Source organism: Podarcis raffonei, chromosome 1, assembly GCF_027172205.1.
Source record: "Podarcis raffonei isolate rPodRaf1 chromosome 1, rPodRaf1.pri, whole genome shotgun sequence".
Taxonomy (NCBI): Eukaryota; Metazoa; Chordata; class Lepidosauria; order Squamata; family Lacertidae; genus Podarcis; species Podarcis raffonei.
Genome location: NC_070602.1, coordinates 21952042 through 22064700, shown reverse-complemented (window position 1 = coordinate 22064700; position 112659 = coordinate 21952042). Strand labels below are relative to the sequence as shown.

Below are 112659 nucleotides of genomic sequence, written 5' to 3'. Positions count from 1 at the left end.
ACTCTTTACCCCTTTTCCATTCCTGGGATGGGAGAATGGGAGAATTAAGACATTTTACGGTCCTGCTCTTTGCCTGCAGCAGCCTTAATTGCTATGGGAGGGGGGAATGCTAAGAACAAAACAAAAATACAAATTATTTCCCCTCACCCCACTCTTTCCAGACTTTCCCCTTGGGTGGTTGACAAAAGGGCGGGGGGGGGGACCCCGAGGCGGCATCTTCAAAGCGCCTGGATTTGTTTTCCATTGCCTCCCAGCAGCTGCCGCCTCTGCAATACGAAGCAAACACACCTGAGGGGGGCAAGGGTGTCGAAAACATCCCGGAAGACACGGTGCGCAGACCAAAGGAGCCGCGCCCCTTTGGCGGCGCCTCCGCAGCCCGTAAAAGCGGGAATCGTCGGCTAAGGCAATTCGACTCTCCTCACGTGACTGCAGCCATGTCGCGCGGCACCGGAAGCAGAGCTCGGAGGAGGCGGGCCCTGGAAGGGCGGCGGAAGGGGTGGGCTCTGCGAGCGGCTCGACAGGAGAGGCGGCGGGGTGAGGAGGGTCGGGCCGCCCGCGCTCTCTCCTCCTGGCTGTTCGTTCCCGTGTTTTCCGGCGGAGGAAGGTAAGGGCGAGGGAGGCTGAGGCGGGGAGCGCCGGAGAGGGGCCCGGACTCTAGGCTGCTCCCTCCCCGGCGCGCTTTGCACCGGCTCAGGGACACGCTCGCAGCCGCTGGCAGGGCAGCTCGGTCCGTAGAGCGGGAGGCTCCGAACCTCAGGCTCGCGGGTTCGAGCCCCACGTTGGGCAAAAGGACATTGCCAGGAGGTTGAGCTAGATGACCCCGGGGATCCCCTTCCTATTCTACGATTCTGTGTTCAGCCTGACGAGGAAGACGGAGCGCGGCCCTGTCTCGAATTCAGTCTGAGAGCATGGGCGTAGCCAAGGGGGGCACATGTCCCCCCCCCCGTGAACAAAAATCAATACAAATCTGAGGTACTGTTTTCCCCCACAACAAAACATGCCCCTACTTCCTAACAAGAATCCCATCCCTGAGAGAGAAAGAGGCCACTTTGTTTACATTTGCCTTGAAGTTCCCTATTGGAAGCTTTTTGCCCCCATTGCAAATTGGGGGGGTCGAGGACGACCTCTGATTAGAAGCAGTTTTGCTTGAGTAATTAAATTCCCATCCTGCCTCTCTCCGACAGGAGCCCAGGGTAGTGAACGCACAAGCAGCTAAAAAATCAAAACATCCAAAAGGTTGCATTGTACGTGCCCAGAGGCACTCTTATTTATATCTCAGTCCATATCCGTGCTGGGTTTTAGGCCAGATTTAAGTTTTGAGGAGTTATGGGGAAGAGGAAGGGAGCCCTTGGGAAAGGCATAGAAGGAAGTATGGGCATGAGGTGCTGTCAGCCTTTTGAGGAAGGCAAAATTGGGAGAAGTAACTCTCTAGGGTTGAGGAAGGAATAGTGACATGCAGACCGTTCCTCCTCTTAATGCTTGGGTTGCATTGTGTTTGTGGTTAGTGATTTTTAAATTTTAAAAAGACCTATTGTAATTCGGGTATCGAATGAGTGATAATCTACCCATGAGCTTTCTGTGCAGTAGAAATGGGTGTGGGATATGAATAATTTTAGGCAGTTAGGTTACATTGAGGAAAGTGAGGGTAGGTTACTATCTCACTTTAGGAAGTAGAATCATTTGATTGGGTTAAACTGAAAAAAAGTTTGACAGACTTGAGAAGCTGTCTTACAGATAAGGCAAAGATGCTACTATATCAAATCTAGCTCTAGCTCTTTAGATAAGTATTAGTCTTTTCTTCTTCAGTGAGCGTTCATATGGAAAGGCTACTTCAAAATAGGTACGTTGAAGAATGTGGCTGCTATGGCACTATTACAAAATGCAGTTGCTGTTGACTTGATGGGCAGAGGGGGCACATAATATTGGTAAAGTGATGCGTTTTATTGTACTAGTGTCAGTGGGCAAGGTGAAAATCAAACTTTTTAGCATAGACTGCTCAGTCTCTTACTTTTGTCTATTACGTGAGGCTTTTTGCTTTATTGAAAGAATGCAGATGCACGTGTAATAAAAGTAAAGGACCGCCAAGGACCCATAACTGATTCTATCATGAATAGATGGTATTGGTTAGGGTAGTGTCAGCTGCAGAACAATGAAAGTAAAACCAGGATAATTAAGAATGTCATTATGTTTCTTCTTGCCTTTCTTTTCTGCATTCTAAAATTCATTTGACTTCTTGTGTTGTTGATGATACCAGTGTTATAACTTGTTGAACAATATTCTCATTAGTCCACTTTTGGAGACAAAATGATCTGTAGGCGAACCCAATTGCGGCAGGAGTTTGTTAAAAAGGTGAGCATCCTAACAAACTGCTCAAGGGATAGATATCCTGTAAAGTCCCTGCAGTGCCGGCCTAACATGTTTGCTTTGTGTTGTGCTAGTGAAATGAGCAGTGTGTTGCCTCCTAAGCATTTGCTTTCCATTGGAAATGGCTCAAATTGTAAGATAATGCTATGTATTTATGATGCTGTAAATGTTCCAGTAGTTGCAGGGCTGACACTGACCCTTTCCCCCAGTACAGAAGTGGGGAGAAGACAATTTTCCACTTACAGACAGCTGGCCAATTTTCAGTCAACTTCCTGCTGCTCATGGTTGTTAGGGTTCTTGGGTCTGATCCAGCAAAGTACTTACAATCATAAGGATGAGTGCATAGTTCAGATCACTTAATAGATTTGTCACACCTTGACTGATGAGTGATCCTGAGTATGTACTCAAAAACACTTCAGTGGAACACAGCTGAATGGATAGGTCTCAGCCATAGGTGTCCTTATGTATTTTTTAGAACTCATCTGTTACTTTTGCAACTGTTCTGTAACTGTTTTGTTACCTTTTGTACATTATCTTGGGACATGCATGGAAAGAGATTAATAATAACAATACTAGCAAGACAAAGTTTCTAGTAGAGAAAGAAAAGTGTACCATGCAAGGACTGAATCCTCCTCACTTCAGCTCTAGTCAGTGTGGCTAAGTTGAGTTTCCAAATTCGGCTGCTGCAGTATACAATTTCCACACTGTGATAAACAAGTTGCCACAGGTTGCACTAAATAGAATCATGCACATAAATGAATTTCTCATTGTGACCTATCTGAAGTGCTGCCTTTTAAAATTGTTTTTCATTCCTATAGCAACCTTTGCAACTGAAAGATGTATTGTATGCCTAGAATTGCTGCGCGGATAAAACTGGCATGACCTGCATTGCAACTTATCAGAGTGCCTGAGTTCCCAGTATATTTCTTTAATTAGTTGTGCTTCAGAATTGCCCTTGAAACAACATTTTTTGCAAAATTGTAAATGGTCTTTGCAGCTATGCAAGCATCACTGAAAGAGGCCTGATGGACAGGTTTCGTAATGTGTTGTGTCCTGGGCTGGTGACTGCAGAGCAAGGATGGCCAAAGTGAACTTTCACTGGATCATCTTGTGTTAACAGTGTCCACTTTGGTAATGAGATCCTTTCGCAGCAGCTTGTTGTAGGTCTAAATAAATAGACACATGGGAAGATAGGAATTGAGCTGTTAGTCATGCTAAGATTAATCTTGCCCAACATTCCATTTCCAAAAGTTGCTGGCTAGATGTCTTTGGGAGCTCAAAACAAGGGGTGGTGGTGGATCTGCTGTCTTGGTCGCCCCTCCCCCACCAATTCCATTTAGCATTCATATACTGCCTCTGTCTATAGTGGCGTCACAGCTATTGTTGCTAATAGCCGTTGATAGATCTGCCCTCCCAAGAAATCCAGAACTAAAACAATTAAAACATATCTTCCAAAATGCTACCAGGTCTGCTTTGATTATTGCCCATACACTATCTTTAACTCTTTAAAAAGGACGAGTTCAAAAAACATTCAGTCGCAAAAAGCTGGCTGCATATTCGTGGCTCCAAGTTCATTGTGGTCATGGTTTGAAAAACAAGGTTCTAAAAAGACTTTCGGTTTTGACATTTACAAAAATCTGGCAGGGAATTCTCAAATATATGAATTGACTTTATACTGTAGGCAACAGGCAACCTTTAGCGTGTTGGTAGTTGCTCAATCCTGTTGCTTATTCCTAAAAATTTGGGGATGGCCAGTGATTGAGGGGAAGGTTGGTTCTACATATTATTTTTCTGACTAAAATGTGCTTGTAGATCTCATGATCAGGCAGCAGTGAATGATAATGACAGTCACATGATTATTAGCTGGCAGTTGTATGTCACTTTTGTGGTGAGAGGGGAGAGGTGGTGTAGATTATTGGTAAAACAAGTTCTGCAGCTTACAATTGTTAAAAGATAATTCTTTATTTCAAGTACAGATAAGTTGAAAAACTCTGTTACGTAATGTTCTCTACTTTCCTGAGTGGTCATAACTGTATAACTCTGCCCCTGGACTTTAGTTTCCCTTCGATAAGATGGAGCACTGAAGATCTATGGGGCCTTTGTGATATGCACATTTACAAATACAGTGGTACCTCAGTTTACGAACTTAATCCGTTCTGGAGTTAAACTGAAACCATTCTTAAACCGAGATGCACTTTCCCTAATGAGGCCTCCCGCCGCCAGTGCCCTTCCACTATTTGGATTCCATTCTGAGGTAAAGTTTGCAAACCGGGACACTACTTCAGGTTTTGCAGAGTTCGTAAACTGAATCGTTCGTAAACAGGACTGGCAACAAAGCTGCTAATCTTGTTTCAGGATTGCCATTATACTGAAGAGCAAGAAGTGAGCTGCACTACAGAGTTTACAGTACAGTGGTACCTCGGGTTACATACGCTTCAGGTTACATACGTTCCAGGTTATAGACTCCACTAACCCAGAAATAGTACCTCGGGTTAAGAACTTTGCTTCAGGATGGGAACAGAAATCGTGCGGCGACAGTGGGAGGCCCCATTAGCTAAAGTGGTGCTTCAGGTTAAGAACAGTTTCAGGTTAAGAACGGACCTCCGGAACGAATTAAGTACTTAACCTGAGGTACCACTGTAGTTTCATTTTGGATTTACAGTAGTTTCATTTTGGATGGAGACTTAGGGAGTTTTTGTTATTCATGTTAGTTGACAAATATTATTGTTTTGCTATTCTTGTTTTAATCAACAAGTTATTTTATGATGTATTAAATATTTCCCCCTTATAATGTGCTTGACAGGTAGGGAGTTAAGTTCTAATAATTTTCTGTGGTGTGTGTGTGTTAATATTTTTGTGTCCCCAGCTACATTATGGAATGTCTTGCCTGCTCTGGAGGTTCAGCCAGCCCCCCTTTTTGTCCCCTTCCATTGGTCGATGAGTACCTTTGTATACCTGCAGGTTTTTTGCTGCATTTCCTTAGATGCGGTTCTGTGTTGTGGACTGTTATCTTCCATGTTTGTGTTTTCTAATTGTGTTTTATTATGATCATGGTTTCACTTCATGTAAACCGCTTTGAGAAAGGTGTTGGCCTCAAAGGCATAGAAGTTTTAAGTGTAATAAAAATTCAGCAGACTGGATGCCAAGTGTGCTTCAGTTTTAGCAAAGCTCATGGCTCTTTCTGGGTGGTATTCAACTAAGTTTTACCCCAGGTAGATTCACTGGAATTAATGAACACCACTAAGTTGGGTCAATTGATTTCAGTGAGTAAAAATAAGTTGAATACCACCACATGTCCAAATTGGGACTTTACACAAATAGTTTCCCTGCTTCTCAGACAGGCGTGTCATTCCCCCCTCACGCCCAAGAAAGGTCAGAAGAAACTTCCAGTCATCAAACAACTGATCATAATGGATGGTTTCCCCTTCCTCTTTCCTTCTCTGCCCCCTCAACCAGTGACTATTTCAAGCACATGTTACAGTGGGCATTTTGCTTTTCTTGTCTGATGCAGTCCAGTTCTTTGTGTCTAGGTCAGAAGATGAAATTAAATGAGATAACCTTGCACAAGGGATATCTTCTAGCTACAATAAATCCTGCTTTTGTTGCAGGCTTAGGGACCAGCCAGGATGTCTCCCTGCTACTTGTTCCTCTTTCAGTCAAAAATGAGAAAGGAAAAGTTGCAACTTGTTCTTCTTGGGGAAGGAGGTAATTGGTAGACTGTTCTTATCACAGGCATCAAGCTTCAGTGGTCTGTCATTTTTGCAGATGACTGGATAAACTTGGAAGTCTAGTGTGGTATTTTGAGAATCAGAAAGCAAGAGGAAGCACACAGCAGAATGGAGAACAGTTTTAAACTTCCTTCTTAACAGTACTGTACTTAGCCAACAAAACAGATTTTTCTGGGTAACTACCAGCCTAAAACCATTAAGGTTCAAAGCACTAACCCAGTAGTCTGTTTCTTCTACATGCGAGCAGCCACAATATGGGGTCAGGCACATGGGCGTGGAAAGACTGGTGAGAACCGCATGCTACAAAGATAGAGTTGCTGTGGTTTTTTTGATTGCAATGATTCAATGAAGTGATGAAAGATTTGCCCTGAGGGACTCCATGGAGCCATGTTGGCTGGATAGGAACAAGTATTGCCCTGAATTTAAAAAACTGTTGATGAAGTTGTTAGTGTATTAATGCCAGCAGGGCCAGTGGTCAGGGATGACAGGAATTGTAGTCCAAAAACAACTGGAGATCTTCTTCATTCACTTGTAAGCATGTCCATCAGTGTCAGGGAAACTTTTGCAGCCCAAGGACCACATTTCCTTCTGGGCAACCTTTCAAGGGCCACATGCCAGTGGCGGGCAAAGCCAAAAGTAAAAGTGAGCAGAGCAAAAAAATGTAAATCTGAACTCTTGAGTGGTAAGCCAGTTTCTTTGTCCTTGCACACACGCCCCTCCTCTATCCAGAGAAACAAGAAGCAGTAGGAAGACACATTCCAACCATGCCAAACACTTGAGGAGGGTGTGGCTTAGGAATACAGAGTGTATATGTGACCTAGGGAGACTTCCAGGGGCCAGATAATAAGGCCCTAAGGGGCATGTGGTTCCCCATCCCTGATGTACATGGATTTTTTTGGAGGGGTGCATGCTCTTGACTGCAGATGTTTACTGAAAGCCATGTAAGCCCGTTTTAAATCTCATAAGTGATATTTATACAACTTTGAGATTTATGCAACTCTCATAAAGTGACAGTTAAGGAATACAGCTGCTGTGTCTATGGTACTCTTCAAAAGGGAGCACAACTCTCGTACATGGTATTATCCTCCCTGCTCCATCAGAACAAGATGCATAAGTTTAGGCTCCAAGTTCCCAGAGGTGTGAAGGCCCAGAGGAAAAATGGGGGGAAATGGGAGTGGGGTGGGGGCATGGCTTTCCTCCTTGGTTTTCACATCTCTCCTAGCTCCTCCCCACTTGTGTTAATTGTCTGGGCTGGGCTGTCTGCAGTCGGTTCCAGGTTCAGTTCCAGCATTTCTAGGTAGGGCTTGGAGAAGTTTCTTCCTGAAATCCTGGAGAACCACTGCTGGCCAATGCCAACAGTGCTTCATATTTTTGCATGCCACCCCAATCTCTGAGTGGTGCAAGATTCCATCGTTTTCAGGCACTTACCTGGGGTTTGTGTTTCCTTTCGGAAATGAGGCACAGTGGAGACTGTGTTGTCTTTATGATATGTGGTCTATGTACACATATACACAGCCTGAGCCTACAGTGGAGGTGTATGCAGCATCAGCACCCCAGGAGGGTCTTTCTTCTCCCATAGCTGCAGCCCTGGTTTTGAACAGAAGCCAACCATTGCTCTGCCTCTCTGGCTTTCCAGCTTGCTGCTTTGCTTCTCTGCCACATTACCCTCCCTAACCTCTCTCCTCTAAACCCTGGCTTTATCTATTGAGGGAGGGGGCCACCACCCACTTACCATCTCGCGCACCCAGCCCCCTTGATTAAACTGGAATTGTGGGGAATAATGTAGCCTAACATGGCGGGATAAAAACCTGATTAATAAGTAAAATTAAATTGGCTGCACTGTAGAATAAATCTTTGAAGATTGCAGCTTACATCCACTTGGGATCAGTCTTCAAAACCAACCATCTCATCATCTCTTTCACTTCTGCTGAAAATTTAACACCCTGTCTTTAGCATTTTGCACATTACATTTCCTACTGACATCTACTGGGAGATTTTTTTTGGGGGGGGGAGCAGAAACAGCATTTGCCCAGTAACACTTCAGCTACACTTAGAAAATCGTATCCTGTAACATGACAAGCTGATATTTCTTTAAGTGCTTTGATTATCTTTTTCCTTTTTTTAAGGTTCAGAGCATGGAGAATGATGAACTTCCGTCAGAGGATGGGATGGATTGGTGTGGGATTATACTTAATAGCAAGTGCGGCAGCATTTTACTATGTCTTTGAAATCAATGAGACTTACAACAGACTAGCACTGGAGCACATCCAGCAACCTCCTGAAAAACTGAGAGAAGAAACCACCTGGATGCACTCCTTAAAAACACGGCTGCTGTCCGTACCCTTTTGGCTGTGGACTATTATCTTCTTGATCCCTTATTTACAAATGTTCCTGTTCCTTTATTCCTGTACAAGAGCTGATCCCAAAACAGTGGGCTACTGTATTATTCCGATTTGCCTGGCTGTCGTTTGCAATCGTCACCAAACATTTGCGAAGGCCTCCAACCAAATTAGCAGATTGCAACTGATTGACACTTAAACCCATCTGCGTTTCCTGATGAACACTTTTAGATAACCTGAAGGATCTTGGCTGCATCAATTGAACATACAAATGGAATGTGAAATTCTTTTTCTCCACGTTAACTACTGAATAGAGCATCAACCTATTTTTTGAATAAGTTGACTTTGAGTATAGGTGCATTCTATTTGGTGGAATAACTGAGCTTTCTTTGAGACTCGAGGATGACATTCTTCATATTTGCCTTATAATGCAGAATTTCTACACTCCTGAAGTTTTTGTGGAGAAAACCTATTTGAAACCTTATTTCACTGTGCACCCCCCTTTTATCTTCAAGCTTCCCTCAGGAGGAGGATCAGTGAAAACAGACTTTTCCTTTGTTATAATGTGTAAAGTTTGGAATGATCATAAACTTGCATTTAAGATATTGTGCTTTTTCCTTAAATAATGTTGCACTCAATAAAACAGGGCTTCGTTCACACACATGACTAAAAGAAAATGAGCCCTTTGTTCATTTATTGTTTTTTTGACTTCCAGTTCAGTGTAAGTTGTTAGGCCAGTTCTTCAGAAACTAATTTTCCATATATGGGAACAAAAATGCAACATGTGCTATATGTCAAATATGAAGGCTGTGTGTGAGAGGGGAAAGAGACAGAGCCGCTCTCAGTTTTGCTTTAAAATGCATGTGAACTGACAATTAGTTGCTGTTCATGTGTTAGGAAATTATGGCACTCACTGCATTTTCCTCCCAGCAGCGCTCAGCAATTAAAACATAGTAATTCAATGTTCATTCTATTATGTACATTGCTCTATCCAATAAAACAGCCATCAAACATTAAAACCAACATCCAAACCACAGTAATAAACCCAGAAACCAACACCAATTTACCAAGTAGAAAATTCTCAGTATTTGCTAATACAGAAAGTAGTTTTATAATGTAAATGTTTCAGCAGGAGCCATTTTATCTACATTATTTGCTCAATGTGAGTATAGATATCTGCATGATCTAAGTCTCCCGCCCCCCCCCCCCCGCTTTTAGTAAAGTACTTCAGATATACCAGTTGTCCTTCTAATTGCATGGCATCTGAGGGGAAATGCAGTTAACTGCAACTGAGATGATGTACTTTAGCATCCTCCTGTGGCCTGGTTTCTATCAAACCAGAGAAGGTTATTAATTTCATTTGGTATAAATATGAGTATGTTACTAGCAACAAGTCCCAAGAGATGTTAGCCCTGCTAAGTCCAAGCACTTTATTTGCTTGACTAATTTAATGACTGCCATAAAAGTGTTCTACTCTCTCTGCATGGCATGCTCCTTGCTACAAAATCACTAGTAATGGCATAATGGAAAAAAAAGCAGTGGGAAAAAATCCTTTGCCTTTTTTAATTTCATGACTTCTCACAGATTAGTAGAAAGACATTTGCAACCTTCCTGGCTACTCGCCCATTATATATATATATGCGCAGTTCACTAGTAAAATCTTGTTTTTGGCTGTCCAGGCAGATCAAATTCTTCTGTCTACAGCTGAACAGGGAAATATTGGATGACTGTATATCTCTGTTGCATCCATTGTGGCTGCTTGGATCAATTGTGTACCTAAAGTTCAGTGTAGCTAGGTAGCCATTCAAGTAAGCAAGAATGAAGGGTTTTGAATTTATAGACCTAGTCAGGCACATTCCCCATTTCTGTCCAACTCAATATTTCCCCCACATTTTCTACAATTTTAGGGAAAAATTAGGTTAGTATATAGAGTTTATATGCAGTGCAACTCATTGCACAGTCAGAAATGTATGGCACTTTCTGGCTGGTATTTATTAGAGCGATATGTGACGCTAAGGATTTCCAAGGAAAAAAGTGTTTTCTAAATTGGATTTCATGTGGACCTGATTTGGATATAAAGGGAACAATGTTTTCATTTCTGTGGACTTTGCCCTTTAATATTGCTGCTTCATACATTTCACATGAAATCAGCTCCTCTGAATAGTAGAACAGTTAGAATATTAAGCCTGCAGTCACTATAACAGTGTGCTTGTAAAAATTGTTCCATTAAATACAACTCCCATATGCAGCAGCCAGTTCATCATAAGCATAAACTTTTAAAAGGTTCTTGCTCCGTCTTTGTTATAGCACCTACATGCTAGTAATACCATCCATGAACATGGACTGTGTCAAATGAGTGCTGTTTTGTCAGGTGGGCCATCTGAATCTGTTTAATCTTGCTTATTGGCTTACTGAACATGGCAGTCAAACTTGTTTTATGGAACATACAGTAGTCTGGTGAGAAAACCCAGGCCCCAGCATCTAATAAACTTGGTTGCTACTTTACTGAGACATAAGAAATGCCCAATAGCCCAAATGGAAGCACTCATGCCTCTTAGAAACAAGATGTGACTGCAAGGCAACTGGAAGCTCAGCTTTAATTTAAGCAACCTTTGCATTAACACTGACCAGTGCTACCTCTATCATCCATTGCAGATTCTTAACAGCTTTTGTGATGAATTTGAAGACTAGTATTTGAGCTATTTATATATCACTTCTTCACTGAAGTTATTTTATTTCTACTCTGAATAATACTAAGCCACCCAACCTATATAATCTGAACTGTGAGAAAAACTTTGGAATGGTAGGTCAATTCTCTCCCAGAACAGATTCCCTTATTAGCCAGGCATCCCTGGAACCAGGCAGGAGGAAAGCGAAGTCCCCCTGGCCTGTTTGAACCAACGTTTTTTCCTTGTCAACGCAAAAACAAATCTCTTGCTGGAACATTCACACAAGTCTTATAAATTACAGTCCAATTCTTTTCAACTGCACCAAATCATTACTTTCTTGGTTACAAGCCAGTGCCTTGTTAGACAACCGGTCTACTAATTGGTTGCTACAACTCAATAGAGCCTTTATGCTACCAAGGAGCATAAACAATTGACATGCTTTTATACATAATTTGTCTGTTTATATGTATGTACAGACCCAGTGCCCATGGGTGCCAGGCTGGTGATCCATATGTTTTCAGGGGGAAAGGTTTTTTTCTTAAATGATAGGTACTTTCTTAACCTGTGGAGGGGCTTTTTGGGATGGGGGAATGCTCAAGCATGCTCTGTGTCCATCTTGGATATTTTTCTTGGTACTGGGGAAGACTTCCTGTTACTAGATAGCAACAAAATCATGGTGTCTGTGTGGAATCAATATTATGTGTTCTCCACAATGAGGACAGGCAGGACACAGTTGACTTCCCACAACAAGCGTGAATTTGGCCAGGATGCGGGGAGTAGCATGACCCCATGGCAGCCATTTTGAGACTGGCACCTGCAGCACTTGCATATTGGTCCAAAATGATTGGCACCCCAATTTAAGGTTATATCCAAACCCTGCACTGTGATTGATTTTAATTATGGTTTATTGAAACAAGATTTTATAAGCCAGGTTGAAGTTGGCTTCTTTCTGTAAACCATAGCTTTGCCTAGGTTCAGACATAATGTTAAAGTGTTGTATAGAAACAGAAGCAAAACCATTTAATCTCATCTTCCAGAGAGGAAGGTGACTGGCATGAAGCATAGTTGTGCAATACGAAACAGTAGCTAGCATTGCATCTGAGTGACAGCAGTTTTAATGCATGTCATGGAAAGTAAACACTTTGACAGCATATAAACGAACACAGTTCATGATATATTCTACTTCGTTGTATTGTGAATGCTTGATGCACACGCCCAGGCACATTTTCTTTGTCTCCAACTGTTTATTAACATGGGAAACGTATTTAAATGTCTTTGATTTAGTCATAGATTACGTTCTGCCCCAGGCTCTTTTAAAGGGATACTTAATTTAATTTTTTAAAAATCTACCACAGAAAGAACTTAAAGTATTATTGAAATGTAAAATTCTCATGGTCTTTCATTTTTAGGTAATGCCATAGACAAACATCACATTAGAAGTTGTCCTTAAGACAGGAGGCTCTCAAAACTCTCTACTCCCAAGGTTCAATTAAAAGGTGACAATTACTGAGGTCCATCAGTGGCAAATAATAATAATAATAATAATAATAATAATAATAATAATAATAATAATATATACCCTGCCCATATGGCTAGGCTTCCTCTGGGCAGCTCCCAACAAACACGATAAAACATCAAACATTAAAAACTTTCCTAAACAAAGCTGCCAAAATGGAGGTGCAGGGACAGAATCAGTCATATAAGCCTGTTGACTATTACACATGTACCATCTTGCTTGTCTTTTCACCCTCCACTGAATACTTTTTCAGAAAGCATTCAGAGATCGATCTTAGTTGGCATCACTTTTGACATCACTAGAATTGTTAAGAAGTTTTAATTTTTTTATCACTCCAATGAGAGGATTAGGATATACGTAGGCAGTTTAGCACAATCAGCTGGCAATTGTGGACACCATTTTCTATTGGTATCTAATCCATCTTGGGAAATTGCTAGATTCTTTGCTACAGCAGTTTCCTACTGGAAATGAATTCTATAGTTCAACTTTTCTCAAGCTAAGTGCAGCTACTGGAAATACTGTGATTCAGCTTTCCCATTTCAGGAAGAATTTGCTCTAAGTGACTTAAAATAGAAGAGGCTCTTTTCTATTTTCCCCCTTTCCACCCCATATATCGCAAAGTATTTTTTCCTCATAATTTCTTCTCCCGTTCTTCTTTCATGTTCATACCTTATTTCCGTTTCCTGTTCCTAAGTGTCATTACTTCCATTCCTCCTGCCTGCTCCTTTTACATTCACTTCTTTCTCTTTTAACAATCTTTCCCCTCTATTACTTCCTTACTTTCTACTCCGTTTATTTATGAAGAAAGTCATGAAAATAAACAACTCTTTCTAATTTATTTCAATACCACTACTGGCCCTTTCCCCTCAGAGAAGGGAGATCATTCTTTCTTATATACATGGTCTTTTACTTGGTTGCTTCAGTATTTCACATAATACTCCACAAATGAGCTTCCCTTTTGATTTGTGGTAACGGTAAATAATAAAAAGGACAGTGCATTTCTAGTTTTAAAAGTAGCCCAGAAGTTTCCTCGGGAGGAAAGTGTCTAGAAAACAAAACTCAAATTCCGTAGGAAAAAACCTGCAGTTTTCATCAGGACTGTTTTAACAAAACATCCCAGAAATTTTCCCAGAGGGAAAGTGTGTATATGATTAAACTCAAGTTCAGTAGAAAAATGTTTGTAGTTTTCATCAGGACTGTGTTTTTATTCGTTTTAATGGTGGTCCGTCAGCACATGCTTTGGCAATGACATGATTTTCTTCTTCATCATCATCATCATCATCCTGTTCATCATCATAATCACCTAAAAGAAAAAGATTTCATATGAAATCTGCTAAGATAGCTAAACTATTTCCCCATGAATGCCCACACTTAACTTCTCATTCCATTTGCTGAGTTTAACTAACATTTTATGAGGCTGGGTAGCTCAGTTGGTAGAGCATGAGACTTAGTCCCATGGTTGTGGGTTTGAGCCCCACATTGGGTGTAAGATTCCTGCATTGCAGGGGGTTGGACTAGATGAGCTTTGTAGCCCCATGCAACTCTACAGTTCTATGATTTTCAAATTTTAGAATTTTATTTTATTTTGGTGTTGCTTGAACTGGGTATAATAAGTCAAGAGATACTAGCAGTTGAGTATACTTTTGCAAGAGGCATGTTCAAGAGTTATGAATGTATATGCAAAGTGTTCGTACACAATGGATGGGAAACTTGTGTGGCCTACCAGATATTGGACTACAACTCTGATCAACCCCACTGATAAAAGAGTTTTTGGAGACTATGGTAACTGTAGTCCAATGCTTTAGGTCCTCACCAGATCATACAAGAGGTATATTAGCATAGACCTGGTCTGCACATGCAGAATTACATGTTGATAATAAAGTGGTATACAGTGGTACCTCGGGTTACATACGCTTAAGGTTACATACGTTTCAGGTTATAGACTCCGCTAACCCAGAAATAGTACCTCGGGTTAAGAACTTTGCTTCAGGATGAGAACAGAAATCGTGCGGCGACAGTGGGAGGCCCCATTAGCTAAAGTGGTGCTTCAGGTTAAGAACAGTTTCAGGTTAAGAACAGACCTCCAGAACGAATTAAGTTCTTAACCCGAGGTACCACCGTAGACTCTATTGGAATTCTCAAATGGTGTTGAAGTTAAAGCTCAGGGTAAACCCAGCGAAATCAATGTACATTAGCTAATTATGCCTATTCTACATTTTTATTCTTTTGATTTCACAAAGTCATAGATTGTAGAGTTGGAAGGGACCCTGTGGCAGGAATATGCAGCTGTCCCATTACAGGCCCTGAACCTGCAACCTTGGCGTTATCAGCACCACGCTCCAACCAACCGAGTGACCCATTGCCCTCTCACTGATTTTATTTATATGCCTCTTTCCCACAACGGGCTGTGCCCGGACATTCAAAACAGAGGACAAATATACAAATACAAACATACAGACATGTCAGTAAATTCAAAATAGCCAAAGTAAGAACCGAAAGGCTTTGTTGTGGCATCTGAGGAGGCTCCACCTGCTGCTGAGTTCCAAGTACCCAAAGGGGCACTTGGTTGCTAGGAAGCAGGACGAAGCCTCTTTCCTCTCCTCTCGGGCAAGGCGGGAACGCGTGGCCGAGTCCGGGGCCTCCTCACCTCCAGGCCCGGCTCGGTCGCCGGCGCCGCTCTCCTGCTGCACCAGGGGGCCAAGCAGCGCGGAGACCTGTTCCCGCAGCTGAGCTAGGCCGCTGAGCAAGCCCCGCAGCTCTCCCGGCGGCTCGCAACGGACCCTCAGCGGCCGCTTCAGCCCGTCGCGGCCCGTCAATTCCGCCCGCAACTCCATCGCTCCGCTTCCCCTCTGCCTTTCCCCCGCCCTGGAAACAGGCAGCCAATCCCTAACCGAGGCGGCGGCTTTTCCAACCGCCACTCTGGCCCCGCCTACCCGGCGCACGCGCTTCACTCAACAGCTTATGAGCCGTTTCATTGTCTTCTCCGCCCGCCTTCGTCTCCTCCCGCTTTTGTGATTGGCTTCTGGAGCTCACGTGGGCCTCGTTGGCGTCGCGTGAACATCCCTCCCCCCCCAACGCCCTACTTCTCCTTCCTGCTCCTCCCCACCCAGCGCCTTTTGTCTCGTAGCGTCTGGGTGGCGGCGGCGCAGGACAGCGGACCCCTCGCTTTCCGCTTCCGGCGTGCGCCGGGCGCTCTCTGGTGGCGGTTTGGCGTTTTCCCGCCTTTTCCTCCCCCTCCTCCTCCCCTTCACCGACCAGGCAGGGAAAGGGAGCTGCGTGCTTTAGTTGAGGATGGAGAAAGAGGCGGCGGCGTCTGGCGCCGGCCTACCTGGCGACGAGGGCGAAGAAGGCGAGAGGAGCGCGGAGGAGCCCGTGGTGTCGCTAGCCGAGGTGCTGGCCGAGAGCGAGGAGCTCGAGAAGGAGGCGCGCGCCGTGCTGGGCGGGAGCGACCACGAGCGCTGCAGCTACTCTCAGGTGAGCCCCGCGGGGGCGAGGAGAGAGGGGCGGGGCCCCGCCAGGTGGGGCTTCCCTTTGCGGCCCCTGAGGGGCTGGGGGGGAGGAGGGGCGGCTGAGGTGGTTGGGGGGCGAGGGGAAGCGGGGGCAGAAGGAAAGAGGAATGCCCGCTCCTCTTTATTTCGTTAGTCATTATTTGAAGTAACCCCCCTCCATCATCATCATCATCATATTATTAAATTTTATTGTTTATACTCCGCCCATCTGGCTGGGTTTTCCCAGCCACTCTGCTCAGCCTACTAAAGATTCATGGACTTTCCGCTCAAATGAATCCCAAAGTGGCTGACAAACAATAAACAAGAGCCTCGCAAGTGCAACGTAAACCCTATAATGCAATTTTTAAAAAACCATCCGTAGAAACGCATCCGCAGTGGTCAACAAGATGGCAACGCGGCGGCCGAGCTCCATTCAGCAGCGGCCGAACGTCTTGGTGTTTTTCTCTTCAGCTGACCTCGTGCTTTTGTTAGTTTTGCTTGTTCTTTTTAAAACCCTGTTTGGAAAGGTGGGTGGGATAGGACTCTGTTAGCAGATGTGCTTGGATTATAAAGTCAAAGAGCGTATATGGAAAAGGTAGCTAGGCTTTTACACCCGAAAAACGGTCTTGCGGAGCAATAGTTTCTTGCAGGGCAACCAATTGCGGGGGATCTTTTCTCCATACTTTGGTTTGTTCTTGTGGTCCCATGGTGATCAGACTTTAGTGTGGTTAAATGAAATGAAGGGCATGGAACGGTCACTGGAATCTTACTAATGTCTTCTAAAAGATTACAATAAAGGTAAAGGTACCCCTGCCCAACAGGGCCAGTCGTGACTGACTCTAGGGTTGCGCGCACAAATGCCCCCTTTTGCCTGCTCCCTTTTTGCTACAATTTTGACGTAACTCCGTTCTCACTGCTCCAGGAGTGTATTCTGGCCAGTGATGATCATTCTGAAGCTTGTTGATCATCTGGCTGCATCTCTTGTTTTTCCTCATATTGGCATGCTCCTGGAAAAAAGTTAGGCGTCACATATCTTGGTAGTATCTTGCAGTAACCTCAAGCCGTCTTGCAATAGCTGAAGCAAGGAGGAGGGTGTGTGGGTGTCTTGGTGTGTTTGAAAATAAACTGGGATAGCTTTAGACTAAGGTTCATAGACTAAGATTTAGACTAAGGTTCATGCCTGGCGTGCTCTGGTCCATGGGGTCATGAAGAGTCGGACACAACTAAAAGACTAAACAACAAGGTTCATGCACCTAAGGGGTACAGAAATACACTGGACAGCGATCCTCATCTGTATATGGTACTCTTTATATACCTTGTTCATTAGGGAAGAAAACCCTGAAATATCGAAATACACTGCTTATACATTGCCTGTGAAACAAGGAAGAATTGTGTAAAACAGCAGTGAATGATGGTTGCCTCCTGCTGTTGCCTAGGCAAGGGCAATTTTGTCCCTTTCCTCTTATTTTGTCTGACTTCCCCCTCCCATCAGTAGCTTGTTATCTAGATAATGAAAATATGGGATTATTTGGAAGCTTATTTATACTGCAGTGCACTTGTACAACACCATGTAACACCCTGGTCCTTTTGTTCCCTTTTCAGAAACAAACTTGGCATGGAGTATACAGCATTTTCTGGCTGCCAGTTATTTTAGCTGCCTAAGTGAAATTTCTAATGTGGACACATATTGTTGGCTGAATCTGGAATAATCAGTCCTAAGTTGTAGGATACAGCTGCTTGAGAACATGGGAGCCATTATGGAATCTCCTTTGAAAATGAAAGCTGGATTTGGTTTCTGTACACAAATTCAATTTTGCTTAACTTCAAATTCCCAGACTGGCATTCCCTAACATCTCCATTTTTATGCTGCTGTCTCTTTTCCAGGGAGCTGTAAAGAGGCAAGCCTTGTATGCCTGCAGTACGTGCACGCCGCCAGGAGAAGAACCAGCAGGGATCTGTCTAGCATGCAGTTATGAATGTCATGGCACCCACAAGTTATTTGAGCTGTATACAAAAAGGTAACATTGATTGATTGATTGAATTTATATCCCACACCCTGAAGGAGCCCAGGGTGACAAACAGATCTACAGTTTTAAAAACCAGAACATTATAAATCAGTTTAATTTTTTTAAAAAACAGTTACAGTTAAAACCTTCTAAAATCAGTTATTCCATCCAGTGATCTCAGGGTTGCCAGCAATAGTAATACCGAAAATCAAATTTGTTTCCTCTACTGTACAACATTAATGCAGCTAAACTAAATGCAGGCTGCATTTTAATGTTTTAATTATTTTAATCTTGTTTTTAAGTTGTATTTCAATCAACTTGTTTATATTATTGGTTGTTAGCCGCCCTGAGCCCGGTCTTGGCTGGGGAGGGCAGGGTATAAATAAAATTTATTATTATTATTAAACTAGAATTGCCATTTTGTTGCCACTGTAACTCTTTTATACAATCAGTGGCGGAGAGCAGGTGGGGGCATGGCTGGGGCGTGTCCTGGGGGCGTGGCATGCCACCTGTGGGGGCATGGCGCCCAGCATGGGTGGGGGGGCAGCTGCAATGGCACCCCATCGGGATCGTGCTGCCGGAGGCAGTGCGCTCCCCCACACTCCTCTTCCTCTGCCAGTGTATACAAGAATGCTTTGAAACTCAGGATTGTAACTGCGAGAAAAATGTTACTGAGGTTTAGCAGACATAGAAAACTATTGGATCTGTTAGGTTTAAAAGAAAAACCTTTGGCTGCAGCTGTTTGTTTATTAGCCTCCAATGAGACAACCAAAATAAGTAGTGCTTTGGGCTCACCAAAATGACATGTTCTTGTTCATGATAGTATAATAATCATCAAATTTGTAAATCAAATCTTCTTTGATAAAAACCTTTTTGGGTGTGGTTGAATGATCCTGGTCAGAAGTAGGGATTTTTCATCCATTTATTAATACAGTTAACTTTCCTGAGATATAACTGATGTTCCTAAAACTAAAAAAAGCCCTGTCGGAACTCTGGCTCTTTTTTTCCTCTTAGAAACTTCCGCTGTGATTGTGGAAACAGCAAATTCAAAAATTTGCAATGCAAACTATTTCCAGTAAGTATAATTCTGTTTCCTTTTTGGAGTGTAATTGTAGCTAAACTCTTGTTTCTTTAGTGTGAGAACTTTTACTTGTAATTTCTTTTCTCCTCCCTCTCACAAACATGCATTTCAAAAGTGAGATTGAAATGAAATTTGCAAAGTTCTTAATAGCTGTTGGCCCAGGCTAGCTTTATTTAGTGTCTAGTGACCTTCATGGGTCAGTTCATTGCAGATGTGGACCCACATCCAAATGCCCCTTCACATCTGGGTTGACTCTGCATGGAAATGCAGATTTCATTTGCTGGCTTATAAAAATGGTGTGTACTAGGACTGTGCTATAAATCGCCATATTCTTGAATACAGTGTATTGAAATAACATTGTGATATGTGTTTCAACAAGGCAATATACTGGTGAACAAAAGGTGGAGACTTAACAGCTTCCCAGGGGGTAGCTTAGCTGAACAGATACTTTGCAGATAATTTGCTGGCACCAACTCTTCAGCTTTGTTTGCACTCTCCCTCCTAAATGATGATAAGCCCTCACACAAACCAGCAAACTCTTTCATCTTCACAGGTATCTTTCTACTTAAAGGTAAAGGGACCTCTGACAATTAAGTCTAGTTGCGAACAACTGGGGTTGCGGTGCTCATCTCGCTTAACAGGCCGAAGGGGCCAGCGTTTGTCCGCTTCCACAGACAGTTTTTCTGGGTCATGTGGCCAGCATGACTAAGCCGCTTCTGGCGAAACCAGAGCAGTGCACGGAAACACCATTTACCTTCCCGCAGGAGCGGTACCTATTTATCCTTGCACTGCGTGCTTTCGAACTGCTAGGTTGGCAGGAGCTGGGACTGAACAATGGGAGCTCACCCCGTCCCGGGGATTTGAACTGCTGACATTTCAATCGGCAAGCCCATGTGGCACAGTGGTTTAACCCACAGCTCCACCCGGGTCTTTCCACTTAGCGCTCAGCTAATTATGCAGAGCCTGCTAACAATCTAGGAGGGACCACCTATGGCTAGACAATGAAGATCCAGCAATCAAAGATCTAGCTGCAAAATAAACAAAGAAAGTAAACAAAACTGGAAATCACATCTTTCTTTCCTCACACTCCCCCCCCCCAAAGAGTTTTCATTTTTATTTTTTGGTGGTGTTTATGTTGTTGGTTCCCCCTTAAATAACTTTCCTCCATATCAAAAAGGAAGGGTTTTTTTATTTAAAGGAAACTGTCTTTTTGCTTGCTTGCCCTCCCTCCCATTGATAAAAAGAGAGAGATTGGTGGGATGAGGGCTTTTGAGGATTTCCTTCTGTGTGGGGGGTGGGGATGGAGGGGAGAAGATTTAGCTGGCTGCCTTGTGCTGAAATGGGAGAATGATGGGGAGGGTGTTTTTCAGTAACTAGTGCAAGCTCATGTGTGTCTACTCACAAGTAAGCCTTACTGAATTCAATGAGGCTTACTCCCAGGAAAGTAGAAGTAAGTTCAGTTGAACTCTGTGGGGCTTACACATGCATAGATTCCACTTAGACCTCTGAGTGGGGAAGCAGATTCAACCTGAGTAGTAAATCACTTGAATTAGTTGAAAATTATATGGAAGTGTATTTAATATTTTTATTAAAACTACTACTTCTTTACATTTTAAGGCCCTCCACCGCAGCAGGGAATCTCGTCAAGGCCCTTGGCTGCTGTTGGGAAGCGTAGCGCACCCTCAGCTGCTGCAGGGAGGTTGGGCGGAACCATTTTCCAACAAGGTCCTCCACCATCGCCAATATATGTTGGGATATATCGAGATACAGTGATATTTAGCTGATGATATATTGTGATGTTAAAAATCAAATATTGCCCATCCCTAGTGTGTACACTGTTGTCTGTAAACATATTAATGTGCTTTTTATTAACCTGCTGGACTCAAGTACTTGGAGAAATATCAGTGTGCTTTTTAATGTAGGACACAGCTTGCAATCCAGAGATGGCATCTGAGTCAGATGGACACATTGAGTCTCCATTAACTTCAATTGAGGGAACTCTATTCTTTTTCTTTTATTTGACTCTGCCTTCAAGGAAAAAAACAGTTCATCCTCTTTCTCTTCTGATTACCTCAATTTCTTTCCCTTCCAAAATCTCAAAGGTTTATAGAGTATATAAATTTTTCAGGCTTGAAGTGAGATTCAATAAGGGACATGTGATATGCATTTAATATGCCTGGACATAATAGCAAAGTTTAGCTTTCTGGGATGGCTAAAAGTAAGATACACACCATGATTTAACGGTTTTTATTTCTAGAGTATTTGTTTTCCTCTTGTATTTCGTTTAAGACATATGTCCTAACTTATTTCTAGGAGAAGGCAATGGTGAATCCAGCAAATAAATATAACGATAACTTCTTTGGATTATATTGTGTTTGTAAAAGACCTTACCCAGATCCTGATGATGAGGTAAGATGCTGACGTCTTGTACATGCAAATATGTTTATATGTGTGCAGTTCTAGTAAGTTTTAGTAACTTTACTATGTTTTAAAATAAGCAAAAAGAGATGTTTGTCAGAAGTAGTTGGTGGAAAAGAAAGCTCCGCAATATGTACAGTGCTACTGATCATGTGCCATGACGCAAGAAATTGCACAAACTGGCAACATCAGGGTATTTTTTATGCAGGGAATTTCATTGTGTTCTCTAGGCTTACCCAGTGCCAAATTGACTTTTCATAATGTTGGAACTTGGTGCCATCCATTATAGCTAAATGTTGGAAGATTGAAAACAGACAGAATAAGTATTACTCACACGGTGTTTAGTTAAATTATGGAGTTCACTACAGTGGTACCTCGGGTTAAGAACTTAATTCGTTCTGGAGGTCCGTTCCTAACCTGAAACTGTTCTTAACCTGACATACCACTTTAGCTAATGGGGCCTTCTGCTGCCGCTGTGCTGCCACTGCGCGATTTTTGTTCTCATCCTGAAGCAAAGTTCTTAAACCAAGGTACTATTTCTGGGTTAGTGGAGCCTGTAACCTGAAGCGTCTGTAACCCGAGGTACCACTGTATTAGAAATGTAGTGATGGTAGTGTCCCCTAAGGTAATTGGGACCCTAACAATTTAAGGCTTTAAAAGTTAAAACCATGGAAATGAATCTGCAGGCAGGGCAGATGTTTTAATATAGGTGATTGAGGAGATTGCTATCTCAAGCTTCTCAATAAACAAATTACAGCACCATTTTGCACTCGTTGAACCATCTTCAAAGGTAGCCTGACAAAGATAATTTTGTAATATTTTGGCTCTATTTTTAGATTCCAGATGAAATGATCCAGTGCATAGTTTGTGAAGACTGGTTTCATGGAAGGGTAAGCCCATGTAATAAAATCACTTCATTAAATGGAAAGGGTTGGAAATGTTAAAGTGATAAATTTAACCTGTCAGACCAGATTTTCTAACTTGTACAGGGCTCGCTTCCTCAGCCTCCTTAATTCAAAATAATTGCAAAGATCCCTCAAGCAATACTCTGGAATAATTGAGTTTATGTTGCAAACCTATACACTTAAAACTGTTTACAGTTGGATAGTTAAATCTCCTCCTTATTGGAATAGGCAATGTTTAGATGAAGTTTAGGCATTACATGTTCTAGTAAGGATGAAAGATTGTAAAATAAAGTTAACCCTTCATTTACACAAATGCCTGGGTCACGCTGTATGCCATGGGCAGAGGTAAGATTAGGGGTGCTCTCTACATTAAATATGAAGGAATATTTTATTCTCAATTTCTAATTAGATTGCTGAATTTCTGGATTCTAAGCTAAGCTCTTCTTTCTCCCCCATCCCTCCCAGGGGAAAATTAGGAGTGGATTTTTGTGTGAAAGGACTCTGAACTCAGTTGGTATTAAAACAAAGTCCTGAGCTGAACATAACATAATAATAATAATTTATTATTTATACCCCTGCCCATCTGGCTGGGTTTCCCCAGCCACTCTGTGCTCAGAGACACACTTACTTAATTTGGAGTGCTACAACTCTCCCAACAGTTTGACTTCACCCCCAGAGGCGCACACCTCCATTCTTTCCTGAGACAGATGAATGCCACCAGTTCACTCCTATGAACTATTTTGTACCCAACTTCATTTCTAATAAAACACCAACTTCTAAAGATTCCATAAGTCTGGGGTCTTCTCGTACCTAGTTTAGGGTGTAAAGAAGAAAAAAGATGTGTTCCAGTGCTTGAGGATCACTGGTTTCCCCTTTTTGTTGTTGATGAATAATTTGTTAATATGTGTTTCCCATGTGTTCTCATTTCCACCTCCAGCATCTTGGTGCAATCCCTCCAGATAGTGGGGACTTTCACGAGATGGTGTGTCAGGCTTGCATGGATCGTTGCCCTTTCCTGTGGGCATATGCCTCACAGATAGCAGGTGAGGGGAATAGCTGTTGTGCTAATATTTGTAACCTGGAGCAGCAGCTCAGCCTCGCTAATGCAAGTTTTTGGATTTAACCCATCTTAGTTTCATTAAAATTACTGCAACTTCGACTTGTTTAGGTTGCAGCAGTCTTAATTTTTGCTGATTAAATTGTGTTCTTGCGCGTTGAGATTTCTTAATGTTAGGCATAGTGTATCACCTGACCTTTTGTTGTGGGTAGCCATTTTGATATTTAATAAAAATAAAAATTAATGATTTTATTATTTATACCCTGCCCATCTGACTGGGTTTCCCTAGCCACTCTGGGCAGCTTACATAATATATAAAACATAATAAAGCATGAAACATTAAAAACTTCCAGATACAGGGCTGCCTTCAGAAATCTTCTAAAAGTTGTATAGTTCTTTATCTCCTTGACATCTGACGGGAGGGTATTCCACAGGGAGGGCACCACTACCGAGACAGAAATAATCGTTTCAGGTTTTTGAGAATGAAATAACATATTGTAGCGCAGGCATGCCAATATTAGGTGTGGGTGTCTGTCTTTTGCAGTTCACACTGTGACCAAAGTTACTCCTGCAGCTGAAGATCAAGTTGTGTTGAATGTTGAAGAAACTGAAGAAATAAAAAAAGAAAATGGTATAGATAATCAAATAAAGACCGAAGAAGAAAAAGCAGCACACAATAATGAGCCATCCACCAGCTCTGCCTCCGAGTGTTCTGAGGTAAGCTTTGCATTTATTCTTTTGTGGTTTATGGTCAAAATCTTTCTTTCGTTTGTGCTCAGAGCAAGAGAATAATTATTTATTTATTTTGTCTAGCTGGTTATTACAAAGATAAAATATATAAAATAGAATAAAAACGGAATTAAATGCTTCACCCATTGACTTTCTGTTAAGGGACAGGTCTTCCTACAGCTCTGAAAAATTGGCCTGTTTTACCCTTACAAAGGCAATTTTGAGGAGAAAAGTTTGTGTCAAAACTATGTGAGCATGTAACTCTTTTGTGAAGCATGTAAATTCATGTAATTCAGCTAATTACCTGCCAGACAAACACACCGTTTTGTGTGTATGAGCACCCTAGTGTCCAAGTCATATGGGAACTGCCTGACACCAGTAGCTGCATGTGCAACTGGGAAATGTAACAGGAACCCCAGACTCAAAATAATTATATCCAGTGTTCGTAGACCCACTGAAACTGATGGAAGTAACTAACATGGGTCTGTTAATTTTAATGGGTCTTCTCTGAGTAGAACTTAGTTGGATACCTTCACAAGTGGGACTGAAATGAACAGAAAGATTCATGTCAAATGTGCCTGTAGAGTCAGAAAGCAAGTATTAGAAGGATTATTTCCGGTACTACAGTGTTTGTGCATTTTTTGGCTGAGAAAACGAGAACTGTGAGCTCCTCTTTTTGCAAGATTTAGTCAGATGAGGTTTTTTTCAATACAATGTCTAGGAAGAACGTGAAGGTATTTTGGGAACCTCAGGAGGAATAAATGGAGTTAGGCTTGGTGAGGTATTTGCTACTCTGCTTGCTTTCCTGGTTCCCTAGACCTCAATTCAAGTCTGAGCCTCATGTGCATATTCCATTTTTTAGTTACGGCATTACTATCATCTTACTGCTACCAGATCGCAGTTTTGTAATAACTTTGTAGAAAGCTAAGAAGTGCACAGGCTAGAATGAACAACACCTATGGATATGGAAGAGAAACTTACCTTTCATTTTGCAGCAGACAGTTAAGAAAGAAGAATCCACCTGCAGATTCCAAGAACTTAAAGCCAAGCAGTACGTACAGAAGAACAGGGCCACCTTTTGGCCACACAACTGGCGAAGCAAATTGTGCACCTGCAAAGAATGTATGGTATGTATTTTTGAAAATCTCCAATTTTCATGTTTGCTTTAGAACTATCTAGAATGGAGTTCACCTATGAACTTGCAAGTGGCTGAATAAAAATGGAAGGAGTGGGGAAGCGTAAACCTGTGAGACTTAACCTGTTTTTGTCTGAAAAAATATAATGAATTCTATCGGGCAGGTTACAAAAAAGAGTGATGCTTGCTTGTAATTTGTCTATTCATTTGATTCACAATTGGAGTCTCTCTTCTAGTCCTCAAATTTCAAAGCTCTATGCATACATGGGGGAAGAGGAAGTAGAGGAGAAATGTCCCTTTTTTGCTTTTCCTCTTCTACAGCTGTTCTTGCCCTTTAATTCTTAATCCTGTGTGGATATGTTTGCTGGCTTTGCATGCAGATATGTTTGCTGGCCTTGCATCCCATTACCTAGGTTTCCTTGCCTGGCTCCATTTGTCACTTCCACCTTTCGTTGGCCTGCGTTGAAATTTGCAGGCTCCAGCTGCACATTGTTATCTCTTCCTTTGAGGCATTTGGAAATATTTAAGGTGGTATTCAAATAAGTTTGAGAATAACTAATTTAGGTTCATGAATTTCAGTTGGTCTAGTCTGAGTAAAACTTAGTAACTCCCCCCCCCCCCAAGAAGGGAAGTGTCTATTATTGATTGATTGCATTTGTACACCAGAGGCTCCCAGAGTGTCTTGCATAAACGGGTCAGGAAGGGAAGAGTAAAAGAAATGGAGCTGGACTGTCATAGCAGAGGTGATAGAGTGAGCCCTGCTTCCTTTGTAGCCCATTCATAGAATGGCTGCCCTGAGGTGCCAGTTGAGGGAGGCCAGAAGAGGCCAAGGTGATCAATTCAGTTCTGTATTTAAAATAAACTTTTGTTTTTTAGAAAATGTATTGTGACCTGGAAGTCCCATTTCTAACAGAGGAATGTGATACAGTCTTAGCCTATGAGAATAAAGGGACAAGTGACCAGGAAGCAGACAGAAGAGATCCTCTAATGGACACACTTAGCAGCATGAATAGAGTCCAGCAGGTGGAGCTAATCAGTGGTAAGTGATGGAGCTTTTATACTTTTTACCCAGCTGGTGGGAGGGCACCAGGTTGGGGAATGCTTAGGCAGAATGTTGTGCAGAATGCAGCAGCTTGGTTTCAGACTGCTGGTCATAGAATCATAGTGTTGAAGGGAGCCCCAGGATCATCTAGTCCAACCTCATTCAATACTGGAATCTCAGTTGAAGCATCCATGACAGATGGCCATCCAACCTCTGCTTAAAAACCTCCAAGGAAGGAGAATCCACCACTTTTTGAGGTAGTCTGTTCCACTGCTGAACAGCTCTTAACGTCAGAACGTTCTTCCTGATGTTGAGTTGGAATCTTCTTTATTTTAACTTGAATCCATGGTTCAAATCCTACCCTCTGGAGCAGGAGAAAGGAAACTTGCTCCATCATAAGGCTTGGTATTCCAGACCCTTAATCATCTTGCTTGCCCTTCTCTGCACGTGTTCCATCTTGTCAATATCCTCCTTAAATTGTGGTGCACAGAACTGAACACAGTACTCTGTGTAGCCTGGCCAATGCTCAATAGATTGGTACTGTTACTTCCCTTGAATGGAAAATCCATGCTAAACTAAGTTGATATGTTGAGCAAAAAAGCAGACCAGAGGAGCGGGGAGGTAGAGGAGCAGTATGAGTCTTGGACCATATTTGGTTGCAATTAGTCAGCTAAATGGGAGAAAAACAATCCATTAAGTAAATTCACAACTACAGTAACACAATATTTTTTTAAAAATCTAGAATACAATGACTTGAAAACAGAACTGACAGACTATTTGAGAAGATTTGCGAATGACGGAACAGTAAGTATATAACTCCATAGCGATTCTCTTTTGTTGATTTACAGATTAATCATACTCGGTTGTAACAGAATTGGAAGGTAATAAGGCTTTTAGGCTTAGGTCCTCAGTTTCTCAGGTCACTCATAAAGCTCACTGGTGACCTTGGGCCATATCTTCCTCATAGAATTGTTTTAAGGATGTTAATGGAGGTAAGAGGAATTTGTGTATTAGTTATCATGAGCCCTTAGGAGGAATTAAGCCATTTTTCAGAACAGACTCAATAATTCATTTTAAAGTGTAATGTCTCAAAATGACCTTTAGTAGTTTGACTTTCAAAACCTTGTTTAGCATCCCAAATAAAATGCCTTGATTTCTGCCCTATTAGCGACCACCATGCTTTTCATCCAGGCCTTAACTTACATTTAAAATGTGTCAGTTCCATTATTTTCTTCCACCAACTTTTACTTGCCACCAGGTTGTTAAGAGAGAAGACATTCAGCAGTTTTTTGAAGAATTTCAGTCTCGGAAGAGGAGGAGAACAGACCGGATGCAGTACTACTGTAGCTAGACTGGCCAGGAAATCGAAGGACAAGTTTTTTGCTACCCCTTTTCATTCTTCCCTCCCTTCTGATTTAATTCAACTACCTGTTCATCTTGCCTTTTGTCCTATAAGGCAATGCTTGCTGCTTTACAGCTTAAACATGTGCTCTAATTTCATGGCAGCTGTGCTGAAAATTAACAAGATCATGGTTTCATAAAAATGCCAATTAATTTGCGTTGACGGAATTGGGGATGGGTTTAGTGTCCAAAGGTATATACTTAGAAAAAGATTAACAAGCCTTCTAAACAGCTGTAGGTGATGAATGATTCTTCAGTTGGTTAAAAGAAAAACCTAGATCACTGACTGAAGTTTACAGAACAATGTTTTTAATCAGGGTACCCCTTTTTCATGCAGATCTGTTTTTAAAATAAGAATTCATACCTGTTCAATTTAAGTATACTCTCTTACTAATTTCTAGTACAAATCATGTTCTGTAGACATTTTGCTTGTTTAAGAGAGTGAATACAGGATCAGAATGGATTAATGAACCTCTCATTGAATGAAGTACAAATTCTAGCTAAACTTTGAAATGAACAGACTGACACATGAAAATTCTAGATAATATTTCCTTGATAACTCCTGTATAGCAGCTTTTTACAATGAAATTACTGTAAATGTTAATTTCCTGCCCCCACAGAATGTAAATACATTGGTTGCTGCAGGATGCTACTAGGTTATCATTGTACTTTTTAGACTGCAAGGAATCTCTGGTTTGGAAGCTTATATAATGTAATTGTTCTAGTTTGTATATGTTTCAGAGGGGTAGCCTACAAAGGTATTTACCCACCTGTAAAATAATGAACTTGTGATCTTTTTGTAATTTTAGATAATAAAACCAAGGCAAGAATATTGTAAATAATGTTAAAACCAATGTTCAGAAGCAGTTTTCTTATTAGTGCTCAACTTAATGATCTAATTATTCAAGCAAATCTTAAATGTGTGTATTCAGAACCCTTAAAGCGATGTCTTCTTCTGCCACCATTTGGTTTTTTTAATCTCAATAAAGCAGTTGGTTGTCATTAGTGATGTTGCTAAATTTTGGAATGATTCTGCCTGTTCAAAAACTTTTGCAAATGTGGTTTACTCAGAGCTGCTTCATTTTCATTCCAGCAGCCTGAAGAGGATAGTTCCTACTCAGTCTGATTTGAAACAAGAAAATGGTAGGCTTGCTCTAGAGATTATGGGCTCCTAGAGACATAATGCAAGATTTGCTTATGGCAGAGCAAGCAGGTGTTTGATAGCCTTGCTTCTAGTCTCATCAATGTTAGTATGTGTCAGCGCTGCCCAAGGTCCCAGCTCACACAAGACCAACGCTGCTTCGTTCTTTAGTATAAAAGTCTTTATTGAGGTTCAGTTTCACTTTCACACGCGCAGCGTGCAACGCTACGTCTGTAACCTTAGACCGCCGAAGCTCCATCTGAATCTCCTCCCCCCTGACACCAGTTTAAGATTCTAGCCTTACTCCACCTCTTCCTCGGTTTCTTCCTTCTCTGGGTCCGCCTGCTAGTTGGGGTCTCACCCTTCCTAGACTCCTCTGACGCTGAGTCCCCTGACTCTTCCCCCTCCCTCCTTCGGGCTTTAGGACCTGGCTCCCAATCCGGGTTTTCTGCTGTCCCGCGCTCCTGCACATTTGAACTTGGCGTGCGTGCGCAGCCTCCCACTTTCCTTCTGACCGTTACACTTGTGTCACTGCTCCCTCCTTCGGGGAGGCTAGCTGGACCTGACCTTCCCTCCGTTTCCCCACTTTCCGATGGGGGCGTGGTCATCCCTGACTCATCTTCTCTCCCCGCTGGAGGAGAGGCTGGTCCTGACTCATGTGACTCTTCCCCCCCACTGCGCTCTGGTGGGGGAGCTGGTCCTGATCCTCCGCTGCTCCCTTGGGAGTCCCCGCTGGCCCCTTGCTTCTGGTGCGTCCCCCCTGGGACCCCCCTTGCCCTTACCATAGGCGCCGCCTTCTGGGAATCTTCTGATTCGCTGGAGAAGCTCATGGAATCTCTCGGGTCACTGTCATATTCCCCTACGCTCCCCTCGGATTCCTCTCCTCCGCTCTCTATTTGCTCTCTCCCCTGTGCTTCTGCTCCTGAGCCTCTGACAGTATGCCATTACTGTATCAGCTAGTTTAATGCCAACGTCACTTGTCTTTGCATGTGGCTTGTGGCTTCCCTCACTTGGCTCTGCCCCCCCCCATAGTAGCTGCTGCAGGAAGCATGGCAGCCGCGGAGAAAAGGATTAGCCCTCCCCCTTCCAACTTTTTGAAGATTCCCTTGCCCAAGCACGCTGTTGCAATATGTCTATGCTCAAAGAAGGGAGGCAACAGTGGGGTAGGGTAATATGCCCATACTAGAGCAGTTTGCTTGGGGTAACTAGGCTGCATTGTGAGAGAATTTAAAGGAATGTTAAGTAGGAGAATGGGGTATATGCTAGTGATAGTGGAATGGCTGTGGCCTTGCTCATTTTTAGATGCAGCCTTGCCTTTCCACTGGCATGTAACCATAATGTTTCCCATGGACAGCACACATCCTGGTTTAATAATAAAAATACCCCGCCTATGTGGTTGGGCTTCCCCAGCCACTCTGGATGGCTCCCAACAGAATATTAATAATAACTAGGGTGCCAGTGTGTTGTTTTGCATATTCCCTCAGCCAAAACTCAGGGCTACATGGGTAACTTGCACTGTGGTTGATTTTTAATCTTGAAGCTGTTACACTACCTATCTATGATGTGCTAAATGAAATAAATAACTTCTGTTCAGGATCATTGGATGCACATCTGTACCCAACCACATTGCTGTAAACAAGGGAAGTAGTGCAATACATGAATCAGATCCATCTAGTTTGACACAGATTGTGGTTTTGCATTTCGAAAAGCACCGTAGGAGGTAGTGAGAAAATTGATATACTAAGTATTTAATACACAATACTCACAGGGTTTGGGTTGGTTCATGTGGGGAAGAGGTGGTCCTCAGCCACATCAGGCTTTGCAGGTCAAAACCAGCACTTTGGAAACTGATACGCAACCAGTGTAGTTGTGCTAGAATTGGTTATATGGACTGACTGTCCTACCCAGGTCAATCTGGCTGCTGAATTCTGCACCACCTGCAGGTATTGAACCTTCAAAGGCCACCCCATGTATAGCTCATGTACAACTAGGTTACCAGAGCCTAGACAACAGAAGTAAGGCTGGGCCCACCACATGGAACTGACAGAAGGCCTTCCACTCTACCAGGGTTACTTGGGCCTTGAGCAACAGCAGTGAATCCAGAACTGCCCCCAAGCTACATACTTGCTGCTTCAGAGGGGGTATAACCCCATCCTTCCAGTCTTGGCTGGATTAAGCTGCAGGTGGCTCTTATCCAGTCTTGTTACTGAGGCTGAAGACAGAGCCCAACACACTTTCAGTGAAGGTTACACATGCATATTCAACAGTAATTGGGCTTAAGGATATTGTTAAATAGATGTAGCCATGCTGGTTCATTAGTGAGGGGAAATCGAAAAGATACAGCAGAGTAATAGCCTTATTGGAATCAAGTAAAATGTATCTAACTACGGAGCAAACTTTGGCATAACCTGAAACCTGTGGGATAACCAGCCTCAGATAACCAACATACTTAAGTCTCATTAATGAATGAAGTGGTTAATGCCATTGAGTAAGCTGTCTTGCCAGGCTTAGGTCACTCCCACTCACCTTGGGAGTAATCAAGCCTATTGTACCTTAGTCTGCCTGAGCAGCTCAGTGCAAAGAGGTCTGAGCTGATTCCTCCAAGCTCACACCCCATGGCTCTAACAAGACTTTCTTGTGTTCCTATACCAGTCTGTATAGGAACACAAGAAAGTGTTCACCATTGTAACTAAGCCAAGTTTTACTGCCTGTGTTTTATGACTGATGCATAGAAAAATCACATAAACCTGACCTTCGGAGAGTTTGTAAGTAAACCATTTTTAACCTACCAAATGTGTGGTCTTTTTCTATGCTAAGGGAAGAGGGAAGTTTTGGAACTCACAAGGGCATATTTTAAAGGGCAAACAACATAGACTTCCACACTTTAGTTTACTGTGATTCCCTCACCAAAGAGTACTTGCCCCAAACTGGAACCTTGGCATCCAGGAATTCTCCTTTTATATACCAATCTTTTCCCTGCCACCAACAAAATCTGTATTGTATCTACCAGTCTAATTCTGCAAAGCACCTCCTGTACTCCATCTTTTATAAACTGTATTCCTATCCTATCCTGTCTTTTCTAACTTTCCTGCCTACCCCTTTGTTTCTTTTTTATACCTAACCTGAAGAAGAGTTCCAAAGCTACTTTGCAACATTTTAGTTCCTAATAAAAGTTATTGCCTTGTAGCCTTGAGATTTTATTGAGAAGTGGTACTTCTTTCAAGACAGGAAATTAATATAATCGGAAGGAGTATGCTTGGCAGCTGTGCACAGTAATGTGTTTTCGTCTCAGACAGGAGGAAAAAAATGTTACTATACGTTAGCATGCTGCATGCAGAAGTTGTCTTTTATCGTGACTGAATCAAATAAATTTTACACAGGATTTTTCTAGACAAGCCATTTATTTGAAATGCCAACTATATGTAGGATAAAGTCAGTGTTAACATGCTTCTCAGCAACAGTAGAAAAATAGAACCAGTGAAAACCTTTTTACAACTGTAATGGTACTCAAAAGAGAAATGTATTGTTTTACAATGCATCACACAAGACTAGAATTCAATTCTAGAGGTACCTAAATAAAAATACTATATTTTCTTAAAAAACCAATATGTACAATTGAAGCGTAAACAAGTTTTACAAAGTACTGGTTATGCAGGTTGTAGAAAAAACACTTGCATAGGACATGAAGTTGTTGTAAGAAAATTTCTGAGCCTTTAGTATTGAAGGCACTTGACTTTATACCAGTAACAGCACAAAACAACGCAACATCATGGACACTTAACACCTTCCAGAAATACAAACATGTACGGAAACAGCATCCCCTCCCCCTCCAGCTTCCTCTAGCATTCCACACACAGCCCCTCCACCATTTAAAAGCACAGTCATTGGGAGAAGCTAGAATAATTGTTCCATCCAAAGCCCATTTCAAAATAAGTTACATAAGAGGTGAAAATATGGTTTGGAATAACAAGCAAGAGCCAGTCTCTTCATTTTCTCTCTTTTTAAAGGCAGAAAAAAGAGATCAAAGACAGGAATTAAAACATGATACGTAAATGGTCACTGTACGGTAGTCTTACAGGATAACAAGGATAACTGAAGAATTAACTCTTAACAGTATACTTTCAGAAGACTTATTGTAAACACATTGGCTGGGATACAAAGTGGCATGTCTACATGGTGGTTTTTCCACTTCCTTCTCCTGGCGGGAGAATCCTTGTCACTTCCCAACCCACACAGCCCTTTGCACCTCTGGAAGTTTAAAAAAAGAGAACAACCCACGCAAGGTAGATGCATGGAAACACAATGTGTTTGTGTGCGCACATGCACACACACACACACACACACACACACACACACACACTTCTAGTTCCCAATCATGGATTAGAACACACAGTTTTTCCTAGCAGGATGGATACCAAACCAGTTTTGGACACGACTCTTCTGTTGCAGCAGAAATAGCTAAGATTATAGTTTTAAATTTCCATACTGAAGCATCTTTCATTGGTTTACCAATTGTTCAGTAAGCAATTATTTCTCTTTCAAAACCACAGCTGTATGGTTACTGAATACTTGGAATTTCCTAAAAGGTATTCAGAAGTGCTTCATGCAAACAAAAGATTATTTATTTAAGCTGCTAAAACTGTATTGTGCATTGAAGATGCCAAACACACAGCATAGTTGTCAATTACTGAAACACTGAATAGCTGGGATTTGCTCATGAGTCCTGATTTTTTGGAGGACAAAGGGACCAAACGGTTGAAGTTCTGAGTAAATCATCTGCCCAGCAGATTGTAAAACTAATTTCAATTATGGCACAATACATGTTTGATCAATTTGTTGCCGGGCCAAGTTAACACCCAGACAAAACCGTTGCATTGCACTGTTCCTTTTTGGAACAGGGGGGTCATTTCAAATTTTGGGAGAGTGCTGGTGGCCCGAGTCACAAAGTGCCTCCTAAGGTGGGGGTCATGGCAGAACACAAAATTAGACAAGCACCCTGACAACCTTATGCCTACCACAGTCAGCTATGCCCTGATCATGGAGATCGCTCTACCAATCACCCATGCACTGGTGCTGTTGCTGTCTAATGACAGGGAGCATTTGTCAGTGTCAAGAAAAATATACAAGGTGGTCACATCACGTTCACTTTCATTTCACAGAAATCACTTAGAAGATACCAGCACATTTTGCCCCATAACTAGAGACTTGCCTCTTTAAAAAAAAGAAAGCTTGGGAGTCTGGGGAACCTGCCCAGGGGCACAAACGAAAGCCTTTGTGGGCAACACGGTACCCAATGTCGCCAGGTTGGCGACTCCTGCTCTATCAAATCATGGATATTAAAGTTTGGCTTTAGTTGGCCAGTTGCTCATATGCCGTTTACAAAATATAGATATCAAAATCCGCCTTTTCCTAAGGAAGTGCAAGAGGAGTTGAATGACACTGGATGAATAAATGAGCTACCCAGAGGTCCTGCTAAAACTGATCAAACTCAATCTGACCACTGCTGGGAAACTGATCTACTTTAATAAGTCAAAGAATCCGAGAAGAGTTTTGTTGACACATTAGAAACAGCAAGTTCTTAATTAAAGCCATAGAGGTAAAGAAGCCAGTTTCTTGCCATCTCAAAAATTTCTCTGGGAACATTTGCACCCCGCTTTCTGACTTAATACAAGTTGTTTTACATTGTCTAAATAACTCTGTTATCTCAAGGTATGCTACAAAATTCTGTCTCTTACAAGGATTTGCTTTCATCTAGAATGTCATCCAATGGTCTGAAATGGCAACTACCTGACTCCAAAAGCGGTACGTTTTGTTCACTGGGAGCCAATATGCACCTAAATAGCTTCTCACAAAGCTTATTCCACAGTAAAAACCATGTGTAAACTAAACCTGGGTGGATTATTTCAGCCAACTCTATAGCCACTATTGAGATCAAGAATTTACCCCTCGGGTAACTCACAGACAGAGCTAGGCACACATTACACTACTAACGTACTGAAGCAAACAGGCTCTGTTTCAGACATGGACAAAATGACCTACTTGAAATAACAGAATATCTAAAACCTAGAATATGGACGTTTCTGTGTGCTCTTGTTTGGAAGAGTGGGTTTAAAGATATATTCGGTGTGCATGAGTAGGTGGATCAAAGGTAAGTCTTGTCCCAAAATTCTCTGGAAGGCAAAGCCAATCTCACAAACTTCTCCTATACCATGAAAGACAGCTAAAAAGCACTAGACAAGATGATATAGTAGATTCTCATCTTCCCTTGTCCTCAAAATTAAAAAGGCAGAGGATAGAAGACTTTATGCTTTATGCATTTGCACCATTGTAGCAAAGTTAATGTAGTGTGAAAATTCTGGACAAGACAGTCTCTCACTCATACACACTATCCATCAAGGATCCAGAACTTCTGTTTGCTTTAACAGTGTTTGCCCCCTAAAAGAAATAGGACACAGCAACTGAAAGGCAGGAGCTGGTGCTCTTGTTAGAGCTGAAAACAAAAGTGTGATTAAACATTGAAAAAGTGTACATTTAAAACAGCGTCAAGTATCTAAAATCAAGAGTCAGATTTAAGGTTAGAACAGCCTTTAGTTAATATTCTGACTGAGGTCTTCTGGTGATGGAAGATCTGCATTTTAGAGCTGGCCACCCTATCAGGCCTGTAATAGGAGATGCCACACAGCAGCACTGGGGCTTTCCCAATACTTGCATGAGAAAAGACATGGTGGGTGCATACAACTGCTGACAGCCCAAATGGCCATCATTAGCAGCAATGGGCGTTTCTAAGCAATCGGCCCCGTCTCTTTACTTTGTGTTCATAAAAGCACGGAGTCCCCAGAGTCTTTTTAAAAAGACAAAACCAAACGTGCACACACGGAAGAGGTTGGGATGAAGAAATTAAGTGCTAAATTGCTTACAGCTAATTTAAGCCTTAGGCGTTCCTCTTCAATTTGTGATTTCCGTCCACAAAGCAAGAGACTCACGGGGTCCAGGAGCCCTCAGTGACATCACTAAGGTTGAAGCCCTTGTGGTTGCTTAATCACAGGTGGAAGAAAGAAGGCAGAAAGCACTCCTTTGGGTGCCTCTACTGGAGACAGGCAGCTTCCTCTAAGGAGATGGAGCGTTAACACCAAAGTCAGGTGTTATGCAGCATCTTCTCACTGTCCTGGGTTGGTACAAAACCTTCCCATACCTGCATATCCTTACTCAAAGGAAAAATTGATGAGAGTGTTTACAGTACTGTCACAATTTGCAGTACCAGGTGTATTCCAACAAAAGGAGTTAACTAAGTGCTTCTCAGAGGTGTTATGTCAGCCCCCAACGCCTGCAAGAGAGAGAGAAAGAGAGAGAGAGAAGATTTCAAGGAACCCAAAGAGAGTTATACTCCTCACTTCCACAGAAAACCTTGGCCACAAACATCAGTGAGGGCTTGCTACATCAAGATGAAGGCCAGCTGCCATGGACTTGGTAAACAGAACAAACGTATTAGGCTGGATTCTTGCACTAGTGGTAGACCAGGAAGGCTTGAGACTGAACCAGAGCAGTTACTTAGATGTGCTGTTCTTTGGAATTCCTATAGTCATTCAAAAATAAAGACAGACATTGTCACCATTTGATAAGAAAATACATATCTCAGTGCGCAAACCCAATGCGCACAGGAAGCCGGAAGGTGAATTCTTTTTTTAAAAGCCACCCAAGAGAGCATGAACATTGTCCTTTAAATATAACAGCAAGTTTTAACATACTAGTACAAAAACTAAATAAAATTAATGTACAGGTGCAAAAGGCTACCTTTCATTTTTTGTTAAAGGTGCCGGCTATTTTTTTCTTTTTAAGAGGCTTAACAAAATCTGTTCCGGACACAAACTCTGGAGCAGCATTCCAAACAAACTGGTAGCATGCCATCTCTAAGGAAGCCATGTATGTACAAAAATAATAATTAAAAAAGTGATGTGGCAGCTGGCAATAAATGAACCAAAGTCAGGCCAGAGGTGGCAAAGACTGGATATTTCATGACTCTTAGGCACAGAGAAGAAGTGGAGGTGGTTTTCAGAGGGCAGATTTTTTGTACAGGAAGTCTGGTTTGCTGGGAGACCTCCTTCCTCTGCTTACTGCCTCTTCCCTTTCCAAATCCACATTTCTCTGTGCTTCATGCTCCAAGGGCTCAAGGTCTGCCAGCCTCCGGCCGGACTGCTCTTCATGGATCTCTGAGCTGTATGCAGGCAGAGAAGGCCGGCCAGAGGTTAACCCATAGGTTAAGTCAGTTTCTATTTTTGTTCGCCCCCTTGCGTGAACTGGGCCATTTCCAGCATTCTCTTGGGCAGCCAATGCCAAGTCCAACCGCTGGGGAGGTTGTTCTAAGACATCGAGGTGTATCGGTTCATTCTTTTGTTTATGCGGATGCCCTTCTTGAGAAAGTGCATACTCCCTCCAAGAGTCTTCAAGCTTTTTTGGAGAGATGTGGTTAGGTAAGTGGGTGGCCTTTAAGCCGCTGGGTGATGCTTTATTGTGGCTGTACAAATCTGGGCCAAAATAGATACCTTGAGAAGGTGAAGGAGTGTGCCTGCTGGGGGCAGGAGTAGACGGTCTGCATGCAGCGTTGGAGAAATCGTAGAAATCTGGGTATTCCTGCGGATTCTCTCTCGAATCCAGTTTTTGTTCAACTGAATGTTTTTTCCGGGAACTGTGCATGTGCCTTGTCTGAAGGCATGAAATGTGCTGGGCTGCTCCTGGCCCAACCTCCAGAACAGGCTGGCTCAGTTCTGTGTCAGCAGTGAGCTCTGGCAGCCTCCTGTCCTTCAGAGACATTGTCGACACACCCATAGCGATATCTGGCATCAGTTCATTGAGCACAGGTTGAGTACCCTGGAAAAGAGAAGAGAACACCCATTTCTACTTGTGCTACTTATTCCCCTGTGTTCCAGCTATAAGCAACATACTTTCGCCTCCCCCAGAACTATTTCAGCTTAAGAAAGTCCAAGCTTGCCACAGGCCACAGCTACATGTTAAGAGAACATGCTCCCTTAAACACACACACACACACACACACACACACTTACGTAGGTTTTTTGTACTATCAGCATAAACAGATGGGTTAAAGAGCATTTCCAACTACAAAAGGAGTTTTATTTTATTTTATTTACTGTATTTCCCTATGTATAACACACACCCATGTATAAGGAGACTCCCTATTTTATGGAACTGCAACAAACATTTTTTTGGGGGGAGATTGCCCAGAGTTGTTGAGCTTTTTTGGGGGGGTGGGGGTCACCACCACCAAACGCTCTACGGCCTGCCCGCCGTTGGAAACAAACAATCACACAACAAATCAGTGCTGCCTATCTAATGAAGGTGCTATATAATGAAGGTGCAAGGTGAATGCAGAGTCCGGGTCAGTTTATATGGAGAGAGGCAGTCCTTCAGGTGCTGTGGTCCTGAGCTACAAAGTCTTTATAGGCCACTCTTCGGGCTTACAGTGGCCAACTTTAGAGCAGTTTGCTATACAGATTAGCTTCCAAAACCAATTATTTTGGACATTTAAACTTCAGTGACATAGTTATCAGAGACGATTGACAACAAATCTAGAGACACTGATATCAGTTCAAGAAATCTATGTAACTGAAGCATATACAAGACTCAAAGCCAGATGAATTTAACTCCATGAAGGACTTTTGCAACTGGGCCATCTAATAAACAAACCTTATATTAGTGGAAGAAGCAGGAGTCAATGTCATCAGAGAAACTGGTTTCATATGTGTGGGCTTGTTGTCTAGAATTATTTCCACCTGCTGTAGCAATGCATTTCGGACTGATTATTATTGGTAGGAGTTTCATACTGGATTAGCTAACTCAGATATGAAAATCAAGTTCTGTAAAAAAATTCTTCAGTGCAATTTGTTAGAAATTTAGGCTGCAATCCTATACGAAATTACTTGGGAGTCAATCCCACTGAACGGAATGGTGCTTGCTTCAGCATAAGAAACAGAATGTCAGCCCTTCTGATACAGAGCAAACACTCACCAGGCTGTTAATAGAGTAGACCTCTGCATGTTTCTTTTCCAAACACTATCAACTAAGTGCAAAATAAATCCATGGAAATAAACAATCCTGGTTAATCACCTCCCATTCCATTCCGTGTTTCTGATTTGACCAAAGCTATGGAGTCATCCGAGTTAAGCAATATTTAAACCTTCAGACTCCTGAAAGGGGACAATGCAGACTTTCAGCTGCAGGGTGCACAATGCACTCAGAAGGTCTAAACATGTAACGACAGATCATTTCCTTCTCCAAATGATTTAACAACAGCTGGATTCCAAGCCGGCTACCACAAACATGCAGCCACAGTCAGCCTTGTCCAATAAAATATTTATCTTGTTACACAGACCAAGCAAACAATATGGATTTAGCAGGAGGAAATGATCTAGACTAGTACACAGCTTTCTAAAGAATAATTACAAAGGAGACAATTCTTCAAGGAACGGACGGGAAGTGAATTTGACCTATTTCCATTATGGAAGACGAATTGTTAACTGAACAGATCCTACTTTCAGTGTCGGAAATTCACATTTTGCTCAAATGTTACCAGATTCAGCTGGCTAATGTATCAATGGCCTTTCTTTTCTAATTTGTTCCAGACCAGCCATTATTTTTGTCTTCAGTGTGTTTTATATAACAGCAACCAAAAGCCACTGCGACATATTTATAAAACAAGCCAGTTTTAAATGTTTATACTGGACACTGTATTTTCCTTGCTTACAGCTCAGGTTTGGTCTGTTTAAAACAAACAACAACAACAACTAGGCCTTAACCTTGACTCATTAAGCTATGCATTTTCTCTTAAGCCTATCCCATCTCTTTAGAACCTTCCCATGCATTATTCAGCTGAGCACAAGCTGATTTAAAAGTATGATCATGAAACAAAAATCCTCAGCTTTGGATGCCATCTATGCTGGTTTCCAAAGCTTGAAAAAACCTGATACGTGCCGTAGGAAAAATCGACTTCTGTCGTACCAGAGTTTTTTGTCCCTTGACATCTAAAGGGGGTTGGAAAAGAATGAAACCCTAAGAAGATGGTTTCTTTTAAAAAATAAATTATAAAAGGAGAGCAAGAACTCCTTTCATTACCATCTATGCTACTCTATCTTCCCCTTCCATTTAAACAAAGGGTGGATTCTTACTATGCAATTATTTGCTTTATTTTACGCATATGGGCACCGTGCATGGCAAATGCCAGAGGAAATGCATTACGCTGTTAGGGGAAAGGGCCACAGCTCAGCGGAAGAGCATGTGCTCTGTAGGCAGACGCTCCCGGGTTCAATCCTCAGCAGATCCAGGTAAGGTTGGGAGAGCCTTCCGTCTGAATCCCTGAAGAGCAGCTGCTGGTTAGTGTAGACAACACTGAGCTAGCCAGGCCAATGGTCTGAATGCTCCTGTGTTTATTACAAAGATATTCCCAACCGGATGGTTTGTTGGGCGAATTTGTAACCCACAAAACAAGACAGAGGCTGCATCATGGTTGCACGTGACCGCTATGGAATAACCCATGGGTAGACTTCCAGAAAACTACCTAGTTGCTCAGTGACAAAGCCGAAAGCCTTTTGTACCGGCAAATTCCAAACAGCTCCTGTAAACACAAAGGCCTGTTTGCTTCACCAGGGCAATGCATCACTCTACCTTAACATCCATGCATCTGGAGTTTGTGTATGTCTGTGGCATACTTACTACTTGCTTTTCAGCAGCCATCACAGCTGCTGCGGCAGCAACTGTTTGTCTTCCCAGTCCTGTAGTGTTAGTGCAATCGGGAGGTGTGGCTTTGACACCAGACAGGTAGATGGGAGGGGGGCCTTTCGGTGCTGTTCTGGCATGGAACAGGGAATGGTTGCAGGGGTAAGAAAAGGAACGCGAGGGGTGCTGGCTCTGGGCCCTTTGCTTCCAGCCGACTTTGAACTGATTGTGGATTGGAGTAGCCGGCGGATGGTAAGGAGGCGGGGGAGGGGGCAGCGGTGGATGGAAGGCCACAAAAGAGTCTAATTCTGTAAACATGGTTTCCGCTGTGGGCGTGCTGTTCACGCGACACCGCCCCGGCTGTCTCAAGGTCAAGAGCGGGCTTTCATCCCCAAAGTGCTCATCTGGAAAGAACTTGTGAGGATTCTGCAACAGTAAGAGAGAACACAAAGGAGGCTGAAAAATCCATAGGAATTTCTGCTACAAGGCCTGGGCATTGCTTACTCTGCATTATCTGACCCCGCCACGTGCGTGTGTCAATAAATAAATAAATAAATGTGCTTTTCTGGAGTCCTAGTCTTCAGCCCATATTGCAGCAGCAAAAAAAGTTAAGTTAGGCATCCTAATACATGACCACTTTTGCTAATGCAGCTGAATTCCTAAGCTACAGATCTTCCACGTCAGCAATCAGGTATGGAAATAGAGGTTTTACACTATATAATTATTTTGCAAGCAAAAATACACAACATGTCAGTTGCAATCATTCTGCAGCATATGGCCACAGTTTTGGAGAGTGCAAAAATATACTCGGCTGTGGTGCTCCTGTTCCGTTTTTAAACAGCACAAAACTCTTCTGTACAAATCTCTATTTTGCAGAGCACCACTGGGTGGCTCCCTCCATGATTTCTTTTTATAAAGTATGTTTTCTTAAAAACAAAAGCTCCCTCACTTTCTTGCTTGGAACAGCAATCTTCAGATTTTAACTTTTATTTCCCCCCCTCTCCAGCACCACATTTTTTTGTTTGGCAAGGTCAGGAAGAATGTTGATGTGACAATGCAGGCTTTAGACTGAGATTCTCAAGCTTGTTATCCTTTTGCAGGCCTGTGGCTTAAAAGTAGACTTACTATGATCAGCAGCAATTTGCATGCTGGGTGTGGGGTTTATTTTTCTGGGGCTAATTCATCTGGAACATCCAGGGCAGAGCAGCACCAAGCAGTACGAGGAATAATCTCCTGGCTTCTAATTAGACATGAGGAAATTTGGTGGGTGTCTGTCACCTAACCTAGCCTCCTCTTTCCTTGCCTAAAAATATAGCAGCAATGCTACCTAACATTCCCATTATCTCTTCCTCCACTCACGCCTAAACTGCTGCACACTTCATCTTAAAACAGGCTTACATATACAGTCCCGTTTTCAAATAAATCACCATCATCATGATAGCCGATCAACTTGAGGACGGCCAAGTGTCTGCTGAGGTTACGGTCCGTGCTTCATACCTGCAAGAGCTCAGCGGCAGAATCAGAAAGTCCAAATTCCCGCAGGACACGGATCTGAATCTCGTAGCTGACAGTGGCCCCTTCTCCACAGTTCAGAGCATAAGCTCTTTGCACCTGCTCGGTATGGCGGAGCTCCTGCAGCCGCTTGACCATCTCTTTCACAACAGGGAGACGAGGAACTGTAGAAACAGCAAGAGACAGAAAACCCAGGCTGAAATGACTTCCTTTGCTATTCGAATGAGCAGCAACTGATTCCATGGGCCAACAAGATAAGGCTTATAAGGAACTGAGCCAGGACTTGTTTGCGCTAAATAAAGCCAAGCAGAAAAGTGGGTTAGGAAGCGCAAGTGCAGCCAAGGACTTGGGATACTGAGCTCTGGTAGGTAAGGCAGGGCAGCAGGACCCTATCTCCTCCTCCAGCCCTGCGTGAACAATGAATAACTGATACTGAAGGAAAGGCACCCCACTTTCCTCTGCCTTGCATATCCCATGTTTGCTGAATTGTTGATGTGTCTTGTGAACTACCCGTTCGCAACCTGTTTTGTATTTTCATAGTAAGTGGGTGCCTGTTGTAAGCCGCTTTGTGCACATCTAACTGTGGAAAGGAGGCATATAAGTAAACTAAATCAACCAGCCAACCAATCATCTGGTTGGCCACTGTGAGTACAGGATGCTTGCTGTGCCTTTGGTTTAATTCAACAGGGCACTTCTTTCTTCCAATCTAGCTGCTGCGTTAGCCCAGCGAAAGCCTGACACCTTCCCTCTGCCTGCCAATATGCCCCAAGAGCCCTCTTTGCTCCTAGTCCTCTGACTTTGTCCTTCCATAATAATTTAGCATGCCCTTCTTTCAAGAGTATCTCCTCTCCTTCAGCAACCTCCCAGTTAACCCCTCCAGTCATTCTTGCCTTCTGTATGTACTACTTTCAAATGCTTGCTGAGAGGATGGGAATTATATTTGATGGTCGCAGCTTTCATTAAGACACATTTCCCCTCTACACACACAAACAGCCCTTGATAACTTATTCCTTAAAACACACCAGCGGCAGAAAAGCCATTTGCTTATAATGCTGATTTCATAGAATTGCAGAACTGTAGAATTGGAAAAGACCAAAAGGATAATCTAATCCAAACACCTGCAAAGCAGGAATCACAGCTCAAGAAGCCAGATGACCATCCAACATCTGTTTAAAGCAATGTTCTCTTTGCTTCTATGTCAGCGAGTTATCTTTGTGAATCCCGCTTATCATGTCCTTATCAAATGTTTTGATGCAGAGTATCTTAAAATCTCAAATTTACACTTCCTCCAGATGGAACCAGCCATCTCCAGATTGGTTTTCTTGGCACACACTTGATAGGTTGGGTTGAAGGCTGAAATCACAAGACCACTGGAGAACCAGTAATAACTTCAGAAATTTAAAAAATATTTTTTAAAAAAACAAACCATGCAACTTCTAAGCCAACAGAAGCTTGGGGAAATTCCACTCTTCTTAGAGAACTCATCTAATTTTGACTCTCCTCGGAAGAGATCACATGAAAAGTTACTTAGACACTCTATTAAGATGTCCCAGGAAAATTCTTGACAAGCTCTTATCAATGCTTTGAGGAGGAGCATTTCTGAACCCAGCAGAGACAAAGGGAATATTTATGGTTGCGGAATTAGAAATAAAAAGTAAAGTATTTGTGTATGCATTGTTTTATTTGTTTTAATCCCACACCACCTTCACCAAAAGCAAGAACAGAACCCAACAAGACATTGCGGATTGAAAAATATCCAGTTAAAATATATCAGAGAAGAAAGAAATTAAAATGACTATATAGCTGCCTATTTCCCAACCATGAAAAGTGAGTCTGGATTTACTGCACTGCCATCAAATATTCAAGTATAGGCTATGTCAACTGTCCAGGGGCAGGGAGATCTCTTGCTGGGGAGATGCTACTTAAATGTCTCTTTACAAGCCCTTGCTATTAAAAATTGACTCTGGGAGAATACAATGAAAAGAGCAAACTTCCAGACAGTCACCGAGAGCAGTTTCCCATAGGGCACATAGCAAATGGTTACAGAGGCCATGAATGACTGTGCTGCTAATTCATGAACAGAAAAGAAGGTTCCTGGCTGAAATTAATGACTTGAGCTATCTCTGTAATGTTTAAAAAACACATTCCAATGTTCCTTTGGAAAATAACTTTCCTCTTTCGACTAGCCTTCAAGGTGGAGATTTTTAATTCTAGTCAGTATCTAATGGAGTTGTTTTTCTCTGTGTAACTGTTTCAACTGGTTGTTTTTTAAATAAAAAATACACACACAATGGTTGTACACAGATTTGATTGTTTTGTAAAAATTGCTTCAATATGCATTTCATTTATGAATTGCTTCTAGGAAACAGCAGCAGCAACAACAACAAAAATAATAGAAAAAGACCAAGCAAGCTGCCCTAGGCCAGGTGTGGGAAACCTTTGCCCCTCAAGATGCTGCTGAACTACAACTCCCAACAGCCCCCATAAGCATGGTCAAAAAGGCCAGGGATGATTGAATCTGCAGCTCAGCAACCTCTGGAGGACCGAAGATTCCCCACACCTGCCCTGAGCAATAACCAGCCTATACAGCTTAGCTGACAGGTCATTTACCAGTTCTTTTTAGGTCCTATGTATTGTGGGGAAAGAGACATTGATCACAATGCAATAAATAAATGCAGCTGAAAATGGCATGAATTAAATTAAAGGAAGAAGGCCCCTCTATGCATTTTTTTGACATCATTAGAGCTCTTGAATGGTATCAACTACTGACCAGAAAATGTGTCTTCCTTTTTTTGACATAGCTCTCGTTTTAAGTGCTTTAAAGCGATTTGTAACTTTTAAGACACTTGATTCTGAGGACACACTTTATTGCAACATCAAAGCTGAAGCCAATTGACCAGGACAGTGCAGCTTCACTTCTTCACGTTAACAATCACTGCAGCACTTTTGATCTAAAGTGTTCTTTTGTTTTCATTTCCACTAGTTTCTTCCACCCTCCTGTAATTTAGCTGGCTGTGATTAAAAGCAATTTGCAGTCCATTTCAATTATTGTGTCAGATGCCAGGATCCAACTGGTATTCATGTATCTTTTATTCTACAAAGGTCTTATTCAGAAATGGATACCCTTGAAAGCAAAAAATCTTAAATCTGTCACTGATAAAACCTTGCAGGTCATGGGGATCAGTTATTTTATCATCACATTTTCAAAATCTATTTGTGCAACATATGTGGGATTTAGTTTGTTGTTGCTTTTTTAAGACTGGGCGCTTGGACAGACTAACAAGAATTCACAGATTCACACATCAAAGATTCACATATCAGCATGTTGACACCCCTCATCACAAAACACACCCACCCACCAGAACTGCTTTCCTGTTTTAGAAGTTAGAAACAAAAGCATGTTCATAATGTCAACACTATCAACAGGGCTCTGTTGGTTTCTAAACCTACACCACAGTCAAAATGCTCAGTTTCTTCCTTTGACAGCATGAGGACTAGGTTCTGAATAAGGTCCTGGACAGCATCTTCTCACTTGCTTGTGAAACTCTGATCATGCGGATTCTGAGATATTTAACAACATTTTTAAGATTGTTAACGATAAGCAATTTATTATGGATCAACTTACAAACTCACCTGGGATTTCATTGGCTACAACTGAAGGAGCGCTGGATTGGTTACTGTTTATTTGCTGGTGACTTATCATATGACAGCACTGCGGAACGGCATTGTTTACCATGTAGAGAGTATCTGGCACATTGGACATTCTAACCATCCGTAAACGAACCAGGTCAGTCTGTTCCACCATCATCTCATCTAGAACCGACTGAAACAACACAGGTTGAAACAAGAGAGTTTACTTAACATTTTCTCTGATTTCCTGTCAACATAAAACAATAAATGCCATCAGTGTGACACTGCATTATCTTCCTTTTCCAGATATGAAACACATAAAAATGACCTGACCATGTTCAGGAGCACATGTTCCCTTTAAAAACATCAAACATCGTGTTCTTTTCAGTCACTGATCCTCATCTGTGCTCATAACTTAATCAGAATAATGACATAAACTCCAAAAGCCTCAGCCCAGCACCAGTACTAAAAACAAATTAATAATAGTAATAAAAACGATCCACTTCTACTGCTGCAAAACTCCACACCTCATTCCCACTTGAGCAAAACCTGAAGCAGCTCTTAAGTACAAAGATTGCTGGAGGCTGCAATGCTTGCCTTTAACACATCTGAATACTTCTCTGTGAAAAGAAGAGGGGTGCACAATCATCTAAGGGTCTTTCTCAGTAATAGTCCCCCATTTGTGGAATGCCCTCCCTAGTGAACTGCATCTGCCTCCCTCATGTATTGAGTTTCAGGTGAATTTAAAAATATTCTAGTTTATACAGGCATTTGATGGCTGAAAGGTAATATTCCTGGCAAACCTGAAACCGCTGACTGAGAGGATATGATTGCTTTTAGCTGTTTTTATAATGTTTTTACTGATATTGTCATTGGTATGTTTGCCACCCTGGGCTACTTTGGGAGGAAAGGAGGGATATAAATCACCACCACTACCACCACCACCTACCGGTACATATAAGACCACAAGTAGCATGTTCATACAGTTGCTGCAGGAAAAGGGAACCCTAATTTCATTCTATGTGCCCCAGGAATAGCCCCCTTGTTGCTTCCAGCCCCTTTTTGTTCACCCATGAGTTTCCTAACATATAAACATGAGTCACAGCAAGTATGTCTTTTGTTTAGAAAGCAAATCTGAACTTCTGGCCCGGGAGAGAAAAACTCAGGGAAACCCAAAGAGGAAATGAAAAAGAATGTAAGCCCTTTCAATGTATGTACAAGGGGGCAGCATAACAGACATGGAAAAGAGAGCTGAAACCTTTTTCTGCTGGGGATAACTGCACTACTGTATCAGTGAGTTACAGAGATGGAAGGACTTTGTCTTCTGTTTGGCCAGATGCCCATATTCTCTGCAGGTGCAGGCAATGCAGTGCCTTCCAGATGTTGGACCACAACTCCCAGAACCAATGGCCAGGTTTTATGAGAGCTGTAGCCCACAACCTCTGGAAGGCACTGGAGTGCTTTTAGACACTCAGCTCTTTTTGAACACCATTTTGCATCCAGAGCATAAGGACGCGGGTGGCGCTGTGGTCTAAACCACAAAGCCTAGGGCTTGCCAATCAGAAGGTCGGCGGTTCGAATCCCCACAATGGGGTGAGCTCCCGTTGCTCAGTCCCTGCTCCTGCCCACCTAGCAGTTCGAAAGCACGTCAAAGTGCAAGTAGATAAACAGGTACCGCTCCAGCGGGAAGGTAAACAGCGTTTCCATGTGCTGCTCTGGTTTGCTAGAAGTGGCTTAGTCATGCTGGCCATATGACCCGGAAGCTGTACACTGGCTCCCTCGGCCAATAAAGCAAGATGAGCGCTGCAACCCCAGAGTCGTCCGTGACTGGACCTAACGGTCAGGGGTCCCTTTACCCTTTACCTATGCATCCAGAGCACCTTGTTCAGATGCATTACAAAGAAATGTTGTTAACTGTGAGGTGAGTTATGAGGCACACATTATCAGAACCTACTAAGTAGTAAGTCTTATTACCTTAGCCTCCTCCACATATGGTGAAAACAGCCTTGGCCTCACATAAATGCCCGCATTCTTTTGTCGCAGCCAAGCATTTGACTTTCCACCTTCCGCTGTCGGCAACATATCCGAAGGAGGAGTGCTGATGAGACCTCTCTTCATCTTTAACAGAAAAAGGTGGCATCTTACAAAAGAGTTCAGGAATGTTTACGTTCTTTGTAGACAATAAACCATTTGCAACATATATGGGCATGTTGGTGAATAACAACCAAGCCCGAATTAAGCTTTTTTCTACACCAAATTTGAAGGTCTGCAGTAAGAGTCATCTGCAACATCCTCAAAAACAAACAAGACATTTATCTGTGTGATATAATGCCCCACAGTGACCTTAAAGAGACACTCACAGAATCAGTCAGGACTTCACTGTTCATAGGCAAAATATGCTCAATACGGACAAACGGTAGGAGAGGAGAAAGGATCTCTTTCAGTTCCTCAATGTCAAGATCTCGCCTCTTTACACCTCGCTTGTTCACACTGTGAGCTGTGCCACTCAGCAAATTGGGCTCTGCAGGAGGGAAAATAAGCAGACAGTTCCACCTGAGCATTTTTAAAAAATCTATATCTCTTCTACAGCAAGGGATGAAAGCTAACGAGAGATTCCCATACGGTTTGATATAGCTGGCTTGTCTACCAGGATTTTAAAAAGCAAGGACACATATCTCACAGAAAGTCATCTATTGCAAAACTATTTTTCTATCTGACTGGGGTTGTTATTGAAGCTGCAGGTCCATTCTTTACAGCTTCTTCAGGGCTTTACATTTGCACATCATCCCAGGATTTTTAAAGAAACAACAGTCCTTTCCACAAAGGAAATCCTACCATGTGCTTAGGAAAAGAAAAGGAGTGCAAGTCAACAATGCATCTGTATCTGTCGTGTGCAGGGAGAGCCCTACCATAAGCCACTTGGCTCACGTTGCAGACTGGGAGGGGTGGCATACTGTGTGTCCCTGCTACCCTGTCCACCAATGCTGCCACTCTCTAACTTGTGATGCTTCCTCAGAGTGAGGAACTGTGGACACAGTTATACAAAGAGCACCTGTAACCTCTGCTTTGATTCCAATTACTATTTAAAACCCCCTAAAATGATTATAATTCTAAAGGTAATTTTAAATATCTTGCCACCGCTGCACCAAGGGAATAGTGACACAGACTCTGCTCTCTGAGCGACCACGCTCACAATGCCTTGCTTTGAGGAACTGGCTTTGATAAGAACAGTTTTATTCAAGTGGATTGCCTCATTCATCTGAGTGCAGCAGGCACCTTCCAGTGCTCTTATCTGAGCTGCTCCATCACCATCCATCAAAGTGAATGGAGGAGTTTTTATGGGCAGGGAAGCTCTATGTGAACACTCGCAAGGAATCTGCGAGATCGGGGCAAATGAGTTTAAGGCTCAAGATGCCAGAGAGATGTCATGAATTTCGGTACCGAGGCATAATCCATCAGGAACATCTCCCGAAATGGGGAAGAGATGCTAAAATAGAGACAGGAATGGCCATAAATAACTCAGTGGCAGAGCACATGTTCTGCATGCAGAACGGTCCAGACAGGTTCACTCTCTGGCATCTCCAGTGAAAAAGATGCCAAGTAAAAGAATTAGGAAATCTCTCTCAGATTCTGGAGAACTGCTGCCAGTTAGTGTGGACAAAGCTGGTAGTACAAATCTGGAAGCTTCATATTTATTATACATCTCTACAGTGAAGGATCCAGGGTTTGTTCAGCTTTTTAACTTACAGATATCAGTTTCTCTTTTAATTACCAGTTTAGATATGCCCATTAAGAAGTACCGTACTTACCTCGGTCTGCTATTCTTTTCATCAGCTGATGTTCACCCCATTTAACAAGATACTTCAGGACATCTTGCTCACTCGCCTATCAGAGAGACATTCAACAAATGAACATTGGAGCATCAATGAATTACACCCAACCAAATTGCTCAATGCAAACAGCATTTATTACTCTTGCTCACAACAAGAGGGACCTCTCAGAATTCTAGATAAACTGTATAAAAATGCAGCAAAAATATTATTCCTATAACACAGAAGAATTTATACGTGGGTGGTATACAACACCAAATTGTTCAATTTAAATTTAGACTTACAATTTGCAAAATGACAATTTTTGGAAAAATAAAGCAACAGATATCTTAAAGCATATCCTTGCTCATATCCTTAAGACTATAAACTTTTGCCAATAGGTACTGAAGATTATAAATAAGATTATACTGTTACCAAAAATTTCAACATCAAAATATGCTTCATGGGGTATCTGAAAGGCATAGTAAATGAGGAAGATCTGAAACATAAGATGATCACTAACCTTAGTCACTAACCTCAGTGATCCTAAGCCAAGACCACTACAGCTAGATTACACCATGCTAACACCATGAAGCTGATTCCGCCCCCCCCCCAATATTCTGAATGTGCCAAAGGACAGCAGGGAGGGAAAGGGCAAGAGGCTGTCTACTAAGACCAGTAAAGATTTGTGGGCCCCTAACTCTACTTTAAGACATGTGTGTGGAAATATTACTAGCAGTCTGCCTTTCTAATTAAGGATGCTCAGGTATTCTCTTCTGGCATAAGCTAGTTGTATGGACCAAAACAGTTTCCCACCCCCATGACACACCTAGAACCCAAATGTATTGAAAACTGCAATAGTAAGTAAGTAAGTAAGTAAGTAAGTAAGTAAGTAAGTAAGTAAAGCTCATTTGAGATGAGGTAACACACACTAATGGTGTTTCCTCCATTGATTAAATTGCAGAATGGGGCCGGGGGAGGGGGAGGGAGAGCGGGCACTGAGTAGTTGAAATCAAAGGGATTTTGTACAGCTCCTGCAAGAAAAGTGTTTAAATGATGAGCTAGATTTTCCCTTTTCTTCCCCAAGACATACATTTTTAGCGTGAGAACTACTATATAATTTCCATAAACCTCTGAACAGGCAAGGCAAAAATTAAACCAAGAAGAGTTTCAGTTAAAGTAATTTGCAACTGCTTCTAGACTATTATTAGGCTTTCAAGAAATAGTTTATACTGCCAGTTTGGGTTGGGTTATGTGCCAAGAAAGCAGAATAGTTTTCTTAATCACTACCTCTGCTAGAGGCTTGTGTGTACATATGCCAGAATAAAGAGAGAAAGAGTCCATTCTGTACACACACACACACGGCTCTCTCCCCCCCCCCCCAGCAGTTAAGATTGAAGATCAGCATGCTTCTGTTCTGTACTACTGGTAAGTGATTAACAAAACTGGGTTCAGGACATAATTGGGTACAATTTGACACACACAGAGAGAAGGAGAAATGATTACCTGTAAGTAGTCAGACTGGATGGCAGTTTGCAGGTGGTCTTTGCCGAGTTCATAAAAGACATCTGAAGTCATGACCTGTGTAAATTCCTCACAGAGGAAATGCAGTGCTTGGCGATGAACCCACTTGGAGCCGTACGGCTGAGAACTCCACTTGAGAATGGCAATAAAGGTGTCTAGTGAGATGCTCTCAGCGATAATATCCTCACAGCCTACAAAGAGCAGAACACCAAATACTGTTCAGTGAGGTTCAGCTCTTCAGGAAGGAACACTAAGTGCCACTGTGTATAGAACTACGCCTGCCTTTTAAGCAAGATTACAAAAGGATTTAACTACCAACATCTACTTAGTGTTTAACACAGTTGTGAATGGGGTACAAAATTTCAGCCTAAGAATCCAATTCATGGGATGTGTCGTCCTGTAGTGTAAATTATGTGGGCAGCAGTTCCCCAGCCTCTTGGCCAGAGGTCTTTATAACTAGAGATCCTTTTATTGAACTGAAACTGAATCTGGGCTACATACATTCAGAGACTGCACAGCGAATTATGGCTTCTTCATGTACACTTCAGAACTCTATGCTGTAAGTGCCACTTCTCTTTTAACAATAAATGTGTCTGCAGTTCACTTTACACTGAACTGAATTAAGCATTCAGTGTAAATTAAGTTACCTTCAGGTACTTGTGCTAAAGTGGCACATACCATGTGCAAAGAACTCAGAATTGCCTTAATTATTTTGTATAAAAGCTTAAAGCTTTGGTATTTTCTGCAATGAAGTCAAGTACCTATGTTGTCACAAACTGTTTTAAATGCTATTTCTGTCCAAACTTCAGTTAAACTTCTTAGAATTATGCTTAATCTAATTATTTGTTGTCAGTCCTGCAGTATCCTAATGGTAAACTTTAAGCATTTGAAAGCTTTTATTAAACACATATTTCAGCCACAAATAGTTTGTCAGACAATTGTTATTTGGAATTCACAGCTAAAGAAACATGATTACTATACATTCATTATGCATATACTTTAGATAACAGGGAATACTATTGAGAAGACCACATCATTTTCTTCAATTGCAGGCTTGAAAAGTGCCAATAATTTTGCAAATCAAAGCAGCTCAATCCTTTAAGTATTTTAAAGGACTCAATTGTGGGAAAAGCAGGGAGATCATGAATACCATACAGGAGATTGTTCAAAAGACACACAGAATATATTTATGAGAACAAGGCAGTATACTGTTTTATTTAATCCATTTGGGCTGGCGTATAATGAATTAAGAGGAATAGAAAGGCAGCACATTTTTAGCAAAATCACACACAGATTTTGCATAGAGAATGGTGTGCTCCAATAGAATGCAAATATTTTACACACATCAGTCAGAGTTTGAAAAAAAGAGTCAACATAAATGCTTACCCTCTAAAATTATTTATTAGCATATCAGTATCTATGTTAATCACACATGGCATATCAATTGCCTACAAGCCACCTCATTTTCAAAATCTTTCCAACAGATCATCAGAAGTCTAGCCAGCAAATTTATATTACAGTAGCCAAAGTCACAATGCTGCTTGTAAACACAAGGACTGCAGTAGGTTGTTATTTTCCTTCTTTCAAGAACCAATACAGTGGTACCTCAGGTTAAGTACTTAATTTGTTCCGGGGGTCCATTCTTAACCTGAAACTGTTCTTAACCTGAAGCACCACTTTAGCTAATGGGGCCTCCTGCTGCTGCGCCGCGCTGCCGGAGCCCGATTTCTGTTCTTATCCTGAAGCAAAGTTCTTAACCCGAGGTAATATTTCTGGGTTAGCAGAGTCTGTAACCTGAAGTGTATGTAACCTGAAGCGTACGTAACCCTAGGTACCACTGTATAGCATAGTCAAACCTTGGTTGTCGAACATAATCCATTCCGGAAGCCCGTTCGACTTTCGAAACGTTCAACAAATGAGGATCAAAGGGTAGTCAGCAAAGTCAATGGAGAAAAAAGAAAAAGAACTCCCTGGAAGCCAATTGGCTTCCAAAAATCGTTTGAAAACCGGAGCAGTTACTTCTGGGTTTTTGGCATTCAGGAGCCAAAATGCATGATAACGGAGGTGTTCGGGAGCCAAGGTTTAACTGTATACACCTTCAATGACTATGCCTCTACCAATGTACCTCTTATAGGTATCAATGAAGACAGTGGGATGCTTACAAACATGCTGGGCTTCAAAGTCAAATTCGAGTCCCATCCATCCGTCACAGAGATTATATTCTAGACAAGTTAAGCCACTGCACAACACAGAAATATGATAAGAGAATAGCAGGGTTTCAATGATAAAGAATCACATGACAGCTTGTCAAACTGTAGAAATGTTGATCTCACAGTCGGATCATTTCAGCATTAAGCTTGCTGACAACTCAAGGTTTCACCTGTTCAGTGGCGTAGCATTCGGGGGGGGGGCACAGGGAGCAGTTGCCCCAGGCACAAAATTGTTAGGGGTGCAAAATTTCAACACCCAGCGCTGCCTCAATACAGCTGCACACTTCCATCATCGGACTCCACTGAAAACGGTTTCTCCATGCGAACTAGGAAGTGACCTCTACAGACAATGGAATGACTCTTCTTATCTCTACAGCTGCAATCTCCTGATGCAAATACCATTAGGCAGTTCAATGTACACACGTACTCCATCCATTTCCCACCTCGCGCTCTCCCCACGGCCCTGGCAACCCACGCTACACCACTACACCTGCTACTTGCTTTTTCCAAACTACATCCAACCTATCCAACTTCTGCGTACAAACTGCCAGAACGAGCATACCTCATGATAAATATAGAATGATTTCTAATCCTCATAGATGGGCTGGAGCCTAAAAGAATATCCTGGGTCCACTAGACCAGTAGCCTTTAACCTTTTCAGACCTGGGACCTATCTTTAACACAAACATGCCTTATGGCATTTGTTTCTTAATTCTTTACCATGTATTTGCATGGTGGGAGTGCCACTGTTGTGACACCTTAGATCAGGGCATGACCCACCAGTTGAAGAACAATGGACTAGAGCAGAGTGACATTAGAATTTGCTAATTTCAGTTGACAAGGGCATGTTTACTGGTTGTGAAGCTCAATAGATCAACATAAGTTCTATAAATATGAAATCCCTTCAACTTTAAATTCTTATGATTATTATTTTTTGGCAGGGGAGAATCTGACAATAGTTGCATCTAATTTATTAACCCACAAATAATTAAAGTACTTCCCTCTTGCTACCTATAGAGCAGGCAAATCCTACTTCCAAGAGACAGCAATCTACTTCCACTATAAGAAACTAGCAGTGATCTACCCATTGGATTGTCCAGAATTGTTGAGCTTTTTGGGGGGAGGCTTCATCAAAGTTGTTGACCTTTCCTTTTTGGGGGGAGGAATGACCAGAGTTGCTGAGCTTTTGAGGGGAGGATGAGCCAAAGTTGTTCAGCTTTTGGGGAGGGAGGGTGATCAGGATCACGCAATCAACCATGACCACAGACACCCCACGGATCACAATCATCTGGTTGGACACCCCTGCTATAGAAGGAAGCTCAGCTCAAGGGAGCAAACTCATAAGGGGTCCACATCCTTTCTGCCCCCCAATGAAATATTTGAGAGTGCCAGCCCCCCACCAAGTTTATGGGCATTGCCATTGCCCCTCCTCTGTGAGAAAGTGCCTTGAAGGAACACTGCTGCCAGCCAGCACTCGTTCGCACACTCCCCAGCTCCCTCTCTCCCCTGCCCACCGCTGCTCTGTTGCCAGGCTTGGGGATGGGAAGTGATACCAATGGAGGCAAATGGACTGTCTGCAGGAGCAAATGATCAGGGTGGGGCTTACCTGCCCAGGCTCAATATTTTATTCAAGTTGCTATCTCTGGATCGTCTCCCATTTTCTCTGAAAAAGAGGCTCTTCAACTTTATTCTAAAATACTCATTTTTTAAAAAAAAATCCTAACCATGATGCATAAGGCCCAAGAAGCCACTATGACAAACTACACAACCCGCTCCTCCACTGTAACAGTCCTTTCGGCTTCAGGTGGGAAATATCAGAAAAGCTCTACTGGCAAGTGCGATACAAGACCAGCATGGCCCAGGAGGAGATTTGTGCTAGTATGTTTGAAGAACAGCTTAACGTTTCTAAACAAGGCAAATGAATTTTCATCAAAGGCACGATGCTGCATCTAATCTTGCATAAGGATTCTCTTTCTGCTTAATTCCACTGCAATTGTGTACAAGCTGGTTGTAAAACTGTCGTGTTTACAGGCAAATAACTCTCAAGGTCTTGAAGGAGACAGATGAAAAACATATATTTTTGGTCACAAGGAATGGAACAAACAGCTGGTCAAAAAGAGAAATCTTGCAACTGTTCTAAATATGTTTGTTTTGAAGTGATTAAAATGGGGTGGCAATTTCTCCTGTGCTAAAAAGCTGCTGAAGAAAAAGCCTCAAGAAAAAGCCTTTGCCCACAATCAATTGCTAACAGGGAAAAATCTGTACTAATGCAAAGCTACTAACCAGCTAATATGTTTTTAGTAACCAAGAATGTGTGGCAAGGCTCACGTTGACAATAACACCCAAAAAGGAAGATGCATGATAGATGAACCCCAATTCAGCATCCTGAGAACCTCAGCTTTGTTTCTTCTTAAGCATAAATTTCTAGATCTTATGGCTGTGATGGCAGGCTTGAATGCACTCACCCAATACGTGATGACTTATCAGGAGGTGGTGGGAAGAACTAGGTAGAGCCTTAAAAGTATCAGTGTCCATCAGAGCCCCTTCCCTCTCTCCATAGCCAGAGGAAACCAAATAGACTAGAGTATGCAAAATGAGCACAGGGAGGGAAGCCATTTATTTCACTTTTGTAATTTATACTGTCACATAATTTAAATATTTTAGCACATGCTTTGTACATCCTTGACAAACATTTGTTGCTAAAAGAAACTCAGTTTTTGAGGCTTTTGTTTTGCTAACAGAAGCCTCTATTATCCAATCATGAACTTAATGAACTCTGCTAGGAACAAATGTGCAATCTACAACCCTCGGAAAACAAAAGCAAAGGCGCCAATTTTAAATAATCAATCAGGACAGCACCCTTCATTTATGTATAATATCATGATATATCACATGACAGCAAATTCAAAACAGAGTAGACTTGTTTAGAACTCCAGTTACTGCAGACTTCAGCAACTGGCTTCTTTAACATGATATGCCTTCTAGCTATGCATGCAGTAATGACAGTGGTGAGGGAGAAAAGTTTATGTAGGTTGTTTTTTTTTAAAAAAAAGGTTAGCCCTTCACATGTACCTCTGAAGCATCTTGGTCATCTGCAAGATCCAGAAGTTGCTTTGATCTTTTTAAAACTCAGTAGAACACCTTTCCCACAGATGAGTTTTGCGAATGCAGTAATTCAAAATAGAATGCAACATACAAGAGACTGAGCTAGTTTACACATCACATGAAGCCAAAGCTCTTTAGCCACTAACAACTCATGGTTAGTGAGGGGAGAACTTAACCACAAGCCCGGGGTTGGACAAAAAGACCTGGGGAGAAGCAAAGTGGCTGTGAGTTCCTTTCCAATAACTTGAAAGTTCTCATATTCAAGTCGATAGACAATGGTTTCTGGGCCCAAAGTTGTTGTGTTTAAATTAGGCCTTAGCTTGAGAACTGTACTGCTGCATCTTGTATGAATAGGAGCCCTTTCTAAGAAAAGGATTCAGATTTTTAGTTCCTGCACAGCTTCCACGTGTATCACTCTTCTGGAATCACTGCAACAACACCCTTGTGGAGGAAAGGGTGTGACAGAGCAAGCCCTTAAGTTTCCAACAACACAATGATCACCACCCTCTTCATGAGCTAAATAGGGGGTGGGGAGAAGACCCAGGTAACTACCAACTGGTGAGCTTGATGTTTATACTGGAAAAGGTATGAGATAATTCAACAGTTGGTCTGTGACCCTTAGAAAAGGATGCTGTGTCTACTAAGAAATCCAGCATGGATTTCTCAAAAACAAGCTATGCCAGATGAATCTCATTTCTTTTTTTGGTGGCGTTACAAGCTTGGTGGATCAGGGAAATGCTGTGGACATGATGTATCTTGATTTTAGTCAGGTTTCTGACAGTCTTCCATGATATTCTCATGGAGAAGTAGGTAAAATGTGGGCTGGAACAAGGTAACTGTTATGTGGAGTTGTAGCTAGGTGAACCCAAATGTGCTCACTAATGGTTCCTCAGCATCCTGGAAAAAAGGGACAATTGAGGTGCCAAAGGGTTCTCTCCTGAGCTCATTGTTGTTCAACATATTTTATAAATGACATGGAGGATGGAATTAAAGGAGTGCTGCAGATAACAGATTGGAGAACTGAGCCCAAACTGACAAAATGAATTTCAATAGGGACAATGTAAGGTTCAACACATAGGGAAGAATAACCAGCTGCACAAATGTAAGATAGGAGAAAATGATCTAGGGGTCTTAGTAGACGACAAGCTTAACGTGAGTCAACAGTCTGTGAAGCAGCAGCAGCAGCAGCAAAAAACAAAACAAAACCCTAATACTATTCTAGGCTGCACCTACAGAAGTATAGTGTCCTGGTCAAGGGAAGTAATAGCACCACTCTATTCTGCCTTGGTCAAACCACACCTGGAGTACCGTGTCAAGTTCTGGGCACCCCAGTTTAGAAAGGAAATTGACAAGTTGGAACGTATGCAGAGGAGGGTGACCAAGATGATAAAGGGTCTGGAAACCAAGCTTTATGAGGAACTGTTGAGGGAGTTGGGTATGCTTAGCCTTGATAAGAGGAGGCTGAGAGAAGAGATGATACCAATCTTCAGATATCTCAAGGGCTGTCACATGGACGATGGAGGAAGCTTGTTTTCTCCTGCTCTGGAAAGCTGGACCTGAACCAATGGCTTCCAGTTACAAGAAAGGAGATTGCAACTAAACATCAGGAAGAACCTTCTGATAGCTGTTTGACAGTGGAATGAACTCCCTTGGAAAGTGGTGGACTCTCCTTCCTTGGAAGTTTTAAAGCAGAGGTTGGAAGGCCATCTGTCATGGATGCTTTAGCTAGGATTCCTGCATTGCAGGGGGTTGGACTAGACGACCCTCAGGGTCCCTTCTAACTCTTCAAGTCTATGATTCTATGGAAATGTTAAGAGTGGGCAGAAAAGAAGGCAGCAGAGTTAGCAAACAGGGACACAGTCTGTCAATGATCATTAGTATTTGTTTGAAGCCCTGCATTCCTAGAACACAAACAGGCTGCTGCAGGGGGAAAAAATAGGTCATTGCTTTCAAATTGCTTCCCTGCTGGAGTTCAATTTCTTTGAAATGTCAATTATAACTTGACTGTGTAACAGGCCAATCTTCCATTCTCACTGCATTAGTGTATTTACTGTATACCATATTTATTTCTGCATCTCAAAAGATAAGCAAACGATTAAAGCCAGCAACTGGCTTGAGACTAAGTGAATAAAGGAATAAACAGAAAAACAACTGCCTTGTGATATGTGTCCTTTGACTATTTCAGTATTCATGCTCCAGTGATCTACAACTTTGGCATATATCCATTGTTCTGAAGCCAGCACCATGATTCAGTCTATAAGCTTTTCTGCTCTGGGATATCTAACGTTGGATGTTTCAATCACGGTGAAATCCAGTGAGTTTTTGGGCACAGGATAATACATGCATGCAAATGAACATTTGAAATTGTTAATGCCTCAGAGGAAACAGATACAGCAGGAAAATCATGAAGAATGATTAATGCAAACAACATCAGAATACCAATTTTGAATTCATTTTAATGTTTGGAATACTAAAAAGAAACTTACTGCTTAGAAGTGGTGCAATGCAAATACTTCAAAAATTTATACAGACCATGTTACAAATATTTCCTCTCTGTGTCATCCAAGATGAGGCATAAGCTACTTACAGAAGCAGGGACTGTCAAAGAAACACTTTGCATGCGGTGGGAGGCTGGGATTTGGCACCTGAAGCTAACAAAGCAAAAGCCCACTCTGGAATATCATGATCTCAGGAGACGTTCTTTAGGATTTCTGCTAAGAAAGGAGGGGGCCAAACCATGGTGACAATCACTGCTGTACGTGTTTTTGACACATAGCCCATTTTACACGACAAGTTTGAATCATGGGCAGAGTTTCTTGCTGTGTTCCTCTGCGTTCAGCAATGCAGCACATACAGGGCTCTGCCAAAAGCAAGCGCAGACAAAACCTCACAGACGGTCAAAAGAAATTCCATTAACGTGGCACAATGCAAATATATTCCAGCTTGGGCAAAGCTACAGCCATGACCACTAAGTTCTGTGTGCTCTGTACACACACAAAACACACTTAAGCTTCTCAAATGGATACAATCATTTTTAGGCTGAAATCCTAAACATACTCATTGGGAAACCACTGGAAATTAATAGACTGTGTAAATAGTCTTATGATTTAGAGTGTTAATCAAAATGGACTTTAAGGCATTTATATGGTGCTGTATGCCTCTGAATACCAGTTACTGGGAATTGCAAGTGGGGAAGAGTGCTCTTGCACTCTGATCCTGCATGTGAGAGTCACATAGGCACATGACTGACCATTGTGAGAACAATATGCTGAACTAGATGGGCCTTTGGTCTAATCCAGAACGGGTCCATTCTTTTATAGACCTGAAGTTAGGGTTGCCATATTTCAAAAGGTGAAAATCTGGACACAACAAGTTGTTGAGTTTTTTTAGGGCAATCGCCCGATAGTCCCTCCACCACTGTTTGAGCCAGAGCCCAGGAGCCTGAACCAGAGTTGCACACACAATTTTTTTAAAAAAAAACAAGCAAACAAAAAATCCAGACTATTTGCTTTAAAATGCAAAATTCCCCCCCGGGATGGGGATGTAGGACCCCCAAAAGAGGACATGTCTGGGAATTCCTGGATGTAGTGCAGCTTCCCCATTAGAATCTATAGCTCGGGAAAGACTTCACTGAAATTGAAGCTGGAACCAGCTCTCTTTGGATTCAGCACAATATTCCTGCCACTCTCTTTTAAAGGAGGAGCTGTTATTTTCTCGGGGGGGATGCAGGGGTATGCATACCCCTAAACATTTTGTGAATCTAAGTTTGGCCTCACTGAGGGGCAGTATTTCAATATGAGTACCCCAAAACTTTTTTTTTTAAGAAAAAAGCACTGGGGAGGAGTATACACTCTCAGCTCCATAAAACTGGGCTGGTGGAGGGAGATTGTGAAGTGAAAGAGATTGTTCACTATGATTAAAATGTTATTAAAGCACATTTTTTTTCCATATGATAGAGCTGTAGCAGCAGCTGGAGGAGAGGATGGAATCATGTTTTCTTGGCACTCCAAAGTACTAGTTTGAGTGCTGGGGAAATACCCCAAACAGAAATTCTGCCTTGAGAAAACTGGGTTTCTACAGGAAGTCAGCAACAAGTATACATTACTGTGCTGAAAGCAACAGTCTAACTATGCAAAATGGAACCTAACATGGTTTAATGTATATTTTCTTATTGTAGGGACCCAGACAGCAAAATAGGATGTATAGCTAGTAATCTGGGATAATATACACCCTTGTGCAAATTAATTGAAAAAGGGATGTTTTCTATTTTACTCATAATCCTGTACTCAAAACAAACACAAAAAGTCAGTTGATCATTATGGTGTTGGAAGGCTGCAGCCAATAGAAGGAATGATCCACTTGCCACAATATATTGAGGTTCTACGAAAGAGAGTTATTCCAGAGCTGGAAAATAGGTATCCTGATGGTACTGGGCTATTGCAGCAGGACCTACCCCCAGTCACACATCAAAAGTGGTGAAGAAATTCATGGCACAGCAGCAAATACAGGTACTTGATTGGCCAGGGAATTCCCCAGACGTAAATCCCATTGAGAATTTGTGGCTATATGCAAAAGTCGCCTCCGTGCTGTAGACTGTACAACTATGGAGAAACTCATTCAGGCACTGATTCAAGTGTGGTACAGGGATCTGAAAATCAACAGTGACTGCTTGAAACTAGTACAGTGGTACCTCCGGTTACGAACTGAATTCGTTCCAGAGGTCCGTTCTTAAGCTGAAACTGTTCATAACTCGAGGCGCGCTTCCACTAATGGCACCTCCCGCTGCAGCCGGTGTGCGACTTTCACTCGCATCCCAGGACAAAGTTCACAACTGGGAGCATCTATTTCTGGGTTAGCTGAGCTCGTAACCTGCAGCGTTTGCAAGGAGGACGGTATGTAACACGAGGTTCCACTGTAGACTCCATGCCAAACCGTGTTCAAATGCTGCTTTAAAATAGTGGAGGTCATATCTGTTACTAATGTACGTATATGTGAGTTTTGTAAAGGTATATGTGAGTTTTGTACAATAAACTATTGTATACTGCTGCCCAGGAGGACTCCCGAGTGAGTGCTTGAGGGCCCTGCTCCTTCCTGCCACTTACCACCTGGCCCAGGGTGGGGCCTGACAGGCCTCACTAGAACAGTTGTTACTGCCGGAGGGGCACAGAGTATTTTTTAAATGTTTTTTTTAAAAAAATTCTTTTGGATTTTTTGTATGTGGGGGGTGGGGGTGGGATGGATGTTTGGTTGGGCTTGGGGAATTATTATTTTTATTTTGATGTTTTTGTAATTTTTACATTTTTTTGTTTGTATTGTTTTATTGGTTTTGTTTGTTTGTTTAAGGTGTTATTTTGTTCTTAGGGGGAGGGGTCAGGGCTGCCGGGGAGTGGGCCCCAGCTCACAAAATGCCTGGGGCATGTTCCACAGGCGGGGATGCACTGGGACAACCGATCTCAGTGATCACGGGTAGGAGGAGGAGTTACACTAAGACCAGACCATGTCATTACAGAGGGGGCAGGTTTAGTCGTTGTCTGAGGACTATTCCTGCCTCCGGGTCTGGTCCTGACCGGATGGATACTAAAATCAGCAAGGGATACCCACATGACCTGAAGGTGCTGCTGTGCAATGCCAGGTCAATGATTCATAAGACCACTGCCATCCATGACTTGATCATGGATGGAGGACTTGACCTGGCATGTGTAACAGAGACTTGGTTGGATGAAGCAGATGGGCCTGTCCTTGCCGCTGCTTGTCCACCAGGTTTCTTTTACGCACAGCAACCCAGGTCATGTGGGCGGGGAGGGGGGGGTTGCAGTGATTTTTAGGAAGTCATTAGTTTGCACCAGGCGTCCTATTGGGAAGACCCAGTTTTCCGAGTGCATGTTCTGGAAGTTGGGCAATAGGGGCAGTACAGGATTCCTTTTGGTCTACCGACCTCCCCGCTGCACCAAGGATTCCCTGCCCGAGCTGCTTCAGGTCATGGCGGATGTTCTCCTGGAGACACCTAGCTTGGTCGTCCTAGGGGATTTTAACATCCATGCCGACATGACCTTACAAGGGGCCGCTCGGGACTTCGTGGAAAGCATGGCCTCCATGGGGCTGTCCCTGAAAAAGTCTGGCCCAACCCATAGCTGTGGATATGCCTTGGACCTGGTGTTTACCTCTATGGATGTTGGTGATCTGACACTAAGTAAAAGCGAAACGAAAGAAGTGCCATGGTCAGATCACTTCCTGGTGCAACTGGACTTCTCTGCGACCCATCCCCTCTGCAGGGAGGTGGGACCAATTCGGATGGTCCGCCCCCGCCACTTAATGGATCCAAATGGTTTCCAGAGAGTGGTAGGGGATGCTTTATCCCATGTTGATGGCCTTTCAGCTGATTCCCTGGTGGCCCGCTGGAATGTGGAGTTAATCAGGGCTATTGACTGTTTGGCTCCGAAGCGCCCTCTCCGATTGCATGGAGCCCGGACAGCCCTGTGGTTTTCCACGGATCTGAGGGCAATGAAACAATCATTGAGAAGGCTAGAGCGCCGGTGGCGGATAACTCATTCCGAATCTGACCGGACACAGGTTAGAGCTCAACGTCGAGCCTACCAAGTGGCGATAGCGATGGCGAAGAAGAATTTCTTCACCGCCTCTATTGCATCTGCAGAAAACAGCAGCAGGAGACTTTTTCAGGTGGTTCACAATTTAGCGGAACCACCTGCAACATCGGGGCCCAGTACGGGCCACATGTTCTCCTGCAATGATTTTGCAAAGTTTTTTGCAGATAAAATTGCTCAGATTCGGGAAGAAGTAGACTCCACCGTGGGAGCAGGGCCGGGGCGGGAGAGTGCTAGAGTTCTGTCTAGTCAAGTTGAGTGGGATCAATTCCAATCTGTTACCTCCGAGGATGTGGACAGGCTGCTTGGACGAGTGAAACCAACCACCTGTCTCCTGGATCCTTGCCCATCCTGGCTTATAAAAGCTAGCCGGGAAGGACTGGGCGATGGGCTTCGTGGGGTGGTGAATGCTTCCCTCTGTGAGGGAGCCTTCCCAGACCCGCTGAAAGAGGCGGTTATTAAACCGCTTCTTAAAAAACCATCTTTAGATGCGGCCACGATGGCCAACTATCGCCCAGTCTCAAATCTTCCATTCTTGGGCAAGGTGATTGAGCGAGCGGTTGCCGAACAACTCCAGGCACGCCTGGAAGAAGCGGACCATTTGGATCCCTTCCAGTCGGGATTCAGGCCTCATCATGGGACTGAAACTGCCTTGGTCGCACTGGTTGATGATCTCCGGCGGGCTAGGGACAAAGGTGAGAGCTGTTTCCTAGTTCTGCTGGATCTCTCAGCGGCGTTTGATACCATCGACCATAACATCCTTTTGGACCGTCTTGAGGGGCTGGGAGCACTGTTATACAGTGGTTCCGCTCCTTCCTCCTGGGCCGTGTTCAGAAAGTGGTGGTGGGGGATGAGTGTTCAGACCCCTGGGCTCTCACTTGTGGGGTGCCTCAGGGTTCTGTCCTCTCCCCCATGCTTTTCAACATTTACATGCAGCCGCTGGGAGAGATCATCAGGAGGTTTGGGCTGGGTGTTCATCAGTATGTGGATGATACCCAGCTCTACCTCTCTTTTAAATCAGAACCAGTGAGGGCGGTGAAGGTCCTGTGTGGGTGTCTGGAGGTGGTTGGAGGATGGATGGCGGCTAACAGATTGAGGTTGAATCCTGACAAGACAGAAGTACTGTTTTTGGGGGACAGGAGGCGGGCAGGTGTGAAGGATTCCCTGGTCCTGAATGGGGTAACTGTGCCCCTGAAGGACCAGGTGCGCAGCCTGGGAGTCATTTTGGACTCACAGCTGTCCATGGAGGCACAGGTCAAATCTGTGTCCAGGGCAGCTGTTTACCAGCTCCATCTGGTACGTAGGCTGAGACCCTATCTGCCTGCGGACTGTCTCGCCAGAGTGGTGCATGTTCTGGTTATCTCCCGCTTGAACTACTGCAATGCACTCTACGTGGGGCTACCTTTGAAGGTGACTCGGAAACTACAACAAATCCAGAATGCGGCAGCTAGACTGGTGACTGGGGGCGGCCGCCGAGACCATATAACACTGGTCTTGAAAGACCTACATTGGCTCCCAGTACGTTTCCGAGCACAATTCAAAGTGTTGGTGCTGACCTTTAAAGCCCTAAACGGCCTCGGTCCAGTATACCTGAAGGAGCGTCTCCACCCCCATCATTCTGCCCGGATGCTGAGGTCCAGCGCCGAGGGCCTTCTGGCGGTTCCCTCATTGCGAGAAGCAAAGCTACAGGGAACCAGGCAGAGGGCCTTCTCGGTAGTGGCGCCCGCCCTTCCAGCAGATGTCAAAGCAATAAACAACTACTTGACATTCAGAAGACATCTTAAGGCAGCCCTGTTCAGGGAAGTTTTTAACGAGTGATATTTTACTGTATTTTTGGTTTCTATGGAAGCCGCCCAGAGTGGCTGGGGAGGCCCAGCCAGATGGGCGGGGTATAAATAATAAATTATTATTATTATTATTATTATTATTATTATTATTATTATTATTATTATTTTGCCCTATAAGGCGCACTGGCCCATAGGACGCACCTCGGTTTTTTGGGGGGAAATGAATAAAAAAAATTATTCCCCCCCCCAGCCGCGTGGGGCTCGCAAGGCTCCCGCCGGGCTCGCAAGGCTTGCAGACATCTGCGCGAAGCACGGGGTGCCCTCCAGAGGGACGCACACACATTTCCCTTTCGTTTTTGGAGGGAAAAAGGTGCGTCCTATAGGGCGAAAAATACGGTACATAGTTTGTTTCAATTAATTTGCACCAGGGTGTATAATATATGCACACCTCAAACATGTTTGATGTAGATTTAAAAAAATACAGTATCTGTCCTTCAACGGTAGCCATCCAACAACTGTTTTGACAACTGGATGATGGAATGGCTGGGGAGGGAGAGAAAGGCAGGAGTTTGACAGTGTGTTTAGGAGTGGGAACAGGAAAGAGGTTCAGAAGCAGAGCTAGAGAAATGCACCATAATATTTCAGCAGTGTTTATCTGATCTTCCAAGACTGAGGTCATGTTTCAAGTCTTTCAAGTTTGTTTGCTACCACAGTTTCCATAACAGTTCCAATTTCAGCTCTCTAAGGAAGAATGCAGGACAATATTTAAACCAAGAATCTTTGCTTTTTTACTGTCACATTTTCTTCCACCTCATTTCCAGTCCCCTCTTTATGGCAACTTTAAGACACAAGCTTGTACTGTATTCGCAAGTTGTTTATGCTCTACTTTTTCTTTTGGCCTCATAGCCTTTGTTTCAAAGCAGCATTTCCTACCATAGATTTAGGCATGGAGCAGAGAATTAATCTAATATTTACTGCAGCAGGGAAAAAAATACAAAAGCAAAGTGAAGGAATAAAATGCCTTCCTAAGAAGCCAAACAGCAGTTTCCTTTTTCTTATCGGACAGGCTGTAGGTTAGGTCATTTGTTTTCTGCTGCATAACTGCTGGCTGCAAACATTGCTAGTTTCTTTGAATTATGTTGGAAATGACCCCTTTCCCCTCAGGATTTCAGAAACAGATATCCATGTGATCTTTTCTCTCAGGGTACACGAGAAACTGTGCAGGAAAGAACACCTTATTTCAACATGGCTGCCTTTCAAGACACTGTGTGATAACAAACTCCTGGTCTCCCTCATAACATTTCATTGGCCACAAGAGTAGGCAACATTTGGGAATTTCCTGGTAGGGTTACAATGAGTCAGCTTGAGGACCTTGTTCCAGCTTGTTCAGTTATTTGGGAGTACGTGCCATTGAACGTTGAAGGATTTACTTCTGCATAAACTTGTTTAGAACACTTGTTTTAGCTAACTGCTCTAAAGGAGGAAAGCCGGGGAAAAAGACTGTGAAAACACAACATTGATTGCTTTATGGATGATCAAACAAGAAAAGGGAAGGCCACACGTCACGACGCAGAACATATATCTTACATGAGGAAGGTCTCACACTTAACGGACAGCCCTTTCAGTTAAATTGTTGGTAAAAGGTGATGGGAAAGGCCAGTACCAGTGACATAGCAAAGCTGCTGTAAGTCAGCATAGACATTGCTGGACTACACAGACCTATGGCAGGAGTGGTGAAACTGTGGCCCTCCAGAAGTTGCTAGGCTACATCACCCAACATCCCTTACTATGGGGCATGCTGACTGGGACCAACTTGAGTTGGAGTCTAAGAATTATCTAAAGGCTACAGGCTCCACACTATTGACATGATCTGACTCTGTATAAGGTAGGGATGAGGAAACCTTTTTCAGCCCAAGGGCCACGTTCCCTCCTGAGCAGCCTTCTGGGGCCCACATGCCAGTGATGAGCAGGGCAAGAGGCAAAAGCGGGCTGAATATCAAATGTAAACTTTGCCGTATAGATGTTACATTTGCAGCTCTAAAGATGACCTCAACATGATCAAGTAAACCAGTTTAATAAAGTCTCCAAATTCAGTGTTTGGATTCCCACTTCCTCAAATAGCATTATAACGACGATATTTCTATTGGAAGAAATAACGTCACTAAAAGCTTCATAATGGTTTGCTCTGCATTCAGCTGCTGCTGAAATGGCCTCTAGCATAGAAAAGGGGTAAGTTTCCACACAATTAAGAGAATGATGGATGCTCGCTTAATCAGTTGATTAGTATAATCAAGATACATGCCATTTGACACTTTTATTCAAATTGCTGATTTTCAAATTAGAATAAAGGATAGTTTACAAAGGGATCAAATAGCATAGTTATTCTGATTACAACATTCGTTTATTAAAACACGTAAGACATACAAATAAAAATTCTAGGGACCATTGGTGCCTTAATCCTAATGCCTGAACTAGAACTGATGGAAGCTTTTCAGGGTCTTAGGCAGAGATCTCTTTCAAACCTGTCACCCAAATTTTCCTCCCCATTCAAGAGAGAAATTACAGTGGTACCTCAGGTTAAGAACTTAATTTGTTCTGGAGGTCTGTTCTTAACCTGAAACTGTTCTTAACCTGAGACACTACTTTAGCTAATGGGGCCTCCTGCTGCTGCCGCACCGCCGGAGCACGATTTCTGTTCTCATCCTGAAGCAAAGTTCTTAACCTGAGGTACTATTTCTGGGTTAGCGGAGTCTGTAACCTGAAGCGTCTGTAACCCGAGGTACCACTGTAACTTGATTTCCCCCCCAGAAGAAATCAAAGCACAGGGCAGCTTATAACTGAATGTATGTAAGATACAGGTATCACAATTCTAATTTAATGCTCTAATGCAACCTGAGTTAATAGATTTGTAGTAGTGGTGTTATATTATTCTATACTTCAATCAAAATCCTGGACTGCCAACAACGAAAACTTCCCTTCCAGCCCATAATATGTTAAAAACTGTGAAGAACCTCAACAGGAGATGACAGGGAATGAACCCAGGGCTCTTAGCTTGAGTCATGTCCCCACCTCTTTAAAGAGTAATAGACCTTATCTTGCCCTCAGCATGGTGCAAGATGTTAAACCTCTAGTTGTGTTTTCTGATCCTTCAAACACACAGCAAGTCATCATTTATACCTGCTGTTCTTAACAAACAGTTTTGGTTTTCAGTACATTTTCCTTCAATCAAGATGGTGGTCCAAGACCCCAAAAGTCCTAGAGTTGTGGGCAAAAATCTCTAGGTGGCAAAAAGCCACAACTGTTGCTGCTTTATGCCTCCCAGCAGCCCCTTCTTAGTTTTACCTCCCCTCCAAAAAAATCAGTGCTGCTGCTGTTCTCGCCATGTCAACACCTCCTCCTGCCACTTCTCCCAGAGAGCCCTTCCTGCCATCAAATTCAAGCCAATGATTTGAAGGAAAACTTGGGAGTGCTGCCAATGCTTCCTTTGCATCAAGAAGTTGGCATTTCAAAAAAATTGGCACCATTTTCTGTTGCCAAGTTCAGAAAGAACTAACTTTTGGATTCAAAGGGAGTGTACTCGATCCACTTTAGCTGTGGTTTTAAGTTTCAAGTCACAGCTTGACATTAGGCGTGGGAAAGGCAACCATGGTTTCCCCTAAACAGACTGTTGAACCAATCTTCAAGGTCTGCCTGGGTCTAATTAGGCCAACAGGCTAAAAGTTCCCCACCCCTGTATAACAACTCCATTAACGAGAGGCAAGACGACAGTCACAAAGGAGGAGAGCCCAACACTCCTCTCCAGCCAACCGCTGCAACTTCTAATGAGGCACTAGGTTTTGCAAAACCCATCCCCGGAGTGGAACATAAAACAGAAACTATCTCATGAATTAATGTGTCCACCTTGATGAATTATCAGCAGCACCAATCTGCACGTATCCATGAAGTGTTCAGGAGCTATAGCCAGCAAACGCCAGGGCTTCCTCACCCAAATCTAATTATTTATTGATTTCCCACCCTAGTCTAATTTGATATTGACATCTGGAGTTTTGAGGTTGCCAGTGCACTGTTCTTCTTGCACCGCATTTTAAGTAGCAACAACCAGTGTCTGTTGATTTAAAAGCCTCTTACTGCTCTCAAGTTTCCCAAAATGTCCTCAATACGTCAAGGAAATTATGTCAGCTCTTTTGCATAATCTGCATAGCCAATCGTTCTTTTTTTTTTTTTTAAAAAAAGAATCCAATCTTCTTCAAGGAAACACAATGCCTCCATATGGAAATTTAGTGAATGAGGCTGTTTTAAAGCACCCAGCTCTTCTGTGGCTGGGGGAAATGACACGAAGAGTTCATTTACTGATTTCAAAAGCATGTTCAGCACCTTCATATTTTTCACAGAGGCTTGGTGCAAGTTTAGCACTTTTCAGCATAACTGAGACAGGGAATGAACTTCCCCAGCAGAAATCTCCACTCTTTCCTTAAAGGTAAAGGACCCCTGACAGTTAAATCCAGTTGTGGACGACTCTGGGGATGCGGCACTCATCTCGCTTTACAGGCCGAGGAAACAGGCGTTTGTCCGCAGACAAGTTTTTCTGGGTCATGTGGCCAGCATGACTAAGCCGCTTCTGGCACAACGGAACACTGAAACCAGAGCAGCGCATGGAAACGCCATTTACCTTCCCGCTGGAGCAGTACCTATTTATCTACTTGCACTTTTTTTGGCGTGCTTTTGAACTGCTAGGTTAGCAGGAGCTCGGACCAAGCAATGGGAGCTCACCCCATCGTGGGGATTTGAACCGCCGGCCTTCTGATTGGCAAGCCCAAGAGGCTCAGTGGTTTAGACCACAATGCCGCCTGCGTCCTCAACTCTTCCCTTGGTTGCACTAATTATGGTTTAGCAGTACACCAGTCCAGAGCTACCAACCACCACCACAACAGCTTGACTCAGATGTATACCGACAATCAGGAAAGATACTACCAAGCACACAAGGATGCTAACATGGTTAATGAATAGAGTCAAGGAAGTTATTAGAGGCAAGAAGACATCCTTTTTTTAAAAAAATGAAGTCCTACCCAAATGAGGAGAACAAAAAAGAACACAAACTTAGGCACAATGAAGTCAAAGGTGTGCTTTAAAAGAGGTTAGAGAATCAGAGAAGCTGAATACCGTATTTTTCGCTCTATAAGATGCACCAGACCACAAGACGCACCTAGTTTTTGGAGGAGGAAAACAAGAAAAAAATTATTCTGAATCTCAGAAGCCAGAACAGCAAGAGGGATCGCTGCGCAGTGAAAGCAGCAATCCCTCTTACTGTTCTGGCTTCTGGGATAGCTGCGCAGCCTGCATTCGCTCCATAAGACGCACACACATTTCCCCTTACTTTTTAGGAGGAAAAAAGTGAGTCTTAAAGAGCAAAAAATACAGTAATTTTTGTCTTCACTCTGGAAGATGCAGGGCAAATACCTGAACCAGAACAATCATTCTTTCCATGTTATCAGGATTCACCCTTAAGCATCATTTGACAAACCTTGATTTCAAAATCTGGTTAACATGGAAACATTAGTTAATCATTGTTGGTATCAAATCTAAGGTAAACTAGAGAAGAGAGGAAATAATTCATCCCAGGGAAGCAAAGGAGAAAAGAGAGTGAGTATGTCTTTATAAGCCATAATTGGGAATCTGTAGCTGGTACAAAATGCTCAATGGAGCAGCCAGATTTGTACATATTTGTACACAGGGCTGCAAGATCTATGTTGACTGCCCATGAGCTACTAAGCCAAGTTCAAAATTGTGGCTATTGACATTTGAAGCACTTAACAGCTTGGTACCAGGATACCTTAGCAGACTGCTTCTTCTAGTTCTGTACAGAACAATCCAAATCATAAAAGCTTTCAAGGAAACCTTGCTGGGCAGTCACTTGGTTTGGAGACCCTGCCTACTCGGAACAGTATGTAAGCCAGCTGACTGTGGCCCCTTGGAGTGCATCAGGACTAGGTTAACATTATTCACTTGTGTAATAATTTTGATTTAGTATTTGTTATGTGATAAGTCTAGATTATTTCAATGTAATATTGATTCCCCCCCTACATTTATCAACAGCTGGTTCTGTCCTATTGTTCCTCGACTCCACTATGGTAGGCATTTTGATAGTGTTAAATGTTTTACTGTGAGTCATTTTGGGCACAGTTTGCTGTGGAAAAGGAGGACATGGCTAAACAAAATATCAATAGGTGGGGTCAAGGTAAATGTGTGTTCTGCAAAAATCCCAATCTGTGTGTGGCTGTTTGTAGACTCACTGGTTGTTCATCCTTCCTGCAAAACATTCCCCAAAACATTTCCCAAAGTCCTGAAGTACTGTGGCCAAATTTTCTGCATATTCACTAAGATCTCTGCTGTGCTCCAAAGAATGCCTCTGGAGCTCAAAGAGTTTAGTTGGGGGGTGGGGGAAGAGCTGCACAAGGATCACATGGTGATGTTTTGCAGTTAAAGGAAGAACACATACACACTTTTGGCCACCGAGTAGTGTACGCCATGCCAACCCCCTGAAAATTTCTCAGAAAAGAGGCAGAAACACAGTGAGTGGTAGTGGAGGAAGAGTTCCCAAAAATGGTGGATGGGGTTCAGTCCCGTACTGGTACAACCAGATCAAAGAATCTGTGGCACAGAAGTGAAAAAACAGCATTTTAATATCTTATGTTGATTTCATCTATAATAAAGTACCACATCATTCAGCGTTTCTTTGGAGGGGGTTATGCTGTGATTTTTATTTTTAAAGCTAAGGTTGATTTTAAGTGCAGAAAAAGAAAAGAAAGAAAGAAATTATTTAAGAGTTTTCATTAATTACATTGCAGAATGATATTTGAAATAAAACCATAGGGTGAAAAGTATGCAGATGTTATAGATGACAAATTAACGACTTGAACATAGGGGCATTTCAGGTATTATTCCCATAGCAACTAAAATTTCCCTCTGCCTTTGGTATTTCCGCTAATAGACATCAATCCTTCAGAAAAGAAATAGTCAATTGGCAGAATGCCATCTACATTACAGTGTATGGCTCTGGAGATTCCTTGTACTAACCCACAAAACAGGACTGTGGCTGATCACATGTTTTCCCAGTACAGCCACATACACCTGTTTGCCAAGGGGCTTTGTCTTAATGAGATTTGTATAGAAAGCTGCATTTCACAAAAAAGTGTTTTTTTTAAAGAGTACTATAGCCCTGTTCTATTGCATAAATTCTTTTTCTCATCCAACTGGAGGCTAAAAACAAAACAAGCTCCACCCCCTGTAGATAGTCATAAACGTGCTCAAAATGATGAAATTGGGGTGGGGGTGGCAGATGTTTAAATTAAAAACAGAACTCCCTTGCATATTTCAAACATAATTTTTATTCCCATTGGCCTTTCCCAAAGCACTGTAACAAGTTCCATATTTGGCTAAATGCTTCCCTACTGTAAAATTTCCAAAGGGTTGGTCTGTTGTATCCGAAGCAAACAATACTTTCACCTTAAAGACTAACAATTATCATTGAAAAGCCTTTGTGGACCTGGCTTCCACTAAAAAACAAGAATTATGATGATGATGTTCAAGTGAGTTGCCCAAGGCATTTAATATTTTGCATTAATATATATACTAAGCATTTATAGATCATTACAGTGATACCTCTGGTTAAGAACTTAATTCGTTCTGGAGGTCTGTTCTTAACTTGAAACTGTTCTTAACCTGAGGTACCGCTTTAGCTAATGGGGCCCCCCACTGCCGCCGCAAGATTTCTGTTCTCATCCTGAAGCAAAGTCCCGAGGGACTACTTCCGGGTTAGCGGAGTCTGTAACCTGAAGCGTTTGTAACCTAAAGTGTTTGTAACCCAAGGTACCACTGTACAAAGTGCTTTTCACCACCACCACCACCGCTGCTCAATCCACCCTCACCACAGAACACCCTCTTTCAAGTAGGATTTGAGTTGTTGCTCACATATTTTGGGTTGAATTCCCGAGCACTGGTCAACTATAACAAGCACATACTTGGAGTATGGCATAATTCCTAATCTGAGTTGTGTATCTAAATCATTACATGACAAGAGTAATATCCAAACATTCTATACAAAGAACCCTACAGTCATGCATGAACATTGTAATCTCTCCAACTAAAATACAGATTCCCCTCCTACGCCACTCTTGTGCTATAGCAGCAGGTCCACTTCTGAAAACATTGTCCAACCTGATGGGGAACCTGCTGTAGCATGATTAAGCCCAAGAACCCTGGAACAGCAATTAACACTGCAATTCACAAGTGCTGTAAAGCAAATATTACCTTCATTTTTCCCCCACTGGCCTATAAAATTTCTTTAAACAGTATACTTTCAACAGGGAAATCCCTCACAAGCTTAAAAAGTTTTCTGATGTTCTTATAATTTTCTGATGTTCTAATAATCTGGATAATTTGAAAGGGAATCATAACTGACATTGAATTTGCATTCCTGAGAATCTACAGACATGTTGGTAGATAATATTCAAAAACATGCAAGGATTTCTGTGAAGGGCTCATGTTTTTAAAATAAAAACAAGTCAGTCCTGATCTTACCCAACACTACTTCTTGAGCCCATGTAAAAAGAGGGGGGAGAAGAGTTTCCAGACTCCTATTTCTTGTTCGAAATACAGTGGTACCTCGCAAGACAAATGCCTCGTAAGACGAAAAACTCGCAAGACGAAAGAGTTTTTCGTTTTTTGAGTTGCTTCGCAAGACGAATTTCCCTATGGGCTTGCTTCGCAAGACGAAAACGTCTTGCGAATTTGTTTCCTTTTTCTTAAAACTGGGCACATTGCTTGAAGAGGTGCAGTTCCGTGCTTCACAAGACGAAAAATTCGCAAGACGAAAAAACTCGCAGAACGAATTAATTTCGTCTTGCGAGGTACCACTGTAAAGTAATTTAGAAAGAACATGTCAAAAACTGTCAAAGGAAGTGCTGTTTCCACACTGACAGAGCATGGTATGTGCAAGCCCTTGCACAAGTAGGTTTTTTTTTTAGAGTGCAATCCAATGCATATTTACTTCGAAGCAAATCCACTGTGTTCAGTGCAGCTTACTCCCAAGCACACATACTTAGGGTTTGTTTTGGAGGTAGTGTGCCTCCAAAGAGCTGCTAAATCACATGCTAGGCATGCAGAACTTCCTGTGTTTAATCCCTGGTGTCTCTAGATCAGGGGTTGGCAAGGTTTACCACGCCTGGGCTGGTTCACTCCAGCAGAGATCCCTCTATGGGCCAGACTGCGTGCGCATGTGAGTGTGCGCACGATTTCTGGCGTCTGCACATGTGCAGACGCGATTTCTGGCGCTGCGGAAGTGAGTCCTCATGGTGCGTTGGTTTAGCGCCGAGACTCGTTGAGCGGGCGGCTCGGTTTGAGGTGGCTTGTGGGCTGGTTAAATGACCCCTGTGGGCTGCTTGTGGCCCATGGGCCTTAGGTTGCTGACACCTGCTCTAGATAGAGCTGGGAAAACTCTTCCCCGAAACCCTGCAGGGCTGCTGCCAGTTAGTGCAGAAAATATAGAGTTAAATGGACCAATAGGCTGATTTGGTACAAGGTAGCTTCCCATCTTCCATTGGAGGCTGTCGTGTACACATTAGGAATTGTTTAGTTGATTAGTCTTTTTATCAGTTGAAGAGCTCCAGCCAGGAAGCCGGCACCATTAAAACGTATTTGTGAAATTACTTTTAAAAACCTGGTGCCATCTTGTAAGAGATAATAACCCTCTCTCTTACACACATATACAAATTGCTCTTAAGTTGGTGCCTGCTGTGACACATGCATGCATGATCTAAATGCAAATAAATTATCCTTTTTTGATAGAAGTATTGTTTTTCTTCAACTTTATACATATTAAAGCTGCTATCCTATGTACATTTATCTGGGAGCAAATCCCATTAAAGACAGAGCAAATTGCTTCCAAGTAAGAATGAACTTAGTTAATTAATTATACAAGCTTTAATTAAGATTCTTTTAATCAGTTGATAATTCCAATTTTGACAGCATCACTCACAGAAGTTTAACCTTAGACATTTTTGCCTAGCTAGCGTGAGATGGCTATAAGCACAGCCTTCAATATGCGGAAACTACAGCCAAGAAAACTCTCTCAACAAGAGACGAACTTAAAATTTGCATTCAGATTCAAGTAGGGCAACAGGTTCTGAGAGGTATAAAATTACTACATACCTTGCGCAAGCATATTGAACTCCAGGAAGAGAGCAATGTGGTAAAGTTCCATAGCTTCTTCAGCCCTTGTCATGTTTGGCTTTCCTGCTACAAGAGCCTGAACTTCGCTTAAACTCCCCACTGAGGGACTGCTGTGCAAAATAGAGAGGTCCACCAAATCTGTGTACATACAGTTTAAAATCACTCTCACGTATTTTTTTGGTATGATAGATTCATCCAGTATAATCCTTGTTGGAGTCCTTAGCGTTCGATCTGTGATTTCTTCACCGGTCCGTATTCTCCGCTGTAGTAGATGTCGAAAAAACGGGGACCGTGATGAAATTATAGCTTTGTGCGCTCTGAGCTCCTCATCTAAGCAGCTCTGACTTCCACCATAAGCTTCAACCAGTTCAGAGTCAGATGAAAAGCTGAGAACCACATCATAGTAACACATGTAGTCCAACAGCCCTCGCATATCAACATCTAAAGAATTTGGCGTTCCAAATTCTTCACTGAGCTGCATAAGGATGTCAACGTTTTGAAATCTCGAGTCCTCCATTCCAAATTCTCCTGTGTACAAGTAGTGTAACAATGCAGAAAACATGGGCAGGTCTATGCCAGCTGTGTTGATATCCATTATAATCTCTGCACCATACTCTGGTGAAGAAGAAAGTAGGGTCTTAAAAAACGGGCACCTTGCAGCCAAAATTGCACGATGCACAGGGAAGCAAGTCTCTTGAAATATTAGATCAACATCCGTACAGTATTTGAACTCATACAGTTCAGCCATGTCTTTCTGCAACGTTCTGGCTTCTGGTCTTGCCAAACTAGCTTGTAGAGAAAGCTCTTTTAAGGCTAATGTTCCTTCATACTCTTCCACTAACGCATTGACATCTCTAACATCCCAGCCTGAGAGTAGCTCACGCATCTGCTTGGCATGATCGGCAGACCGGCTAGACTTTCGGCGCTTAATAAACTTCTTTTTGAGGGTGGCAAGCCCAGAGCTTTTCTTTTTCTTGTCTTGAGGTTTCTCATGGCCATGGTCAAGGCTATACAGTTTCGATTCACAGCCATAGCCTTGATGAGAATAGGAGGATGTTCCTGAAACAAAAAGGAGAACTGTGTGTGGATCTAATACGGAAAACCCTGGAACACATGGTAGTTAAATGTGTGCAGCAAGCATGTTCTATGCTTAAGATAATATTTTATTCTCTTGCTAAGTGTACTCTTTTAAAAGGTGCATTTTATATTTAACTTCCTTAAGTAATGTTTTCTTTTGAAATGTTAATTTTTGTTAACTTTGCTGCATTAAATGTGCATTCTGTAGCTAACCTCCTTTGTAATGCTTTAGTCTGAAATCTTTAAGACAATATTTTAGTTTCCTGTTAATTATGTTGCTATGAATTTATGTTATATAAAGTGGTACAGAAATAAAATAAACAACAACTAATAGTAATAATAATAATAATAATGCTAGCAGTTATACAATTATACTGCACACCTCTAAGTGATCTATAGTATTAAGTGACTTACAATAACAAATTGCCAAAACACAACAATAAAAACAAAAACCTTCTATAAAGGCACAAAGTAGGGCAAAAAAAGTGGACCAAGTCAACAACCCTGAACTCAAAACCAGTAACATGCAGAGGAATAATTTTAAGTTGGCAGTCTTCAACTTGTCAGACCTAGGACCAACACTTAGCCCGAACCTGCAGTACAGAGACACTTTTTAAAACACTGAATGTTCCCATTTCACTCTCATCAGATCCCCCTCCCCTCTTTCTGCTTCTCTTAAAAAGAAAATAGCACTGGTAATGTTGTCCTGTCTTCGGTCAGAGGGGTACTAACCGATCGGTTAAAGACCAATGCCTTAGACAACAAGAAGATTGAGTTCCCTCCTTTTCACATCAGCTACAAAAAGGAGAACTGGCCTGAAACTATAATCATTTATCTGGAATATGTGACCAAGTGGAAAAATCCCACTTGCTTTCCTGTGGTTTCACTATTTTTATCTATTTTATGTCTGTTCATTATCCTGTTTCTGAGGACTATCCATGTTTGCTAGTCATATACGGTCTTCTGGAAAGCCAGTACAGTGAGATATCTTACAAAGGATACCTTTTTTATTTATTTTAAAGATAACTGCATCCTGCTTGCATCATTTATCACAGAGATAAGTGGCTCCACAAGACAGATCATTACTGGGATTGGCCTTGCAGGGCAAATTTGACAGGCAAGCAGGCAATCACATGCCATTATAGTGGTACATAACTGCCAGGTGGGCACCACTGCCCACCTCTCAATATCCCTTGCATGGGATTTCCATGCACCCTGGTTGTCTGGCTCGTGCGAACCTGCAACTGCTGCAAAGCTGTTCTGCTGACTGCAAAGGGATTGAAGACAGCTTCTGCAGTCCCATGTGAGCCTCTGGAGCCTGAAACAGAAGTGTGGGTGGGGCTGTTGGAAAGCCCTTTGCAAAACCACTCTTTGAAGCAGTGCCCCCCTCCTTTTAACATCACTCAAGCAATGCTTAAAAGGAGGGAGACTGCTTCAAACAGCAAGTTTGCAAAGGCCTTTAAGACAATCCCCACACTTCCACATGAGCCTGCGAAGACTCACACAGGAGCCTTAAGACACTTGGCAAAAGTGGTCTTTGTAGAAGTTCCATGCTTCTCCTTTAAGAGAGCATTGGTGGGGAGAAGAGAAAGAAGCCATGTACAGGCTCCTTTGTCTTCTCACCTGCCCTCTTGCTTAAATGAGGACACAGGTGATGTAAGCTGATGGGCAGGTGGTTTGAGGAAAATGACTTTGTGGGACAAATTGGACTCCCCGTCAGGATATCAGCTTGCAGACCAATTCAGAACCTTCTTCTATGCACATAATCTTCTGTAAGCCTAGCATCTAAAAATCTGAGGCTCATTCTTAAGAATGTTATGGTAAAAGTAAAGGGACCCCTGACGTTAAATCCAGTTGTGGACGACTCTGGGGTTGCGGCGCTCATCTCGCTTTACTGGCCGAGGGAGGTAGCACCTAACAATGTGAAATGTTTGTAGTCCCATCACAGACATAGAAAGCACTTCTGTCTTAAACTGTTTGTACCTCAAGGCAAACTGACGCCTATTTATGTAACTATATCTATATCTATTAAATTGATGCCATGCTCTTCCTCATGCAAAGGTTTCATTCAACTTTTATATTGCTTTTCACGCTCTTGTGCTTTTGCGTAAGTATCATATACTTGGCCCAAGTATAACACAGAGTTTTAATCCACTAGCAAATACTACTTTTCTTAGCTGCCACTGCCTTATGGTGTCTTGGATAGGCCATAAAACAAAAACAGAAGGCATGAGAAGCAAGGTCTCTGGCCCTGTCTCATCTAACCAAGTTTCTGAGCTCTCTTGCTGATCTGGGCATGAAGCCAAGAGCATAATCAAGCAGTCTTAAGATGACTGTGTTAACAACATAGGTGAAATCTAATACTGATAACTAGTCAGTAAGAACTCTTTAAAATAAATAGATTATATTAGATTGAAGTACTTAGGAACAACATAAAAAACAACCCTCACTTAGGCAAAATCCTTCCTCTGGTGGATTGGATAATACTACTGAGCAGGAGACATAAGCTTGTAAGTTCCAAAACGTTAATTTTTCTAAACTATTTCAGATATGGAGCAAACCAAAAGGTGCTTGGCTCATGGGATCAAAAAAGAAAGCACCCTCCCCCATGATACACTTTGTTTAAAACAAACTGTAGATGATGTGACAAAATTGTTGCTCCACCCCTACAAAATGAACCAATAATTATTGCTAGGGGGAGGTCATGTGAAACGCCAATCAAGACTAGGCAAGTCAGGGATGACATCATATGCAATCAAGTCTCCTGAAGTTTGTCCTGCAGCAGCTATTACCATTTAAATGGATGAGTCCAGGACAGAACATGTTTAGAGGATGCCCTGCCAGGGAACAAATTAACATATAACAAATCAACATTTCCACCTGGGAGGTCCAGGAGGATGGGTCAGCTGTGTGACAAAGAGGATTAGGTTACACTAATCTGCAAGCTTTATGATGGAGGGTGTGCTGAATCTCGGCAACATAATGTTATGTTGCAACAGTTTCATTGTTTCACAGAAGGCATGAAACAAATCTGCTTTGCTTACGTATAAAATCCTACATAGATATACTTGTTCTATTTTAATTAAGGGCCAAGAAAGCAACTCAACAACAATTCTTACATTTCCATAGAACAATACTTTTGGGACTGTCCTTAAATCCATTTTAAAGATACTCTGCAAGTTCATTATAATTACTTTCAGTACCCTCTTAATATGGATTTGCATTCAGACTCTTCCCTGTTCAATTCCACAAGTTGGTTGTAACTTTCTAAAGGAAAGCTTGAAAAAGAAGCCCAACCCTGCCTTGTCCCTGCTATACACACCTGGGGCCATTTTACCATGGATCCTAAAAGGCAGTTCAAACAAAAAAGATCTAACATGACTTTCAAAAAATGCTCCAGAGAAAAGTGAACAAAAACCAGGCTTGCTGCAAGTTGGAAATGTTCAAGTAGTAATTGAGGCTTCAAGGGAAGCCTCCAAAGGACTTAGGGTTAATTAATACCCAAGATTTACCTTGAGCAAGAACAATCTTGCTATTAAGTCTGATGGGCTAACAATGAGACGTTATTTTAATAGTGTACTTATTCCAAGTTTGTGCCAGAGGCAAAACCTGACAAAATCATGGAGTTCAAACACCAAACTTGCAGGAAGCCTAGTTTCTAATTCTGAAATCTGCAGTCTCCTACCAGCTTCCAGCCCCACAGTGTTGGGGGGTGGAAACTCATTTTTGTTAAGTGTGTTCTCCTTATCTGATCTGGCCTTTTATTTTGTGGCAGCCGAGAGAAAAATGTTATCCATGAGAAACTGACTTGCAAAACACTTTGAACTTTAGAACAACTTCCACATGCCACAGCCGAGCAAATTGTATTTTAAGGGGTAGCTGATTGCCCAATAAAGCTAAAGTGACCCTTGTTCACTCCTATTACTAATGCACATATACTTTACTTACAGTGGGACTTGGGATTGCGCCAGCCCACCCTGCTGCTTGCTTATGAGCCTAGATGTAACATGCATGTGGAACTTACAACAATAGAATGATATAGCTCTAGGATCAAAAATCTGTTGTTGTATCCAATGCCATCCAAGTGATGACACATGTGCAAGGGGAATTTACTGCCCCTAGACAGGAGACTCACAGCATATTTGGATGTGGGCAGAAGGTTGCTTGTGGGAGAAACTGAAAATCAGGTCGAGGCAGCACCATTAACACACTGTTGAAACTGGTAGAAGGGCAAGATGAAAACTAGATTCACAGAAGAAACAAGGAACGAGGTAAAAAACAACAACACGGATCCAGTTTTGACATAACAATATGCACTGGATTATTGTTACATGCATAAGCCTTTGTCTCATGCATCCCATGTTCTCCTTTGGCATAGCCTTAAGGAGACTGGGAATTTTTACTTCTGATTTTAATTAGCCACAGCTTAGCATTACGGCCACATTCTAAACTGTGCTTGGTGTTTACTATGGTTAGTTGCAACAAGATAGCTGCATAACCCATGTCTTGAAGCTGGCGTGTTTCGGCTAACCGTAGTTAAGAAGGCCAATGGATTTGTCAGGCTTCAGACATCACAACAAGTGTGGCTGGTTTAAAAGAGATGTGAAAACTTCCATACACCTTCCTGCTGCACCTGAGAGGAGGAGCTAGTGAGGGAGTCTGGGAGAGGCTAGGCATGCTCTCTTGACATTGAGACCATTGTCACCTTGTATGGACACTTTTTTGATTTTGCCATCCAGGGAGTTTGAATAAGTACTACAATGCATTCAATTCAAGGTAAGTATTCCAAATGTTATAATTAAAAAGTACATCCAAAGCAGATAAAAACACATTTTGCCATGGTAGTTACCAATTATGAACATATTAGACCAGTTCTTTTTCACCTTGGTTGCCTCCAGATTGAGTTATGGGGCCAAATCAAAGTGCTGTTTTTTACCTATTAAACCTGCATGTATATACACCTAACATCATCAATGAATGCCCTTTGTCAAATGCCTCTTAATCCTATTTAGAGATTGGCTACACAAGCAGAGAATCTTCACTACTGTGCCCCACCCCCCAATCACAGGATGCTCTCCCTAACCCTACATTTTAAAAAATTCAGTGCCTAATACTTTGCACAGTCTTGATGAGGTTTTGATGTTTGATGGTTGAATAACCTTAATTTAGTGCCAAAAAGAATTTTAAACTCTGCTGGTTGGATGCATGTTTTAACCTTGTAAGACTGTTATTTTGCTTTTATGTCAGTGGATATGCTTAGAGTTACATTGTACTGCCCTGGTTGTTGGCTTTTAGCGTTTACTTGAGTCTATTTATGATTTTGTTAAGTCCTTTTATTTGCTCATTGCTCAGAGAACATTGTTACAGAATGACTCATAAACGTAATAAATGGAAATTGTGTGAACCCACAAAGTTCACAGTATCCTAGTATCTTAGATCTATATAACTTGCTAGTCTTTCTCTTTCTTTCTTTCTTTCTTTCTTTCTTTCTTTCTTTCTTTACAGATATCACAAGAAAACCTATGCCCTGGAAATAAAAACTTAAAGACAGGAGAAACTTACCTATGAATGTCTGTTGTGCCTGAGAATTTCCCCCTACCCTTGGGGAACACGAATGAGGGTAGTTCGAAGCATTAGCACCCATTTTCTTCAGTCACTCAGGCATTCCACTTGCTGGCTCATCAGCACACAGTTCCATAATCCATTATAAAACTTCAAGACATGGCTCAGGTAGGTTCTTTGCCTCCATTTCTGAACAAAATAATAATAATAATCATAATCACTGCTGTCTTCCCAAGTACACAGCTGTACTTAATACTGTACTTAATTCAGTAAGAGAACATTCATTATGACAAATGCCTGAGTGAGAAAAACACATTTAGAATGCAAAAGCAAAATCAGCAGTGCTGCTACAGTTTAAGAGATTGGTAGCCCAATGTTATGCATGTTTGCATGGAAGTAAATCCCACTGTATTCAGCGGGGAATAGTGCAGCTTTAAAATGTTTAGAATGTTTTCACACATTACATTTAAACCACAGCAGTTTAAATAAATACAAAATCTGTGGTAGCCAATATGGACATTTTCAAGACAATCCTATTTCCCAGCTCAATGGATGGCCTTAGGTGAGCCACTATTTCCGTCAGCTTAACCCAACACGGGATTGCCATGCAGGACCTTAAGAACCTTGGAGAAAAGTTGGGTTCCATGTTCAAAATTAGCCAGGTGCTTTTTGCTACCGGTGTGGGTCCAATTGCAAATACATGGAGATTTCTGGGTGCCAGGTTAGCGACCACAGTTTAAAAACCTCTGCCTTACTCCACAGTTAATACCATTTCCATTTCCACTGTATGTGTTTCTCCTTCTTGTATACTGGGACAAGTACATTGTTGTAAGAGAAAGCTGCAGTCAAGCAATGTAGTTGAGACCACAGAATGATAGAATTGCAGCACTGGAAGGGATCACGAGGGTCATTAATCCAACCACCTGGTGAATAGATATTCTGTTGGGGCAACCACAACCTAGATTCAAGGTGCTGTTTGGTGCCTAGTTTATATACACCTGAGTTTCTAACTGGTTGGGTTATAAAGGCAATAAAGTGCTGTATATGAGAGACCAGTTCTTACTGCACACTTTCCTTGTGCTGAAAATATGCCGTCATCTAATACCAAGTTATCTGTTCAACTCAGGCCCTCCTGCGCCTCTGATGATGCTATCCCAGCTTTAATTCTTGTTTAGATGTACATTTTTATATTCTTAATGACATCTGAGAAAAAATCACTTCCTATAAATGTTTCAGATGTGCAGGTATAGTGGTTTTATGCAACTCATGAGCACACAAAAAGTGCTGTTGAAAATCTATCTATCTATCTGTCTGTCTGTCTATCACCCGCCCTTCACCCCAAGGTCAAGGGCAGGTTTCAACATTAAAAACCATTAAAAACAACTTGCACCCATATAAATAAGATGGGTCCTAAAAATATACACCTTTGGGACAAATATTGGACTACTGTAATCTGCTCTATAGGGGGCAGCAGCTCCTAGGCTTTGATCCGCAGCTGCGGATAGCAGCCTGCTACCCCTATCCGCAGCTTGGAGAGACCTGCGGGGAACTCCTGCAGGGCTCCCCAAGCTGCAGATGTCTGCCCCTCGCGCCGGGCAGCAGGCTGCTATCCGCAGCCTAGGCAGCCCTGCGGGAACTCTTCTGAAGGCTGGTGGCGGGAGAAGGGCTTTTCTTCCCACCGCCAGCCTTCAGAAGGCTGTTCTGAAGGCTGGCGGTGGGGAGAAAAGTCCTCCCCCCCCGCCAGCCTTCAGAAGAGGTCCGGGGACAGACTGTCCCCGGACCTGGTCTGAAGGCGGTCTCCATAGGAACGCATTAATTGATTTTCAATGCATTCCTATGGGAAACCGTGCTTCGCAAGACGAAAAACTCGCAAGAAGAAAAAACTTGCAGAACGAATTAATTTCGTCTTGCGAGGCACCACTGTATTGCGCTTATGCAACTTATTTGGTATATTCTGTTTTGTTTTAACCTAACATTGTTGATCAACCTGTATGCTGCTTTGGTAAACCACATGAAAAGCAGTACAGAAGTATTTTCAGAAATAAAATAAAGAGTAGAGATGCGTGTGGTTGTAAGTCAATGTAACTGAGTTGTGATATGTAAACCTACAAAATGAGATGTGCTGCATGTAGGATCTTGTATGTGAAGCAAGGGAGGCACTCCCTTCCCTGTAGCGCTTTTGAGTCTAACAAAAAACTGGGTGTGTGAGAGTGAGTAAAATAGCAGACAGATCTTGAGATACTGTGCTGCTCTGGCCACATGACCCCAGTAACCCAAGCCATGCACATGGGCAAGTAGGAACTCTCTTTGACAAAGGGTCACCACTTTTTGTTGGGTCCTGTCTGCAAAGAAAAACAGTTACAGCCATCTACTTAGGTTTAATTAAAATGGACCATGGTCAGCAATGCTGTGAAGGGGACAAGATCAAATGGACTTGTTCCAGAAAAACATGTTTTACCTTTCTCAAATTGCAACATACCATACTGCATCATAAGCAGTGCATTATGCCTCCACAACCACAGGGGCCAATCTTTTTTTCTTATCTGTGGGGTACATTTGGCTGAAATGAAACCATTCCTTTTACAAATTAACAGTTCTGCATGAATCTCAAGGGAACTTTCTATAAGATTATGATTCGCTGGAACTTGGCCCAACTAGCATGTGCAAAAAACACCCAGCAATAAGCAACCGGTGTTGGAAATGTAAAACTTTCACATGATTGGGAATGCGCAATAATTAAAATATTTTGGGAGCCTGCACTAACAGAAATAAAGAACATCCTTTGTCAGAGCTCCACAGAGACGCTTTTGCAACAGTATCCGGATACTGCAAAAGACTAATTTCAAAAGACAACCAAGAAACAGTAACATCAGCAAAGATGGAAAGTGGAAAAATTCCCTACGCTGTCAATAAATTCCTGGCTCTCCAGAGTTTAGGAAATGGGTTATATGTCTAAGCTTGTAAACTTAAAAGTAAGAGAAGGAAGGCAGATAGAAGACAACTTCTTTGTATTTTACTGGAATAACGAAGGGCAAGAACAAACAAATGCATATACAGTAAATTGTTAGGAGACGTTTTGAAACATGAAACTTTGCTTTTATAGCAGATTTTCATTTACTCTTTCACTCTAAATGACTGACAAGAGTGCAATACAAAATATCTTAACATATACACCTCAATTTACACAACTGATACTTATCAGTTATAAATAGGGTCAGTTCAGTATCTAATACATAAATTTTTTTTAGATTAAGTGCAGTATTGTCTCATGTACAGATAATTTATATAATACTATTTTATGAATATTCTTTTTCTTTGATCTTTTTGAATAACAAATAAAAACATACTTCTTTGCTAGGGCAGGTTTAGAACTGAGTCTTGGCATTGTGCAATTTTCATTTTTATGGCTCCACCATGAGGGTTTGCTTCTGATGCAACACCACAAACAGACAGGAAGTAATAATATTGGAAGCTGCCTTATATCAGGACAGTCTATTTGTCCACCTAGCCAAGTATTCTCTACTCTGACTGACAGCAACTCTCCAGGGTCTCAAGAGGAGGTCTTTCCAATTAGCTGATACTTTTAACTGCAGATGCCAGGGTCTGAAGTTGAGACCTTGTGCAGGCGCAGCGTGTGTTGCACCACTGAGCTATTTCACACACTTAACTAATACCCTCTTTTCAGCATGAGCCATAAAGTACCTTATTTTTATCCTTTCACTTGTCATTTAAAAACCCTAAATTCCAGGGGCAGGTCACATCTGTTTACATCTTGCCCCTGTTCCTGTACTGCCAACTACCCAAGTTATTTCTATGGCTACTGCGTCTGCAGGAAACCTCATGACCTCAGATGTAGTCAGACCAGTTATTTAAAGCTGTGTACACATTCGGGCCTAAGAACTCTCTTCAGGCTCAGAAGGCAATGCAGGTACATAACAACGGCTGCTGAGGCTAGCATGCAGTACAAAAGCTCTGACATGGCTAGTGTGAGTATAAATACTAGGTGCATTGGCTTCTGCCCATTTCCTAGTCAATAAGATCAGTACTTTATGCCTGTTGGACTTTAGACTCACCCTCAATCCTTCATCCTACCTCCAGCAACTGATCTCAGAGCTCAAGTCCTGGTAAGGCAGCTCACAGCCAGACCTCCCATTAGGTAGAATGAGAATCTTGCCTCAGGCTGCTGATTTTGGGTGTCATGAAAGGGCATTATTTAATCTATTTTTACTGCCAGAAAGAGAGGTGCTTCTCGGATATTTTTTACCTGAAATGCCAAAGTAGCTTGACCAGCCTTGGTTGGGCACTATGCACCTTGACTGGAGGTACTATGCACCTTGAGGACATCATTTACTGCTCCATTGTAGGCAGAAATATGTATTGAACCACCCCTGCCAGGCTCTGCGAATACATGGGAGGCTATAGCATCAGTTGGCATGGAGACGTACAAAAGATGTTTAGTTTTAGTTTTAACTAGCGTTTAGTTTTAACTTACAACTAAAGTCACTGTTGTAACCTCCATTTCATACAGGTGGAAATTCCTTTTGCCATTTTGAAAAGATAGGGTTTTTTCTCTCTTGCTAAATAAAGAATAGGAGTTCCCCGATTAAACATGGTTAGTTTGAGAAAAACTCCCAAGCTAATGACTCAACTATGCTCTTGTCCCTTCTCTGGATGGAAGAAATCAACACAGTCAGTTAGCATTATCACCGCTACAGTCTGAATACTTTAAAAAGGAGCAAAGGTGAAAGGTTACTCAACTCAATGTTCTTCTTACAAGGACCTCTTATGTGTGCCGGATGAGCTGATCCCCTCCCCCCTTGCACAGTTATTTCAATGGTGATAAAAGACCTGTGAAAAAACACACTGATAACTGCCTTGCGAGATCAAGGTCCATCTAGCCCAGACACTAAACAATGTTAATATACCAGAGTGAATTCGTCACTGTCACATTAGCAATAGCTACGATTCCTGTGGCAATTAGGAAAATATGTCCATGGCCAAAGTTATTCACTAACCAGTCCCTGATGTTATATAGCAGTGCTATAACAATACACAGAAAGCTTGCCTTAAAGTGGCTACCTACTAATGTGGTGAGCAATTCTTCAGAGAAACTCGCCAGACACACAGCTTAGGCGCTCTCTTGACTAGGGATTCACTTTCCCCTCTGTCACCCCACGACATGATAAGGGTGACAAGAGGATACAGCCGCCCTTTCTATATCGAAGCTGCAGACCAAGCAGGAATCACCCATACTGTTACACTGAGGTTTTTTGGCGGGGGCTCAATACAACAAAGACGATCTGCGTCCCTCCCCAGCTTGAAGTTAGAGATGTGGATTGTGCTGGCCATTTTGGAGGCAGCAGCTTACCACCCCTCAAACAAGAGCCTGCCTTTCCCTCTGCAATACCCTTGGTTGGCCAGCAGGAACACAAGCTCATGCTGCCCTCCCTCAGTTCATGGACTAAGCTAAGGCAGGAAGCTAATGGCCATTTATTTGGGAGTAAGCCCCATTGAACACAGTGAGGCTTAGGTTCAAGATGAGCATCTTGGCTCAACTATTAAGGCCAGCCAGAATTTGTGTAACCCAGCTTTTGACATACAGTACTATAAATGGAGATAAACACCAAAAATTGCATCTGCCTAACTGTAAAGTTGCCTTCAGCCCCAGTTCCAAAATCCCTGCTCCAAAGTTATCATTTATCACACATCAACACTGGAAAAATGAAATGTGCTTGATCATCTGGAAATGCAACAGCAGCACCCAGGAATTTTGACCATTTACTCAATTCTATGTGCAGTATAATGCCGGCAGCATAAAAAAAAATTCCAAGGAGTACTGAAGCCAAGGAATCTGAAATATTTCTTGAGCCCTAGCATCCATGTTTAAAAGTTATCCTCCTTCCGTTCTTCAGTTTGGGGAAGAATATAAAACCACAGCTAGTACCTTTCCATTGATTTCTAAGATGATGGTTATATACCCAACATTTTAGCTCACTTGTACTGCTAACTGAAACATGAGGAAGTGCCAATTCCTCCCAAACAAATACAATACTCAGCACATAACAAATGTACATGATTCGTGCCACAATAAATATGCAAATTACTCTCTCACAAATTTTTAACAGCTTTTCAGTGTGGTACTTAAAAAAATATAAGTTGCATGCAAAACAGTAGAAATCTCTATTTGGGGAAGATGAATTTAAATAAGAAAGACAAACTGTAATATGTCAGCACCTAGGTCTGCAATACAGCAAACATCTCAGGTTCCCACCATTCCATAACTTTAGAATGTCTAAGGCAACTGGCAATAATCTGAGGCATCTGGGCTTATAGCCAGGAGTCCCCAGCCTAACAAAAGCTCTGTGTACAACTGGGCTTTGGGTAACAGCCATGCTTTTGTATACAAGTTTCCTATCAACACCAGCATTTTCATACTATTTTCCACTAGGACTTCAAAGTGATTAAATGACAAGGTGCAAAACAAAAAATGAATATTGTGCAGCCAAATACTTCAAACTTCTGTTTCTTCCAAAAATGGGTATTCTCAGAAGAATAATGAAACAGCCAAATCTTCAGAGTATGCAAAGCCTGTTAATGTGTGAACTAATGTTATTTAGACAGATTGGCTTTTAATGTTATAATAATGTGAGAGTCAAAAAGGGAGAGAGGGAAAAGTAATCCAGATGCACTACACTAGATCGTAAATTGCAAAACTTTTTCCTGTTATTAACTTGTTTTGAGAAATTACAAAACAAAAAAACAAGCACTGTGTTCTTCTAGCAGACTATATCCATTATAATAGCTCTGCAAACCCTACATTTTCCCATACACATACACGGCTTTGCTTGTTGCTGTGTACATATAACACAACACAAATTGGCCAATACAGGGGTGTCACAGTAGGGTAAAGCCCAATAGGACAAGACCCTAGGACAAGGTTCAGATCTACCATTCTTGCTTCCTCCATGGTTCAGAGCTTGGAGAAAAAAGCTGTAAGTGTATTGTAGATGGCCACCAACTTGGATGCCTTTAAGAGAGGATTAGCCAAAACTCAAGGACAAGGAAATCAAGAACTCCTCGTCATCACAATGATTATGCTTTACCTCCAATATCAGAGGCAGTGTGCCTCTAAATACTAGTTGCTGGGAATCACAGGTGGGCAGAATGCTGTTATGCTTGGGGGATTCCCAGAGGCATCTGGTTGGCCACTGTGAGAACAGGATGCTGGACAAGATGGGTCACTGGACTGATCCAGCAGGGCTTTTCTTATGTTCTTGCTGTTCACACTCTCGTACGATAGACCTGAGACACATGTTCCCAAAAGGCTGATGGCTACTGTGGTATAACTTTAGCTTATAGTGGTTTGTTTTGAACTGATGCCACTAGTCTCTGTCCTCACTTAAGTTGGGAATTGATTTGTGCCTTCACACTCCAAATTCTGTTCAGTTTATCTAGTGGAGGGAATAATTTGACCCTCAACTGCTTATAATAAATCAAGATCTGTTTTTCCAGCTGCCTAGATATTTCAAGATTGCCCAGAGATGGTATATTTGAATGTATGGCCAAATGCAGCAGGGTAACAATCTAAAATTATCTTTTAATATTCACCAATGTTGCAAGCACCTTCTGGAGAGCCAAGTGCCTCACATCTTTCCTAGCCCACATTTTTCCAAGTAAAAAACTAACTGATTTTAAAGCCCTGAATTAGTGCTGTCTAGTGAGGATATGGATGCAATTTACGGTTGCCAGATAAGCTTTTTTTGTTAAACTTTTGTTGAATACTGCCTGTATAGTACATTCAATAAGATGAGTAAAACCAAGATCAGTGTAAACAAAGTGAAAGATTGTATTTTTCTAGTTTGACTAAACTAGAAAAAGCTGGATAAGAAGTGGATAAGAAGCTTGGGGAATAATCAGGTGCATTCATTCCTCCTTGGAACTCAAACCATTTCTGCAGTCTCAGAAAATTTCTTGTCCCTCCATTCCACTAAAGCTCAGCTGACATTTACAAGATTCACATTTCTGGAAGCAAAGTAGAAGCTAGGGCATGACATACACTGGAGTGAATAAGAATACTAGGGGCTAATGTGCCTCAAGTCTACTCAACTATGTGAATTTTTATTTTCTGGCATCCACTTTAATTCTTTAAAGTTAGAAAATGCATGAACTAAGTGAATTATTAGTGTGATTGAAGAGACAGTGATTTCTTATTTTTTCTATAAGATAAAACAGCACCAACCTCTTCTTCCTTGCAAGACCAGCCAAAAGGCATCTTTACCTTTTATAACTTTGTTCCAATTACATGCATGACTACATGTGCTCTGCCAACTTTCCATGTCAGAGAAAATTATCTGTCTCAAAGATTAAATGTCATTAAGTCTGTACATGGTATATAAGATCTATGCAAAGGAATTTTAGTTTCACTGAGTCAATATTTATTTCTGTAGCACCCCATCTGTATTTCTATGGCACTCCATCTATGCTTCTTTAGCAGAAACATCTTTAGCATAAACACACCAATTTATAACTGGGTTGACAAACAGCAGTACAATGGGTAAATATTTCTTAAACGAACCCATTCCCAAACAATTTTAACACTTCATTAATGCTAGAGTGAGGCAACACACAGACACACCCTCTGTACACACTACTAAAAAGTCAATGAAATGACTCTTAGTACCTTTTCTACTATTTCATGTCACACAATGCCTACAGTATACAACCCAAGTTTCCTTAAGTAGAGGGTGCCATTTCTCTGCTTAAAAATCTAAATGTTCCTGAAATTTGTCCTATGCAAATCCTGTATGTGGGTGCCAATGCATTCTTGCATTTATCTCCATTATGTGATCTTTCACTTTTCAGCCCTCCAAATATCATTTTTTATTACCCATTAACACTTAAAGACAGGGGATCCTATTTACAACCCAGTTCTCTATTCCCACCCCCCCATTGTCTTTACTAGACAATATGGAGCAGAGTTCCATTCAGATACTACATTTCTTCAAGTTGCATTTCTGGAACGAAACACATGGAATCCTTGGCAGAGTGATAGTGTTCATGCAGTGTTTCCTGGATATCCATAGACACTGGCCTCTTGTAGTTAATTTTAACTATGTTTGAAGATTGCTTAAACTAAAGATTCCTTCACAAATTTTAACTTTTACAGAAACTGCATGGCTCACAACATATGTGAACACACTGCAAAACTGGCAATCAGATCATAGTTTGCCTTTATTTATTCTCTAACCACATAACAAACTCCTGCAACCAGAATGCAGGATTCACGGAATGTGCAAGTCTAGAGTTGGTTACTCACTTAGCATTTTAAGCTTATAAGACTATTATTTCCTTTTTATAATTATTTATCTATTTATCTACCGCTTACTACCAAGATGGACACAAAGTGGCTTTCAAAGATAAATATACACACAGAAATTGAAAAACCATGTATGATATAATATAGAAGCATGGTAAGCATGGGGGGAGGGGGGGAGCTCCTTTCAAAGTTTATCACTTGCACCAAAAAGGGGTTGCAAGAATTACCAAATGCTAATTCAATACTGTGAAGCTGCAAATGTGCTGAGATGAGAAATCATGTTTTTAAGAGTTTAAAACGCCACAGTTTACACATTACCTAGCACATTGACCCTGTAATGGTATACGTTATATGATTTCCCCATACTCATTTTCTATAGGTTGGACATTTATATCTGTTGTTTAAGAATGGTCAATGTCCTGAGAAGATGTAGCTCAAGAATGTCTGGAAGTCCAGAGGTTCCCTACACATGCACCACAGTGTTTTGTTGCATTTGAATTGCTCATCAGCTATCAAAGATAATCTTGGCCTAGTTTTAAAAGCCTGTATGACAACAAATGACATCATTGTTATTTACTAGTAAGTGATTCAGTACTCAAGTACCCATGACTGCGGAACCAATGTCCAACACACCACTTTAAAAAGGAAACTATATTTACAATCAATGTTATAAGAAACTAAAGGAATTCACTGATCAAGAAAAACGAATTACTTAGCAGTTCCATCTTCTACATGTCTACTTAAGCTCCACTGAGTTGCATGGGGCTTACATATAAATAAGGTGCATAGAATTGCAGCCAAAGAGTAATTTTACCCATTGATAATTCAACTCGGGATGTTTGTTTAATTTCTTGGTCCACCAAGAGGAAATTATATCTTTCAATTTGCATCAGGTGGCCCTCCCTGTAATTCTGAAATGAACCTTAGCTTGAAGGAAAAAATATACTTGGGAAAATAAACCTCAAATGAAAATGATTTATGAATTAGCATACAAATGGATCTGCTTTCCATTTAAGTAAAACTATATGCTTCACATTAATATTGTGATGGCATAGTTCACAAAATATTTCCTTCCAAATCTCAAAATTCCAGAACTGATGCAACCAAAATTAAAGCCCTTTATGTCCCACTTTTTTGATGGTAAAGTTAGAAACAGTAAGCATAGCTGATTTTGACTGATTTGTGGCTAATCCACTGAAGTCTGTGCATATGGCTCTTTACAGACCACTGGTCACCAGTGGGAAATAAGAGACATTTCTACCATTTGCAGAGGATTATCTGGCTTGTCTTTTGCAGTGCTACTGTGATCTTTAAATAGATAAACTTTGTTTCAATTGAACAGTGTGGACACTTGATCACCAGCTAAGCTTCCCAGTTCTGCTTAGCTTCTCAGAGTGTTCAAGTCACTTTCCTACTCTAGTTTTCTTCCATCCTGTGAAATGAAAACAATTCCTAGTCCATGTAAGAAGCACAGCTGTATACTTGAACAGCTCAAATACAAAGTCATCTCAACTGTCTTCCTTGCCTAGCCAATGAATTTAGGCTTGGGAGCTAAACTCTTCAGAATAAACACCTAGAAACTGACCACTTTGTGCATTCTATCACTGCAAAGCAATATTTCTCAAGCTGACAAGGAGACCCCTTTAGAAACAGCAAGGTGGAAATTGATTTACAAGTCGTACTTGAAAAAAGACTATAAACAGTCAAGGTTCAGGATTTCCAAAAATGTGGGTCACAACAACACAGCACAGTAATTGTGATTCTGCAAATGTTGTGAGACAAATATTCTCAGGGGTGCATTCAACACTGGTCAAATTCAGAGTGGACCCATTAAAATTAATAGGTATGGCTAACTTAAGTACATTAATTTCAGTGGGTCTACTCTGAGTTTGACTAACGCTGGATACAACTCACAAGACTAGACATGAGGGGACATTTTGAAAGGTGTGGCAGATTAGGAATTGTGCTGTCTTGCAAGTTGGAACCAGGCAACTATATTCCATGAGGTTTATAGGCTGGCATTGATGGAAGAAAGAGCAAGATCAATCTCATCCAACATTCATTTTCCAAAGGTTCTGGGAGTTCACAAGTGTAAGGATAAAGGCGATCACTCTCTCCTGTGGCTCCCAGCAACACTTTATCACCAAAACAAACTTGAGCCTGGAGAGCTCAGTTCGTTAGAGTGTGCTGCTGATAATGCCAAGGTTGCAGGTTCGATCCCTATATGGGACAACTGCATATTCCTGCATTGCAGGGAGGTTGGACTAGATGATGCTCAGGGTCCCTTCCAACTCTACAATTCGAAGGCTCTGAACATGGTACAGTGGTACCTCTGGTTGCGAACGGGATCCGTTCTGGAGGCTCGTTCGCAACATGAGCAGAACACAACCCGCGTCTGCGGGTTGTGATTCGCTGATTCTGTGCATGCGCACAACATCATTTTGCGCGTCTGCGCATGCGGTGAACCCCGGAAGTAATCCTTTCCAGTACTTCTGGGTCGCCGTGGGACGCAACCTGAAAACGCTCAACCTGAAGCAAACGTAACATGAGGTATGACTGTAGTTTTATTTAGCTAGCATGGCTAACAGCTACCATTAAGCCTATCTTACACTGTTCTTTTTCTAATCCTTTTTTCAAAGCTACCACATGTTCTGCAAGTGCATTCTGTACATTAATTATGTGTTCTTTCATCTGCCCTAAACTGATTTTACTGGTTGACCCCAAGATCTGTCGTCACAAGCTGGAGTAACAGCTTCTTTCCTCCACAGAGGTTAAAGGAGTGCAAATCAGTCTCACTACAAAAACCATAGCCTCTTTTAGCCTTTTCTCACAATCAGTTTAAGCCCCCTCAGGACATGTGAAGTTAAGATTTCTTGGCCTAATGTATATCACTTCACACTTGCATTTAATCTCATTTGTTATTCCGTTGCCCATTCAACCACTGTGTAGAGATCCTTTTAGAGCTCTTTACAGTCTGTTTTGTGTTACACCATCTTGGCTGTCTCTTAGTGAAGACCGAGGTCATTGGACCTGAGCGACCACAGCCCTGCCCACCGTGAAACCACCATTGGCAGGACTGGCAGCAACAGCAACACATTATGTTTATTAAGAAACTACTTGCTTAAGGTAATATTGTATTCTCTTGCTAATTACGCTGTTTTAAATGTGCATTCTGCACTTGACCTCCTTTGTAATGTTTTATTTTGAAACCTTAAGTGAAAATTTTAGTTTCCTAAAATACTGTAGCAAATGTATACAGGCAACAACCATTTCATGCGTGTTCAGAGCATGTGCGCCTGTGCACGTGCGTATTGCTGCAACCTGGAAGTGGTGGAAATGGGAAGGTAATGGGGGAGGGCAGGCTTACATGTGCTCCGCCAATATACGCGGGGTTCAGGAAAGCATCCCCATCATTTCCTGTACTTTATATGTGACTTTCTTCTGTAATGTTTGATTCTAGATTGTTTTATTTGATATTGTAATGAAGGTTGTAAACTGCTGTGAGATTCCCCCCCACCCCTAAAAATATAAAGTAGTATAAAAATGAAATTATTATTATTATTAATCCTGAAAAATTTGGTAACATCTGCAAACTTGGCTGCCTCACTGCTCACCCCTGATTCCAGTTCATTTATAAATAACTTAAATAATTCAGGTCCCAATATGGATCCTTTGGGACTCCATGGTTTATTTGACTCCCTTTGCTAGTCATTTTCTGGATGCCATCACATTAGTCCTTTACAGCTACAGAGATTGCATAAAGGCCTATTAAATGTCAGGTTCATGAGATCTGGAGATCGGTATTTCACCTTAAAAAACACATCTTTTACAAACGTATTATGTATGGAGCGTGGGCTGCACAATGTGACACATAACAGCAACTTCCAGTTCCCAAGATACTCAAATGGGCTCCTCAGGGACTGTGATGGTTTGAAAGTTCATCTTCTTGACTTTAAAGGTACTTCCTCATAGGTATGTTAATCCTAGCTGCACTGATGCTAGAGATGAGAAACTCAGAACACCACTTTGTTTTCTCTTTTCTTCTCCTCGCTTGCCTTACTGAGATGTGCTATTAAACTAAGCTGAAACTGTAAGTATAAAAAAAATATCGCTCATTTGGAACAATTTATTGATTTAAGCGCCAGAAAGTTGCCAGGCCAAAGGCTATTTAACCTATAGGTTAAACAGATGGGCAGAAAAAGCCAGTGAACTTCTGGCTGGACATTTAATTCTATTTTAGTTTATTCTGTTTCATTTTATTTTTATATCTTGTCCTTCATCCATAGCCACCAGAACTGGTAAGTTATCATATTTCTGTAATCCAGGCATACATTAAGGCTGGCAGAGGGGGGCAGATTTTCAGATTGCATGCTCTAGCTGAGAAGGCCTAATGATGACCTATAGCTCTTTGAGCTTCCCACAAGGATGGCACTACCAGCAAGGCCTCCTCACCAGATCCAAGGTAACAAGTTGCTGGCATGGAGAGAGGTGTTTTCTTAGGTAAGTGGGCACAGCCTGTTTAGAGCTATGCAAGTCAAAACTAAAACACTGAATTGGTAGCCAGTGAAAACGTCGAAGGGGCAACGTTTTATGGTCTCTCACAGCTGCATTTTGCAGTAGGGGCAACTTCCAAACAGTCTTCAAGGGCAGCCCAAAGTACAGCAAATTGCAATAATTCGAACGGAAAGTTACTAAAGCGTGGATCACAATGGCCACCCTTTCCCGGTCTAGGAATAGCTGTAGCAGGTGAACTAGTCACAAATAGAAAGAAACTCTCCACCCCACTGAAGACACCTGGATCTCAAGCGACAAGGTGGAATCCAGGAGCACCATGAGACTATGGACCTCATCTTTCAGGGGGAATTCAACCCAATTGAGAACAGATCTTGTACCTAATTCTTAGACATGGGAACCACCAGTCTACAATGCCTCCATATTGCCAAGATTCAGCTTCAGTTTGTTGGTCCTCATGCAACCCATTATTGCTTCAGACACTGGTCTAGCAAAGGGGTCTAACTGGGTATAGTTTTGTACCTGAAAGTAGAGAGGGTTACACATAATTGCATTCCTATCTTTGCCTTGATTTTCCCTTCCCCTGCTGTTTCCCACACTCAAAAAATCTGGATTAAGCCGCTGAGGCAGGACCTGTCTTTTGCTCATGTTACTTAAAGCACCACGTACATTGTAGGTGCTTATAACTGACACGGAAACAGTAAGAAGGTGCTCAGTAATCTTGTCTTAATATTGCATTTATCCAAGTTCAAAGAGCAATCTAGTAGCTATTTTCATAATGAAATAGTGAGGAAAAACTTAACAAATAGGACATTTTCTGTTAGCATACCAAATGTCTCATTTTGTTTTGTCTTGGTATGAGCTCAGCATACTAGCTCAGACCCTGTCACTTTGAAAAATAATTCTCAGTACAAATATGCAACTTTATAGACAAATAAAGGGCACTTTGAAGGAACAAACTCAACAGATAAGATCCCTAGACACATTAAGGATTCCCAGCCCATTAACTAAACATGGCAAATTACGATCAAACACTGTACAGTTCTACAACAATCTGTCAGAATTGTTTTAGAAGCACATAGTTGAGAGACTAGACTGTTTTGACAAAGACATCTCATTCTGTCTGTCTGCATTCTCTTTAAAGGGTTTTAAAGCAAGGAAACCAACTCCAGACCCTTAGTATATTAGGTTTAATGCCGACACTTATAAGTACTGATGTTTTCCGAAAGTCAAAAACAGAATGGCTGGAGGAGTTCCGCCAGTTCTGAAAATTATAGTTCTGTCAGCTCCGAGGACTGTAGTGACAAAGTCCTGTGACACTCACAAAAGATCTTGCAAGGGTCAGATTCTAAAGCATTTGCAGCACAATTCTACACATGTCTACTCAGAAGCAAATCCCACTGAATTTAATGGTGTTTACTCCCAGGTATGCATATTGCTAAATATTCAGTCATGATTCATTTAGGAAAAGACAGATGTAGATTACAAGATGTAGATTACCATAATGGTGACTAAACTCTTCTCAAAGATGGGATGTTTCAGCAGCTGTCAGTAGGAACTGCAGTGGGGAGTGGGAAAGCAGGAATGGGAAGCGACCATGCCATATGACTAGCAAAGAGACCAAAGCCAACTCAGCAATATTGCAGCCATATTAGGGTAAACTGGCCTACTGATTAAAGTAAGCTCATGTCAGCAGACATAGCTGTGCCCATTTTGTAGAAATGCAACCTATGGCACTAGACACTTCTCACAAATGTCAGAATCTGATTCCTCTTCTCTAACATACATGATGTTTAAGACTATTCATACTTGACAGCGGGAGGAATTTTTCAATTTTTTAAAAAATTGTGACAGTTTTAGTAGTCAAATGATTGAAGTTTTTCTTATTTCCCATCCTGTTGCCTTCACTCTTCCAATTCTACCATCACATATTCTGTGCTGGAAAATCTGTCTTTGAGCACACATGTGGCTGCTTTTCAGCAGCCATCACAACTGAACACAACCAATCAAGAAAAAACCAACATACCAAAGTATTTAAGCCACAAGCAGAGAAAAGGAACTAACAACGCTCCATGCCCGAGATGGCTGCAGGACAGCTAGCTGCAAATGATTAAAAAATGAGCAATGTAATGTGTTATTGGAAACGGATCAGTAGGTTTTCTTAACAAGACAGGAACTGGTTCATGATGGCTGGGAGTTTGTTAAGAGGGAGATAGTAAAAGCACAACTTCAGGCAATACCAATGAGACGGAAACATGGAAGGTGCCTAAAGAAGCCAGGGTGGCTATCTAAAGAACTTTTAACTGAGTTAAGATTAAAAAAGGATGTCTACAAAAAATGGAAAAGGGGGGAAACCACCAAAGAGGAATTCAAACAAATAGCCAGCACGTGTAGACACAAAGTCAGAAAAGCTAAAGCACAGAATGAACTCAGGCTTGCTAGAGAGGTTAAAAGCAACAAAAAAGGCTTTTATGGGTATGTTCGTAGCAAAAGGAAGAACAAAGAAACAGTGGGGTCACTCAGAGGAGAAGATGGTGAAATGCAAACAGGGGACACAGAAAGGGCTGAACTCCTCAATGCCTTCTTTGCCTCAGTCTTCTCCGATAAAGAAAACAATGCCCGACCTGAAGAATTTGGAGCAAATGATTCAGCAGAGGAAACACAGCCCAGAATAACTAAGGAGATAGTACAAGAATACTTGGCTAGTCTAGATGTATTCAAGTCTCCAGGGCCAGATGAACTGCATCCAAGAGTATTAAAAGAACTGGCAGATGTGATCTCAGAACCACTGGCAGTCATCTTTGAGAATTCCTGGAGAACAGGCGAAGTCCCGGCAGACTGGAGGAGGGCAAATGTTGTCCCTATTTTCAAAAAGGGGAAAAGAGAGGACCCAAATAATTACCGCCCAGTCAGTCTGACATCAATACCAGGGAAGATTCTGGAGCAGATCATTAAGCAAACAGTCTGTGAGCACCTAGAAAGGAATGCTGTGATCACCAATAGTCAGCATGGATTTCTGAAAAATAAGTCATGTCAAACTAACCTGATCTCGTTTTTTGACAGAATTACAAGCCTGGTAGATGAAGGGAACGCAGTGGATGTAGCCTACCTTGATTTCAGCAAGGCATTTGACAAGGTGCCCCATGATATTCTTGTAAAGAAGCTGGTAAAATGCGGTCTTGAATATGCTACCACTCAGTGGATTTGTAACTGGCTGACTGACCGAACCCAAAGGGTGCTCATCAATGGTTCCTCTTCATCCTGGAGAAGCGTGACTAGTGGAGTGCCACAGGGTTCTGTCTTGGGCCCGGTCTTATTCAACATCTTTATCAACGACTTGGATGATGGACTCAAGGGCATCCTGATCAAATTTGCAGATGACACCAAACTGGGAGGGGTGGCTAACACCCCAGAGGACAGGATCACACTTCAAAACGACCTTGACAGATTAGAGAACTGGGCCAAAACAAACAAGATGAATTTCAACAGGGAGAAATGTAAAGTATTGCACTTGGGCAAAAAAAATATGAGAGGCACAAATACAAGATGGGTGACACCTAGCTTGAGAGCAGTACATGTGAAAAGGATCTAGGAGTCTTGGTTGACCACAAACTTGACATGAGCCAACAGTGTGACGCGGCAGCTAAAAAAAGCCAATGCAATTCTGGGCTGCATCAACAGGAGTATAGCATCTAGATCAAGGGAAGTAATAGTGCCACTGTATTCTGCTCTGGTCAGACCTCACCTGGAGTACTGTGTCCAGTTCTGGGCACCACAGTTCAAGAAGGACACTGACAAACTGGAACGTGTCCAGAGGAGGGCAACCAAAATGGTCAAAGGCCTGGAAACGATGCCTTATGAGGAACGGCTAAGGGAGCTGGGCATGTTTAGCCTGGAGAAGAAGAGGTTAAGGGGTGATATGATAGCCATGTTCAAATATATAAAAGGATGTCACATAGAGGAGGGAGAAAGGTTGTTTTCTGCTGCTCCAGAGAAGCGGACACGGAGCAATGGATCCAAACTACAAGAAAGAAGATTCCACCTAAACATTAGGAAGAACTTCCTGACAGTAAGAGCTGTTCGACAGTGGAATTTGCTGCCAAGGAGTGTGGTGGAGTCTCCTTCTTTGGAGGTCTTTAAGCAGAGGCTTGACAACCATATGTCAGGAGTGCTCTGATGGTGTTTCCTGCTTGGCAGGGGGTTGGACTTGATGGCCCTTGTGGTCTCTTCCAACTCTATGATTCTATGATTCTAACATGGACAGCATACCAGTCTACCTTACAAGCCTCTTGGTGGTATACAATGCCACATGTTTTTAAGAAGAGGTTTTTAAGCAAAGGTTGGGTGGTCATCTCTAATGGATGCTTTAGTTGAGATTCCTGCATTGCAGGGAGTTGAACTAGATGACCCTCAAGTTGCCTTCCAACTCTCTATGTTATTCACAGATATGCCTTTAGAATAATATATTATTATTATCCTTATTATTCTTAATACCCTCCCATCTGGCTGGGTTTCCCTAGCCACTCTGGGAAGCTTACAGCACATATAAAAATTTGTAAAACATCAGATGTTAAAAATTTCCTGATACAGAGCTGCCTTCAGAAGAATGTATATTTAAGAAATTTTTCAAAGTAGGAGAGAAGAGGCAGAGAAACAAAAGGTTCCCAGTAATTTGATACCAATGTTTAACTTCCATGCACAACTGAGAATTTAATCATAGAGGCTTTCAGGATAGAGCTCTGTTCCTACAGCTAAAATGACATTAAATGAGTATCAAGTCTTTAATTCTGTTCTGACTGTAGATTGTGTAGTCAAGCATACATAAATATTAGTATCAAATTACTGAAAAAAATGTGAATCGGAATGACCTGCTTCCACATTGTAATTCAAAATAGTTTGTTATGTATAACTAACATCGGTTTATAAATGAAAATTCAGCTTCAGGCGGAAGGCATTCAGTACCCATGACTCCCAAACCCATGAAGGTGCTTCTGACAAGGTACCCAACTGGTCTTGCTCCTTGAAACTAAGCAATGTGCATGCCAGCCATGCCCTTTGGCCATTATAAACTTGGTGCCTGTCTGAAGGGAATCTAGCCACAAACATCCATGTTGTCTAGGGCCCCCTATAGTCCAACACTGACTGCATGTCACCTGCGTCAAGGCTGATGCCTACAAAACAAGACTAGTTCATATTGAACAAATGAAGAGGACTGATATGTTTTCAAGTTCAGAATTATTTTTTTTGATCATGTGTGTTTAATACGATGCTGAAGCCATGAGCTCCAGATAATTTTTAGCACTTTTGGCTGTAAACGCCATTCCCTCCAAGGGAAAAAGCAGCAGCATTTTACATGGGTTTTCTACTTCTGGGCAGATAGCTAATAACACATAACACACTTTAACATTATTCTGTATAGGCACAAATTTCTCCTGCACTTTGGCAAACGATATTTTTCATGCATTGAAGATATATGTAGGACGGGGTTCTCTGTATTATGGCCCATAGTAGTAAAACTGCTATTCCACCAATCTAAGTTTGGCAGTTAATTGTTTGACAAGTGTTGAAGCTTTTAAAAGATGTCCACAATTACCTACTCTAAATTATCTAGTTAATTAAGACACAAGTCACACAGTTAGAAAGTACAATTCACATTAAAAATGTATTAGATAACAGCCCATGCAGATCAAGAATCACTTCTGTTATTTGTAATCACAAGCCCATATCTCCCAGAAACACAGGAAGCTGCCTTATACTAGGTCAAACTATTGATCTGTCTGGCCCAGCATTGTCTGCTCACTTACAGTAGCTCCCTAGAGTCTTAGGAAAGGAGAGAGGACTTTTTCATCACCTATTTCAACTGGCTTTAACTTGTTGTCTCAGTAAAAAAGGAACAAAACAAAGAGAAGCTTATCTGTGAAGCTCAGAAATCCTAACAAAAATCCCAGTAGTTGGAAAAGTTATAGTAAATACATGTTGGGATGTTTTAACCATTGCCCAATTTTATAAAGGAAACTGCCTTCATAACCACTTGCTGAAAATAGCATATAAATATTCTAAATAAAACAGTGCAATAGTGTCATGATTTTAAATTCAACTCATGTATCTGAGAATGTGATTCACTGGGTTGTAATCCAATGAAGTTGCCCTATTAGTGCAATGCCTTCAATTTGCAGAACAGAACATCCCCTCTGTCTCCTTTTCTTGTTACTCTCCCAATGTGCTATAGAGGATTGGTGGAACCCTCAGAACAGAACTGGTGGAGGGGAGGGAGGGGAAGTTTGTTTGGGCAAGCAGAAGTCCATGCACCAACAGGGCAACTTCACTGGATACAACCCAATCTTTTGAACATTTGAATTTGGCAGTGCCAAGTCTTTTATTCATTCCAACTGATTAATGCTGGGTCACAGCTTTCAGTAAAATTAACAGACATGCAATATTATTTGAAGTGCTGAAAAATATATTTAAAAGGAAAAATTTGCTGAATTCTACCTGACTTGAGGCAAGGTTCCAATATGCAAGCTTGGCGAAAAGTGAACTTTCACTTCTCAAGCATATGTAATTATCAGCTGACATTTATAGTAATTGAACCTTCCTAAAACATTAATTTTAGCTCAACTAGTTTGATTATATTTCAGTCAACTTAAATTAATAGCTGTTTTTAGAAACATCTAAAGACCTGCCACTTCTACTGTCATACCAAAAAGAACACAAACCTAGCCAGACATGCAACACGTCCATCATCATGGGTTGTATACTTCTACTTGTGCAATGCCTGGCACCATATTGTTCCCAATCTCACCTATCTACTGTGGCACCCCCTTCCAAGAGACACTCCTGAGGAATTGGGGGGGGGGCGCTCCAGTACAGAAGGTAAGGTGACTGGCAAAAGCTGAGTGCCCTACCTTCCAAGAGGACAAACGGAAAACCACCAACCTTATGCGACTAAATTAAGCTCTTCCAAAACGGGTAAATACAAAAATTGGTATTTAATTACAGTGGTACCTCAGGTTACATGCACTTCAGGTTACATACGCTTCAGGTTACAGACTCCGCTAACCCAGAAATAGTGCTTCAGGTTAAGAACTTTGCTTCAGGATGAGAACAGAAATCGTGCTTTGGCGGTGCGGCGGCAGCAGGAGGCCCCATTAGCTAAAGTGGTGTTTCAGGTTAAGAACAGTTTCAGATTAAGAACGGACCTCCGGAATGAATTAAGTACTTAACCTGAGGTACCACTGTACTCATATCACAGTACAAGAGCAGATTCATTTTTATTATTTTTATAGTACATGCTACTTTACAAAACAAAAGGACTGGCCTCTACCCTGAATAGCTGACAAGATAACTTTTGACAGCAAAAAGGATAGGAATATGAGACTATTATTATTATTATTATTATTTCCTGCCTTTTTCCCTGATGGCACTTTAGGCAATTTACAGAACCACTGCAGTTTCAGATGGTGGTGAAAAGGGCTGTAGCCAAACATTTAACAGAAATGGTGAATTTTAAGACAGGTACTAAAGGAAGAGCTGTGACAAAAGTGACATGGAAAGGTGGACCAGGCAAGAGGGAAAATAACAGAGGACAGAGTCCCTTAAAAGGACAGAAGAATCTGCAATGGCAGAACCTGAAGGGAACAGGATAGGAAATAAGAACAAAGAGCTGGGGTGGGGCAGTAAGTGCAGAGCCTTAAAGATAAGGCAAAAGAAATTGTTCTGGATTCAGAGTAAGACCTGTACAGGGATTTGAGCAGGGGTATTACACATTGTTTGTAATGTAGTGCACACCCTGAGTACATTTTCAAGTAGAAAGGTAGAAAAGAAAATATTTAAATAAACAAGGTAGCTCAAAATGATCTCAACAGTGAGAATGGTAAATAACCTGGACAGCAGAATCTCAAATAGAGGTGAGAAATATGATAAAGGAATACCAGAAAAGGTTTTCCAGCAGTCAAGGTGAGAAACAACCAGAGCCAGGACCAGAGTTTCAACAAAGGGAACAAAAAGCAAGTTGTCGATATCTGTTGTGCTGCACAGGGGGAAGAGACATGATTCAGTAACAGACTGAATATCAGGAGCAAAAGCCATGTATTTGGGTCCGGATAGGATTGATGCCAATGCATAGAGAAGAAAGGAAAGCTTAGGAAGCCTGGGTGAGCTGTTTGAGATAGTGATGGAACACCTAGGGAGGGACAGATAAAACAGCTGGAGATAAAGAATTGGATACCTGGAGAGGTATAACTGGGTGTCAACACACAGGTAATACAGAAAAACTATATTTTGTTTTGTGTCAACCAGGGGTGGGAAACTGGATCTGACTGGAAGGTCAGATCCAGAAATAGTCAATCCTCTGCGGGCCACCTTGACAGGTGGGAGGATATATTTGTTGAATTGATTTTTGTTCCAAGAGCTTGTATATGTGTATTTTATTCTGTTTTCATCATATATACTGCTTTAATGAAGTGGTATAACAAGAATAAAATCAATCAATCAATCAATCAATCAATCAATCAATCAATCCAAGGCCTGTCAGGCATAGTTAGGTCTATAGGCAAAGTATTCCCCACCATTGAGGACTTCCGGGTTGGCGCCATTGTTTAATGGCGGATTCCCTCCGAGCTCCGGAGGGAATCGGCTCCGTAGCGTCTGGGTCTGGCCGCTGCGGCGAAGCGGAGACCCTTAAAATCACAGGCGCGGATGCCTGTGAACACAGAGACTCGGCGGGCACCATTTGCGCCCCCCCAATCCGCGACGGAGCCTTTTTAAAGGCTTCGGAACGGAGGCAGGGTGAGGCGTGGTGCTGAGAGTACTCCCTCGCCTACGGAGTGAAGCCGCAAGCCATTGACAGAGAGCGCCAACTTCTTCCAAGACCGATTGGACTCTAAAACATAAACCCGTGAGTAATACGGAGATTGGAACTTTAAAAATTTCTAATTTTGGATTTGGAACGAGCGGGAAGGGGCTAAAAAGGAAGTCCACCCCCCCCCTCTTTGTAAACAATTTAAAGCAAAGGACTGGGCAGCTAAGGTCGAGAGAATCTGTTTCTTGTTTTTCAATGAAAGATCCTGACTTCACGGTTTTGACACTATAAGAAGATTTACTGGAGGATAAAAAGAATTTTGGGAGCTGAAATTTCACCCCCCCCCAAGACCCGGGAACGTCCTATGAGAAAGCCTGTTGCATTGAAGATTTTGACAGCTGTCATGTGAGCTGTTAGTCAGCTAGTTGTCAGCTGGAAAAAGAGAACATTGTTTCTGCTGTTTTTGCTGGTTTACTTGGTATAACTTGTTGAAAATAAGGAGGGCTGATACAAAATAACTGGACTTTTGGTTTTGAGCTGAAAGGAACATTAAGGAACTAAAATCCCCCTAGAGGGGTAATAGGGACACTACATCACAAAATGGCTGGAGTATGTAAAATCCAAGCAGAATTGGACAGAGCACTCGTTCTCTTGGGAAACTTGCAAGATGAATACAATGCTTTGTCTACAGAGGTATCACTACTACACTGGACAGTAAACAACAGTTTTGAGCCTGATAAGGACTTGAAACAGGAAGCCTATTCAACTGAACAAATAAATGAAACTGAAAGTGTAGATATGATGGAGCAATATGTTGTTTTTGAAGAAAATGAAGGAGGAGCAGGAGATTTGCAGGAGTTAAAGGAGAGTTACAATATGAGGCCTGACATGATGATAAAAAAGGACAATAAAAATTGGATGTGGAAAGCCTGGTCTGAATGGGAGTCTGGAAAATGGAGAGATCCCCTTTGGAGGAGATCTGAAGACCTGAGGATTACAAATTTGTTGAAGGTGAAAGCTGGAGCTTTGGGGACATCTGGATCTGAAAGAAATTTGAAACAAGAGTTGGAGCACCCCATAGGCTTTGCTTTTAAGTATGGAGGACTGGCTGGAAGCAACATGGATTCTGTTGGGCCGGAGCCCCTCCGAGACTTGGGGCTTAACATCAAGGACTATCAAAGAGACTGGCAGAAAGGAACTGAGAGAGATATAAGGGCCTCGGACGTGAGATCTCCAGGCTAAATAAATAACATAAAGACTGATGAATATTGGTTGGGGACTGGAACCGGGAAAAGGGTGGGTGGAGGTTGGGAATCCAAAGGGTACATAAGGATAATTTGCTTTTTATATTTTGTTAGTGGTAAGGAAATTGGGTAAATCGTGGAAGGGAAATTTTGGTCGACTTTAGGAAAAAGGTTTAAGAATAATTAATGGGGTATAAGTATTGATGTGTGATTTTAATAGGGTAAAATTGGTTTTTTTCTTTTTAAATTAATTGAAAATAAGGCTGTTAAAAATAAATTGAGGAAATGGAAAAAAGAAGTAAAGTAAAACAATAGTATGTTAGAACAAATGTTTAAGTTAAGGTAAAGAAATAAGTTAAGGACTTGCTGAACTGACAATTTAAATTGGAATACAAGAAGGGGAGGTGTGAGGAGGTCTGAGAAATAAGGTTAAGAATAATAAGTATCAGAAACTTTATGTGTTTTTTCTATTTTTTGTTTAGTTTTGAATATTATGTATTTTTGTGTGTTTTTTTGTTTTGTTTATTTCTTGTTTTTGTCTGTTGTGTGTTTCTTGAAAATGCCAATAAATATTTAATAAAAAAAAAAAAAGTATTCCCCACCATTGGTGTGGACAGAGCTGCAAGAGTCCAGGAGTAAAATGCTGATGAAACCCAACCAGGAGGAGTAAGCAAGGTGTTGTACCACCAGTGCCGTACCTATCCACCACCATCAAAAAGAAGGCAAAGACTGATTAAAAAATCTTAATATAGAGCTCATCAAGGTAAACCAGAATAATTACTAATATATAGGTGAATCCTTGTCAGATCTTCCACAGTCACAGACTTCTTTGTGTACACTTAAAAAACAAAGGGTGAATACTACAAATACATCATATACTGTAGATAGTTCAGTTGGTTTGAGCATGGTGCTGATAAGGTTGCAGGTTCGATGCCAGTATGGGATGACTGCATAGCCCTGCATTGCAGGGGGTTGGACTAGATGATCCTCAGGATCCCTTCCAACTCTACAATTCTGTGATTCTATACGATCAGCTGAACAAGGAAACAATATTGTGCCTTCAGTAGGGTACTGCAGCCACTATGTGGCAACCCTTAGCACATACTATGCTGTGGAAAACTGTATTTCAGTTTAACCTATACCCCAGAGAGGTTGAGAGAAGGAGAAGAATTTTTTAAGCATTTCGTGCACCGAAAAGAATACTAAAATAATAGAAGCGAACAGAAATGAATCTGAACTTTGCACTTCCATACCATTAGCCATGCAAACCATCACTTATAATGTTCTGAATTACATCATGTGAAAATCAGTGAGATCAACACTTCAATCAAGTTATCAAAAATGCTATTCACAGTCGGCACAGAGCTCGTGTCCCCCCCTCCCCCGCCACTTGCAAGAGCAATGGTTTTGAACTTGGCTAGGGCAGTGATGGGGAACCTGTAGCCTACAGGCCTCACATAACCTCTGGGAATATAATCCTGAGGGGAAATAAGCGTTTTCAAATAAATGTCTAGCCCTCATAATTGCAGAGGAAAAGTTAGTAATATACAATGCATAATTTGCTGATGCAATCTGCCACACTGAACTAGTTCCCTATCCCTGTTGTACCACACAGCCTTGCAAGAAGTGGTTGGGAAGACATACGGATGGACTCCTTTGTGGTCCCATCACAGTTGACACAATCGTTTAAATGGTGTTTGTGTCGGTTAGAGAAGCCTATTACTACTCTTCTAGGGTTTTTTAAAAGCTTTACCCAGAGGTAATGCCAGGACAGGTCTGGTAAAGAGAGTTCCATGTGAGCACGTATTTACTCCTCTCTCACCTCCCCTACTACTAGTTTTCTCTAACTGTAAGAACACGAGAGCCTGCTGAATCAAACCAGGGGTCCAGCTAGTCCAGCATCCAGTTCTCACAGTGGCCAACAAGATTCCTATAGGAAGCCTGCAAGCCGGACCTGAATGCAACAGCAGTCTCTCCTTCTACAGGTTAACCTGACATCCTAATTGGCAAACTATGGTTAATGTTAACCTCTAACACCATTGTTTGCAAACCTCTTTCAAATAGTAACTTCAAACTGTGCTTCGGAGGCAAGCTATAACCATTGTTTGACAATTCGTAACAACAAGAGACTGAGAGTAGATATGATAGCCATCTTAAAATATCTCAAGGGCTGTCACATGGAAGATGAAGCAAGCTTGTTTTCTCCTACTCTGGGGGGTATGACTCGACCCAATGGCTTCAAGTTACAAGAAGGGAAATTCTGACTAAACATCAGGAAAAACTTTCTGATAGTAAGAGCTTTTCCACAGTGGAATGGTCTTCCCTGGGGAAGTTGTGGAATCTCCTTCATTGGAGGTCTTTAAGCAGAGGTTGGATGGTCATCTGTCATGGATTTGCAGTGCAGGGGGTTCGATTAGATGACCCTTGGGGTCCCTTCCAACTCTACAATTCTATGAAATCAGGGATGAAGGAGCATAAAGAGCTATAAGTGTATTTCCTAAACTGTGCAAAAGCACTATCTCTGAACGGAGTTGATATGCTGAGTTTGTTAAAAAGCTCTTTGGACACACTTTTCTCAATGTATAGTTTACTATCAGAAATAATTTCATGGCAACAAATTCCTACCTAGGAAACAAATGTGATTTGGTTTAACAAACAAGAACTTGATTAGTAGAAAAAGAGTTACTAGATAAAAAAATTATCTACCATGTAAAATGCACTCAATTACTGTTACACAGAAGGTGAGAGAATTAATTAACATTTGCAGACAGCTACCACATCTTCAATAAATACCGTATATCAAACCTCTAATATAAAAAACACCTTAAATCAAACTATATCTAGGGAGCACAGACGAAGTGGCCACTAATAAATGCAGACTACAAAGGGAGCAAGAATTACAGCAACACAAAGCACAGCTGCTCCACTGAATGAAATATTTTAACTACTTCCAATAAATGACAATGGAAAATGCTACTGGTAATTGTGTTATCCACTACACACCCAGGAAAAAAATCATGTTGCAGCAAAATTTATCCAGTACAAGAGAAATGAACTGTATCATCACCATTCTATTCCAAAAGGTGTTTATATCTGCAGTCTGCATCTATAAGCCTTCCCGGCTTTTCTGGATGCTAACAGCATAATAGCCCGCTTTTCTGTATTGCCTTTCATGCTTGAGAATCTCAAGAGTCTACAGAGAGTCTGCCTCAGATACGGATGAGAAACTTTGCACAAAATGAGAAAAGTCACCCTAGAACCTTGATTCAAGGAAGAAAAAAATATTATGTGATCACAGAACAAGAAAGCTCTATAGACAAAGATAGGATTAATTCAGTGACATAAGTGTACTACAGTGTGACCTTTGTGAAAAATTAGCTGATCCAAGAGATCCTGAAACAATTGAAATTGTAGCACTAGAGCTTCATATATATTGCACCTCACCAGTGAGAGAATAGCAAAAAAACATATAAATAAATAAGTCAGTCTCTATAAGGCCCTCTCAAGCATCAATAGGGTAGGGGACTTCAGTTTTGCAGTGCTTCTGAAGTCCACAACAGGCAGAAAAGCTTTAAGTAAGATTCTCTCTCTACACTACACTTTGGACTGTAATTGCTTATTACATGGTACATACTAAATGATTTCTAATCACTGAACTCAGCAGTTCCTCTCCATGGTGTGGTGTATTGATTCAATCTCTATCCCAACTTTTAATTAGTAATGGCCAAGTCTGCTAACAAACAAAAAAACCTAACAAATACTGCACAGAGATCAACAACTTCCATATCCATTCCAAACTCCACCAGCACTTTTCAGATAAACTCTAACTATCTTACCAGTCTTTGCACTGCCATCTAAACTTTCTCAGTTTAGATGTTGGCCTCCCTGGAGAGAGGATACCCAAGCTGTGATGTGAAATGGTTGTTATTACCACAAAGCTGTTAAGCAAGACCATTATTGTACCATACACAAGCAAAACTAATGAGGTGTCATCTAGAAGAAACACAATTACCTGTGTCAGGGAGGTTAAAAGAATAAACTCGCTCCAAGTAAACACTGAGCTGTCTACTTTTTTTTTTTTTTTTACAATTTTTCACTCATTTTCACAACTCTAAAAAGCAAACCTGAACTGAAAAATAACGAGTTGCTTAATGCTTCTGAGCTTAAATCCACAGGAAAGAGAACAAATGAATAGAAAGGGGGGGGGGATGCATTTTGGATACACTCATCCAGAACACACAAATCACACTCGGAATCTTCCATGCCAGTTCTTTGCAGACTTACAGCACAATCATGTCTGTGTTTATTCAGAAATAAATCCCACTACGTTCAATAGGGCTTAGTCCAATGTGCCTGTGTTAAGGCTACAGACTTCTTCAGACAGACGAAAGAATGCAAGCGGGCGCAGGATCTTCCTGTGCTGCGATGTTATTATGGAAGGCCCACTACAAATCATATCCTTTTGGGAAGAGCTCTCTGCTTTGGCACTTCGGTGCCAACTTAAAAGAGTAAGGAAGAAGAGCCTGTGCAAGTACAGAGCAGAGAGAGAGAAAACTTGGACCCAGGTCCACATTCGAACACTATGAATCCCGAATTATTGCAAAGGATACCGAAAAGGGGAAAGTTGTGGAGGGGTGGGGGGAGGAGGGAGAGAGAGAAAGAGAAAGAAAGAAAGAATTAGCATACCAAACCCTAGTTTAGGATGTCAAATCCTCAGGACCCATCTCCCTTTAAGAAAGTAAGGGAGCCGGGCAAAAAAGCAAAGCCCGAGGACGTGAAAGGGAGTGGGGGGATGAGCTTGTGGGTCACCCCGGGGGATAAAGAGGCAAAGGATAAAAAGGCGAAGATTCAAAGGGCGGGCGTTCGCCACAAGTGTAAAAAGAAAGAAGCTGTCAAGGAGCGCACCGCCGGGGCTCCGAAGTGTGCCTGGCGAAGTAAAGTGGCCGTCGGAAGAAGAGAGGCGAGCGCTCGCCGGGAGCCTCGGGCATTTGGGGGGTCGCCTGTCTCCCCAGACCCTCGCCTGGGTTTTGAGGGAGGGAAGCACCGGGGCGGAACTCGCTGCCACCCAAACACCGGGGACAGGAGCGCAGGGGCAGGACTCCGGGATGTGCCTAGAGGCAGCGGAGGGAGGAGGACGAGGACGGCGGCGGTGGAGCGGGGCATCCCCCACAGGGCCCGGGGAAAGGGAGGGGAGATTCGGGGGGCTACATAACAACCCCCCCTCCGCGCCATACACACGCCTCGCAAGTGCCCCTTCGGACCCCCTTCCCCTCCTCCCTGCTCTCACCGAGCGCGTCTTTCAGCTGCAGCCCGGAGCCTCCATGATCTCCGGCTGGGCTGCAGGGGCCGGCCCGCCTCAGCGGCTCTCGCTACTACCCCCTCCTCGGTTTGCTCCGGCCGCCGCCGCGGCCGCCATTTTGAGCCACAGACTCCGGCCAGACTCGTTCGGGAGGAGGAGGAGGAGCGGGAGAGATGGGGGGCGGGAGGAGCGAGCACGGAGCATGCGCAGCGTCGCCCTGGACACGTGGTGCGCTGAGGGAGGGAGGGAAGCGGTAAGGAGAAATTGCCCGCGAAGAGGCGATGGGTGGGTTTCTTGCGCACGTCGGAACGCAGGGAAATGCTTTGCGCCGAGTCAGGCCACTGGTTCTCCGGGGGTTTGAGGCAGAGGCGGAGTCTCTCGCTCGCTCTCTCTCCCAGCCCTTCCTGGGGGCTGAACGAGGGGCTTCCCGCGCGCAAAGGGCTCACTGTGCGCCGCTCTTCTTGTTGTTTAGTCGTTTACAGTGGTACCTCGGGTAACATACGCTTCAGGTTACAGACTCCGCTAACCCAGAAATAGTGCTTCAGGTTAAGAACTTTGCTTCAGGATGAGAACAGAAATCGTGCTCCGGCGGCGCGGCAGCAGCAGGAGCCCCATAAGCTAAAGTGGTGCTTCAGGTTAAGAACAGTTTCAGGTTAAGTACGGACCTCCGGAACGAATTAAGTTCTTAACCCGAGGTACCACTGTAGTCGTGTCCGACTCTTCGTAACCCCGTGGATCAGAGCACGCCTGGCACTCCTGTCTTCCACTGTCTCCTGCAGTTTGGTCAAGCTCATGCTGGTAGCTTCGAGAACACTGTCCAACCATCTCGCCCTCTGTCGTCCCCTTCTTGTGCCCTTCATCTTTCCCAACAACAGGGTCTTTTCCAGGGAGTCTTCTCTTCTTATGCCAGGTATTGGTGGAAGTAAATTGTCAGGTAGAAACAGATATTTAATTTAAAAGTGCTTCCTAATTGAGGTTTTCTTTTTTTAAGAAAATCAGGCATGTGACACCTATGAGCCACCCACAAGCTGCCAGCTCTCGGGTTAACTGCTAGTCCAAACTTCAGAGCAGGACTTCCAGGTTCACTGATGGTGTCATGTTCTAAAACAGGGACTATAGGCTGGCCCATTAGGATGAATGGGGCACTGCCTTGCAGTCTGCCTCTAACCAACCCCACCTGCCTGCCTTCTTACTTAACATCCATTGCAGGGGATGACAATGGCTTTCAGCTTCCTCCTCAATCTCAGTGTTGCCTTTGTAGAACTCTATAGGGAGGATGATGGGGGCAAAACTAGAATTAGTTGGCTCTGCCCATCATAGGGTTCTGGGAACACCTACAGATAAACTCCCTGCCTCCAGAAGCAGTTTAGTCATGCTGGCCACATGACCCGGAAAGCTATCTGTGGACAAATGCCAGCTCCCTTGGCCTGAAGCAAGATGAGTGCCACACCCCATCGTCACCTTGGACTGGACTTAACTGTCCAGGGGTCCTTGTGCCTTTACTTTTTCTTCTTTTTCTTTTTACCTTCCAGGGTGTATGAATAGATTCCATGTCCGGCTGTTCTTTACATCTATTTTTCAAGACATGTCTTTGCATATGTTAGGTAGCTGTGTGGTTGCATCCTAAATCCAGAGGCCAATCAAGCAAAACATTTTGCTTAAGTCTTTAGTCCAAAAGGATTGCTTAACAGCAGTAAGAA

At 42.2% G+C, this 112659-nt stretch overlaps 4 protein-coding genes across 9 annotated transcripts; 2 read left to right on the top strand and 2 right to left on the bottom strand.

The window, feature by feature from the left end:
• Positions 1-419: 419 nt before the first annotated feature.
• Positions 420-9090, top strand: LYSET (lysosomal enzyme trafficking factor). Its single transcript, XM_053376392.1, has 2 exons — positions 420-604; positions 8219-9090. The coding sequence occupies exons 1-2, from the start codon at positions 435-437 to the stop codon at positions 8628-8630; spliced, it is 582 nt and encodes a 193-aa protein (XP_053232367.1). The 5' UTR covers positions 420-434; the 3' UTR covers positions 8631-9090.
• Positions 9091-13427: 4337 nt separating this feature from the next.
• On the bottom strand, positions 13428-15603 carry GON7 (GON7 subunit of KEOPS complex). Of its 3 annotated transcripts, none has more exons than XM_053376380.1 (2): positions 15264-15571; positions 13428-13919 (listed from the first exon to the last, which is right to left on the bottom strand). In XM_053376380.1, exons 1-2 carry the CDS (start codon positions 15448-15450, stop codon positions 13807-13809), a joined length of 300 nt encoding a protein of 99 aa, XP_053232355.1. In that variant the 5' UTR covers positions 15451-15571; the 3' UTR covers positions 13428-13806. The 3 variants fall into 3 exon arrangements, with proteins under 3 accessions (XP_053232355.1, XP_053232335.1, XP_053232345.1); XM_053376360.1 differs by having other exon boundaries at positions 13814-13919; positions 15110-15603; XM_053376370.1 differs by having other exon boundaries at positions 13814-13919; positions 15146-15596.
• A 110-nt stretch (positions 15604-15713) lies between these two features.
• UBR7 (ubiquitin protein ligase E3 component n-recognin 7) lies at positions 15714-28883 on the top strand. Of its 3 annotated transcripts, none has more exons than XM_053376345.1 (11): positions 15714-16090; positions 17989-18122; positions 19125-19185; positions 21505-21600; positions 22446-22499; positions 23452-23557; positions 24146-24288; positions 25296-25427; positions 26312-26474; positions 27220-27281; positions 27736-28883. In XM_053376345.1, exons 1-11 carry the CDS (start codon positions 15908-15910, stop codon positions 27826-27828), a joined length of 1227 nt encoding a protein of 408 aa, XP_053232320.1. In that variant the 5' UTR covers positions 15714-15907; the 3' UTR covers positions 27829-28883. The 3 variants fall into 3 exon arrangements, with proteins under 3 accessions (XP_053232320.1, XP_053232310.1, XP_053232302.1); XM_053376335.1 differs by having other exon boundaries at positions 24116-24288; positions 25299-25427; XM_053376327.1 differs by having other exon boundaries at positions 15715-16090; positions 24116-24288.
• Positions 28884-34236: 5353 nt separating this feature from the next.
• On the bottom strand, positions 34237-111123 carry BTBD7 (BTB domain containing 7). Of its 2 annotated transcripts, XM_053376295.1 has the most exons (11): positions 110948-111123; positions 81789-81977; positions 75129-76208; positions 51201-51409; positions 49695-49770; positions 48246-48406; positions 47860-48003; positions 45889-46078; positions 42241-42419; positions 40741-41169; positions 34237-37884 (listed from the first exon to the last, which is right to left on the bottom strand). In XM_053376295.1, the coding sequence occupies exons 2-11, from the start codon at positions 81868-81870 to the stop codon at positions 37069-37071; spliced, it is 3366 nt and encodes a 1121-aa protein (XP_053232270.1). In that variant the 5' UTR covers positions 81871-81977; positions 110948-111123; the 3' UTR covers positions 34237-37068. The 2 variants fall into 2 exon arrangements, with proteins under 2 accessions (XP_053232270.1, XP_053232279.1); XM_053376304.1 differs by lacking the exon at positions 75129-76208.
• Between the last annotated feature and the right edge of the window lie 1536 nt (positions 111124-112659).

Coding starts and splice junctions, on each gene's coding strand:
- BTBD7 (XM_053376295.1), bottom strand. CDS start 81,870: ATGGGTGCTAATGCTTCGAACTACCCTCATTCGTGTTCCCCAAGGGTA. Junction 46,079..47,859: donor CATATGTGGAGGAGGCTAAG/GTAATAAGACTT, acceptor GTGTTGTTTCAG/TCGGTTCTAGATGAGATGAT. Junction 37,885..40,740: donor TGGCTGCTGAAAAGCAAGTA/GTAAGTATGCCA, acceptor TCTCTTTTCCAG/GGTACTCAACCTGTGCTCAA.
- GON7 (XM_053376360.1), bottom strand. CDS start 15,450: ATGGAGTTGCGGGCGGAATTGACGGGCCGCGACGGGCTGAAGCGGCCG.
- UBR7 (XM_053376327.1), top strand. CDS start 15,908: ATGGAGAAAGAGGCGGCGGCGTCTGGCGCCGGCCTACCTGGCGACGAG. Junction 19,186..21,504: donor TGCAATGCAAACTATTTCCA/GTAAGTATAATT, acceptor ACTTATTTCTAG/GAGAAGGCAATGGTGAATCC. Junction 22,500..23,451: donor AAGACTGGTTTCATGGAAGG/GTAAGCCCATGT, acceptor TTCCACCTCCAG/CATCTTGGTGCAATCCCTCC.
- LYSET (XM_053376392.1), top strand. CDS start 435: ATGTCGCGCGGCACCGGAAGCAGAGCTCGGAGGAGGCGGGCCCTGGAA. Junction 605..8,218: donor GTGTTTTCCGGCGGAGGAAG/GTAAGGGCGAGG, acceptor CCTTTTTTTAAG/GTTCAGAGCATGGAGAATGA.